General features: G+C 50.0%; 1 long non-coding RNA gene across 1 annotated transcript; it reads left to right on the top strand.

Annotated features, from left to right (window-relative positions):
- Window positions 1-43,613: 43,613 nt before the first annotated feature.
- On the top strand, window positions 43,614-124,777 carry LOC140494380 (uncharacterized). The gene is made up of 3 exons (XR_011963942.1): window positions 43,614-43,716; window positions 118,550-118,613; window positions 124,454-124,777. It is a non-coding gene; the product is annotated as an uncharacterized lncRNA (long non-coding RNA).
- The last annotated feature ends 18,331 nt before the right edge of the window (window positions 124,778-143,108 follow it).

Below are 143,108 nucleotides of genomic sequence, written 5' to 3'. Positions count from 1 at the left end.
ATTTATGTAAATAAACACAGAAATAGAATTCTCAGAATAAATTACAGAACAACAAAACCCCAATTTATATTTCCCCACAAGCACAGCACACGAATTGTGGGAAAAATGCAAATAACTCAATGGATTCCAATACTAATTGATGTTAGGACTTTTTAATACATAAGTTGTATGATTGTTGAATGACAGAGGTATCAATTATCATGTTTAGTCAAAAAAAAACTATAATTAAGAGATACATTTTTCTCTCTTCCCCTCCTGCCTTCTCCCCTTTTTTCTTTATATCTGATGCCTTGTTTTGCCTCTCCATAATGGGACAACGTTTTCCTTAATAACATGAAGCCAACACCTCACCAACATATGCTCTCAGCCAAAATCATCCATTTCTTTCGAGAGATTTGAGTCAGTACAGCCAGATTTTCTCAAAAATCTGTCTGAGTATTGAGTGATCTGGAAATGCTTGATCGGAATGAGGCTGCAAGACTTTACTGTGATAGTGTTTTCATTGTAACTCAGCAGTATTATTCTTGGCTGAGGAATGTTTAATGGTTCAGTGCAATGCATATTTAGTCTACAATTAACTTTTACTGCACATCTCATGGAATGTTTAATATTGTAGAGGATGATTTATTCTGTGTCGACACTGTGTTGTACCTGCTCTGAGAGGGTTTTTTTTTAGGGGATCCTGGATGCAGCTCTACTCTGCATCTAAACCAAAATATATTTGACATTTTTGCATTGGACAGCACAATGCAGAGGGAGATTTACCCAGCACATTACATGAGCTGTACAATCACAGAAAACATTTGATGTAGCCGTATAAAGGGGCTTGAACTCCTACCCACTGTCTCTCTGATTTTAAAATGCTTGATACCAGAATAAAAAGGGAACAACACTATGCATCGAAACTTTGTTATACAAGTAGATTATCATCTACAGGCACAGACATACATACACATATAAGCAAACCATCTATGAACAACCCTTGCAGTGTTTAATGGATAAGTGCTGAGAGAGCTTTAATATGCAATGTGCGTATTCCATGCAATGCATACCGACAATGTCTTTGATACGGTAGCTTAAATGTAGTTTTGATCTGTCTTTAACCTTTTCTGTGACAGCCGCGGTTGTGTTTGACAAATATTCAACAGAACTGGAGGGCTATAAATGTAGTCACTGCATTACAGGCAGAATGCCATCAAACAGGGGGAACGGCGATCCCTTTTTTCATGATGAGGAGGCATTGAAGCAGCTGGGCTTCAAACATGAAATGGAGGTTCATTTAAATGAGGCCTATATAATTCTGAAAAGACTAACTTAGAGCAAAGGTCAATGTTTGGGAACCAGAAGCAGCCTGTTCAATCAATGGAGTTTGGTCTTCCAAACAATGACATCATGGCTGAACTGATAATCCTCACCTCCATTTTCCAGTGTTTTAACTGTAAGCATTGATTCAATTCCCAAATCAAAATCTGTCCATTTCAGCCTTCAAAATACTGAATGACCCAACCTCGACAGTCTTCTGTGGTAAAGAATTCCACAAATTCTCTACATTCTGGGAGACAAAATTCTCTTCTGCCCGAAATTTGTGACCTCTAATTCAGAGATTCTACTCCCTGGTCCGAAACTCTCCCACAAGGGGAAACAACATTTCTGCATTTACACCATCAAGTTTCCTGAAAATAATAGATGTTTCAGAATGTCAGTACTGAATCTTCTATGTTCTAATGAGTATAGGCCCAAACGACTCAACCTCTACTCTCAAGACAGTCCCTCCATCTTCAGGATCAGTCGATTAAACCTCATGTAGATGTCTCACATTCCAGTGTACCTTTTCTTATTGATATGAGTCCCAAGAACAGGTCACAGTATCCCAGCTGTGGTAAGAGTAGAGCTTCTCTTCAGTTTTAACAAACATTATAGTCATACAGATATCCAGCATAGAAACAGACCGTTAGGTCCAACTGCACTGACCAGATATCCCAATCTGACTGAGTACCATTTGCCAAACATTTGGCCAATCTTCCTCTAAATGTTACCTGTTCATACACCCATCCAGGTGCCTTTTAAATGCAGTAATTGAACCCACCTCCACCACTACCGCTGGCAGCTTTATCCCTACATACACGTGAAAAGGTCACCCCTCAGGTTCTTTACAAACGTATCTCCTCTCACGTTAAACCGCTGTCCTCTAGTTTTGGACTCTCCCTCTCGAGGAAAAAGGTCTTGACTATTCACCATATCAATGCCCGGCATGATTTTATAAGCCTTATTCAGGCCACTCCTCAGCCTCCTTTTCTCTCACTGCAGGGAAAAGAAATTCCCCAGCCTATTCAGCCTCACCTTATACCTTAAACACTCCAGTTCCAGCATCATTCTTGGAAATCTTTTCTACACCCTCTCAAGTTTCACAAAATCCTTCACAGAAACGGTCAGCCAGATTTGTCTATAATAATTCTAAATGTAGCCTCACAAATGTTCTGTACAGCTGAGACATGACATCTCGACTCCTACACTTAACGTTATGACCAATGAATGAAAGCATGCCAAACACCTCTTTCCCCACCCTGTCTCCCAGCAAATTCACTTTCAAGGAGTGATGCATCTGCACCCTTTGGTTTCTTTGCTCAGCAAAACTCCCCAAGGCCCAGCCATTAATTGTATAAGTCCTGTCCTGGTTTGCCTTACAAAAATGCAACACCTACATTTATTTAATGAAGCATGGGTTCATGAAAGGCAAGTCATCTTTAACTGATTTATTGGAATTCTTTGAGGTTATAATGAGCATGGTAGACAATGGGGAACTGGTGAACGTGGTGTATCTGGATTTCCAAAAGGCATTCAGCAAGGTGCTGCACAAAAGGCTGCTGCATAAGATAAAGATGCACAGTGTTACGGGCAATGCATTAGCATGGACAGAAGATTGGTTAGCTAACAGAATGCAAAAAGTGGGGATAAAAGGTTTTTTTTCTGGTTGACAATCAGTGGCTAGTATTGTGTCTCAGGGATCAGTGTTGGGACTGCAATTGTTTACAATTGTTGGGACTGCAATTGTTTACATTTCACGTCGATTGCTTCGAGTAAGAGACCCAAGTGTAGTGTGTTGTAGTTCACAGAAGCCACTTAAATGATTGGTAGAGCAAAGTGTGCAGAAGGATATAGACAGGCTAAGTGAGTGGGCAAGGGTCTGGCAGATGGAGTACATGTTAGTAAACATGAGGTCATCCATTTTGGTAGGAATAATAACAAAGTGGTCTACTTTAAAATGGTGAAAAATTACAGAACGCTGCTGTGCAGGGGGACCTGGGTGTTCTTGTGCATGAAACACAAAAGTATGGTTTGCGAATCCAGTAACTAATTAGGAAGATAAATGGAATAGTGTCCTTCATTGCCAGTGGATAGAGTTTAAAATTAGGACTTTCTGCTGCAGCTGTATAGGGCACTGGTGTGGCCACGCCTGGAGTACTCTGTACACTTTTCATCGCCTTACATGAGATGGCACTGGGGTGGGGTTTGCTGAGGAGTTTAACTACGTTGATTCTGGAAATGAGGGGGTTGGCTTATGAGCAGACTGGGATTCTACTCATTAGAATTCAGAAGAATGGGGCAGGGGATTGTAAAATTATCAATCCGATAGATAAGACAGAAGCAGGGAGGCTCAAAGTTTATGAGAAGATTTGTAGCTCGGGTGCTCGTTGTTGTGGTTCTGTTCGCCGAGCTGGGAATTTGTGTTGCAGACGTTTCGTCCCCTGTCTATGTGACATCCTCAGTGCTTGGGAGCCTCCTGTGAAGCGCTTCTGTGATCTTTCCTCCGGCATTTGTCGTGATTTGTATCTGCTGCTTCCGGTTGTCAGTTCCAGCTGTCTTCCGCAGTGGCCGGTATATTGGGTCCAGGTCGATGTGCTTATTGATTGAATCTGTGGATGAGTGCCATGCCTCTAGGAATTCCCTGGCTATTCTCTGTTTGGCTTGTCATATAATAGTAGTGTTGTCCCAGTCGAACTCATGTTGCTTGATATCTGCATATAAAGCTACTAAGGATAGCTGGTCAAGCCAACGTCTTCACCCAAAGGGTTGTGAATCTCTGGAATCCCCTGCCTCGTGAAGCAGCTGAGGCTAACCTGTTGAATGTTTTAAAGGTGAAGATAGATTTGTGAAGAGTAAAGGAATGAAGGGTTATAGTGAGCGGGTGGGTAAGTGGAGTCTCAGTCCATTGAAAGATGATCCACGATATTATTGAAAGGCAGAGCTGACTCATGGAGTCAGATGGCCTACTCCTGATTGTATTTCTTATGTTCGGATGTTGTTATGTTCTAACAGGCCTGCAATTCACAAGGTAATGCCCTCTAACTACTAAGTAAAAACTGAAAGAACTGTGGATGCTGTGTATCAGAAACAAAAGCAGAAACTGCTGGAAATGCTCAGAAGGTCTGGCAGCATCTCTGGCGTGAAAGACTCACCAGTTTATGGTTCCCCTGCTTTTCTATACAACTTTCTTCAATAATAGTGCCACATTAGTCACTCTCCAGTCTTCTGGCATCTCAATTATGATTATCAACGATACAAATATCTCAGCAAGGGGTCCAGGAATCTCTTCCCTAGCTTCCCACAAGGTTCTGGGAAATACCTAATCAGGTCTCCAGGATTTATTTCCATTTTTCTACTTTAAGACCTCCAACACCTCCTTTTCTGTAAAATGAACTCATTTTAAGGTCACATTATTTATTTCCCAAGTTTCTTAGCTTCCATGCTCCTGCCTACTGTAAATATTGATGCAAAATATTTGCTTAGTGTCTCTGCCATCTCCTGTGGTTACATGCAGGAAAGTCATGTTGCTCTTTAAGGGCTGTATTCTCCCCTTAGTTATTCTTTTAACCTTAAAATAATTTTAGAATCTTTTCGGATTCTCCTTAATTCTATTTGCCAAAGCAATTTTATGTCCCTTTTTTTTCCCTCATGATTTCCTGTTTAAGTATACTCCGACTGCCCTGATATCCTTCTCAGGATTCACTCAATCCCAGCTGTCTATATCTGATGAATGCCCCCTTCATTTTCTGGACAGGAGTTGCAATTTCCTTCATCATTGAGCTTTTCCCATGCCTTGCCCTTCACACAAACAGAAACATACCATCACTGAACTCTCATTGTCTCATTCTTAAAGGCCTCTCACTTTTCAGCCGTCCCTTTACCTGTGAATAACCTCCACCAACCAACTTCTCAAAGTCTAATACCATCGAAACTGGCCACACTCTAATTTGAAATTTTCATTTTTAAATCAAAATTATCCTTTCTCATCATTATTATTAAACCAATAGAATTATGATCACTTTCCCTGAAGCGTGCCCCTATGGACACCTCAGTCACTTGCCCTGCCTTGGTTCCCAACAGAAGGTCAAGTATTGCGAACTGTCTAGTAGGTGCATCCACATATTGAATAACAACGTTTTCTTCTACACACTTAACCAATTTCTCCACATTCCAAGATCTTAACACTCCCCCAAACTCTGTTTGGAAAGTTAAAATTCTCTACCATTATCCTTTTTTCTTACAGATAGCATAATCGCTTGTAAATTGCCCACTGACTAGTAGGAGGCCGATTTTACAATCCCACCTCTTTCTTATTTTTAAGTTCCATCCATATAACTTCACTGGGCAGTCTCCAAGAAATATCCTCTCTACATCCAGCTGTAATGTTCTTTCTAACTAAAAACACCACTCCATCTCGTCTCTTGCTCCTCTGTCTATACATTCTATAGCATCTATATCCTGGAACATTAAGCTGCCAGTCCTGTTCATCCCTAAGCCACATTTCTGTAATGGTAATGATATCCTTGTCCCACATTCCCATCTATGCCCGATGTTCATCTGTCTCACATGTCAGGCCTCTTGCATCGAAGTAAATGCAGTTTAACAGTCTTACCTCGCTCTTGCCAAACTGTTGTCTGCCTTGACCCCTAGAGTTGCTCACCGCATCTCACCTCAAACATCCCTCTTTTCTCACTATCTTGTTGGTTCCCACCATCCCCCTTACTAGTTTAAAATCTTCAGCATACTGCGAGCAAATTTCCCCACAATAATATCGGTCCCCTTCCAATTCAGCTCCCTCTTATACAGGTTATTTCTATACCTGAAGAGATCCCAATGATTGAAAAATGGGAATCCTAACCCCTGCAGCAGCTCCTCAGCTACATATAAGCTGCTCTGACTGTTCCTAATCTAAGTAGTTTTTAAACAAACCCCAACAGGACATTTGCCATCTTTATTGACAGTTGAAATTAAAAGCTAACTTTTTGTGGTTCGGAGATGTGGACTCCCTGTAGATTTCTGAATTCAATCTCTATCTTACCTGTTAAAATGCATAACTTCACTGTTTATGTCTGTTCTCATTTATTTCATCCACATTACATTATTATACAAAGCTCCTTGTTCACTCTCTTGTCCTATCTGTATCCCTCCGCAAACTTCTTTTTGTGTCATACTCAACACTTGTCTCTGCTCCAATTTTTGAGTCATTCGCAAACTTGCCTACAATATACTCACTTTCCTCATCTAAGTCATCAAAATACTTTGTAATTTTTTTTTGTCGCCAGAACAGATTTATGTGGTACTCCACAGATTGACATTCTGTAAAATAAAACTCTTAATCAAACTTTTCTGATTTAGATTTCAAAAATCCACTCTCCATGTTACTACAGTACCTCCAAAGCCAAGGCTCCTTTCTTATTCAGTCATCTTATGCATGGGTGCTATCAAACACCTTCAGAAAATCAAAACATATTACAATCACAGTTTCCTCCATTTTCTCCAAGAATTCCAATGCTTTTATCAGGCAAGATTTCCAGTTTATAAAGCCATTCTCAGTTTTCTGCTGTAACATCCTTTTTTAAACACTCGACCATTTTTTTCAATAAATGATGTTAAACTAAGTAGCCTCAGTCAATCTTTTGTGTGCCTTAACTTTTTCTGAGTGAACGTGTTGGGTGAAGGATCTACGATCAGCCCTCACTTCCAACTGCTGGAGAAGCACTGTCATCTAGTGTGAAAAACTCAATAAACTGTACCTATGTTCATTTACTGAGAAAGCAATTCCACAAATGTTCTAGCTCATCACCTTCTGCTGGCGGTCCCAGATTTTACGAAGCAATTCATTGAAAGTCGACAAGGCTAATTAGCATCAAACCAAGATCAATATTTGAGCAGAAATATCTCAATTCCTGGTCACGTATTTTTGTTCATCTCTTTTTAGGACATTAGCTTCGACAATGTGGAGTCTATATGGGTGGAGCTGTGAAATACCAAGGGACAAAAACATTAGTGAGTGTCATACAGAGACCCCCAGACTGCAGTGGTCATGTTGTAATAGTATTAAACAGGAAATTCGACGATGCCTTCCACCGCATTTCTTCCACTTCCTGCTCCTCCGCCCTTGAGCCCCGCCCCTTCAATCGCCACCAGGACAGAAACTCACTGGTCCTCACCTACCACTCCACCAACCTCCATATACATCGTATCATCCATCGTCATTTCCGCCACCTCCAAACGGACCCCACCACCAGGGATTTATATTTCCCTCCCCTCCCCTATCAGCGTTCCGAAAAGACCACTCCCTTTGTGACTCCCTCTCAGGTCCACTCCCCCCACCAACCCAACCTCCACCCCCGGCACCTTCCCCTGCAACCGCAAGAAATGCAAAACTGCGCCCACACCTCCCCCCTTACTTCCCTCCAAGGCCCCAAGGGATACATCCATATCCACCACAAATTCAGCAGCACATCCACACACATCATTTACTGCATCCGCTGAACCCGATGTGGCCTCCTCTATATTGGGGAGACAGGCCGCCTACTTGCGGAATGTTTCAGAGAACACCTTTGGGACACCCGCACCAACCAACCCAACCACCCCGTGGCTCAACACGTCAACTCCCCTTCCCACTCCCACTCCACCAAGGACATACAGGTCCTTGGACTCCTCCATCGCCAGACCATAGCAACACGACGGCTGGAGGAAGAGCGCCTTATCTTCCGCCTGGGAACCCTCCAACCACAAGGGATGAACTCAGTTTTCGCAAGTTTCCTCATTTCCCCTCCCCCAACCTAGTCTCAGTCCCAACCCTCGAAATCAGCACCACTTTCCTAACCTGCAATCTTCTTCCTGACCTCTCCGCCCCCAACCCCACTCCAGCCTATCACCCTCACCTTGACCTCCTTCCACCGATCGCATTTCCAACAACCCTCCCCAAGTCCCTCCTTCCTACCTTTTATCTTAGCCTGCTGGACACACTTTCCTCATTCCTGAAGAAGGGCTAATGCCCGAAACGTCGATTCTCCTACATCTTGGATGCTGCCTGACCTGTTGTGCTTTTCCAGCAACACATTTTCAGCTCTGATCTCCAGCATCTGCTGTCCTCACTTTCTCCTTAAGCAGGATATTAGCCAAGCTAATGATATGGAGACATCTGTGATCATGGGTGATTTTAATCTGCGTCCAGATTGGACAAATCAAATTAGCCTCAATGTCTACCAGGGGGAATTCCTGGCCTACATAAATGATGGTTTTCTTAACCAACATATGGATGAACCAACTAGAGAGCAAGCCATCCTAGATTGGGTACTGTGTAATGAGAAGTGAATCATTGCCAATCTAGCTGCCTGAGACTCCTTGGGGAAGAGTGACCATGACATGATACAACTTTTTTATCAAGATGGAGAGTGAGCCAGCTGATTTGGAGATTAGGGTGCTGAATTTTAATAAAGGAAACTATGAAGGAATATAAGGCATGAGTTGGCGTTGATAGATTAGTGGAAGTTGCTTAAAGGTGTGACAGTAGATAGGCATTGGCAAATATTCAACGAAATCATGGGGGAACCGAAACAACTATTTATTCCTGTCTGGTACAAAAGCAAAATGGGTAATAAGGCCAATCCATGGCTGAGAAAGGAAATTTGATAGCATCCAATTGAAGGAAAAAAGCATAGAGATATGCCAAGAAAAATAATAGGCCTGATATTTGAAAGCAATTTCGAATTCATCAAAGAAGGACCAAGGGATTGATTAAGATGTGGAAAACACAGTAAAAAAGAAAGTAAGCTTGCAGGGAGCATGAAGACTGACGCTACAAGGTTCTACAGTACGTGAAGAGAAAGAGATTGGTGAAGACAAATGTCGGTCCCGACAGATGGAAATGGGGAAATGTGTAACAAAGGACAAAGGAACTGAATACATACTTTAGTTCTGTCTTCACAAAAAAAGGACAGTTGTACAGGAGGTTAGTGAGGCTGCAGTTGGAGCATGTGTTCAGTATTGGTCACCTTGCTCGAGGAAGGATGTTATTAAATTGGAAAGAGTGCAGAAGAAATTTATACTGATGTTGATCACACTCATTGGTCTGAGTTATAAGGAGAGGCTGAACAAGCTAGAACTTCTTTTCTTGGCAGTCTCGGAGACTGAGAGGGGACCTTACAGAACTGTACAAAATTATGAGAGGCATACACTCAGTCTTTTTTGCCAGGGTTGAGGAATCGAGGATTAGATGGCATTAGTTTAAGGTTAGCTGGGAAAAGTACAAAAGGGAACCTGAGGGGCAATTTGATTACACAGAGGCTGGCACGTGTATGCAATGAACTGCCAGCGGAAGTGGTTGAGATGGGTACGTTAACAACATTTAAAGGTATTTTGACAAATACATGGATAGGAAAGAGTTAGAAGGATGTGGGCCAAATGCAGGGAAATGGGGTTAGCATTGGTGGATAATTTGGTCAGTATGGACCACTTTGGGCCAAACGACAAGTCTCTGTGTTTTAGGACTCTCTGACTAGAAGATACAAATCAAGTACTAGAAACACTGGAGAATGCAAAATTTAGTGAGAGGGAAGAACTGAGGGAGGTCAATGTTAGTAGAGAAATGGCACTGGGAAATTGAGGGGATTGAACCTGATAAATCCTTAGGGCCTGATAAATCTGCATCCCAGAGTACTTAAGGAAGTGGTTCGAGAAATAGTGGATGCTTTGGTTGTCAGGATTCTTTAGATGTTGGTACAGTCGCTGCAGATTGGAGGGCAGCTACTGCCACTCCAACACTCCGAAAGAGAGGTACAGAGAAAGGGAATTCTAGACCAGTAAGCTTCAGATCAGTAGTGGGGAAAATTCTCAAATCCTTTGTCCTTTATGACAGAGCATTGAGAAAGCCGTGGCAAAATCAAACAGAGTCAGCATGGATTTATGGAGGGGAAATCATGCTTGACAAATCTATTGGAATTCTGGGAAGATGTAACTATCAGAGTTGGCAAAGGGGAACTGGTCAGTATGGTATATTTGTACTTGCAGAAAGCGTTTGACAATGCCCCATTTAAGAGATCACTGTACAGGATTAAAGCACATGGGATTGGAGTAAGTGTACTGAGATAAATAGAAAACCGGTTGGCAGAGAAGGAACAGAGGAGGGCTGAAGGGGCCCGTGTCAAATACGCAGACAGTAACTTGTGGGATGCCACAGGGACTCCAGCTATTAACAATATATATTAATGATCTGGATGAAGGAACAAAATGTTACATCTCAAGGTTTGCAGATGTTACCAAGTTGGGTGGGAGGGTGAACTGTGACGAGGATGCAGAGACCCTATGGCATGATCTGGACAGATTGGGTGAGCAGGTCAATCAATGGCAGATGCAGTTTATTTTAGATAAATGTCAGGTTATTCTCTTTGGAAACAAAAGGAAGGTGGTGGATTACTACCTGACTGGCTGCAAATTGGGACAGGGGAGTGTGCTGCAGGGCCCACATGTCCTTGTGCACCAGTCACTGAAGGTACGCATGCAGGTGCAGCAGGCAGTAAAGAAGGCAAATGCTATATTGACCTTCATTGAGAGATGTTTGGAGTACAGGAGCAGGGATGCGTTGTTATAGTTGTACAGGGCCTTGGTGAGGCCACACCTCAAACACTGTGTGCAGTTTTGGTCTCCTTTTCTGAGGAAGGATGCTCTTGCTTTGGAGGGAGTACAGCGAAGGTTTACCTGACTGATTCCAAGGATGGTGGAACGAACATATGAGGACAGGTTGTCTAGCTTAGGATTGTTTTCGCTGGAGTTTTAACGAATGGGAGGGGATCTCATTCTAACAGTACGAGACAGGGTAGATACAGGGAGCATGCTCCTGATGGTGGGTGTGTCCAGAATCAGGGGACACAGACTGAGAATTCGGGGTGGATCATGTAGGATGGAGATGAGGAGACAGTTCTTCACCTAAAGAGTGATGAGCCTGTGGAATTCATTACCACAGGAACTTGTTAATGCCAAAGCATTGAATGTATTGAAGATGCAGCTACATGTAGCATTTAGTGCAAGTAGGATCAAAGGTAACGGGGAGTAAACAGGACGAGGCTATTGAGCTGGATGATGAGCCATGATCATGATGAATGGCAGAGCAGGCTGAAAGGGCTGAGTGGCCTTCTCCTGCTCCTAACTTCAATGTTTACGAGGGTATTGCCCTGAGAAAACCGTGGGCATTATTAGTGATTTCCTATTTACCTCAAAATATCACTCATCACCCCACCCGAAAAATAACGTGGAGACGTAACCTCTCAAATTTCAATGACACAGCTCCTCCCAAGAGTCAAGGTGTGATGGTTGAGGTGCAGCTTTGTTCATTCTTAACACAAGATGTCATTTTGTTCTGTGATTGCTTGTGTGTGTCTGTATTTGTGTGTGTATGTGTGTGTGTGTGTGTGTGTGTGTGTAAGTGTGAGTATGAGTGTGTGTTGCGCGCACGCGCGGATGTACATTTGTGTGTCCATGGCATTTTGAAGCACATCATATTTCCTTGAAACTACTTTCTTTGTCAGAGGCCACCAGCATGCTCCAGTTGCTGGAAGGTGCTCTGATGTATTTCAGATTGTGTGCCTCCATGCAATGTAACTTTGCTGCTAGACGAAGATATTAATTCATAACAGACAGCTTTTATCACCAATTTCTCACTAACAGTTACAGCGTGTCATTTTATGCCTTTAGTTTTAGCTCCTAAGGTGATGTCTCGTCACCCTGATAGTTCATGTCAAACCAATGGAAATCTTCCCATTCATTTCTCTCAGCCAATAGGGGCTCACTCCATGTATAGTCGATGTTCAAGGCTGTCATACCATTCTTCAGCATTTCTGAAGCGGACCATTTGGTCCATCACTCGCTGCCTGGCTGTAGGAATCTCACCATGCAGGAAGTAAATTCACACGTCACATGCTTCCATTCTGTTGACATGTCCAAGACACACTTGTTGGATGATTTAGGAACTCTCCATTTGAGAGGACACAGAATTCAAGAATTTGTCATGTCACCTCCAAATCTCAGCGTTCCAACTGGGATACCCTCGCACACATCTCAATTCAACCCAATAACCCCTGCAAGTCTCGATACAACAGCCTTTTCACTCCTCCCTTTGCATGTTCCAGGACCACAAAACTCCTTGCAAGTGCATCTGTACCTCTCAGCTTACTTCAGACCAGACCAGACAACCGAGGGAAAAGGAGTAGGTGAGGACTGCAGATCAGAGTCAAAAAGTGTGGCGCTGGAAAAGCACAGCAGGTCAGGCAGTATATCCAAGGAGTAGGAGAGTCAACGTTTCGGGTATAAGCCTTCCATGGAGTGTCCTGCCCGAAACACCGACTTCTCGGTCAGAAGTGAAGACTATTGTTGGGACAAGGTCTGCTGTTGGAATTGGCAGTAAAAATCAATAAGTTCGTCATCATTCTAACAGAGCACAATAATTCAACATACGTATGGATGGATTATCTCATGTTCTAAATAAATACAATGAATATCATTGTTATGCGAATCATGAAAGAATTGGAAAACATTAACGGAGAGATAACAAGGTCATAAAGTCACCAGTTGAAACAGGAGAAGAAATCAAAGAGTACAGAAAAGCAAGTTGAAGCAGAATTATCAGAGACGACATTTGATTGAATGGCTCAGATAAAACAAGAACAGATGGAGAACAAATGGATATTTTTAGTTCAGAGAAATTAACTCAGCTACAAAAGAAAGATGAAAAACTGAAGCAATTGCATTGAAAAGCAAACACAGTAAAAGAATCTGAGTGCATTCCCAAATGTTACTAACTTAAACATGATGTCTTGATGAGACATTCAGGCAGATGGGAAAATGGGAGAAATTCATTACCAGGAACTTATAGAAAGGAGGTGTGGCAGGTAGCATATCAGCCACCTGTGGGTCATTGTGGGAGTGAGAAGAACTCCTGGCAAAATACAAAAACATTTTTACTGGCCTGGACTTCATTTAGGTGGAGATGAAAATTGCCAGAAATGTCATACGTGTCATGTAACCGGAAAACGTCAGGCAATAATAAAACCGGCAACTTTAATGCCCATCCCTGCATTTGAGGAACCTTTTACAAGGGTCTTACTCGATTGAGTAGGACCCCTACACAAAACAAAAAGTGGGAATCAGTATTTGTTAACAATGATAGATGAGTCTATTTGATATCCACAGGCCATTCTATTTGTGCAATACCACTGCTCGAAAGATTGTAGAAGAGTTACCCCAGTGTTTAACTCGATAAAGACCACCCACAGAGATACAATCAGATCAAGGGTCAAATTTTACATCCAATGCATGGAAGGTAAGGGTAGATTATCCACTGCTTACCAACAAGCATGGTAAGGGAGTGTTAGAAAGGTGGCGTTAAACTTTAAAGACCATTCGTGAGCTTAGAGAAGACCATATCGAGGGCTTATTGTCAAGACAATCCAAACGACTGGATAAAGGAATTCCATTTGTACATCACTGAGTTTTGGGGCATGAGCTGAGAGGACCACTGAAAATAAATAAGGAGAAATTAGTGAGTCAGAGTTCAATGACCATATATTTGAACTGTGAATGATTAAATTGAGAGGGGGAGTTGGCTCCAATTATGCAATATCCTTACACACATACATTAAAGAAAGTAGGCATATGTTCAAAGACACACTGAACGGATGTTCCAAAAGCAACAGCATCAAAGTGAGTTGCAGCAACTGGAGCTCAGCCATAGTAATGGTGCCAAAGCCAGATCGTACCCATGATTGTGTGCAGACTGTTGCAAAGTTAATGCGGTTGCAGAGTCTGATTCATATCCAATTCCACATTGGGAAGACTGTATTGAAAAGGTAGGACAAGCAACTTAGATTTGTAATTTGTACTTGCTCAGAGAATACTGGCAGGTACCTTCATCCGAAGGAGTGAAGACTATTTCGGCTTTTGTAACACTAAACGGACTTTACTAACTTAAAGTCATGCCAGTTGTTATGGAAAATGTGCCAGCCACATTTCAAAGGGTAACCAATAAAGTCATTCCTGGGTTATCCAATTGTATGATGTACATCGACAAACTTGTGATCTTTTAGTCACACAGGGAAGGAACATTTGCAGCCTTTTTTGGAACTATTTAATTGACTTTGGGAGGCAGGCTGGTGATAAACGTGGCTAAGTGTGAATTCACCAAAGTCCGAGTCATGTGCCTGGGCCATGTTGTCAGGCATGGACATATGGTCCCAACCATAACATTGACAAAGATAGCAGGACTATGATCCTGGCTGTGAACAAGTTTACCAGAAGTTTGTACAAAATTGTAGGAGTGTGGTTGCTCCACTGAGTGACTAATTGAAGAAGTGCTGGATATTTTAGAGGACAGTAGAATGTCAGAAGGCATTTGCCAGCCTGAAAGCTGTGTTAACCACTGCCCCAGTGTTAGCTACACCTAATTACACAAAGCTACTCGAGATGGCTATTGATGTGGGTGTTGGTGCTGTATTCTTACAAGACGACGATGAGAAGATAGGAAGCCCCATTGGTTATTTCATCAGGAAACTGAATATTTATCAGAAATATTCCATGATTGAGGAGACCTTGAGCTTGGTGTTCCAACATTTATATTGTCAGTAATGGGTCTTGAACAATTGTCTGTACTGATCATAACCCAATAAAGCTTTTGGAGAAATGTAACGACTGTACTTCCATATGGTTTACATGGAGCTTATTACTGCAGCCGTTCAATTTGAAAATGATAACACATGGCAGGATGAGAAAATGTAATTGCTGATGTGTTGTCACAACTTGGATAATGTAAAATGAAGGGATTTGGTTGCAGGAGTAAATGGACAGAAACAGGATGCTTTAATGCATGGTTACAGTTGATGCAATTTGCGTGTATTGTCGCGTAATAATAGATTAAGACTAAGGGTTTTAAAATGAAATCATCTTTGTCTCTTATTAATGTTGCAGTACAATTACAACACTGGTACCTAACCAACAATGCTGAAACTTGCCCAGGGATGTCCTGTACACACAAAGAAAACAGGACAAATTCCACCCAGCCAATTAACGCCCCATCAGTCTATTCTCGATCATCAGTAAAGTGATGGCAAGTATCATGAACAGTGCTATAAAGCAGCACTTGCTCAGCAATAAGCTGCTCAGTGATGCCCAGTTTGGGTTCTGCCAGGGCCAGTCAGCTCCTGACCTCATTACAGCCTTGACTCAAATATGGACAAAACAGCTGGATGCTTGAGGGAAGGTGAGAGTGACAGTTCTTGACATCAAGGCTGCACTTGATTGAATGAGGCTTCAAGGAGCCATAGGAAAACTGGAATCAATGGGTGCAAACTCTCTGATGGTTGGAGTCATACCTGACACATAGGAAGATGGTCGTGGTTGTTGGAGGTCATTCACCTCAGGGCCAGGATGTCTCTGCAGGAGTCCCTCAGGGGAGTGTCCTCGGCCCCACCATCTTCAGCTGCTTCATCAATGACCTTCCCCTCCATCACAAGGTCAGAAGTGGGGATGTTCACCGATGATTGCACTATGTTCACCATTCACGATTCCTCAGATTCTGATGCCCATGTTCAAATGCTACAAGACCTGGACAATATCAAAGTGTGGGCTGACAATTGGCAAGTAACATTTCCATCAAAAATAAAAGACAATCCAACCACTGCCCCTTGGCTTTCAATGGTATTACCATCACTGAATCCCATAATATCAACGTCGTGCGCGTTATAATTGACCAGAAACTCAAATGCACTTACCACAAACACAGTAGCTACAACAGCAGGTCAGAAGCTAGGAATACTGCAGCAAGGAATTCCGCAGCCTGTCCACCATCTACAATGTACAAGTTGGAAGTATGATGGAATACTCCCAACTTGCCTGGATGGGTGCAGCCCCATCAACACTCAAGAAGTTTGACACCGTCCAGGAAAAGCAGCCCACATCCACAAGTGTATACTCTCTCCATTACACATGCTCAGTACACACTGCTGCTGCTATCTACAGGATGCACTGCATAAATTCATCGAGGATCCTCAGACAGCACCTTCCACACCCACAACCACTTCCATCTAGAAGAACAAGAGCAGCGGATGTGTGGGAACTGCACTACCTTCAAGTTCTCCTCCAAATCATGCACTATCCTGACTTGAAAATATAATGCCGTTCCATCACTGTCACTGGGTCAAAGTCCTGGAATTCCCTCCCTAATGGCATTGGGGGTTAACCCACCGCAGGTGGACCACAGTAGTTCAAGGCGGCAGCTCACCCCCACCTTCTCATGGACAACTAGGGAGAGGCATAAAATGCTGGCCAGTCAGCAACACCCACAACCCATAAAATGAATAAAAGATAATAGTTCATTGTGTGCGTGTGAGAGAGATAGAGAGAGAGAGAGAGAGATAGAGAGAGAGAGAGAGAGATAGAGAGATAGAGAGAGAGAGAGACAGACAGAAAGACCGTATATCTGTGTGTGTGTGTAAGAGAGAGAAACACTATGCCTGAGAGTGTGTGTGTGTGTGTGTGAGAGTGAGTGAGTGAGTGAGTGAGTGAGTGAGTGAGTGAGTGAGTGAGTGAGTGAGAGAGAGAAAGAGAGAGAAAAAGACCATGCCTCTGTGTGTGTGTGTGTGTGTGAGAGAGAGAGAGAGACAGAGAATTACCATATGTGTGTGTGGAGAAGAGAGAGAGAAACACTATGCCTGAGAGTGTGTGTATGAGTGAGTGAGAAAGAGAGAGAGATAAAAACACATGCCTGTGTGTGTGTGCGAGTGCGTGTGTGTGCGAGTGTGTGTGAGAGAGAAATCATGCCTGTGTGTGAGAGAGAAAGAGACAGACAGACAGACAAAGACCATGTCTGTGCATGACAGAGGGAAAGACCATGCGTGTGTGCGTGTGTGTGTGTGAGTGTGTGTCAGGGGGGCAGGGGAAGTGGGGGATGTGGTGGTGTGAGGATGCTGTCACTTTAAAAAGGTTACTTTGGCCTGTGTTTTTTTGAAGGGGGATTGTAAAGGCAGAGGTGCCAAAGAGTCGAGAGTGCCTGTAGGTTTTTCTTAAAAACAGTTTAACAATGGAAAAGGAGTGTACAGTTCTCCAGTTCAGGTTCTTCTTGTTTTGGGTTAGCTGCAGCAATTCCAAGATGTTTTGAGTATCAGAAGGTTGCAAGCTTCAGTAAATGATTCCTAACTGAGCATTTGGACATTTCTCTGGATGTTGTTCTCTCCGCCTGTAAGGATAAGAGTTTGAATTTACCTTTTTGCCAAGGGGTGTGTTTATGAGATGTTACAACATTGGATCAGGAAATGAGTAAGTTACTAAAGTAGTCGGTTATGTTTTCCAATCGTTTAATTATTCTTAATGCCACTTTCTTTTGTTTGTGTTTCAACCGTAGTGTTTAAATAAATTCTGTTTGGCTTAATGCAGAGTGGTTTAACCAACTGAATTACACCTGGAACATCAATGTCACATTTGCTTTAAACAAAGAAAACCTTATATACCCTATCTCTGCCCGTCATGATTTTACAGACCTTTATAAGGTCACCCCTCAGCCACCAACGCTCCAGGAAAAACAGCTGCAGCTTCTTCAGCCTTTCCTTGCCACTCAAACCCTCCAACCGTGGCAACATCCTTGCAATTTTTTTCTGAACCCTTTCAAGTTTCACAGCTTCCTTCCTTTAGGAGGTAAGACATGATTTCCCATGCACAAAGCCATGTTGACTATCCCGAATCAGTCCTTGCCTTTCCAAATACATGTACATCCTGTCCCTCAGGATTCCCTCCAACAACTTGCCCACCGCCGAGGTCAGGCTCACTGGGCTGTAGTTCCCTGGCTTGTCCTTACCACCCTTCTTAAACAGTGGCACCACGTTTGCCAACCTCCAGTCGTCCAGCACCACACCTGTGACTATCGATGATACAAATATCTCAGCAAGAGGATTTACCCAAGCTTATGTGTTTGAAGACATCCACCACCTCCTGCTCTGTAATCTGGACATTTTTCAAGATGTCACTATCTATTTCCCCACATTCTATATCTTCCATGTCCTTCTCCACAGTAAACAATGATGCAAATACTTCTTTTGTATCTCCCCCATCTCTTGCGGTTTGACACATTGGCTGCCTTGCTCATCCTTGAAGGGCCCTATTGTCTCCCTAGTTACCCCTTTATCATTAATGTATTGTAGAGTCATTTTGGATTCTCCTTAACCTCATTTGCCAAAGCTATCTCATGCCCCCTTTTTGACCTCATGATTTCCCTCTTAAGTATACTCCTACTGCCTTTATACTCTAAGGATTCACTCGATCTATTCTGTCTATACCTAACATATGCTTCCTTCTTTTTCTTGACCAAACCCTCAATTTTTATAGTCATCCAGCATTCTTCACACCTACCAGCCTTGCCTTTCACCCCAACAGGAACACTGTCTCATTATCTCATTTTTGAAAACTTTATCATTTTCCAGCCATTCCTTTATCTGCAAAACTCTGCACCCAATCACCTTTTCAAAGTTCTTACCTAATAATGCCAAAATTGTCCTTTATCCAATTTAGAATTTTAACAGTTAGATCCTGTCTATCCTTTTCCATCACTATTTTGAAACTAATAGAATTATGGTCGCTGGCCCCAAAGTGCTCCCCCATTGACAGTTCACTCACCTGCCCTGCCTTATTTCCCAAGAGTAAGTCAAGTTTTGCACCATCTCTTGTAGGTTCATCCACATACTGAATCAGAAAATCTTCCTGTACACACTTAACAAATTCCTCTCTATCTAAACCCTTAACACTACAGCAGTCCCAGTCTACAGTTAGAAAGTTAAAATCCCCTACCTTAACCACCCTAATATTCTTACAGATAACTGAGATCTCCTTACAAATTTGTTTCTTAATTTGCCACTGACTTTGTGGAGCTCTATAGTACAGTCCCGAAAAGGTAATAATCTCTTTCTTATTTCTCACTTCCACCCAAATGACTTCCTGGATAATATTCCCAGAAATATCTTCCTCAGTACAGCTGTAATGCTATCCCTTATGAAAAACGCCACCTCTGCCAACCCCCCCTCCCCCCCACGTCTTGTCTCCTTTTCTATCCTTCCTGTAGCATTTGTCTCCTCGAACATTAAGCTGCCAGTTCTGTCCATCCCTGAGCCATGTTTCTGTAAATGCTCTCATATCCCAGTCCCATGTTCCTAACCATGCCCTGAGTTCATCTGCCTTCCCTGTTAGGCCCCTTGCATTAATGTAAATGCAGTTTGATTTATCGGTCCTACCTTGTTCTCTGCTTTGTCCCTGCCTGCCCTGACTGTTTGACTTGCTCTTCTTCCCAACTGTACCAGTCTCAGACTGATCTCTTTCCTCACTGTCTCCCTGGGTCCCACACCCCCATCTTATTACTTTAAATCCTCCCAAGCAACTGCAGCAATCTCCCTTTAATTCCCTTCCAATTCAGGTGCAATCCATCCTTCTTGTATAGGTCACTCCTACCCGAGAAGAGCTTCTAGTGATCTAAAATGTGATCCCTTCTCCCACACACCAGCTCCACAGCTATACATTCATTTGGACACTGCCCTCCCTCCCCTTCCTGGGGCTCTCCATCTCCATCAACAGTGACCGACTCAACACTGGTATCTTCTACAAACCTACCGGCTCCCACAGCTAAACAAGGACAGAATTCCCCCGATCTTCACGTTCCACCCCACCAACCTTCGGATACATTTCATCATCCTCCACCATTTATGCCACCTACAAATGGACCCCAGCACCACAGATATATTTCCCTCCACACCCTTATTTGCTTTCTGTAAAAACCATTCTCTCTGCAACTCCCTTGTCAGGTCCATACCCCATACCCCACCAACCCACCCTCCCCTCCTGGCACCTTCCTCTGTCACGACAGGAATTGCAAAACCTGTGCCCCGAACTCCCTCTTACTTCCCAAAGAGCCTTCCACGTCCAACAGAGCTTTCGCTGCACTTCATTTACTAGATCCGTTGCTCCCGATGCAGTCTCCTTTACATTGGGGATACAGGTCGCCTACTTGCTGAGTTCTTCAAGGAAAATCTCCGGGACACCCGCACCAACCAACCCCACCACCCTGTGAAAACCTCTCAACTCCCCCTCCCACTCCGGCCGAGGACATGCAGGTCCTGGGCCTCTATTACTAAACCCTAACCACCCGACACCTGGAGAAAGAATGCCTCACATTCTGACTTGGGACATTGCAACCACACACTATCAATGTGGATTTCACCAGTTTCCTCATTTCTCCTCCCCCTCACCATCCCACCTCCCCCCCGCCAATCCCAGCCCCAACCTTCCAATTGGCACCGCCCTCATGACCTGTCCCGCCTGTCAATCTTCCTTCCCACCTATCCACTCCACCCTCCCCTCCCCTCCCCTCCCACCTTTTACCTTTACCCCCAACTCCATCCAGCTAATGAACTTTCAGCTACCTTACCCAGGTCCACCCCCCTTCCATTTATCTCTCCACCCCCTTGGCTCACAGCCTCATTCCTGATGAAAGACTTTTTCCTAAAATGTCGATTCTCCTGTTGCTCAAATGCTGCCTGACCTGTTGTACTTTTCCAGCACCACATACTCGACGCTGATCTCCATCTGCAGTCTTCACTTTTTCCTAGATGTTCATCTGCTTGATCCTCCTTTCCTAGCCTCAGTAGCTCACAGCATCGGGAGTAATCCAGATATTACTACCCTCGAGAACCTCCTTTTAAAATTCCTGCCTAACTTTCTATCTCCTCTCTTCAGCATCTCATCCTTTTTCTTTCCTGTGTCATTCGTTCAAACCTGCTGCATTTCCCACTGCCCTTTGAGAATATTCTGCCTTGATCTTGGAAACAGGGACGCAACACACCATTCTGATTTCTCACTGTCGACCGCAGAAACATCTGTCTGTGCCTCTGACTAGAGAGTCCCCTCTCACAATCGATCGCTTGGTACCTGACATACCCCTCGTTACATTACAGCCTGTCTCGGTCCCAGAAACTTGGCTGTTCATGCTGCGTTCTCCTGAAAGGCAATCACTCCCTACATTTTCCAAAACAACATACTTGTTTGAGATGGGGTTAGTCACAGGAGACTCCTGCACTACTTGCCTCCCTCTCCTACTTTTCCTGGTTTTCTCCCTTCCTTAAAACTACCAAACGCCAGATGCCCCTAGCTCCTCTAAATTCCTCACTGCCTTAAACTGCCGCTCCAACTGATCGATGTGATCTGATAGGATTCAGAACCAAACACACTTACTGCTGACATAATCTTCAGTATTAAGTAAATTCTCCCTAATCTCCAACAGCTGACAGGAAGAGCAGAACACTCCACTCAAGGCCATCTTTGTACCTTAACAACCTACAGAAAATAGCATAGTCTTATACACTTAAAAAAAACAGTAATCCAGTCTAACTTCGTATCTATGTTTCATATTTTTAAATTTTAATCAAAGGACAGATCTCAAAAAAATACAAATAATAACCAACTCCATTCACTATTAAAAATGACAGCAATATTACACTTAAAAACCATGCACTTATCTGCTCCTGTGCTGTGTGCTCTCCAACATAGTTTGTTCAGATGTCAGCTGTGAATTTCGCTGTTGGTCAATTTTTCTTCAACGGACCCCAATGCCCGGAAACACTTGAACTCAAACAGCAAAGGCAGTAACTGTGCAGATTCACTGCTGTGTCAGTTAGCAGTGTAAGCTTCTTTCTCTCTGTCTCTGTCTCTGTCTCTCTCCCTCTCTGTCTCTCTCTCTGACCATGTGGTCACTACCTTTGTTCACCTCCTTCTTTTTAAAGTGTCATTGTTTTGATTTTTTTTCTTCCAAACTTCCAAAACAATGCAACAGCTTAAAAACAGTAATTACTGCTTGTGGAATTCGAGGAACTCACTTCCAACACCTAATATACCCTAAAAGCGAGCAGTTTTTATAGCCAAAACTTTTCCCACCCTCTATCTTGGATTACCCAAATCCTGATAGCTTTTGCTCCATCTCCATGTCAATCCTTATCACTCATCAATTAGTTTTCCGTTTCAGTTTGCTTACTTGTCTTCTAATCCTGACCAGTGTAGGGCAGAAATGTGCCATTTTGTTTTTCTTTTCGCAACATTCGGTTTTGTTCAGTTCTTTAAAAAACGATAGTGAACTATTGTTAAAGACCTTTCCACTTCTCTAATGGCTACATTTATTGCCTTCAGTTGTGAGGAATATTTGTCCGTATTCTCGAAGAAACTGAGCCCATCTCGTACCAAACTTGTTGAATGTCAGACAGATCACGGAGTCAGGCATCATTCACCCCTAGCTGTACACTGACAAGGAAAGCCCAGACCTCAGTCAGGTTTTCTCTTGTTTCTCACCAGCTATTCCTTAAGATACTGAAACTTGACTGTCCTCCAGTCCATTTTTGGAGTTCTTAATCCATGAACCTTCAACCTTCAGTAGGGCCAATGGTGAAATACCACAGTGGGGGTGATCCCTTCAAAAAGGAACTAGCTTGCGTCAGAGATGCTAAAATGGCTCAATATATCTAAAGCAAAACTAATTTATTTGATTTTTATCCAAAATATTAAACCTGTCTCACACAGGTTAATTAACCTGAGCATAAACAGACTCAGTGAACATGGCTTGGGCCTGGATGTGGTTAACAGCACAATCTCATTGCTGTAGTTCGTTATGAACATGTCAGTGTCTCAGTAGGTGGAATGAGTGAGCAAACCCTTCTTTCACACAGAGCAGGTAAATGGCCTCTCCCTAGTGTGAACTCACTGATGTTTGATGTCAGATGATTGACTGAACCTGGTCCTGCAGTGAGAGCCCCAGAAAGGTTTTTCATCATTGTGAACATGTTGGTGGAACATCAGTTTCCTTGAACCTTTAAAGCACTTCCCACAGTCTGGTCATTTAAAAGGCCTAGTCTCAGTGTGAACTCACTGGCCTCCCAGTAGGGCAGAAGAGTGAGTAAATCCCTCCCTAAACACAATGCAACGAAATTCTCTCACCCTTGTGTGAATTCACCGGTGTTTTTACACATAGGATATGGTACAGAATGTCTTCTCAATCGGCTCAGGAGCACAGTCTGAGTTTGCCGATATATCTGCAGCTGGATGACTGAATGAACGCCTTGCCGCAGTCAGAGCAGGTTCTCAGCCTCTACCCAGTGTGATCTCGCTGATGTGTAGTGAATTGAAATGATTGCCTGAACTTAATGCTGCAGTGAGAACTCCTGAATGGTGTCTCCTCTGTTCAAATACGTCAATGGCACATCGTTGCCCGAATTTCTATGGCATTTTCCACAGTCTTGTGATTTAAAAAGGTCTTTTATCTGGGTGAACTCTATGGTCTGCCTGCAGTTGAGAAAACTGAGTGAATCCGTTCCCACACTTGGAGCAGATGAATGGCCTTTCCTCAGTGTGAGTGCATTGCTGAATTTCCAGTTGAGTTGGGGATTTGAATCCTCTTTTGCTGTCCTCATATTTCCATACTTTCTCCCCAGCTTGACTGTGATTATATCTCGACAGTTCAGATGATTTCATCCACACACAGGACAGGTGCACAGTTTCTCCTCACTTGGTGTTTTCTCCTTCCAAGATCAGAATTGAACAATATTCCAATCATAAAATAAAAATCAATCTTTCCAATTCTAATATGATACCTGGTTCTGTTTCCTGACCACAGACTGTCCCCTTCACATATTCTGTGAAACTAATTAAAGAGAAGGAAAGTGAGTGAGAGAAGACCGCAGTCTAACTGAATGGTCATCACTGAGACCTGGCTGCAGGATGAAGTTCTGGGACATTCCTGAAGAGGGCGCGCGATGTCTACCCCAAAGGACGTCAGTGCGCAGGCGCTGGATCGAGCACGTTGGAGCATGCGCATATTGACTGAAGGCCCCTTTTTCAGTTTCCAGATTATGGCGGGGAGGGGGTGGTCCCGGAGGAATAATAGAACCAGCGGTGGAAGAGGTGGTGCAATCCGTCTTAGTAATATCCAGTAAAGGTCTCGCGAACCGAATAAGAATTAGCGGGTCCCACGGTTTCAGCCCTGAGTTTAATTGCCGTGGGACTGTGCCGTGGCCGCCATTTTATTTGGGACGAGGCGCATGCGCGGATATTCTGGTGACGCACAGCGAGTGGGCGGGGCTTGCGGTCACAGTGACGGAGACAATGGAGATGGGGAGGGGCCTGTGGGACTGACCCAGGGAGGAGGGAGAGCCTTGGGGTGGGGGGAACAGGCATTCACAGCTCTGGGGGGGGTGGGGGGAACAGGCATTCACAGCTCTGGGGGGGTTGGGGGAACAGGCATTCACAGCTCTGGGGGGGTGGGGGGAACAGGCATTCACAGCTCTGGGGGGGTGGGGGGAACAGGCATTCACAGCTCTGGGGGGGTGGGGGGAACAGGCATTCACAGCTCTGGGGGAGGGGGGACAGGCATTCACAGCTCTGGGGGGGTGGGGGGAGCAGGCATTCACAGCTCTGGGGGGGTGGGGGGAACAGGCATTCACAGCTCTGGGGGGGTGGGGGGGACAGGCATTCACAGCTCTGGGGGGGTGGGGGGAACAGGCTTTCACAGCTCTGGGGGAGGGGGGACAGGCATTCACAGCTCTGGGGGAGGGGGGACAGGCATTCACAGCTCTGGGGGGGTGGGGGGAACAGGCATTCACAGCTCTGGGGGAGGGGGGACAGGCATTCACAGCTCTGGGGGAGGGGGGACAGGCATTCACAGCTCTGGGGGGGTGGGGGGAACAGGCATTCACAGCTCTCGGGGAGGGGGGACAGGCATTCACAGCTCTGGGGGGGTGGGGGGGACAGGCATTCACAGCTCTGGGGGGGTGGGGGGAACAGGCATTCACAGCTCTCGGGGAGGGGGGACAGGCATTCACAGCTCTGGGGGTGGGGGGGGACAGGCATTCACAGCTCTGGGGGGATGGGGGGAACAGGCATTCACAGCTCTGGGGGTGGGGGGGACAGGCATTCACAGCTCTGGGGGTGGGGGGGACAGGCATTCACAGCTCTGGGGGTGGGGGGGGACAGGCATTCACAGCTCTGGGGGTGGGGGGGACAGGCATTCACAGCTCTGGGGGTGGGGGGGACAGGCATTCACAGCTCTGGGGGTGGGGGGGGACAGGCATTCACAGCTCTGGGGGGATGGGGGGAACAGGCATTCACAGCTCTGGGGGGGTGGGGGGAACAGGCATTCACAGCTCTGGGGGGATGGGGGGAACAGGCATTCACAGCTCTGGGGGTGGGGGGGACAGGCATTCACAGCTCTGGGGGGGTGGGGGGAACAGGCATTCACAGCTCTGGGGGGATGGGGGGAACAGGCATTCACAGCTCTGGGGGTGGGGGGGACAGGCATTCACAGCTCTGGGGGTGGGGGGGACAGGCATTCACAGCTCTGGGGGGGTGGGGGGAACAGGCATTCACAGCTCTGGGGGGATGGGGGGAACAGGCATTCACAGCTCTGGGGGTGGGGGGGACAGGCATTCACAGCTCCTGGGGGGGGTGGGGGGAACAGGCATTCACAGCTCTGGGGGAGGGGGAACAGGCATTCACAGCTCTGGGGAGGAAGGAAAAGGCATTCACAGCTCTGGGGGGATGGGGGGAACAGGCATTCACAGCTCTGGGGGTAGGGGGAACAGGCATTCACAGCTCTGGGGGTGGGGGGGACAGGCATTCACAGCTCTGGGGGGGTGGGGGGTACAGGCATTCACAGCTCTGGGGGGGTGGGGGGAACAGGCATTCACAGCTCTGGGGGTGGGGGGGACAGGCATTCACAGCTCTGGGGGGGTGGGGGGAACAGGCATTCACAGCTCTGGGGGGATGGGGGGAACAGGCATTCACAGCTCTGGGGGAGGGGGGACAGGCATTCACAGCTCTGGGGGTGGGGGGGACAGGCATTCAAAGCTCTGGGGGTTGGGGGGACAGGCATTCACAGCTCTGGGGGTGGGGGGGGAGACAGACATTCACAGCTCTGGGGGTGGGGGGGACAGGCATTCACAGCTCCGGCTGGGGGGGGAAGGCATTTGCAGCTCTGGGGGTTGGGGGGAACAGGCATTCACAGCTCTGGCTGGGGGGGGGAAGGCATTCACAGCTCTGGGGGTGGGGATGGAAAGGCATTCACAGCTCTGTGGGTTGGGGGGACAGGCATTCACAGCTCTGGGGAGGGGGGAAAAGGCATTCTCAGCTCTGGGGAGGGGGGAACAGGCATTCACAGCTCTGGGGGTGGAGGGGACAGGCATTCACAGCTCTGGGGGGGGGGTGGGAAAGGCATTCACAGCTCTGGAGGTGGGGGGAAGGTATTCACAGCTCTGGGGGTGGGGGGGGAAAGGTATTCACAGCTCTGGGGCGGATGGGGGAACAGGCATTCACAGCTCTGGGGGAGGGACAGGCAGCCACAGCTGTGGGGGTGGGGTGGACAGGCATTCACAGCTCTGGGGGTGGGGTGGACAGGCATTCACAGCTCTGGGGGGGAAACAGGCATTCACAGCTCTCGGGGTGGTGGGGGACAGGCATTCACAGCTAGGGAGTTGGGGGGACAGGTATTCACACCTCTGGGGGTGGGGGGGCAGGCATTCACAGCTGTGGCGGAGGGGGGGACAGGCATTCACAGTTCTGAGGGGGGGACAGGTATTCACAGCTCTGGGTGGTGGCGCGGGGCAGGCATTCACAGCTCTGGGGATGGGTGGGGGCGAAACAGGCCTTCACAGATCTGGGGATGGGTGGAGGGGAGAGGCATTGAGAGCTCTGGGGATGGGGGGGACAGGCATACACACCTCTGGGGGTCGGGGGGGACAGGCATTCACAGCTGCGGCAGATGGGGGGACAGGCATTCACAGCTCTGAGGGGGGGACAGGTATTCACAACTCTGGGGGTGGGTGGGGGGACAAGCATTCACAGCTCTGGGGTTGGGGGGGAAACAGGCATTCACAGATCTGGGGATGGGGGGTGGGGACAGGCATTCACAGCTCTGGGGGTTGGGGGGACAGGTATTCACAGCTCTGGGGAGAGGGGGAACAGGCATTCACAGCTCTGGGGGTAGGGGGGACAGGCATTCACAGCTCTGGGGGTGGGGGTGGACAGGCATTCACAGCTCTGGGGAGAGGTGGACAGGCATTCACAGCTCTGGGGGTGGGGTGACAGGTAATCACTGCTCTGGTGGTGGGGGCACAGGCATTCACAGCTTGGGGGGACAGGTATTCATAGCTCTGGGGGTGGGGAGGACAGGCATTCACAGCTCGGGGGGGGTGTTACAGGTATTCTCAGCTCTGTGGGTAGGGGGGACAGGTATTCACAGCTCTGGGGGTGGGTGTGGAGATAGGCATTCACAGCTCTAGGGGGATGGGAGGCAGGCATTCACAGCTCTGGGGTGGGGGACAGGCATTCACAGCTCTGGGGGTGGGGGGGACAGGCATTCACAGTTCTGGGGGGAAAAGGCATTCACAGCTCTGGGGGTGGGGGGGCAGGCATTCACAGCTGTGGGGGAGGGGAGGACAGGCTTTCACAGTTCTGAGGGGGGGGACAGGTATTCACAGCTCTGGGGGTGGGTGGGGGGACAGGCATTCACAGTTCTAGGGGGATGGGAGGCAGGCATTCACAGTTCTGGGGAGGGGTGGACAGGCATTCACAGTTCTGAGGGGGGGACAGGTATTCACAGCTCTGGGGGGGGACAGGAATTCACAGTTCTGGGGGTGGGGGGCAGGCATTCACAGCTGTGGGTGTGGGGGGGACAGGTATTCACAGCTCTGGGGGGAGGGGGGACAGGCATTCACAGCTCTGGGGGTAGGGGGGACAGGCATTCACAGCTCTGGGGAGGGGGGTGACAGGTATTCACAGCTCTGGGGGGAGGGGGGGACAGGCATTCACAGCTCTGGGGGTAGGGGGGACAGGCATTCACAGCTCTGGAGGTGGGGGGGACAGGCTTTCACAGTTCTGGGGGTGGGGGGAACAGGCATTCACAGCTCTGGGGGGGAAACAGGCATTCACAGCTCTAGGGGTGGTGGGGGACAGGCATTCACAGCTTGGGGGTTGGGGGGACAGGTATTCACACCTCTGGGGGTGGGGGGGACAGGCATTCACATCTGTGGTGGGGGGGGACAGGCATTCAAAGTTCTGAGGGGGCGACAGGTATTCACAGCTCTGGGTGGTTGGGCGGGGCAGGCATTCACAGATCTGGGGGTGGGTGGAGGGGACAGGCATTCAGAGCTCTGGGGATGGGGGGGACAGGCATTCACAGCTTGGGGGTGGACAGGCATTCACAGCTCTGGGGGTGGGGGGGGACAGCCATTCACAGTTCTCGGGGGGGACAGGTATTCACACCTCTGGGGTGGGGTGGACAGGCATTCACAGCTGTGGCAGATGGGGGGACAGACATTCACAGTTCTGAAGGGGGGACAGGTATTCACAGCTCTGGGGGTGGGTGGGGGGACAGGCATTCACAGCTCTAGGGGGATGGGGGGGAACAGGCATTCACAGCTCTGGGGGAGGGGGGGACAGGCATTCACAGCTCTGGGGGGGACAGGCATTCACAGTTCTGGGGGTGGGGGGCAGGCATTCACAGCTGTGGGTGTGGGGGGGGACAGGTATTCACAGCTCTGGGGGGAGGGGGGACAGGCATTCACAGCTCTGGGGGTAGGGGGGACAGGCATTCACAGCACTGGGGAGGGGGGTGACAGGCATTCACAGCTCTGGGGAGGGGGGCAGGCATTCACAGCTCTGGGGGTGGGGGGGACAGGCATTCACAGCTCTGGGGGTGGGGGGGCAGGTATTCACAGCTCTGGGGGTGGGGTGACAGGTAATCACAGCTCTGGTGGTGGGGGGAAACAGGCATTCACAGATCTGGGGGAGGGGGGAGCAGGCATTCACAGCTCTGGGGGGGGCGGGGGTAACAGGACAGGGGCAAATAATCCCTGCTGAAAATGTGTTGCTGGAAAAGTAACATGCTGCCTGACCTGCTGCATTTCCTCATTCCTGAAAATGGGCTTATGCCCGAAATGTCGATTCTCCTGTTCCTTGGATGCTGCGCTTTTCCAGCAACACATTTTCAGCTCTGATCTCCAGCATCTGCAGTCCTCACTTTCTCCTTCAGGCTGGAACAGATCAAGATTGATGAGGTTGATGTGCTGGAAATTTTGGCAAATATTAGGATTGATAAGCCCCCATGACCAAACCTGATTTATCCTAGGCTACTCCAGGAAGCAAGAAAGGAGGTTGCTAAGCCGCTGGTGAAGATCTTTGCATCCTCACTCTCCATGGGAGTCGTATAGGAGGATTGCTCGGAGGCGAATGTTGTTCCTCTTTTCAAGAAGGGTAATAGGGAAATCTCTGGCAATTACAGACCAGCCAGTCTTCCGTCTGTGGTCAGCAAGGTTTTGGAAAGAATTCTGAGGGATAGATTTTATGACTATTTGGAAAAGCATAGCCTGATTAAAGGCAGTCAGCATGGTTTGTGAGGGGCAGGGACAACTCATAAATCTTATTGAGTTCTTTGAGGAAGTGACAGGACAGATCGATGAAGGTCAAGCTAGTGGAAGTGATGTATAAGGACTTCTGCAAGGCATTTGATAAGGTTCCCCATGGTAGGCTCATCCATAAAGTCAGGAGGTATGGGTTTTGGGAGATTTGGCTATTTGGATTCAGAATTGGCTGGCTGACAGAAGGCAGAGAGTGGTTGTAGATGGAAAGTATTCTGCCTGGAGATCAGTGTTGAGTGGTGTCCCACAGGATTCTGTTCTTGGGTCTCTGCTCTTTGTAGTTTTTATCAATGACTTGGATGAGGAGATTGAGGGGTGGGTTAGTAAATTTGCAGATGGCACATAGGTTGGAGGTGCTGTTGATAGTATCGAGGGCTATTGCAGGCTGCAGCACAATATAGACAGGATGCAGAGCTGGGTTGAAAAATGGCAGATGGAATTAAACCTGGATAAATGCGAAATGATGCAATTTGAAAGGTTGAACTAGAATGCTGAATACAGGATTAAAGACCGTATTCTTGGCCGTGTGGAAGAACAGACGGATCTTGGTGTTCAAGTACATAGTTCCCGCAAATATGTCACCCAAGTGGTTAGGGTTGTTTAGAAAGCATATGGTATTTTGGCTTACATTAACAGGAGAATCAAGTTTAAGAGCCGAGAGGTTTTGCTACAGCTCTACAAGTCCCTGTGAGACCACACTTAGATTATTGTGTCTAGTTCTGGTTGCCCGACTATAGGAAAGATACAGAGGCTTTGGAGAGGGTGCAAAGAATGTTTACCAGGGCTGCCTGGACTGTAGGACTTGCTTTATGAAGAGAGATTGACGAAGCTCAGACTTTTCTCTCTGGAGAGAAGGAGGAAGAGAGGAGACCTGATCGAGGTATACAAGATAGTGAGGGTAATAGATAGAGTCAATAGCCAGAGACTTTTCCATAGGGCAGGATTGACTGGCACGAGGAGTTTTAAGTTATGAGGAGAAAGGTTAAACGGGTCGTCAGAGGTAGTTTCTTTACGCAGAGTTGTGAACGCATGGGATGCTGTTGCCAGCGGTGGTGGTGGAAGCAGAGTCATTAGGGACAATTAAGCGACTACTGGACATGCACATAGATAGCTGTGAATTGGGGGGTGCGTAGGTAAAGTTATTTTAGTTTACAATAGGATTAATCCTTGGCACAACATCGTGGGCCAAAGGGCCTGTTCTGTACTGTACTTTTCTATGTTTTATGTAAACAATAACTATTTACAACTCTGAACCACTTTTCTCTTAAAGATCTGTTTTCTATGTCCAACTCTATAACAATATACTGATCCAATAAACCTCGATTAAAATGTGCAACATATTAACTTTCAAAGCCAGACAGCGGCTGCCGCCTCCGGTGTTGATCTTCCTGTTTGTAGATCTCCCTGGGTCGGCTTTCGACTTCTGCTGTTAGGGTAAAAAAAGTACCTTTGATCGAGAGCGTTTTGCATGGCAGTCTCTCTCTCTCTCTCTCTCTGTCTCTCTAGCTAACTCTCAAAATGCTGACCTTTGATACCCCAAATATCGGATCATCTCACTGGTTCTAAGTTGTCAAAACGGTAAAATTCAAATTTCATTGGGTTTTAGTATACTGGGGCATAATTTATATTGATTGGTTTAATTCAAATGGTGGTCAAACTACTGAGGTATCTAGCTTACAACCAAATGTTACATATTTTCAAGTCATAATCAAGTCACATGACAGTTGCTCTCACTGCCAAAACATCCTTCATTCTCCCTTAAAGGTACAGTATACATCTTCAACTTCATAACAGCATCTTCAATATTTGGAGAGTTTCTCCTTCTGAAACCCTGACAAGACAGTGAATTCCCATTTCCCACTACCCTGTGACTGTGTTTGTGTATGGGCAAGATTTGAACTGATCACCAAACCTGGAGCAACAACACCAGTACGACAGGGAAACCATGTAAACATGGGAATTGTGGAAAGGCATTCAAATACTCATTCCTGTTGGAAATTCATCCGCACAGTCACACTGGAGAGCAGCCATTCTCCTGCACTCAGTGTGGGAAAGGATTCACTCAGTCAACAACTCTGCTGACACACCAGCTATTTCACACAAGTGAAAGACCATTCACCTGTTGTCTCTGGAGGAAGGATTCACTCAGAGTGACTGGTAGATCAGGTTCATACTGGGGAGAAGCTATTCATTCCCCTGCTCCATTTCAGAGAGGGATTTACTCAACTGTCACAGCTACTGATCCATCAGCATGTTCAAACTGCGGAAAGAATATTCATCTACCATGTGTGAGAAAGGGTTCCCTAATACATCTAACTTTCTGACCCATCAGTGAGTTCACACTGTGTCAAGGCCATTCGCCTGCCCTGTGTGAGAGAAAGGATTCACAACTTCATCCAACCTTCTGACACATCAGCCGATTCACACCTGGGAGTGACCTGTTCAACCAGTGCAAGTGGATTTAGTCAGCTCACACACCAGCAAGACCACATGTGACTGCAGAGGTTGGGATATTCCATTATTCCTGTTGCTCGTGACATCCAGCACTGAATCAGGTATGTCCTGACAGTTAGGGTTTGTTTCTGCTGACTTCCTTATCACTAGAGTAGAGTTGAAGATTCTTGTCATTGTAGCTGACAGCTTCTTTCAGGGTACAGTGACCCTTTAAAACCAGGTCTCTGTGATCATTCTGTCAAATTCAGAAAAATTTCACAGACAATTAGTGTGCAAATAATATTGACTTTCTGCTTCAAATGGAACTTGCTCCCTGGGAAAAGAACTGAAATTTGATATCTGAAAAGTTCCCCGGCAGTAAAATCTCCAAAATTCAAGTGTTGAAAAATCCATGCTGACAATTCTTACTGACTTGAACATTGCACACATGGCCCTACTTTCCTACCAGGAAGAATGGGAATCAAAGTTTATGTCAGACCCGAGGAGATTGGTGTCAGGGACTGTGGGGCTGGTTTATATCAGACAGGGGGAGATTGGTGTCAGTGACTGTGGGGCTGGTTTATATCAGACAGGGGCAGATTGGTGTCAGTGACTGTGGGGCTGGATAATATCAGACAAGGGGAGATTGGTGTCAGTGACTGTGGGACTGGTTTATATCAAACAAGGGGAGATTGGTGTCAGTGACTGTGGGGCTGGTTTATATCAGACAGGGGGAGTTTGGTGTCAGTGACTGTGGGGCTGGTGTATATCAGAAAGGGGCAGATTGGTGTCAGTGACTGTGGGTTGGTCTATATCAGGCAAGGGGAGATTGGCATCAGTGTCTGTGGGGCTGGTTTATATCAGACAGGGGGAGATTGGTATCAGTGTCTGTGGGTTGGTCTATATCAGGCAAGGGGAGATTGGCATCAGTGTCTGTGGGGCTGGTTCATATCAGACAAGGGGGGATAGGCGTCAGCATCTGTAGGGCTCGTTTATATCAGGCTAAGGGAGATTGGCCTCAGTGTCTGTGGGGCTGTTTTATATCAGACAAGGGGAGATTGGTGTCAGTGACTGTGGAGCTGGTGTATATCAGACAAGAGGAGATTGGCGTCAGTGACTGTGGCGCTGGTTTATATCAGACGAGGAGATTGGTGAAAGATTTTGTGGGAATGGTTTAAATTGGACTTGGGGAGTTTGGTATCACTCTCTGGGAGACTGGTTTATATCAGGAGAGATTGGTGTCAGTGAATGAGGGGCTCGTTTATATCAGACAGGGGGAGATAGGTGTCAGTGACTGTGGATTGGTTTATATCAGACCAGGGAGATTGGTGTCAGTGACTGTGGGTCTGGTTTATATCAGACAGGCAGAGATTGGTGTCAGTGACTGTGGGTCTGGTTTATATCAGACAGGCAGAGATTGGTGTCAGTGACTGTGGGTCTGGTTTATATCAGACAGGGGGAGATTGGTGTCAGTGTCTGTAGGGCTGGTTTATATCAGACAGGGGGAGATAGGTGTCAGTGACTGTGGGTTGGTTTATATCAGACCGGGGAGATTGGTGTCAGTGACTGTGGGTCTGGTTTATATCAGACAGGGGGAGATAGGTGTCAGTGACTGTGGGGCTGGTTTATAGCAGACAGGCAGAGATTGGTGTCAGTGACCGTGGGTCTGTTTTATATCAGACAGGGGGAGATTGGCGTCAGTGACCGTAGGGTTGGTTTCTATCAGATAGGAGGAGATTGGTGTCAGTGACTGTGGGTTTGTTTATATCAGACAGGGGGAGTTTGATGTCAGTGTCTGTGGGGTTGGTTTATATCAGACTAGAGGAGATTGGTGAAAGATTTTGTGGGAATGGTTTAAATTGGACTTGGGGAGTTTGGTATCATCTCTGGGAGACTGGTTTATAGCAAGAGAGATTGGTGTCAGTGAATGGGGGGCTCATTTATATCAGACAGAAGGAGATTGGTGTAAGTGACTGGGGCTGTATTATATCAGACAGGGGGAGATTACATTAGATTACTTACAGTGTGGAAACAGGCCCTTCGGCCCAACAAGTCCACACCGCCCCGCCGAAGCGCAACCCAAGCATACCCCTACATCGACATCTACCCCTTACCTAACACTACAGGCAATTTAGCATGGCCAATTCACCTGACCTGCACATCTTTGTGACAGTGGGAGGAAACCGGAGCACCCGGAGGAAACCCACGCAGACACGGGGAGAATGTGCAAACTCCACACAGTCAGTCGCCTGAGGCGGGAATTGAACCCGGGTCTCTGGTGCTGTGAGGCAGCAGTGCTAACCACTGTGCCACCGTGCCGTGGTGTCAGTGACTGTGGGGTTGGTTTATGTCACACAGGGGGAGATTGGTGTCAGTGGCTCTGGGGCTGGTTTATATCAGGCAGGGAGAGATTGGTGTCAGTGACTGTGGGGCTGGTTTATATCAGACAGGGGGAAATTGGCATCAGTGACTGTGGGTCTGGTTCATATCAGACAAGGGGAGATTGGTGTCAGTTTCTCTTGGGCTGATTTATATCAGACAGGGGGGAGATTGGTGTCTGTGTCTGTGGGACTGGTTTCTATCAGACAGGGGGTGATTGGTGTCAGTGACTGTGGGGCTGTTTTATATCAGACCGGGGAGATTGGTGTCAGTGACTGTGGATCTGGTTTATATCAGACAGGCAGAGATTGGTGTCAGTGCCTGGGGCTGGATTATAACTTTCAGGAGGAGATTGGTGTCAGTGACTGGGGCTGGTTTATATCAGACAGGGGGAGATTGGTGTCAGTGCCTGGGGCTGGATTATAACTTTCAGGGGGAGATTGGTGTCAGTGCCTGGGGCTGGATTATAACTTTCAGGGGGAGATTGGTGTCAGTGACTGGGGCTGGTTTATATCAGACAGGGGAAGATTGGTGTCAGTGACTGTGGGGCTGGTCTATATCAGACAAGGGGAGATTGGTGTTAGTGACTGGGGCTGGTTTATATCAGACAGGGGAAGATTGGCGTCAGTGACTGTGGGGCTGGTTTATAGCAGACAGGGGGAGATTGGCAAAGGTGACTGTGGGGTTGTTTTATATCAGACAGGAGGAGATTGGCGTCAGTGACTGTGGGTTGGTTTGTATCAGACAGGGGGAGTTTGGTGTCAGTGTCTGTGGGGTGGTTTATATCAGACAGGGGGATATTGGCGTCAGTGACTGTGGGGCTGGTTTATATCAGACAGGAGGAGATTGGCGTCAGTGACTGTGGGGCTGGTTTATATCAGACAAGAGGAGATTGGTGAAAGATTTTGTGGGAGTGGTTTAAATTTGAGGGGAGTTTGGTATCACACTTTGGGAGACTGGTTTATATCAGGAGAGGTTGGTGTCAGTGAATGGGGGGCTCGTTTATATCAGACAGGGGGAGATTGGTGTCATTGACTGGGGCTGTATTATATCAGACAGGGGGAGATTGGTGTCAGTGCCTGTGGCTGGATTATAACTTTCAGGGGGAGATTGGTGTCAGTGACTGGGGCTGGTTTATATCAGACAGGGGGAGATTGGTGTCAGTGACTGGGGCTGGTTTATATCAGACAGGGGAAGATTGGCGTCAGTGACTGAGCGGCTGGTTTATATCAGACAGGGGGAGATTGCCGTCAGTGATGTGGGGCTGGTTTATATCAGACAAGGGGAGATTGGCGTCAGCGTCTGTGCGGCTGGATGATATCAGACAAGAGGAGATTGGTGAAAGATTTGGTGGGAATGGTTTAAATTGGACTTGGGGAGTTTGGTATCACTCTGGGAGACTGGTTTATATCAGGAGAGATTGGTGTCAGTGAATGGGGGGCTCGTTTATATCAGACAGAAGGAGATTGGTGTAAGTGACTGGGGCTGTATTATATCAGACAGGGGGAGATTGGTGTCAGTGACTGGGGCTGGAATATAACTTTCAAGGGGAGATTGGTGTCAGTGTCTGTGGGGCTGGTTTATATCAAACAGGGGGAGATTGGTGTCAGTCACTGTGGGTTGGTTTATGTCAGACCGGGGAGATTGGTGTCAGTGACTGTGGGCTGGTTCATATCAGACAGGCAGAGATTGGTGTCAGTGACTGTGGGGCTGGTTTATATCAGACAGGGGGAGATTGGCGTCAGTGACTGTGGGGCTGGTTTATATCAGACAGGGTGAGATTGGTGTCAGTGACTGTGGGGCTGGATTATATCAGAGAAGATGAGATTGGTGAAAGATTTTGTGGGAATGGTTTAAATTGGACTTCAGGAGTTTGATATCACTCTCTGGGGGACTGGTTTATATCAGGAGAGATTGGTGTCAGTGAATGAGGGGCTCGATTGTATCAGACAGGGGAGATTGGTGTCAGTGAATGAGGGGCTCGTTTATACCAGACAGGGGAGATTGGTGTCATTGACTGTGGGTTGGTTTATATCAGACAGGGGGAGATTGGCATCAGTGTGAATGGGGCTGGATTATATCAGACGGGGGAAATTGTTGTCAGTGTGAATGGGGCTGGATTATATCATACCGGGTGAGATTGGTGTCAGTGACTGTGGGTCTGGTTTATATCAGACGGGGGAGATTGGCGTAAGTGACTGTTGCGTCTGGTTTATATCAGACAGGGGGTGATTGGCGTAAGTGACTGTACTACCTGGTTTATATCAGACAGGGGGAGATTGGCGTCAGTATCTGTGGGGCTGGTTTATATCAGACAGTAGGAGATTGGCATCAGTGACTGTGGGTTGGTTTATATCAGACAAGGAGAGATTGGCCTCAGTGTCTGTGGGGCTGGTTTATATCAAACAGGGGGAGATTGGCGTCAGTGACTGTGGGGCTGGTTTATATCAGACAAGGGGAGATTGGCGTCAGTGACTGTGGGGCTGGTTTATATCAGACAAGAGGAGATTGGTGAAAGATTTTGTGGGAATGGTATAAATTGGACTTCGGGATTTGGTATCACTCTCTGAGGGCCTGGTTTATATCAGGAGAGATTGGTGTCAGCGAATGAGGGGCTGGATTATGAGGGGCTCGTTTATATCAGACAGAAGGTCATTGGTGTCACTGACTGGGGCTGGATTTTATCAGACATGGGGAGATTGGTGTCAGTGACTGTGGGGCGGGTATATATCAGACAGGGGGAGATTGGCGTCAGTGACTGTGGGTCTGGTTTATATCAGACAGGGGGAGATTGGCGTCAGTGACTGTGGGGCTGGTTTATATCAGCCTGGAGGAAAATGTTGTCACTGTCTGTGGGGTAGGGTGAAATCAGACATGGGGAAATTTGTGCCTGTGGCGTGCTTTATATTCGACAGGGGGTGATTGGTGTCATTGATGGGCTGGTTTATATCTGACAGGAGGAGTTTGCTGTCACTGACTGCGGTGAGGACTTTATAAAGCCAGAAAGAGATCAGTTCCATGTTTTAATTCTCCTTCAAGGCATACTGGGCACTCAAAGGTTAAACATTCCACTGTGAAACAGACTCACTACAGTATCAATTACAGAATAGACAGAACATTTCAGCAGGATAACTGAGTCTTTGGGAATGAATCCATTGCAGCCACACATGTGGATTCCTCTGCAGCCTCAGGTCAAGGTATTTGTCCTCCCCAGCCAAAACTGATAGCCTTGACCCCAACCCTGTTACACTGCCTCCTGCTCCCATTATCTTGCTTCCTCTCCGTATTAGCATAGGGATGGGAATTCCCGGTTGAAAACAGGCGAAACCCTTCAGTTTTAATCTCTTCCCATTGACACATGATCATGAAGAATACGGTAATCAGTCGCTGTAATCCATTCACTCATTATCGCAGGACATCGACATTCACCAGGCCTTGTAAAATTATAATTGCCCATCTTAAACAATGTAACGACAATCAACCATGTGGTTGAGAGCCCTTTTGTATTATTCCCATAACAAGTACTGCCTTTGTGTGTAGAGCAGAGTTTCGTGGAGAAGTGTCACCACAAGTAGACACACGACTACTTTCAGGGACATGGTGAATCTCGTGCTGCACTCCGATAATAAAGTATCTGCTATTGTACTGAAACTTGTGTTGTCTGGATTTGTGGAACAAAATATACATTAACAGCCTCGCAATTCTATATTTGAGTTTTCATTTTCAATCAGGAAGTGTCTGCTTTGCCTTCCCATATCTAACAAACCATCAGATTTCACCTCTGCAGCCTCAGATCCTCTCTGTAACCACAAATAAATGCTGAGTGCTGAAGAAATGTAGCAGGTCCACAAGCATCTGCAGAGTGTGAGAACAGAGTTCAAATCCAGGTCTGACAGTGTGTCAGAATAAAGCTCAATCTTGTGGCACTGCCACATTGACAATTGTTAGTGCCAACACATCAATGAAAGTCTCTTCATTGTCCTTTTTTTTCGAATCGCAGTGGTCTACAGTGTAGAACAAGTCCCTTCAGCCCATTGATTCTGTGCCAGTCAAAATCCACCATCAAACTACGGTAACTTCATTTCTCAGCCCTCGGCCCATCACCTTATATAAGGTAAAAACAAGGACTGCAGATGCTGGAAACCAGAGTCTAGATTAGAGTGGTGCTGGAAAAGCCCAGCAACTCAGGCAGCATCCGAGGAACCGGGAAATTGACGTTTTGGGCAAACAGTACAGACTACAGATTCAAAAACACCAGCAACGGTTCTCCTTCAAGACCCATCACCTTGTATGTCTTGGCATTGCAAGTGCACTTCTGAATACTTCTTCAATGATTTGAGAGCTTCTGTCTGCAATACCTTTCCAGCAGTTTCTCACCACCCTCTGGGTGAAAGCCTTTTTCCTTCATGACACAGACCATGAGTATAGGAGTTAGGACATCATGTTGAGGTTGTACAGGCCTCTTCTAGAATACTGTGTCCAATTCTGGTCTCCCTGATATAGGAGGGGTATTGTTAAACTGTTCAGAAAATATTTACAAGATGTTGCCAGGACTGGAGGGTTTGATTTATATGGAAAGGAGCTTCAAGGTTGAGGGTCGACCTTACAGAGATTTACAATATAATAAGGGGCACATAGAAGGTGAATGTCTGATGTATTTTCCCTGGGGTGATAGACTTCAGGGCTTGTATATGAAGAGGAAGGGATTAGAGGGATATGGAGCAAGTACTGGTAAATGGGACTAGAGTAAGTTAGGATATCCGGTCAGCATATACGAGTTGGGTCAAAGGATCTGTTTCTGTGCTGTACGTCTCTATTACTCGATGACATGTTTGAGATGTATAAAATAATGAGAGGTGTTCATAAGGTAGATAGTGAGGAAATTTTCCCCTTGGACTAGGGAACTTATTATCCCCTAGACTTCAGGACTAGGGGACATATTTTTAAAGTGAGAGGAGAAAGATTTAAAAGGGAAATGAGGGTCAACTTTTTCGACACAGAGAGTAGCTCATGTGTGAATGAACTTCCAGAGGAATTAATGGATGTAGGTACAGTTCCAATGATTAAAAGGTATTTGGACAAACAGGAAAGAATTGGAGCGATATGGGCCAGGAGCAGGCGGTGGGACTAGTTTTGTTTGGGATTATGATTAGCATTGACTTGGGGGGAACCAAAAGGTCTGTTTCCATGCTGTATGACTTTATCACTGACATTCCCCTTAAGTCTCCTGCTCCTTACCTTAAATATCTGCACTGCCTTCCAGTCTTTACAGCATTTGTCTTAACTGGTTCCTCCATCAAGGGGAATATTTCCTTCCTGTGTACCCAATCAACACCTCTCATTATTTTATGCATCTCAATGATGTCATAGAGTCAAACAGATGTACAACACAGAAACAGATCCGTTAGACCAACTCGTCCATGCCGACCAGATATCCGAAATTAACCTAGTCCCATTTACCAACATTTGGCCCTCTAATCCCTTCCAATTCAAGTTAAAAATCACACAAACACCAGGTTATAGTCCAACTGGTTTATTTGGAACCATTTACTTTCGGAACGCTGCTCCTTCATCAGGTGGTGGTGGAGTTTTCTAATCCCCCTCCTGATACCTTTTATATGTTACTAGCCACGTACTGGCCTGCACTTCCTCTTGCATACACGCACCGCCTGTTGCATGAAAACATTGGCCCTTAGGACCTTGTAAATCTTTCCCCTCTCACCCTAAACCTATGCCCTCTAGTTCTGGACTACCACACCCCAGGGAAAAGACCTTGTCTATTTACCCTATCCATGCCTCCATGACTTTATAAACATCTGGAAGGTCACTCCTCAGCCTCCAACACTCCAGGGAAAACAGCTCCAGCCTATTCACCCTTCCCTGTAGTTCAAACCCTCCAACCCTGGCAACATCCTTGTAAATCATTTTTGAACCTTTTCAAATTTCACAACATCCTTTCTACAGGAATCAGAGCAGAATCACACTCAACACTCCAAAGGTAGCCTAACCAATGTCCTGTACAGCCACAACATGACTTCCAAATTCATTTACTCAATGCTCTGATCAATAAGGGAAAGCATACAAAATGCCTTCTTCACTATCCTATCTACCTGCGACTCCCCTCTCAATCTCTCTGGTCTAAGGAAAATGACACAATCTTTCCAGTCTCTCTTCGTAACTGAAACTCTCCAGCTCAGACAACATCCTTGCAAGTCTCGAGTGCTAGCATATCCCTCCTTAAATATGGATTCCAGAAATGCAGACAACAAGCTAGCTGTCCCCTAGCCAATGGTTTCGACAGTTCTGACAGAACTTCCCAGCTAAAACTCTGTGCTTAACTAGGAAAGGCGAGTTTATCACCTGTCCCGGTGTTTAAGTGACTGGTGGACAGGCACAACAAGGTCCCTCTGATCTTCTGTGCTTCCCAGGGCCCTATAGTTCATCATGTATTCCCTTACCATGTTCGTCCTCCTATGGTCTAATTCTATCTTCCTCACTGTTTGCCATCACACTAGTTTTCATATCATCCGTGAACTCACTGATCAATCCTCCAACTTTCAAGTGAAAGTTATTTCTATAAACCTAGAAACTGCGAGGACCCAATACTGGCCTCTGCAAGATCCCACTGAGCACAAGCTTCCAGTTACAGAAGCAATCTCAACCATCACCATCTGCTTCCTGCCTCGCAGCCCATTGTGGATCCAATTTGCCAAATTTCCTTGGATGCCATGGGCTCTTGTCTTTGCCATCAGTGTCCCATGCAGGACCTTATCAAAAGCCCCACTGAATTCCAAGTAGCCTACACCAAATGAATTGCTGTTACCTACACATCTGGGCACCTCTTTGACAAATTCAATCAGGTTGGTCAGATATGACCTTCCTTGAATAAAACCACACCTACTGTTCTTGATTAACCCCTGTCTGCTCCAAGTGCTGATTCATTCTGTCCCTAAGTATTCATTCCAACAGTTTCCCCACCATCAGACTGATTGGCCTGAATATTCCCGGTTTCTCCCTCCTTCCTTCTTGAAGACCTTGTCACATTGGCTGGTTTATATTGATGTCTGCAGCCAAGTGTTAGGTCTCTTGTACTGCTTGGGGAAGGTAGAAAGGGACATTGGTAGCATCTTTACCTTTGAGCTTAGGAGATCCAGGTTCAAGTCCCACCTGGTCCAGAGGCATATCATACCATCACTGAGCAGGTTGGTTGAGAAACTATCTCCAAGGTGTTTTGATCTATTGTTTTCTCCTCTCCTGAAAGGACTTAGTTAGTCCTGAATAGACATTCCAACAATACCTCTGCACCTGAATGGCACTATCTCTTCTCAATCTAATGTTGCTTGTTCCTTCCATCCCAACCTCTTTTGGGAGTTTTACAGCATTCACTTTACCCCAGTTAAGTGAGTTTTGCAGCTTTTAAAAGCTTTCACATTTGTGTCTTTGCCAGTTTTTTGAAAATCAAGGACCAATCAACCTGAAACAACAGCAGGAGTTTATTATCTTGGATACACAATATAACCTTACACACACACACACACACACACATACACACACACACACACACACACACATACACACACACGGTTGAGGTTTTGATGGAGAGACGATTTCTCCCAGGACTCAATCCTGATCTCGGATGATAACCTCTGCAGGGAGACAGACATCAACTGCAAATGACTTCTTGGATCTTCCTGTGCAGCACCCCTTGCATGGACAGCATTGGGTCTGTTTGGGTGCCTGCTTTTCTAAACCGTGTCCAAGCAACAAGTGATGATAGATTCATAACAGTTTTCCTCTAATCCATGTTTAAGGCCCAAGTATTTGTGTTTTCTTTCACTGAGTGTTGATCTAATCTTCCATCTCAGATGACCACACCAGCGTGTCTTTAGGGCCCTGAGGAAATGATTAGGGAAGTGTATCTGTACTATTCCACCTTCTGCACCCTGTACCACCAGATAGTGCTCCCTCAGTACCTCAGAAAGCACCTCCTCAGTATGTTTATCCCCAAAGCACCTCGACAAAACATTCGTGCCCTCAATACCTCAGAAAGCAAACCTGTTACCCCCCTTGGACCATGTTCATCCCCAAACCTGTTCACCTGTTCTCAGTGCGATGACCCACAGCAGCTCCCCCCCCCCCCCCCCCCCCCCCCCCACCCACCACCACCGAGGATTGGAGTCCAGGGCTCAGAATATTATTTGAGTGTCTGGATTGATCATAGAATGTGGAAGCAGGCCATTCGGCCTATCAGGTTCACACTGACCCTCAGCAGAGCAGCCCATTCCGCCACTCTATCCCTGGATCCCTTCATTTCCTCTGGCTAATCCACCCAGCATGTACATCATTGTGGACAGTGGGAGGAAACTGGAGCACCCGGAGGCTGACACGGGGAGAATGTGCCAATTCCACACAGACAGCCACCCGAGGCTGGAATTGAACCCCGGGTGGGGTGAGGCAACACTGAGCCCCCGTGACAATCCCACCATCTCCTCCCCGTTGATGACTTCTTTGATGTCTATACCCGGGGTGTATCTAACTTGTCTAGCATTTATTTAAGAAAGATTAGGGACAAGAGCAATGCCTCCACAAACTCAAGATGCTTGGTCCCCCTCTAAAAAGTATTTATATCAAACAGAGACTTTATTCACAAAAAGATGTACAAACATAGTCACTAAAGTTCGGTTCTGTACAGTCTTTACAACAAGTCTTTGTCATGACATATATACTCCCCTTGGGTGATTAACTGAAATGTTAGGTCTGAGCTGTTCCTTCTGAATTACCATCACAAAGTTAAATTGAGAAGGATCTTTGTGAAGTGCCTGTGTTCTGTATTTGTTCTCCCATGGACCCCGCCCTCTGAATACAGTACTTTACAAAACCTTAAACCTGGTTGTTAACTTTCAGCAGAAGCAGCCTCAGGGCATTGATCACAGACTGAATTACTCAGTGACATTTGGATCAGGTCAGATCAAATTCTCAAGCAAACAGATGGCTGGCGAAATTCAGCAGATCAGGCAGCAATGGTTGAAGAGAGAGAGGAACAATTCGCATTTCAAGTGACCCTTTCCTCAAAACGGTCTGTTCTGAAGGAACTTTCCCGCAGAAGTCACTGGACTTGAAGGTGAACTCTCTCTCTGTATCTTTCTCCCGCTCCCTTCAGAGATGCTGCCGACATGTTCAGCTTCTACAGCAATCTCTGTATTGATGTTTCAGGTCTCCAGCGCGTCCGGACAGATTGACTTTAGTGTTGAATTCCCAAGCTTGCTCTATTAAAGGGATAGAAATCCTCCACAGGTTCGTGATGCCAACATTATTGGCTCAATCTCTATCATGAGCTGAAAAATGTGTTGCTGGAAAGTGCAGCAGGTCAGGCAGCATCCAAGGAGCAGGAGAATCGACATTTCGGGAATAAGCTCTTCTTCAGGGAATCCTGAGGTGTGTGACCCACCAGGTCTCTCTCTCTGACGAGACAGCAGCTCTCCATCTTCCTGGTCCATGATAACTTTCCACTTTAAAGGGACACTCCAGTAAGAGACCTCTCTGCGTGATTCAGGTCAAAATCCTGAGTTCCCTCCCTCACATCAGCGTGGGACACCAAGGACTATAGCAGGAGAATACAGCTCACCCCCACCTTCCAGACAACTGGATGGTGTGGTAATCTAATGCAAGTGAAATTTGAAAGTAACTTTATTACAAGGTCATGCTGGATGGTCACAAAGATTGTTTCTTTACCTCTGTTCAAATCAGCGTAACGGAAAACCAAAGGATAGATTGAAAATGGCAGTGATAGCATTTCATAGGTTGGTGTTTGTTTGAGGTGCATCGTCTCTTTGAATGTTTGAGCACATATTCAAGGGCATGCAGGTAGCTGCCAGAGGATGTGGTGGGAACTGGTACAATTGTGACATTTAAAAGGCATCTGGATGGGTATATGAATAGGAAGGGGTTAGAGGGATATCAGCCAAGTGCAAGCAAATAGAACTAAATTAAGTTGGATATCTGGTTGGCATGAATAAGTTGGGCCGAAGGGTATGTTTCCATGCTGTGCGTCTCACTGAATAGATTGTTACAGAGTTTCAGACAGGGCTTGGATTGTGTGTCTCTCTCATGCTTTCTCAGAATTTGCAAACGCAATGTCTCCATATTTCCACAAAACATTAAGAAATCAGAATTTGCAAACGCAATGTCTCCATATTTCCACAAAACATTAAGAAATAAAAAAAACGGTCAGCACAGAGGGAGTGCTGCACTGTCAGAGGGTCAGTACTGAAGAAAAGCTGCACTGTCGGATCGTCAATACTGAAGGATTGCTGCACTATCAGAGGATCAGTTCGGATGGAGTGTTGCACTAAAAGAGGGTCAGAACTGAGGGAGTGCTGCACTGTCAGAGGGTCAGTACTGAGAGGCGCTGCACTGTCAGAGGGTCAGTACTGAGAGGCGCTGCACTGTCAGAGGGTCAGATCGGATAGAGTGTTGCACTGTCAGAGGGTCAGTACTGAGAGAGTGCTGCACTGTCAGAGGGTCAGTACTGAGGGAGTACTACACTGTCAGAGGGTAAGTACTGAGGGGACGCTGCACTGTGAGAGAGTCGGTACTCAGGAAGTGCTGCACTGTCAGAGGGTCAGTACTGAGGGAGTGTTGCACTGTTAGAGGGTCAGTACCGAGGGAGTGCTGCACTGTTAGAGGGTCAGGACTGAGGGAGTACTACATTGTCAGAGGGTCAATACTGAGGGAATGCTGCACTGTCAGAAGCTTAGTTCTGAGGTTATGCCGCACTGTCAGGAGCTTAGTTCTGAGGTAGGGTCGCACTGTCAGGTGTTTAGTTCTGAGTGAGGGCCGTCCTATCATGGGTTTAGTTCTAATGGAGGACCGCACTGTCAGGAATTTCGTACTGAGTGAGGGCCACACTGTCAGGAGTTTGGTTCTGAGGGAGGGCCGCACTGTCAGGAGTTTAGTTCTGAGGGACCGGCGCACTGTCAGGAGTTTAGTTCTGAGGGAGGGCTGCATTGTCAGGAGTTCAGTGCTGCGGGAAGGTCACACTGTTAAGCGTTTTGTTCTGAGGAAGGGCTGCATTGTCAGGAGTTTAGTACTGAGGAAGGGCCGCACTGTCAGGAGTTTAGTTCTGACGGAGGGACGCCCTGTTCGGAGTTTAGTTCTGAGGGATGGGCCGCTCTGTCAGGAGTTTATTACTGAGGGAGGGCCGCATTGTCAGGATTTTATTTCTGAGGGAAGGCCGCACTTTCAGGAGCTTAGTTCTGAGGGAGGGCCGCAGTGTCAGGAGTTCATCACTGAGGGAGGGCCACATTGTCAGGAGTTTTGTACTGTTGGAGAGCCACACTGTCAGGAGATTATTACTGAGGGAGGGCTGCACTGTCAGAAGTTTAGTTATGTAGGAAGGCCACACTGTTAAGCGTTTTGTTCTGAGGGAGGGCTGCATTGTCAGGTTTTTAGTACTGAGGGAGGGCCGCACTGTCAGGAGTTTAGTTCTGAGGGAGGGTCACACTGTCAATAGTTTAGTTCTGAGGTAGAGCCGCACTGTCAGGAGTTTAGTTCCGAGGGAGGGCCGCACTGTCAGGAGTTCAGTTCTGATGAAGGGCGACACTGTCAGAAGTTTAGTCTTGATGGGGGGACGCCTTGTCAGGAGTTTGGTCCTGAGCGACGACTGCACTGTCATGTGTTTAGTATTGAAGGAGGGCCGCACTGTCAGGAGTTTAGTTCTGAGGGAGGGCCGCAATGTCAGGACTTTAGTTCTGATGGAGGGCCGCACTGTCAGGAGATTAGTTCCGAGGGAGGGCCGCACTGTCAGGACTTTAGTTCTGATGGAGGGCCGCACTGTCAGGACTTTAGTTCTGATGGAGGGCCGCACTGTCAGGACTTTAGTTCTGATGGAGGGCCGCACTGTCAGGACTTTAGTTCTGATAGAGGGCCGCACTGTCAGGACTTTAGTTCTGATGGAGGGCCGCACTGTCAGGACTTTAGTTCTGATGGACGGCCGCACTGTCAGGAGTTTATTTCTGAGGGAGGGCCGCAATGTCAGGAGTTTAGTATTGATGGGGGCCGCACTGTCGGAGTTTGGTCCTGAGTTTCGACCGCATCTGAGGAGATTAGTTGTGTGGGAGGGCCGCACTGTCAGGAGTTTAGTACTGCAGGAGGGCCACACTGTCAGGTGTTTAGTTCTGAGGGAGGGCCACACTGTCAGGAGTTTAGTACTGCAGGAGGGCCGCACTATCAGGTGTTTAGTTCTGAGGGAGGGCCGCTCCGTCAGGAGTTTAGTTCTGAGGGAGGGTCACACTGTCAATAGTTTAGTTCTGAGGTAGAGCCGCACTGTCAGGAGTTTAGTTCCGAGGGAGGGCCGCACTGTCAGGAGTTCAGTTCTGATGAAGGGCGACACTGTCAGAAGTTTAGTCTTGATGGGGGGACGCCTTGTCAGGAGTTTGGTCCTGAGCGACGACTGCACTGTCATGTGTTTAGTATTGAAGGAGGGCCGCACTGTCAGGAGTTTAGTTCTGAGGGAGGGCCGCAATGTCAGATGTTTACTTCTGTGGTAGGGCCGCACTGTCATGAGTTTAGTTCTGAGGGAGGGCTGCATTGTCAGGTGTTTAGTGCTGAGGGAAGGCCACTCTGTTAAGCGATTTGTTCTGAGGGAGGGGCTGCATTGTCAGGATTTTAGTTCTGAGGGGGGGGGCCACACTGTCTGAGGTTTAGTTTTGCGGGAAGGCCACATGGTCAAGAGTTTAGTACCGAGGAGGGGGGGGCGCCCTGTCAGGACTTTATTATTCAGGGAGGTCTGTACTGTCAGGTGTTTGCTACTTAGGTATGGCCGCATTGTCAGAGGTTTAGTTCTGAGGGAGCGCTGCACAGTCAGCCGTTTAGTATTGATGGGGGGACGCACTGTCAGGAGTTTGGTCATGAGGGCCGACCGCACTGTCAGGTGTTTAGTTCTGAGGGAGGGCCACACTGTCAGGAGTTTAGTTCTGAGGGAGGGCCGCAATGTTTATTACTAAGGAGTTTATTACTGAGGTAGGGCTGTCCTGTCAGGTGTTTACTACTGAGGTAGGGCTGCACTGTCAGGAGTTTAGTACTGAGGGAGGGACACACTGTCAGGATTTTAGTTCTGAGGGAGGGCCGCACTGTCAGGAGTTTGGTTCTGAGGGAAGGCCGCAATGTCAGGAGTTCAGTTCTGAGGGAGAGCCACACTGTGAGGAGTTTAGTTCTGAGGGAGAGCAGCACTGTCAGGAGTTTTGGACTGAGGGAGGGCCGCACAGTCAGCAGTTTAGTATTGATGGGGGGACGCACTGTCAGGAGTTTGGTCAGGAGGGCCGACCGCACTGTCAGGTGTTTAGTACTGAGGGAGGGCCACATTGTCAGTAGTTTAGTCCTGAGGAAGGGCGACCCTGTCTGGAATTTAGTTCTGATGGAGGGCCACACTGTCCGGTGTTTAGTCCTGAGGGAGCGCCGCACTGTCAGGAGTTTAGTTCTGAGGGAGAGCCGCACTGTCAATAGTTTAGTTCTGAGGTCGGGCCGCACTGTCAGGAGTTTTGTTCCGAGGAGGGCCGCACTGTCAGGAGTTTAGTTCTGAGGGAGGGCTGCATTGTCAGGAGTTTAGTGCTGAGGGAGGGCTGCACTGTCAGGATTTTAGTTCTGAGGGAGGGCCGCACTGTCAGATGTTTAGTTCTGAGGGAGGGCTGCACTGTCAGGTGTTTAGTCCTGAGGGAAGGCTGCACTATCAGGAGTTTAATTCGGAGGGAGGGCCACACTGTCATTTGTTTAGTTCTGAGGGAGGGCCGCAATGTCAGGAGTTTAGTCCTGAGGGAGGGCTGCCCTGTCAGGAGTTTAGTTCTGAGGTAGGGCCGCTCTGTCAGGAGTTTAGTTCTGAGGGAGGACCGCACTGTCAGTGGTTTTGTTCTGAGAGGGGGCCACACTGTCTGAAGTTCAGTTCTGTGGGAAGGCCACATGGTCAAGAGTTTAGTACTGAGGGGGGGGGGGGGGGGGGGGGGGGGGGGGCGCCCTGTCAGGAGTTTAGTTCTGAGGGAGGGCCGCACTGTCAGGTGTTTAGTCCTGATGGAGGGCGACACTGTCAGGAGTTTGGTCATGAGGGCCGACCGCACTGTCAGGAGTTTAGTCCTGAGGAAGGGCCACCCTGTCTGGAGTTTAGTTCTGAAGGAGGGCTGCACTGTCAGGTGTTTAGTTCTGAGGGAGGGCTGCACTGTCAGGTGTTTAGTTCTGAGGGAGGGCTGCACTGTCAGGTGTTTAGTTCTGCGGGAGGGCTGCACTGTCAGGTGTTTAGTTCTGAGGTAGGGCCGCACTCTCAGGAGTTTAGTTCTGAGTGAGGGCCGCCTTATCAGGGGTTTAGTTCTAATGGAGGACCGCACTGTCAGGAATTTCGTACTGAGTGAGGGCCACACTGTCAGGAGTTTGGTTCTGAGGGTGGGCTGCATTGTCAGGAGTTTAGTACTGAGGGAAGGCCACACTGTCGTTTTTTTTAGTTCTGAGGGAGGGACACACAGTCAGGAGTTTAGTTCTGATGGAGGGCTACACTGTCAGGAGTTTAGTTCTGAGGGAGGGCCGCACTATCAGGTGATTGGTACTGAGGGAGGGCCGCACTGTCAGGAGTCTAGTTCTGAGGGAGGGCTGCACTGTCAGGAGTTTATTTCTGAGGAAGGGTGTACTGTCAGGAGTTCAGTTCTGAGGGAGGGCCGCAATTTCAGGAGTTTGGTATTGATGGGGGCCGCACTGTCGGAGTTTGTACTGAGAGACGACCGCACTGTGAGGAGATTAGTTGTGTGGGAAGGCTGCACTGTCAGGAGTTTAGTTCTGAGGGTGGGCTGCATTGTCAGGAGTTTAGTACTGAGGGAGGGCCACACAGTCAGGTCTTTAGTAGTGAGGGAGGGCTGCACTATCAGGAGTTTAGTTCTGAGGGAGAGCCGCCCTGTCAGGAGTTTAGTTCTGAGGGATGGGCCGCTCTGTCAGGAGTTTAGTACTGACTGTGGGCCACACTGTCAGGATTTTACTTCTGAGGGAGGGCCGCACTGTCAGGAGTTTAGTATTGATGGGGGGATTTACTGTCAGGGGTTTAGTCCTGAGGGAAGGCCGCACTTTGAGGAGTTCATTTCTAAGGGAGTGCCACACTGTTAGGAGATTATTACTGAGGGAGGGTCACACTGTCAGGAGTTCATCACTGAGGGAGGGCCATACTGTCAGGAGTTTTGTACTGTTGGAAGGCCGCACTGTCAGGAGATTATTACTAAGGGAGGGCCGCACAGCCAGGAGCTTAGTTCTGAGGGAGGGCTGCATTGTCAGGAGTTTAGTGCTGAGGGAGGGCCACACAGCCAGGTCTTTAGTACTGAGGGAGGGCTGCACTATCAGGAGTTTAGTTCTGAGCGAGGGCCGCCCTGTCAGGAGTTTAGTTCTGAGGGAGGGCCGCTCTGTCAGGCGATTATTCCTGAGGGAGAGCCGCCCTGTCAGGAGTTTAGTTCTGAGGGATGGGCCGCTCTGTCAGGAGTGTATTACTGAGGGAGGGCTGCACTGTCTGGACTTTGGTTTTGATGGGGGGACGCAATATCAGGAGATTAGTCCTGAGGGAGGGCCACACTGTCAGGAGTTATGTTCTGATGGAGGGCCACACTGTCATGAGATTTGTCCTGAGGGAGCGCAACACTGTCAGTTTAGATCTGATTGAGGGCCACACTGTCAGAAGTTCAGTATTAATGGGGGGACGCATTGTCAGGGATTTGATCCTGACTGACGACCACACTGTCAGGAGTTTAGTACTGAGGGAGGGCTGCACTATCAGGAGCTTAGTTCTGAGGGAGTGCCGCCCTGTCAGGATTTTAGTTCTGAGGGAGGGCCGCACTATCAGTGGTTTTGTTCTGAGAGGGGGCACACTGTCTGAAGTTTAGTTCTGAGGGAGGACCACACTGTCAGGTGTTTAGTACTGACGGAGGGCCGCACTGTCAGATGATTTGTCCTGAGGGATGGCCACACTGTCAGGTGTTTAGTCCTGAGGAAGGGCCGCACTGTCAGGAGTTTAGTTCTGAGGGAGGGCCGCACTGTCAGGTGTTTAGTTCTGAGGGAGGGCCGCACTGTCAGGAGTTTAGTTCTGAGGGAGGACCGCACTGTCATGTGTTTAGTACAGAGGGAGGGCCACACTGTCAGGTGTTTAGTTCTGAGGGAGGGCCGCACTGTCAGGAGTTTAGTTCTGAGGGAGGGCCGCACTGTCAGGTGTTTAGTTCTGAGGGAGGGCCGCACTGTCAGGAGTTTAGTTCTGAGGGAGGACCACACTGTCAGGTGTTTAGTTCTGAGGGAGGGCCGCACTGTCAGGAGTTTAGTTCTGAGGGAGGGCCGCACTGTCAGGAGTTTAGTTCTGAGGGAGGGCCACACTGTCAATATTTAAGTTCTAAGGTTGGGCCGCACTGTCAGGAGATTAGTTCCGAGGGAGGGCCGCACTGTCAGGACTTTAGTTCTGATGGAGGGCCGCACTGTCAGGACTTTAGTTCTGATGGACGGCCGCACTGTCAGGAGTTTATTTCTGAGGGAGGGCCGCAATGTCAGGAGTTTAGTATTGATGGGGGCCGCACTGTCGGAGTTTGGTCCTGAGTTTCGACCGCATCTGAGGAGATTAGTTGTGTGGGAGGGCCGCACTGTCAGGAGTTTAGTACTGCAGGAGGGCCACACTGTCAGGTGTTTAGTTCTGAGGGAGGGCCACACTGTCAGGAGTTTAGTACTGCAGGAGGGCCGCACTATCAGGTGTTTAGTTCTGAGGGAGGGCCGCTCCGTCAGGAGTTTAGTTCTGAGGGAGGGTCACACTGTCAATAGTTTAGTTCTGAGGTGGAGCCGCACTGTCAGGGGTTTAGTTCCGAGGGAGGGCCGCACTGTCAGGAGTTCAGTTCTGATGAAGGGCGACACTGTCAGAAGTTTAGTCTTGATGGGGGGACGCCTTGTCAGGAGTTTGGTCCTGAGCGACGACTGCACTGTCATGTGTTTAGTATTGAAGGAGGGCCGCACTGTCAGGAGTTTAGTTCTGAGGGAGGGCCGCAATGTCAGATGTTTACTTCTGTGGTAGGGCCGCACTGTCATGAGTTTAGTTCTGAGGGAGGGCCACACTGTCAGGAGTTTAGCTCTGAGGGAGGGCTGCATTGTCAGGTGTTTAGTGCTGAGGGAAGGCCACTCTGTTAAGCGATTTGTTCTGAGGGAGGGGCTGCATTGTCAGGATTTTAGGTCTGAGGGAGGGCTGCACTGTCAGTGGTTTTGTTCTGAGGGGGGGGGGGGGCACACTGTCTGAGGTTTAGTTTTGTGGGAAGGCCACATGGTCAAGAGTTTAGTACCGAGGAGGGGGGGGCGCCCTGTCAGGACTTTATTATTCAGGGAGGTCTGTACTGTCAGGTGTTTGCTACTTAGGTATGGCCACATTGTCAGAGGTTTAGTTCTGATGGAGAGCTGCACAGTCAGCCGTTTAGTATTGATGGGGGGACGCACTGTCAGGAGTTTGGTCATGAGGGCCGACCGCACTGTCAGGTGTTTAGTTCTGAGGGAGGGCCACACTGTCAGGAGTTTAGTTCTGAGGGAGGGCCGCAATGTTTATTACTAAGGAGTTTATTACTGAGGTAGGGCTGTCCTGTCAGGTGTTTACTACTGAGGTAGGGCTGCACTGTCAGGAGTTTAGTACTGAGGGAGGGACACACTGTCAGGATTTTAGTTCTGAGGGAGGGCCGCACTGTCAGGAGTTTGGTTCTGAGGGAAGGCCGCAATGTCAGGAGTTCAGTTCTGAGGGAGAGCCACACTGTGAGGAGTTTAGTTCTGAGGGAGAGCAGCACTGTCAGGAGTTTTGGACTGAGGGAGGGCCGCACAGTCAGCAGTTTAGTATTGATGGGGGGACGCACTGTCAGGAGTTTGGTCAGGAGGGCCGACCACACTGTCAGGTGTTTAGTACTGAGGGAGGGCCACATTGTCAGTAGTTTAGTCCTGAGGAAGGGCGACCCTGTCTGGAATTTAGTTCTGATGGAGGGCCACACTGTCCGGTGTTTAGTCCTGAGGGAGCGCCGCACTGTCAGGAGTTTAGTTCTGAGGGAGGGCCGCACTGTCAATAGTTTAGTTCTGAGGTCGGGCCGCACTGTCAGGAGTTTTGTTCCGAGGGAGGGCCGCACTGTCAGGAGTTTAGTTCTGAGGGAGGGCTGCATTGTCAGGAGTTTAGTGCTGAGGGAGGGCAGCGCTGTCAGGATTTTAGTTCTGAGGGAGGGCCGCACTGTCAGATGTTTAGTTCTGAGGGAGGGCTGCACTGTCAGGTGTTTATTCCTGAGGGAAGGCTGAACTATCAGGAGTTTAATTCGGAGGGAGGGCCACACTGTCATTTGTTTAGTTCTGAGGGAGGGCTGCCCTGTCAGGAGTTTAGTTCTGAGGTAGGGCCGCTCTGTCAGGAGTTTAGTTCTGAGGGAGGACCGCACTGTCAGTGGTTTTGTTCTGAGAGGGGGCCACACTGTCTGAAGTTCAGTTCTGTGGGAAGGCCACATGGTCAAGAGTTTAGTACTGAGGGGGGGGGGGGGGGGGGCGCCCTGTCAGGAGTTTAGTTCTGAGGGAGGGCCGCACTGTCAGGTGTTTAGTCCTGATGGAGGGCGACACTGTCAGGAGTTTGGTCATGAGGGCCGACCGCACTGTCAGGAGTTTAGTCCTGAGGAAGGGTCACCCTGTCTGGAGTTTAGTTCTGAGGGAGGGCTGCACTGTCAGGTGTTTAGTTCTGAGGGAGGGCTGCACTGTCAGGTGTTTAGTTCTGCGGGAGGGCTGCACTGTCAGGTGTTTAGTTCTGAGGTAGGGCCGCACTCTCAGGAGTTTAGTTCTGAGTGAGGGCCGCCTTATCAGGGGTTTAGTTCTAATGGAGGACCGCACTGTCAGGAATTTCGTACTGAGTGAGGGCCACACTGTCAGGAGTTTGGTTCTGAGGGTGGGCTGCATTGTCAGGAGTTTAGTACTGAGGGAAGGCCACACTGTCGTTTTTTTTAGTTCTGAGGGAGGGACACACAGTCAGGAGTTTAGTTCTGATGGAGGGCTGCACTGTCAGGAGTTTAGTTCTGAGGGAGGGCCGCACTATCAGGTGATTGGTACTGAGGGAGGGCCGCACTGTCAGAAGTCTAGTTCTGAGGGAGGGCTGCACTGTCAGGAGTTTATTTCTGAGGAAGGGTGTACTCTCAGGAGTTCAGTTCTGAGGGAGGGCCGCAATTTCAGGAGTTTGGTATTGATGGGGGCCGCACTGTCGGAGTTTGTACTGAGAGACGACCGCACTGTGAGGAGATTAGTTGTGTGGGAAGGCTGCACTGTCAGGAGTTTAGTTCTGAGGGTGGGCTGCATTGTCAGGAGTTTAGTACTGAGGGAGGGCCACACAGTCAGGTCTTTAGTAGTGAGGGAGGGCTGCACTATCAGGAGTTTAGTTCTGAGGGATGGGCCGCTCTGTCAGGAGTTTAGTACTGACTGTGGGCCGCACTGTCAGGATTTTACTTCTGAGGGAGGGCCGCACTGTCAGGAGTTTAGTATTGATGGGGGGATTTACTGTCAGGGGTTTAGTCCTGAGGGAAGGCCGCACTTTGAGGAGTTCATTTCTAAGGGAGTGCCACACTGTTAGGAGATTATTACTGAGGGAGGGTCACACTGTCAGGAGTTCATCACTGAGGGAGGGCCATACTGTCAGGAGTTTTGTACTGTTGGAGGGCCGCACTGTCAGGAGATTATTACTAAGGGAGGGCCGCACAGCCAGGAGCTTAGTTCTGAGGGAGGGCTGCATTGTCAGGAGTTTAGTGCTGAGGGAGGGCCACACAGCCAGGTCTTTAGTACTGAGGGAGGGCTGCACTATCAGGAGTTTAGTTCTGAGCGAGGGCCGCCCTGTCAGGAGTTTAGTTCTGAGGGAGGGCCGCTCTGTCAGGCGATTATTCCTGAGGGAGAGCCGCCCTGTCAGGTGTTTAGTTCTGAGGGATGGGCCGCTCTGTCAGGAGTGTATTACTGAGGGAGGGTCGCACTGTCTGGACTTTGGTTTTGATGGGGGGACGCAATATCAGGAGATTAGTCCTGAGGGAGGGCCACACTGTCAGGAGTTACGTTCTGATGGAGGGCCACACTGTCATGAGATTTGTCCTGAGGGAGCGCAACACTGTCAGTTTAGATCTGATTGAGGGCCACACTGTCAGAAGTTCAGTATTGATGGGGGGACGCATTGTCAGGGATTTGATCCTGACTGACGACCACACTGTCAGGGGTTTAGTACTGAGGGAGGGCCGCACTGTCAGGAGTTTAGTTCTGAGGGAGGGCCGCACTGTCAGGTGTTTAGTTCTGAGGGAGGGCCGCACTGTCAGGAGTTTAGTTCTGAGGGAGGAACGCACTGTCAGGTGTTTAGTACTGAGGGAGGGCCACACTGTCAGGTGTTTAGTTCTGAGGGAGGGCCGCACTGTCAGGAGTTTAGTTCTGAGGGAGGGCCGCACTGTCAGGTGTTTAGTTCTGAGGGAGGGCCGCACTGTCAGGAGTTTAGTTCTGAGTGAGGACCACACTGTCAGGTGTTTAGTTCTGAGGGAGGGCCGCACTGTCAGGAGTTTAGTTCTGATGGAGGGCCGCACTGTCAGGACTTTAGTTCTGATGGAGGGCCGCACTGTCGGGACTTTAGTTCTGATGGAGGGCCGCACTGTCAGGACTTTAGTTCTGAGGGAGGGCCGCACTTTCAGGACTTTAGTTCTGATGGAGGGCCGCACTGTCAGGACTTTAGTTCTGATGGACGGCCGCACTGTCAGGAGTTTATTTCTGAGGGAGGGCCGCAATGTCAGGAGTTTAGTATTGATGGGGGCCGCACTGTCGGAGTTTGGTCCTGAGTTTCGACCGCATCTGAGGAGATTAGTTGTGTGGGAGGGCCGCACTGTCAGGAGTTTAGTACTGCAGGAGGGCCACACTGTCAGGTGTTTAGTTCTGAGGGAGGGCCACACTGTCAGGAGTTTAGTACTGCAGGAGGGCCGCACTATCAGGTGTTTAGTTCTGAGGGAGGGCCGCTCCGTCAGGAGTTTAGTTCTGAGGGAGGGCCGGTCAGCCATGGGTTTAGTTGTGATTGGGGGACACACTGTCAGGAGTTTGCTCCTGAGGAACGACCGCACTTTGAGGAGTTTTGTACTGAGGGAGAGCCACACTGTCATGAGCTTAGTTCTGAGAAAGGGCCGCACTATCAGGAGTTTAGTTCTGACTGAGGGCCACACTGTCACGAGTTTAGTTTAGTGGGAGGGCCACACTGTCAGGAGTCTAGTTCTGATGGAGGGCCACACTGTCAGTAATTTAGTTCTGAGGGAGGGCCGCACTATCAGGTCTTTGATACTGAGGGAGGGCCGACCTGTCAGGAGTTTAGTTCTGAGGTAGGACCGCACTGTCAGGAATTTAGTTCTGAGGTAGGGCCACAATGTCAGGAATTTAGTTGTGAGGGAGGGCCGCATTGTCAGGAGTTTACTTCTGAGGGAGTGCTGGACTGTCAGGGAATTAGTTCTGAGGGAGTGCTGCACTGTCAGGTGTTTACTGCAGAGGGAGGGCCGCACTGTCAGGAGTTTAGTTCTGAGGGATGGGCTGCTCTGTCAGGAGTTTATTACTGACGGAGGGCTGCACTGTCTGGAGTTTAGGACTGAGTGAGGGCCGCACTGTCAGGATTTTTGTACTGAGGGAGGGCCGCACAGTCAGGAGTTTAGTACTGAGGGAGGGCCGCACAGTCAGGAGTTTAGTACTGACGGAGGGCTGCACTGTCTGGAGTTTAGTACTGAGTGAGGGCTGCATTGTCAGGATTTTAGTTCTGAGGGAGGGCCGCACTGTCAGGAGTTGAGTCTTTATGGGGGGACGCACTGTCAGGAGTTTGGTTCTGAGAGACGACCGCACTGTGAGGAGTTTAGTACTGAGGAAGGGCCGCACTCTCAGGAGTTCAGTACAGAGGAAGAGCCGCACTATCATGTGATTGGTACTGAGGGAGGGCCAGACTGTCAGGAGTTTAGTTCAGATTGAGGGCCACACTGTCAGGATTTTAGTTCTGAGGGTGGGCTGCTCCGTCAGTAGTTTAGTTCTGAGGGAGGGCCGCACTGCCAGCAGTTTAGTTTTGATGGGGCGACGCATTGTCAGGAGTTTACTTCTGAGGGAGGGCTGCACTGTCAGTATTTTATTTCTGAGGGAGGGCCGCACTGTCAGGAGCTTAGTTCTGAGGGAGGGCCGCACTGTCAGGAGCTTACTTCTGAGGGAGGGCTGCAATGTCAGGAGTTTAGTTCTGAGGGAGGGCTGCACTGTCAGTATTTTATTTCTGAGTGAGGGCTGCACTGTCAGGAGCTTAGTTCTGAGGGAGGGCCACACGGTCAGGTGTTTCATACTGAGGGAGGGCCACACTGTCAGGTGTTTTGGTCTGAGGGAGGGCCACACAGTCAGGTGTTTTGGAGTCAGAGAGGGCCGCACTGTCAGGAGTTTCGTTCTGAGGGATGGGCCGCTCTGTCAGGAGTTTATTACTGTGGGAGGGCCGCACTGTCTGGAATTTAGGACTGAGTGAGGTCCACACTGTCAGGATTTTAGTACTGAGCAAAGGCTGCACTGTCAGGATTTAATTTTGAGGGAGGGCCGCACTGTGAGGAGTAGGGAACTGATGGAGGGCCGCACATTCAGGAGTTTAGTTCTGAGGGAGGGCTGCATTGTCAGGAGTTTAGTGCTGAGGGAAGGCCACACTGTTAAGCTTTTAGTTCTGAGGGAGGGCCACACTGTCAGGAGTTTAGTATTGATGGGGGGACGCAATGTCAGGGGTTTGGTCCTGAGGGACGACCGCACTGTGACGAGTTTAGTACTGAGGGAGGGCTGCACTCTCAGGAGTTCAGTACATAGGAAGGGCCGCACTATCAGGTGATTAGTACTGAGGGAGGGCTGCACTGTCAGGTGTTTAGTTCTGAGGGAGGGCCGCACTATCAGGAGTTCAGTACTGAGGGAGGGCCGCACTATCAGGTGTTTGTTACTGATAGAGGGCCACACTGTCAGGAGTTTAGTTCTGAGGGAGTGCCCCAATGTCAGGAGGTTAGTTCTGAGGTAGGGGCGTATTGTCATTTGTTTAGTTCTGAGGGAGGGCCACAATGTCAGGAGTTTAGTAATGAGGGAGGGCTGCACTGTCAGGTGATTAGTTCTGAGGGAGGGCAGCACTGTCCGGAGTTTAGTCCTGAGGGAGGGCCACACTGTCCGGAGTTTAGTCCTGAGGGAGGGCCACACTGTCAGGAGTTTAGTCCTGAGGGAGGGCCACACTATCAGGAGTTTAGTTCTGAGGGAGTGCCCCAATGTCAGGAGGTTATTTCTGAGTGAGGGCCGCACTGTCAGAAGCACAGCACTGTGGTAATACCGCACTATCAGAGGGTCAGTGCTGATGGAGTGCTTTCCTGTCAGAAGGCTGTACTGAGGGACTGCTGCACTGTCGGAGGGTCAATACTGAGTGAGCGCTGCACTGTCAGAGTGTCAGTATTGAGGGAGTATTGCCCTGTCATTGGGTCAGTATTGAGGGTGTGCTGCACTGCCAGAGGGTCAGTACTGAGGGAGTGCTCCACTCTCAGTGGGTCAGTACTGAGGGAGTGCTGTATTGTCAGTGGATCAGTACTGAGGGAGTGCTGCATTGTCAGTGTGTCAGTACTGAGGGAGTGCTGTATTGTCAGTGGATCAGTACTGAGGGAGTGCTGCATTGTCAGTGTGTCAGTACTGAGGGAGTGCTCCACTCTCAGTGGATCAGTACTGAGTGAGCACTACTGTTTGAATTAGTCAGTACTGACAAAGTGTCAGTGCTGAGGGAGTGCCTCACTGTTGGAGAGTCAGTACTGCTGGAGTGCTGCACTGTCAGAAGGTCAGTACTGAGGGAGTGGTGCCCTCTCAGTGGGTCAGTACTGAGGGAGTGCTGCACTGTCAGAAGGTCAGTACTGAGGGAGTGGTGCCCTCTCAGTGGGTCAGTACTGAGGGAGTGCTGCACTGTCAGAAGGTCAGTACTGAGGGAGTGCTGCCCTCTCAGTGGGTCAGTACTGAGGGAGTGCTGCATTGTCAGTGGGTCAGGACTGAGGGAGTGCTCCACTGTCAGTGGGTCAGTACTGAATGAGCACTACTGTTTGAATTAGTCAGTACTGAGGGAGTGCTGCACTGTCACTGGGTCAGTACTTAGGGAGTGCTGCACTGTCAGTGGGTCAGTACTTAGGGAGTGCTGCACTGTCAGAGGGTCAGTACTGAAGGAGTGCAACACTGTCAGAGGGTCAGCACTTAGGAAGCACCACCCTGTCAGTGGGTCAGTGCTGCGGGAGTGCTGCAGTGTCAGCCGTCAGTACTCAGGGAGTGCTGCATCTTCAAAGGGTCAGCACTGAGGGTGTGCAACACTGTTAGTGGGTCAGACTGAGGAAGTACCACCCTGTCAGAGGGTCAGTGCTGAGGGAGTGCTGCACTGTCAGAGGTCAGTACTGAGGGAGTGCTGCACCGTCAGAGGTTAGTATTGAGGGAGTGCTGCACTGTCAGATGGTCAGTACTGAGGGAGTGCTGCATTGTCAGAGGGTCAGGACGGAGGGAGTGCTGCACTGTCAGTGGTTCAGTACTGAGGGAGTGCTGCACTGTCAGAGGTTAGTACTGAGGGAGTGCTGCACCATCAGAGGGTCAGTACAGAGGGAGTGCTGCACTGTTAGGGGGTCAGTACTGAGGGAGTGCTGCACTCTCAGATGGTCAGTACTGAGGGAGTGCTGCACTCTCAGTGGGTCAGTACTGAGGGAGTGCTGCACTGTCAGAGGTTAGTCCTGAGGGAGTGCTGCACTGTCAGATGGTCAGTACTGAGGGAGTGCTGCATTGTCAGAGGGTCAGGACGGAGGGAGTGCTGCACTGTCAGTGGTTCAGGACTGAGGGAGTGCTGCACTGTCAGAGGTTAGTACTGAGGGAGTGCTGCACCATCAGAGGGTCAGTACAGAGGGAGTGCTGCACTGTTAGGGGGTCAGTACTGAGTGAGTGCTGCACTCTCAGTGGGTCAGGACTGAGGGACTGCTCCACTCTCAGTGGGTCAGTACTGAGGAAGTGCTGCTCTGTCAGTGGGTCAGTACTGACGGAGTGCTGCATTGTCAGAGAGACAGTACTGAGGGAGTGCTGTACCATCAGAGGGTCAGTACTGAGGGTTTGCTGCACTGAGTGGGTCAGTTCTGAGGATGCACCACCCTGTCAGAGGGTCAGTACTGAGGGAGTGCAGCATTGTCTGAGGGTCAATAGTGAGGGGGCACTGCACTGTCAGTGGGTCAGTACTGAATGAGGACTCCTGATTGAATTAGTCAGTACTGAGGGAGTGCCTCACTGTTGGAGAGTCAGTACTGCTGGAGCGCTGCACTGTCAGAAGGTCTGTACTGTGGGAGTGCTGCAATGTCAGTGGGTCAGGACTGAGGGAGTGCTGCACTGTCAGAGGGCCAGTACTGAGGGAGTGCTGCACTGTCAGAGGGGCAGTACTGAGGGAGTGCTGCACTGTCATAGGGTCTGTACTGAGGGAGTGCTGCCCTCTCAATGGGTCAGTACTGTGGGTCTGCTGCACTGTTACACGGTCTGTACTGAGGGAGTGCTGCACTGTCAGTGGGTCAGTACTGAGGGAGTGCTGCACTATCAGAGGTTCAGTACTGAGGGTTTGCTGCACTCAGAGTGGGTGAGTTCTGAGGATGCACCACCCTGTCAGAGGGTCAGTACTGAGCGAGTGCTGCACTGTCAGAAAGTCAGTCCTGAGGCAATGCTGCACTGTCAGTGGGTTTGTACTGAATGAGCACTCCTGTTTGAATTAGTCAGTACTGAGGGAGTGCTGCACTGTCAGTGGGTTAGTACTGAGTGCGCACTCTTGTTTGAATTATTCAGTACTGACAAAGTGTCAGTGCTGAGGGAGTGCCTCACTGTTGGAGAGTCAGTACTGCTGGAGCGCTGCACTGTCAGAAGGTCAGTACTCAGGGAGTGCCTCCCTCTCAGTGAGTCAGTACTGAGGGAGTGCTGCAATGTCAGAGGGTCAGTACTGAGGGAGTGCTGCACTGTCAGAGGGTCAGTACTGAGGGAGTGCTGCACTGTCAGAGGGTCAGTACTGAGGGTGTGCTGCACAGTCAGTGGGTTAGTACTGAGAAGGTGCTGCACTGTCAGAGGGTCAGTACTGAGGGAGTGTTGCACTGTCAGAGGGTCAGTACTGAGGCAGTGCTGCACTGTCAGACGTCAGTCCTGAGGGAGTGCTGCACCATCAGAGGGTCAGTACTGAGGGAGTGCTGCACTGTCAGAGGGTCAGTACTGAGAGAGTGCTGCACTGTCAGAGGGTCAGTACTGAGAGAGTGCTGCACTGTCAGAGGGTCAGTACTGAGAGAGTGCTGCACTGTCATTGGGTCAGTACTGAGGGAGTGCTGCCCTGTCAGTGGGTCAGTACTGAGAGAGTGCTGCACTGTCAGACGTCAGTCCTGAGGGAGGACTGCACCATCAGAGGGTCAGTACTGTGGGAGTGCTGCCCTCTCAGTGAGTCCATACTGAGGGAGTGCTGCAGTGTCAGAGGGCCAGGACTGAGGGAGTGCTGCACTGTCAGAAAGCCAGTACTGAGGGAGTGCTGCCCTCTCCGTGTGTCAGTACTGAGGGAGTTCTGCACTGTCAGAGGGTCAGTACTGAGGGAGTGCTGCACTGTCAGTGGGTCAGTACTGAGGGAGTGCTGCACTGTCAGTGGGTCAGTCCTGAGGGAGTGCTGCATTGTCAGTTGGTCAGTACTGAGAGAGTGCTGCACTGTCAGAGGGTCAGTATTGAGGCAGTGCTGCACTGTCAGACGTCAGTCCTGAGGGAGGACTGCACCATCAGAGGGTCAGTACTGTGGGAGTGCTGCCCTCTCAGTGAGTCAGTACTGAGGGAGTGCTGCCCCCTTAGTGGGTCAGTCCTGAGGGAGTGCTGCACTGTCAGTGGGTTAGTACTGAGTGCGCACTCTTGTTTGAATTATTCAGTACTGAGAATGTGTCAGTACTGAGGGAGTGCCTCACTGTTGGAGAGTCGGTACTGCTGGAGCGATGCACTGTCAGAAGGTCAGTACTAAGGGAGTGCTGCCCTCTCAGTGGGTCAGTACTGAGGGAGTGCTGCATTGTCAGTGGGTTAGTACTGAGAGAGTGCTGCACTGTCAGAGGGTCAGTCCTGAGGGAGTGCTCCACTGTCAGTGGGTCAGTGCTGAATGAGCACTACTGTTTGAATTAGTCAGTACTGAGAAAGTGTCCGTACTGAGGAAGTGCTGCACTGTCAGTGGGTCAGTACTTAGGGAGTGCTGTTTTGTCAGTGGGTCAGTACTGAGGGAGTGCTGCATTGTCAGTTGGTTAGTACTGAGGAAGTGCTGCACTGTCAGAGGGTCAGTACAGAAGGAGTGCAACACTGTCAGAGGGTCAGCACTTAGGAAGCACCACCCTGTCAGTGGGTCAGTGCTGCGGGAGTGCTGCAGTGTCAGCCGTCAGTACTCAGGGAGTGCTGCATCTTCAAAGGGTCAGCACTGAGGGCGTGCAACACTCTTAGTGGGTTAGACTGAGGAAGTACCACCCTGTCAGAGGGTCAGTGCTGAGGGAGTGCTGCACTGTCAGAGGTCAGTACTGAGGGAGTGCTGCACTGTCAGAGGTTAGTACTGAGGGAGTGCTGCACTGTCAGAGGTTAGTACTGAGGGAGTGCTGCACTGTCAGATGGTCAGTACTGAGGGAGTGCTGCATTGTCAGAGGGTCAGGACGGAGGGAGTGCTGCACTGTCAGTGGTTCAGTACTGAGGGAGTGCTGCACCATCAGAGGGTCAGTACACAGGGAGTGCTGCACTGTTAGGGGGTCAGTACTGAGGGAGTGCTGCACTCTCAGATGGTCAGTACTGAGGGAGTGCTGCGCTGTCAGGGGTCAGTCCTGAAGGAGTGCTGCACTGTCAGTGGGTCAGTATTGAGGGAGTGCTGCACTGTCAGAAAGTCTGTACTGAGGGAGTGCTGCGCTCTCAGATGGTCAGTACTGAGGGAGTGCTGCACCATCAGAGGGGCAGTACTAAGGGTTTGCTGCACTGACAGTGGGTCAGTTCTGAGGATGCACCACCCTGTCATAGGGTCAGTACTGAGGGAATGCTGCCCACTCAATGGGTCAGTACTGTGGGAGTGCTGCCCACTCAATGGGTCAGTACTGTGGGAGTGCTGCACTGTTAAAATGTCAGTACTGAGGGAGTGCTGCACTGTCAGGGGATCAGTTCTGAGGGAGTGCTGCATTGTCAGTGGGTCAATACTGAGGGAGTGCTGCCATGTCAGTCGGCCAGTACTGAGGGAGTGCTGCATTGTCAGTGGGTCAGTACTGAGGGAATGCAGCAGTGTCAGAGGGTCAATACTGAGGGTTTGCTGAACTGAGAGGGGGTCAGTTCTGAGGATGCACCACCCTGTCAGAGGGTCAGTAGTGAGGGAGTGCTGCACTGTCAGTGGGTCAGTACTGAATGAGCACCCCTGTTTGAATTAGTCAGTACTGAGGGAGTGCTTCACTGTTGGGGAGTCAGTACTGCTGGAGAGCTGCACTGTCAGAAGGTCAGTACTGAGGGAGTGCTGCACTGTCAGAGGGTCAGTACTGCTGGAGAGCTGCACTGTCAGAAGGTCAGTACTGAGGGAGTGCTGCCCTCTCAGTGGGTCAGTCCTGAGGGAGTGCTGCAATGTCAGTGGGTCAGTACTGAGGGAGTGCTGCATTGTCAGTGAGTCAGCACTGAGGGAGTGCTGCACTGTTAAGTGGGTTTTTACTGAATGAGCACTCCTGTTTGAATTAGTCAGTACTGAGAATGTGTCAGTGCTGAGGGAGTGCCACCCTGTTGGAGGGTCAGTACTGCTGGAGCGATGCACAGTCAGAAGGTCAGTACTCAGGGAGTGCTTCCCTCTCAGTGGGTCAGTGCTGAGGGAGTGCTGCAATGTCAGTGGGTCGGTACTGAGGGAGTGCTGCACTGTCAGAGGGTCAGTACTGAGGGAATGCTGCACTGTCAGAGGGTCAGTACTGAGGGAATGCTGCACTGTCAGACGTCAGTACTGAGGGAGTGCAGCACCATCAGAGAGTCAATACTGAAAGAGTGCTGCACTGTTAGAGGGTCAGTACTGAGGGAATGCTGCACTGTTTTAGGGTCAGTGCTGAGGGAGTGCTGCCCTCTCAATGGGTCAGTACTGAGGTAGTGCTGCATTCTCAGAAGTTGTGTACGGAGGGATTGCTGCCCTCTCATTGGATCAGTACTCAGGGAGTGCTGCACTGTCAGTGGGTCAGTAGTGAGAGAGTGCTGCACTGTCAGATGTCAGTACTGAGGGAGTCCTGCACCATCAGAGGGTCAGTACTGAGGGTTTGCTGCACTGAGAGGGGGTCGGTTCTGAGGATGCACCACCCTGTCAGTTGGTCAGTACTGAGGGAGTGCTGCATTGTCAGAGGGTCAATACTGAGGGAGTGGTGCACTGTCAGAAAGTCAGGACTGAGGGAGTGCTGCATTTTCAGTGGGCCAGTACTGAGAGAGTGCTGCAATGTCAGTGCGTCAGTACTGAGGGAGTGCTGCCCACTCAGTGGGTCAGTACTGAGAGAGTGCTGCACTGTCAGAGGGTCGGTACTGAGGGAGTGCTGCACTGTCAGAGGGTCAGTACTGAGGGAATGCTGCACTGTCAGAGGGTCAGTACTGAGGGAGTGCTGCACTGTCAGAGGGTCAGTTCTGAGGGAGTGCTGCACACGCAGAAAGTCCGTCCTGAGGGAGTGCTGCCTTCTCAGTGGGTCAGCACTGAGGGAGTGCTGCACTGTCAGAGGGTCAGTACTGAGGCAGTGCTGCACTGTCAGACATCAGTCCTGAGGGAGTGCTGCACCATTAGAGGGTCAGTACTGAGGGTTTGCTGCACTGACAGTGGATCAGTTCTGAGGATGCACCACCATGTCAGAGGGTCAGTACTGAGGGAGTGCTGCACTGTCAGAGGGTCAGTACTGAGGCAGTGTTGCACAGTCAGACATCAGTCCTGAGGGAGTGCTGCACCATTAGAGGGTCAGTACTGAGGGTTTGCTGCACTGACAGTGGATCAGTTCTGAGGATGCACCACCATGTCAGAGGGTCAGTACTGAGGGAGTGCTGCACTGTCAGAGGGTCAGTACTGAGGGAATGCTGCACTGTCAGAGGGTCAGTACAGAGGGAGTGCTGCACTGTCATTGGGTCAGTACTGTGGGAGTGCTGCCATCTCAGTGGGTCAGTACTGAGAGAGTGCTGCATTGTCAGAGGGTCAGTACTGAGGGAGTGCTGCACTGTCAGAGGTCAGTACTGAGGGAGTGCTGCACTGTCAGAGGGTTAGTACTGAGGGAGTGCTGCACCATCAGAGGGTCAGCAATAAGGGTTTGCTGCACTGAGAGTGGGTCGGTTCTGCGGATGCACCACCATGTCATAGGGTCAGTACTGAAGGAGTGCTGCACTGTCAGAGGGTCACTAGTGAGGGAGTGCTGCACGGTCAGTGAATCAGTACTAAATGAGCACTCCCGTTTGAATTAGTCAGTACTGAGAATGTGTCAGTGTTGAGGGAGTGACTCACTGTTGGAGAGTCAGTACTGCTGGAGCGCTGCACTGTCAGAAGGTCAGTACTGAGGGTTTGCTGCCCTCTCAGTGGGTCAATACTGAGGGAGTGCTGCAATGTCAGTGGGCCAGTACTGAGGGAGTGCTGCATTGTCAGTGGGTCAGTACTGAGGGAGTGCAGCAGTGTCAGAGGGCCAGGACTGAGGGAGTGCTGCACTGTCAGTGGATCAGTACTGTGGGAGTACTGCACTGTCAGTGGGTCAGTATTGAGAGAGTGCTGCACTGTCAGTGGTTCAGTACTGAGGGAGAGCTGCACTGTCAGAAAGTCAGTACTGAGGGAGTGCTGCCCTCTCAGTGGGTCAGTACTGAGAGAGTTCTGCACTGTCAGAGGATCAGTACTGAGGGAGTGCTGTTTTGTCAGTGGGTCAGTACTACGGAAGTCCTGCACTGTCAGAGGGTCAGAGCTGAGGGAGTGCACCACTGTCAGAGTGTCAGTACTGAGGGAGTGCTGCACTGTCAGTGTGTCAGTATTGAGGGAATGCTGCACTGTCAGTGGGTCAATACTGAGAGAGTGTTGTACTGTCAGAGGGTTAGTACTGAGGGAGTGCTGCACCATCAGAGGGTCAGTAATAAGGGTTTGCTGCACTGAGAGTGGGTCGGTTCTGAGGATGCACCACCCTGTCAGAGGGTCAGTCCTGAGGGAGTGCTGCACTGTCAGAAGGTCCGTACTGAGGGAGTGCTGCCCTCTCAGTGGGTCAGCACTGAGGGAGTGCTGCAATGTCAGTGAGTCAGTACTGAGGGAGTGCTGCCCCCTTAGTGGGTCAGTACTGAGGGAGTGCTGCAATGTCAGTGGGTCAGTACTGACTGAGTGTTGCATTGTCAGTGGGTCAGTACTGAGAGAGTGCTGCCCTGTCAGTGGGTCAGTACTGAGGGAGTGCTGCACCGTCAGAGGGTCACTAGTGAGGGAGTGCTGCCCTGTCAGTGAATCAGTAGTGAATGAGCACTCCCGTTTGAATTATTCAGTACTGAGAATGTGTCAGTGCTGAGGGAGTGCCTCACTGTTGGAGAGTCAGTACTGCTGGAGTGCTGCACTGTCAGAAGGTCAGTATTGAGGGAGTGGTGCCCTCTCAGTGGGTCAGTACTGAGAGAGTTCTGCACTGTCAGAGGATCAGTACTGAGGGAGTGCTGTTTTGTCAGTGGGTCAGTACTACGGAAGTGCTGCACTGTCAGAGGGTCAGAGCTGAGGGAGTGCACCACTGTCAGAGGGTCAGTACTGAGGGAGTGCTGCACTGTCAGTGGGTCAGTATTGAGGGAATGCTGCACTGTCAATGGGTCAGTACTGAGGGAGTGCTGCAGTGTCAGTGGGTCACTACTGAGAGAGTGTTGTACTGTCAGAGGGTTAGTACTGAGGGAGTGCTGCACCATCAGAGTGTCAGTAATAAGGGTTTGCTGCACTGAGAGTGGGTCAGGTTCTGAGGATGCACCACCCTGTCAGAGGGTCAGTACTGAGGGAGTGCTGCCCTCTCAGTGGGTCAGCACTTAGGGAGTGCTGCAATGTCAGTGGGTTTGTACTGAATGAGCACTCCTGTTTGAATTAGTCAGTACTGACAAAGTGTCAGTGCTGAGGGAGTGCCTCACTGTTGGAGGGTCAGTACTGCTGGAGTGCTGCACTGTCAGAAGGTCAGTATTGAGGGAGTGGTGCCCTCTCAGTGGGTCAATACTGAGGGAGTGCTGCATTGTCAGTGGGTCAGGACTGAGGGAGTGCTGCACTGTCACTGGGTCAGTACTGAGAGAGTGCTGCACTGTCAGTGGGTCAGTACTGAGGGAGTGCTGCACTGTCAGAAAGTCAGTACTGAGGGAGTGCTGCCCTCTCAGTGGGTCAGTACTGAGGGAGTTCTGCACTGTCCGTGGGTCAGTACTGAGAGAGTGCTGCACTGTCACTGGGTCAGTACTGAGAGAGTGCTGCACTGTGAATGGGTCACTGCTGAGGGAGTGCTGCACTGTCAGAGGTCAGTCCTGAGGGAGTGCTGCACCATCAGAGGGTCATTACTGAGGGTTTGCTGCACTGAGAGTGGGTCAGTTCTGAGGATGCACCACCCTCTCTGAGGGTCAGTACTGAGGGAGTGCTGCACTGTCAGTGGGTTAGTACTGAGTGCACACTCTTGTTTGAATTAGTCAGTACTGACAAAGTGTCAGTGCAGAGGGAGTGCCTCACTGTTGGAGAGTCAGTACTGCTGGAGCGCTGCACTGTCAGAAGGTCAGTACTCAGGGAGTGCCTCCCTCTCAGTGGGTCAGTACTGAGGGAGTGCTGCACTGTCAGTGGGTCAGTACTGAGGGAGTGCTGGACTCTCATTGGGTCAGTACTGAGGGAGTGCTGCAATGTCAGTGGGTCAGTACTGAGGTAGTGCTGCAATGTAAGTGGGTCAGTACTGAGGGAGTGCTGGACTCTCAGTGGGTCAGTACTGAGGGAGTGCTGAAATGTCAGTGGGTCAGTACTGAGGGAGTGCTGGACTCTCAGTGGGTCAGTACTGAGGGAGTGCTGAAATGTCAGTGGGTCATTACTGAGGGAGTGCTGCATTGTCAGTGGGTCAGTACTGAGGGAGTGCTGCACCATCAGAGGGTCAATATTGAAGGAGTGCTGCACTGTTAGAGGGTCAGTATTGAGGGAACGCTGCACTGTCATAGGGTCAGTGCTGAGGGAGTGCTGCCCTCTCAATGGGTCAGTACTGTGAGAGTGCTGCACTGTTAGAGGGTCAGTACTGAGGGAGTGCTGCACTCTCAGAAGGTCAGTACTGTGGGATTGCTGCCCTCTTAGTGTATCAGTACTGAGGGAGTGCTGCACTGTCAGTGGGTCAGTTCTGAGAGAGTGCTGCACTGTCAGTGGGTCAGAACTGAGGGAGTGCTACACTGTCAGAAAGTCAGTTCTGAGGGAGCGCTACACTGTCAGAAGTTCAGTACTGAGGGAGTGCTGCACTGTCAGAGGGTCTGTCCTGAGGGAGTGCTGCACCATCAGAGGGTCAGTACTGAGGGTTTGCTGCACTGAGAGTGGGTCAGGTCTGAGGATGCACCAGCCTGTCAGAGGGTCAGTACTGAGCGAGTGCTGCAATGTCAGTGGGTCAGTACTGAGGGAGTGTTGCATTGTCAGTGGGTCAGTGCTGAGGGAGTGCTGCACTGTCAGTGGGTCAGGACTGAAAGAGTGCTGCACTGTCAGTGGGTCAGTACTGAGGGAGTGCTGCACTGCTGCACTGTCAGAAAGTCAGTACTGAGGGAGTGCTGTACAGTCAGAAAGTCAGTACTGAGGGAGTGCTGCCCTGTCAGATGGTCGGTCCTGAGGGAGTGCTGCACTGTCAGAGGGTCAGTACTGAGGCAGTGCTGCACTGTCGGGGTCAGTACTGAGGAAGCGCTGTACTCGAGGAAGATCCGTACTAAGGGAGTGCTGCCCACTCAGTGGGTCTGTACTGAGGCAGTGCTGCACTGTCAGAGGTCAGCCCTGAGGGAGTGCTGCACTATTACAGGTTCAGTACGGAGGGTTTGCTGCACTGAGAGTGGGTCAGTTCTGAGGACGCACCACCATGTCAGAGTTTCAGTACTGAGGGAGTGTTGCACTGTCAGTGGGTTATTACTGAGAGAGTGCTGCACTATCATTGGGTCAGTACTGAGGGTGTGCTGCACTGTCAGTGGGTCAGTACTGCAGGAGTGCTGCCCTCTCCGTGTGTCAGTACTGAGGGAGTGCTGCACTATCAGAAAGTCAGTACTGAGGGAGTGCTGCCCTCTCAGTGTGTCAGTACTGAGGGAGTGCTGCATTGTCAGTGGGTCAGTACTGAGGTAGTGCTGCACTGTCAGAGGGCCAGGACTGAGGGAATGCTGCACTGTCAGTGGGTCAGTACTGAGGGGGTGCTGCACTCTCAGAGGGTCAGTACTGAGAGAGTGCTGCACTGTCAGAGGGTCAGTACTGAGAGAGTGCTGCACTGTCATTGGGTCAGTACTGAGGGTGTGCTGCACTGTCAGTGGGTCAGTACTGAGAGAGTGCTGCGCTGTCAGAACGTCAGTACTGCTGGAGCGCTGCATTGTCAGAAGGTCAGTACTGAGGGTGTGCTGCCCTCTCAGTGGGTCTGTATAGAGGGAGTGCTGCAATGTCAGTGGGTCAGTACTGAGGGAGTGCTGCACTGTCAGTGTGTCAGTACTGAGGTAGTGCTGCACTGTCAGATGGCCAGGACTGAGGGAGTGCTGCACTGTTAGATTGTCAGTACTGAGGGAGTACTGCAATGTCAGTGGGTCAGTACTGCAGGAGTGTTGCATTGTCAGTGGTTCAGTACTGAGGGAGTGCTGCACTGTCAGAGGGCCAATAAAGAGGGAGTGCTGCACTATCAGTGGGTCAGTACTGAAGGAGTGCTGCACTGTTAGAGGGTCAGTACTGAGTGAATGCTGCACTGTTAGAGGGTCAGTACTGAGGGAGCGCTGCACTTTTAGAGGTCAGCCCTGAGGGAGTGCTGCACCATTAGAGGGTCAGTACTGAGGGTTTGCTGCACTGAGAGTGGGTCAGTTCTGAGGACGCACCACCATGTCAGAGTTTCAGTACTGAGGGAGTGCTGCACTGTCAGAGGGTCAGTACTGAGCTAGTGCCGCACTGTCAGAACGTCAGTCCTGCTGTAGCACTGCACTGTCAGAAGGCCAGAACTGAGGGAGTGCTGCCCTCTCAGTGGGTCTGTACTGAGGGAGTGCTGCATTGTCAGTGGGTCAGTACTGAGGTAGTGCTGCACTGTCAGAGGGCCAGGACTGAGGGAGTGCTGCACTGTCAGAGGGTCGGTACTGAGGGAGTGCTGCATTGTCAGTGGGTCAGTACTGAGGTAGTGCTGCACTGTCAGAGGGCCAGGACTGAGGGAGTGCTGCCCTCTCAGTGGGTCTGTACGAAGGGAGTGCTGCACTGTCAGTGGGTCAGTACTGAGGTAGTGCTGCACTGTCAGAGGGCCAGGACTGAGGGAGTGCTGCACTGTCAGAGGGTCAGTACTGAGGGGGTGCTGCAATGTCAGTGGATCAGTACTGTGGGAGTACAGCACTGTCAGTGGGTCAGTACGGAGAGAGTGCTGCACTGTCAGTGGGTCAGTACTGAGGGAGTGCTGCACTGTCAGAAAGTCAGTACTGAGGGAGTGCTGCCCTCTCAGTGGGTCAGTACTGAGGGAGTTCTGCACTGTCCGTGGGTCAGTACTGAGAGAGTGCTGCACTGACACTGGGTCAGTACTGAGAGAGCGCTGCACTGTGAATGGGTCACTGCTGAGGGAGTGCTGCACTGTCAGAGGTCAGTCCTGAGGGAGTGCTGCACCATCAGAGGGTCATTACTGAGGGTTTGCTGCACTGAGAGTGGGTCAGTTCTGAGGATGCACCACCCTCTCTGAGGGTCAGTACTGAGGGAGTGCTGCATTGTCAGTGGGTCAGTACTGAGGTAGTGCTGCATTGTCAGTGGGTCAGTACTGAGGTAGTGCTGCACTGTCAGAGGGCCAGGACTGAGGGAGTGCTGCACTGTCAGAGGGTCAGTACTGAGGGAGTGCTGCATTGTCAGTGGGTCAGTACTGAGGTAGTGCTGCACTGTCAGAGGGCCAGGAAGGAGGGAGTGCTGCCCTCTCAGTGGGTCTGTACGAAGGGAGTGCTGCACTGTCAGTGGGTCAGTACTGAGGTAGTGCTGCACTGTCAGAGGGCCAGGACTGAGGGGGTGCTGCACTGTCAGAGGGGCAGTAATAAAGGGGTGCTGCATTGTCAGTGGGTCAGTACTGAGGGAGTGCTGCACTGTCAGAGGGCCTGGACTGAGGGAGTGTTGCATTGTCAGTGGGTCAGTACTGAGGGGGTGCTGCATTGTCAGTGGGTCAGTACTGAGGGAGTGCTGCACCATCACTGGGTCAGTACTGAAGGAGTGCTGCACTGTTAGAGGGTCAGTACTGAGGGAATGCTGCACTGTCAGAGGGTCAGTCCTGAGAGAGTGCTGCCCTCTCAATGGGTCAGCACTGTGGGAGTGCTGCACTGTTAGAGGGTCAGTACTGAGGGAGTGCTGAACTCTCAGAAGGTCAGTAATGAGGGAGTGCTGCCCTCTCAGTGGGTCAGTACTGAGGGAGTGCTGCACTGTCAGAAGGTCAGTACTGAGGGAGTGCTGCCCTGTCAGTGGGTCAGTACTGAGAGAGTGCTGCCCTGTCAGTGGGTCAGTACTAAGGGAGTGCTGCACTGTCAGAGGGTCATTAGTGAGGGAGTGCTGCCCTGTCAGTGAATCAGTAGTGAATGAGCACTCCCGTTTGAATTATTCAGTACTGAGAATGTGTCAGTGCTGAGGGAGTGCCTCACTGTTGGAGAGTCAGTACTGCTGGAGTGCTGCACTGTCAGAAGGTCAGTATTGAGGGAGTGGTGCCCTCTCAGTGGGTCAATACTGAGGGAGTGCTGCATTGTCAGTGGGTCAGGACTGAGGTAGTGCTGCACTGTCAGAGGGCCAGGACTGAGGGAGTGCTGCCCTGTCAGTGGGTCAGTATTGAGAGAGTGCTGCCCTGTCAGTGGGTCAGTACTGAGGGAGTGCTGCCCTGTCAGTGGGTCAGTACTGAGAGAGTGCTGCCCTGTCAGTGGGTCAGTACTGAGGGAGTGCTGCACTGTCAGAGGGTCACTAGTTAGGGAGTGCTGCCCTGTCAGTGAATCAGTAGTGAATGAGCACTCCCGTTTGAATTATTCAGTACTGAGAATGTGTCAGTGCTGAGGGAGTGCCTCACTGTTGGAGAGTCAGTACTGCTGGAGTGCTGCACTGTCAGAAGGTCAGTATTGAGGGAGTGGTGCCCTTTCAGTGAGTCAATACTGAGGGAGTGCTGCATTGTCAGTGGGTCAGGACTGAGGGAGTGCTGCACTGTCAGAGGGCCAGGACTGAGGGAGTGCTGCACTGTCAGTGGATCAGTACTGTGAGAGTACAGCACTGTCAGTGGGTCAATACGGAGAGAGTGCTGCACTGTCAGTGGGTCAGTACTGAGGGAGTGCTGCACTGACAGAAAGTCAGTACTGAGGGAGTGCTGCCCTCTCAGTGGGTCAGTACTGAGGGAGTTCTGCACTGTCCGTGGGTCAGTACTGAGAGAGTGCTGCACTGTCACTGGGTCAGTACTGAGAGAGTGCTGCACTGTGAATGGGTCACTGCTGAGGGAGTGCTGCACTGTCAGAGGTCAGTCCTGAGGGAGTGCTGCACCATCAGAGGGTCATTACTGAGGGTTTGCTGCACTGAGAGTGGGTCAGTTCTGAGGATGCACCACCCTCTCTGAGGGTCAGTACTGAGGGAGTGCTGCATTGTCAGTGGGTCAGTACTGAGGTAGTGCTGCATTGTCAGTGGGTCAGTACTGAGGTAGTGCTGCACTGTCAGAGGGCCAGGACTGAGGGAGTGCTGCACTGTCAGAGGGTCAGTACTGAGGGAGTGCTGCATTGTCAGTGGGTCAGTACTGAGGTAGTGCTGCACTGTCAGAGGGCCAGGAAGGAGGGAGTGCTGCCCTCTCAGTGGGTCTGTACGAAGGGAGTGCTGCACTGTCAGTGGGTCAGTACTGAGGTAGTGCTGCACTGTCAGAGGGCCAGGACTGAGGGGGTGCTGCACTGTCAGAGGGGCAGTAATAAAGGGGTGCTGCATTGTCAGTGGGTCAGTACTGAGGGAGTGCTGCACTGTCAGAGGGCCAGGACTGAGGGAGTGCTGCACTGTCAGTGGATCAGTACTGAGGGGGTGCTGCACTGTCAGAGGTCAGTCCTGAGGGAGTGTTGCATTGTCAGTGGGTCAGTACTGAGGGGGTGCTGCATTGTCAGTGGGTCAGTACTGAGGGAGTGCTGCGCCATCACTGGGTCAGTACTGAAGGAGTGCTGCACTGTTAGAGGGTCAGTACTGAGGGAATGCTGCACTGTCAGAGGGTCAGTCCTGAGAGAGTGCTGCCCTCTCAATGGGTCAGCACTGTGGGAGTGCTGCACTGTTAGAGGGTCAGTACTGAGGGAGTGCTGAACTCTCAGAAGGTCAGTAATGAGGGAGTGCTGCCCTGTCAGTGGGTCAGTACTGAGGGAGTGCTGCACTGTCAGAAGGTCAGTACTGAGGGAGTGCTGCCCTGTCAGTGGGTCAGTACTGAGAGAGTGCTGCCCTGTCAGTGGGTCAGTACTAAGGGAGTGCTGCACTGTCAGAGGGTCACTAGTGAGGGAGTGCTGCCCTGTCAGTGAATCAGTAGTGAATGAGCACTCCCGTTTGAATTATTCAGTACTGAGAATGTGTCAGTGCTGAGGGAGTGCCTCACTGTTGGAGAGTCAGTACTGCTGGAGTGCTGCACTGTCAGAAGGTCAGTATTGAGGGAGTGGTGCCCTCTCAGTGGGTCAATACTGAGGGAGTGCTGCATTGTCAGTGGGTCAGGACTGAGGTAGTGCTGCACTGTCAGAGGGCCAGGACTGAGGGAGTGCTGCCCTGTCAGTGGGTCAGTATTGAGAGAGTGCTGCCCTGTCAGTGGGTCAGTACTGAGGGAGTGCTGCCCTGTCAGTGGGTCAGTACTGAGAGAGTGCTGCCCTGTCAGTGGGTCAGTACTGAGGGAGTGCTGCACTGTCAGAGGGTCACTAGTTAGGGAGTGCTGCCCTGTCAGTGAATCAGTAGTGAATGAGCACTCCCGTTTGAATTATTCAGTACTGAGAATGTGTCAGTGCTGAGGGAGTGCCTCACTGTTGGAGAGTCAGTACTGCTGGAGTGCTGCACTGTCAGAAGGTCAGTATTGAGGGAGTGGTGCCCTTTCAGTGAGTCAATACTGAGGGAGTGCTGCATTGTCAGTGGGTCAGGACTGAGGGAGTGCTGCACTGTCAGTGGATCAGTACTGTGAGAGTACAGCACTGTCAGTGGGTCAGTACGGAGAGAGTGCTGCACTGTCAGTGGGTCAGTAATGAGGGAGTGCTGCACTGTCAGAAAGTCAGTACTGAGGGAGTGCTGCCCTCTCAGTGGGTCAGTACTGAGGGAGTTCTGCACTGTCCGTGGGTCAGTACTGAGAGAGTGCTGCACTGTCACTGGGTCAGTACTGAGAGAGTGCTGCACTGTGAATGGGTCACTGCTGAGGGAGTGCTGCACTGTCAGAGGTCAGTCCTGAGGGAGTGCTGCACCATCAGAGGGTCATTACTGAGGGTTTGCTGCACTGAGAGTGGGTCAGTTCTGAGGATGCACCACCCTCTCTGAGGGTCAGTACTGAGGGAGTGCTGCACTGTCAGTGGGTTAGTACTGAGTGCGCACTCTTGTTTGAATTAGTCAGTACTGACAAAGTGTCAGTGCTGAGGGAGTGCCTCACTGTTGGAGGGTCAGTCCTGAGGGAGTGCTGCACCATCAGAGGGTCATTACTGAGGGTTTGCTGCACTGAGAGTGGGTCAGTTCTGAGGATGCACCACCCTCTCTGAGGGTCAGTACTGAGGGAGTGCTGCAATGTCAGTGGGTCAGGACTGAAAGAGTGCTGCACTGTCAGTGGGTCAGTACTGAGGGAGTGCTGAAATGTCAGTGGGTCATTACTGAGGGAGTGCTGCATTGTCAGTGGGTCAGTACTGAGGGAGTGCTGCACCATCAGAGGGTCAATATTGAAGGAGTGCTGCACTGTTAGAGGGTCAGTATTGAGGGAACGCTGCACTGTCATAGGGTCAGTGCTGAGGGAGTGCTGCCCTCTCAATGGGTCAGTACTGTGAGAGTGCTGCACTGTTAGAGGGTCAGTACTGAGGGAGTGCTGCACTCTCAGAAGGTCAGTACTGTGGGATTGCTGCCCTCTTAGTGTATCAGTACTGAGGGAGTGCTGCACTGTCAGTGGGTCAGTACTGAGAGAGTGCTGCACTGTCAGTGGGTCAGAACTGAGGGAGTGCTACACTGTCAGAAAGTCAGTTCTGAGAGAGCGCTACACTGTCAGAAGTTCAGTACTGAGGGAGTGCTGCACTGTCAGAGGGTCTGTCCTGAGGGAGTGCTGCACCATCAGAGGGTCAGTACTGAGGGTTTGCTGCACTGAGAGTGGGTCAGGTCTGAGGATGCACCAGCCTGTCAGAGGGTCAGTACTGAGCGAGTGCTGCAATGTCAGTGGGTCAGTACTGAGGGAGTGTTGCATTGTCAGTGGGTCAGTGCTGAGGGAGTGCTGCACTGTCAGTGGGTCAGGACTGAAAGAGTGCTGCACTGTCAGTGGGTCAGTACTGAGGGAGTGCTGCACTGCTGCACTGTCAGAAAGTCAGTACTGAGGGAGTGCTGCCCTCTCAGTGGGTCAGTACTGAGAGCGTGCTGCACTGTCAGAGGGTCAGTACTGAGGGAGTGCTGCACTGTCAGTGGGTCAGTACTGAGGGGGTGCTGTACAGTCAGAAAGTCAGTACTGTGGGAGTGCTGCCCTGTCAGATGGTCGGTCCTGAGGGAGTGCTGCACTGTCAGAGGGTCAGTACTGAGGCAGTGCTGCACTGTCGGGGTCAGTACTGAGGAAGCGCTGTACTCGAGGAAGATCCGTACTAAGGGAGTGCTGCCCACTCAGTGGGTCTGTACTGAGGCAGTGCTGCACTGTCAGAGGTCAGCCCTGAGGGAGTGCAGCACCATTACAGGTTCAGTACGGAGGGTTTGCTGCACTGAGAGTGGGTCAGTTCTGAGGACGCACCACCATGTCAGAGTTTCAGTACTGAGGGAGTGTTGCACTGTCAGTGGGTTATTACTGAGAGAGTGCTGCACTATCATTGGGTCAGTACTGAGGGTGTGCTGCACTGTCAGTGGGTCAGTACTGCAGGAGTGTTGCATTGTCAGTGGTTCAGTACTGAGGGAGTGCTGCACTGTCAGAGGGCCAATAAAGAGGGAGTGCTGCACTATCAGTGGGTCAGTACTGAAGGAGTGCTGCACTGTTAGAGGGTCAGTACTGAGTGAATGCTGCACTGTCAGAGGGTCAGTACTGAGGGGGTGCTGCACTCTCAGAGGGTCAGTACTGAGGGAGTGCTGCACTGTCAGAGGGTCAGTACTGAGAGAGTGCTGCACTATCATTGGGTCAGTACTGAGGGTGTGCTGCACTGTCAGTGGGTCAGTACTGAGAGAGTGCTGCGCTGTCAGAACGTCAGTACTGCTGGAGCGCTGCACTGTCAGAAGGTCAGTACTGAGGGTGTGCTGCCCTCTCAGTGGGTCTGTATAGAGGGAGTGCTGCAATGTCAGTGGGTCAGTACTGAGGGAGTGCTGCACTGTCAGTGTGTCAGTACTGAGGGAGTACTGCAATGTCAGTGGGTCAGTACTGCAGGAGTGTTGCATTGTCAGTGGTTCAGTACTGAGGGAGTGCTGCACTGTCAGAGGGCCAATAAAGAGGGAGTGCTGCACTATCAGTGGGTCAGTACTGAAGGAGTGCTGCACTGTTAGAGGGTCAGTACTGAGTGAATGCTGCACTGTTAGAGGGTCAGTACTGAGGGAGCGCTGCACTTTTAGAGGTCAGCCCTGAGGGAGTGCTGCACCATGAGAGTGTCAGTACTGAGGGTTTGCTGCACTGAGAGTGGGTCAGTTCTGTGGACGCACCACCATGTCAGAGTTTCAGTACTGAGGGAGTGCTGCACTGTCAGAGGGTCAGTACTGAGCTAGTGCCGCACTGTCAGAACGTCAGTCCTGCTGTAGCGCTGCACTGTCAGAAGGCCAGAACTGAGGGAGAGCTGCCCTTTCAGTGGGTCTGTACTGAGGGAGTGCTGCATTGTCAGTGGGTCAGTACTGAGGTAGTGCTGCATTGTCAGTGAGTCAGTACTGAGGTAGTGCTGCACTGTCAGAGGGCCAGGACTGAGGGAGTGCTGCACTGTCAGAGGGTCAGTACTGAGGGAGTGCTGCATTGTCAGTGGGTCAGTACTGAGGTAGTGCTGCACTGTCAGAGGGCCAGGACTGAGGGAGTGCTGCCCTCTCAGTGGGTCTGTACTAAGGGAGTGCTGCACTGTCAGTGGGTCAGGACTGAGGTAGTGCTGCATTGTCAGTGGGTCAGTACTGAGGGAGTGCTGCACTGTCAGAGGGCCAGGACTGAGGGAGTGCTGCACTGTCAGTGGATCAGTACAGAGGGAGTGCTGCACTGTCAGAGGGTCAGTACTGAGGGAGTGCTGCACTGTCTGAGGTCAGTCCTGAGGGTGTGTTGCATTGTCAGTGGGTCAGTACTGAGAGGGTGCTGCATTGTCAGTGGGTCAGTACTGAGGGAGTGCTGCACCATCACTGGGTCAGTACTGAAGGAGTGCTGCACTGTTAGAGGGTCAGTACTGAGGGAATGCTGCACTGTCAGAGGGTCAGTCCTGAGAGAGTGCTGCCCTCTCAATGGGTCAGCACTGTGGGAGTGCTGCACTGTTAGAAGGTCAGTACTGAGGGAGTGCTGAACTCTCAGAAGGTCAGTAATGAGGGAGTGCTGACCTCGCAGTGGGTCGGTAATGAGGGAGTGCTGCACTGTCAGAAGGTCAGTACTGAGGAGTGCTGCCCTCTCAGTGTGTCAGTACTGAGGGAGTGCTGCACTGTCAGAAGGTCAGTACTGAGGGAGTGCTGCCCTGTCAGTGGGTCAGTACTGAGGTAGTGCTGCATTGTCAGAGGGCCAGGACTGAGGGAGTGCTGCACTGTCAGAGGGCCAGGACTGAGGGAGTGCTGCACTGTCAGTGGATCAGTACAGAGGGAGTGCTGCCCTGTCAGAGGGTCAGTACTGAGGGGGTGCTGCATTGTCAGTGGGTCAGTACTGAGGGAGTGCTGCACCATCACTGGGTCAGTACTGAGGGAGTGCTGCACTGTTAGAGGGTCAGTACTGAGGGAGTGCTGAACTCTCAGAAGGTCAGTAATGAGGGAGTGCTGCCCTCTCAGTGGGTCAGTACTGAGGGAGTGCTGCACTGTCAGAAGGTCAGTACTGAGGAGTGCTGCTCTCTCAGTGGGTCCGTACTGAGGGAGTGCTGCACTGTCAAAAGGTCTGTACTGAGGGAGTGCTGAACTCTCAGAAGGTCAGTAATAAGGGAGTGCTGCCCTCTCAGTGGGTCAGTACTGAGGGAGTGCTGCACTGTCAGAAGGTCAGTACTGAGGAGTGCTGCCCTCTCAGTGGGTCAGTACTGAGGGAGTGCTGCACTGTCAGAAGGTCAGTACTGAGGGAGTGCTGCCCTGTCAGTGGGTCAGTACTGAGAGAGTGCTGCCCTGTCAGTGGGTCAGTGCTGAGGGAGTGCTGCACCGTCAGAGGGTCACTAGTGAGGGAGTGCTGCCCTGTCAGTGAATCTGTAGTGAATGAGCACTCCCGTTTGAATTATTCAGTACTGAGAATGTGTCAGTGCTGAGGGAGTGCCTCACTGTTGGAGAGTCAGTACTGCTGGAGTGCTGCACTGTCAGAAGTTCAGTATTGAGGGAGTGGTGCCCTCTCAGTGGGTCAATACTGAGGGAGTGCTGCATTGTCAGTGGGTCAGGACTGAGGGAGTGCTGCACTGTCAGTGGATCAGTACTGTGGTAGTACAGCACTGTGAGTGGGTCAGTACTGAGGGAGTGCTGCACTGTCAGAAAGTCAGTACTGAGGGAGTGCTGCCCTCTCAGTGGGTCAGTACTGAGGGAGTTCTGCACTGTCCGTTGGTCAGTACTGAGAGAGTGCTGCACTGTCACTGGGTCAGTACTGAGAGAGTGCTGCACTGTGAATGGGTCACTGCTGAGGGAGTGCTGCACTGTCAGAGGTCAGTCCTGAGGGAGTGCTGCACCATCAGAGGGTCATTACTGAGGGTTTGCTGCACTGAGAGTGGGTCAGTTCTGAGGATGCACCACCCTCTCTGAGGGTCAGTACTGAGGGAGTGCTGCACTGTCAGTGTGTTAGTACTGAGTGCGCACTCTTGTTTGAATTAGTCTGTACTGACAAAGTGTCAGTGCTGAGGGAGTGCCTCACTGTTGGAGAGTCAGTACTGCTGGAGCGATGCACTGTCAGAAGGTCAGTAATCAGGGAGTGCCTCCCTCTCAGTGGGTCAGTACTGAGGGAGTGCTGCAATGTCAGTGGGTCAGTACTGAGCGAGTGCTGGACTCTCAGTGGGTCAGTACTGAGGGAGTGCTGAAATGTCAGTGGGTCATTACTGAGGGAGTGCTGCATTGTGAGTGGGTCAGTACTGAGGGAGTGCTGCACCATCAGAGGGTCAATATTGAAGGAGTGCTGCACTGTTAGAGGGTCAGTATTGATGGAACGCTGCACTGTCATAGGGTCAGTGCTGAGGGAGTGCTGCCCTCTCAATGGGTCAGTACTGTGAGAGTGCTGCACTGTTAGAGGGTCAGTACTGAGGGAGTGCTGCACTCTCAGAAGGTCAGTACTGTGGGATTGCTGCCCTCTTAGTGTATCAGTACTGAGGGAGTGCTGCACTGTCAGTGGGTCAGTACTGAGAGAGAGCTACACTGTCAGTGGGTCAGAACTGAGGGAGTGCTACACTGTCAGAAAGTCAGTTCTGAGGGAGCGCTACACTGTCAGAAGTTCAGTACTGAGGGAGTGCTACACTGTCAGAAAGTCAGTTATGAGGGAGCGCTACACTGTCAGAAATTTCAGTGCTGAGGGAGTGCTGCACTGTCAGAGGGTCTGTCCTGAGGGAGTGCTGCACCATCAGAGGGTCAGTACTGAGGGTTTGCTGCACTGAGAGTGGGTCAGGTCTGAGGAGGCACCACCCTGTCAGAGGGTCAGTACTGAGCGAGTGCTGCAATGTTAGTGGGTCAGTACTGAGGGAGTGTTGCATTGTCAGTGGGTCAGTGCTGAGGGAGTGCTGCACTGTCAGTGGGACAGGACTGAAAGAGTGCTGCACTGTCAGTGGGTCAGTACTGAGGGAGTGCTGCACTGCTGCACTGTCAGAAAGTCAGTACTGAGGGAGTGCTGCCCTCTTAGTGGGTCAGTACTGAGAGAGTGCTGCACTGTCAGAGGGTCAGTACTGAGGGAGTGCTGCACTGTCAGTGGGTCAGTACTGAGGGAGTGCTGCAATGTCAGTGGGTTAGTACTGAGGGAGTGCCTGACTCTCAGTGGGTCAGTACTGAGGGAGTGCTGAAATGTCAGTGGGTCATTACTAAGGGAGTGCTGCATTGTCAGTGGGTCAGTACTGAGGGAGTGCTGCACCATCAGAGGGTCAATATTGAAGGAGTGCTGCACTGTTAGAGGGTCAGTATTGAGGGAACGCTGCACTGTCATAGGGTCAGTGCTGAGGGAGTGCTGCCCTCTCAATGGGTCAGTACTGTGAGAGTGCTGCACTGTTAGAGGGTCAGTACTGAGGGAGTGCTGCACTCTCAGAAGGTCAGTACTGTGGGATTGCTGCCCTCTTAGTGTATCAGTACTGAGGGAGTGCTGCACTGTCAGTGGGTCAGTACTGAGAGAGTGCTGCACTGTCAGTGGGTCAGAACTGAGGGAGTGCTACACTGTCAGAAAGTCAGTTCTGAGGGAGCGCTACACTGTCAGAAGTTCAGTACTGAGGGAGTGCTGCACTGTCAGAGGGTCTGTCCTGAGGGAGTGCTGCACCATCAGAGGGTCAGTACTGAGGGTTTGCTGCACTGAGAGTGGGTCAGGTCTGAGGATGCACCACCCTGTCAGAGGGTCAGTACTGAGCGAGTGCTGCACTGTCAGAGGGCCAGGACTGAGGGAGTGCTGCACTGTCAGTGGATCAGTACTGTGGGAGTCCAGCACTGTCAGTGGGTCAGTACTGAGGGAGTGCTGCACTGTCAGAAAGTCAGTACTGAGGGAGTGCTGCCCTCTCAGTGGGTCAGTACTGAGGGAGTTCTGCACTGTCCGTGGGTCAGTACTGAGAGAGTGCTGCACTGTCACTGGGTCAGTACTGAGAGAGTGCTACCCTGTGAATGGGTCACTGCTGAGGGAGTGCTGCACTGTCAGAGGTCAGTCCTGAGGGAGTGCTGCACCATCAGAGGGTCATTACTGAGGGTTTGCTGCACTGAGAGTGGGTCAGTTCTGAGGATGCACCACCCTCTCTGAGGGTCAGTCCTGAGGGAGTGCTGCACTGTCAGTGGGTTAGTACTGAGGGAGTGCTGCAATGTCAGTGGGTCAGTACTCAGGGAGTGCCTCCCTCTCAGTGGGTCAGTACTGAGGGTGTGCTGCAGTGTCAGTGGGTCCGGACTGCAGGAGTGTTGCATTGTCAGTGGGTCAGTACTGAGGGAGTGCTGCACTGTCAGAAAGTCAGTACTGAGGGAGTGCTGCCCTCTCAGTGTGTCAGTACTGAGGGAGTGCTGCATTGTCAGTGGGTCAGTACTGAGGTAGTGCTGCACTGTCAGAGGGCCAGGACTGAGGGAATGCTGCACTGTCAGAGGGTCAGTACTGAGGGGGTGCTGCACTCTCAGAGGGTCAGTACTGAGGGAGTGCTGCACTGTCAGAGGGTCAGTACTGAGAGAGTGCTGCACTATCATTGGATCAGTACTGAGGGTGTGCTGCACTGTCAGTGGGTCAGTACTGAGAGAGTGCTGCGCTGTCTGAACGTCAGTACTGCTGGAGCGCTGCACTGTCAGAAGGTCAGTACTGAGGGTGTGCTGCCCTCTCAGTGTGTCTGTATAGAGGGAGTGCTGCAATGTCAGTGGGTCAGTACTGAGGGAGTGCTGCACTGTCAGTGTGTCAGTACTGAGGTAGTGCTGCACTGTCAGATGGCCAGGACTGAGGGAGTGCTGCACTGTTAGATGGTCAGTACTGAGGGAGTACTGCAATGTCAGTGGGTCAGTACTGCAGGAGTGTTGCATTGTCAGTGGCTCAGTACTGAGGGAGTGCTGCACTGTCAGACGGCCAATAAAGAGGGAGTGCTGCACTATCAGTGGGTCAGTACTGAAGGAGTGCTGCACTGTTCGAGGGTCAGTACTGAGTGAATGCTGCACTGTTAGAGGGTCAGTACTGAGGGAGCGCTGCACTTTTAGAGGTCAGCCCTGAGGGAGTGCTGCACCATTAGAGGGTCAGTACTGAGGGTTTGCTGCACTGAGAGTGGGTCAGTTCTGAGGACACACCACCATGTCAGAGTTTCAGTACTGAGGGAGTGCTGCACTGTCAGAGGGTCAGTACTGAGCTAGTGCCGCACTGTCAGAACGTCAGTCCTGCTGTAGCGCTGCACTGTCAGAAGGCCAGAACTGAGGGAGTGCTGCCCTCTCAGTGGGTCTGTACTGAGGGAGTGCTGCATTGTCAGTGGGTCAGTACTGAGGTAGTGCTGCATTGTCAGTGGGTCAGTACTGAGGTAGTGCTGCACTTTCAGAGGGCCAGGACTGAGGGAGTGCTGCACTGTCAGAGGGTCAGTACTGAGGGAGTGCTGCATTGTCAGTGGGTCAGTAGTGCAGGAGTGTTGCATTGTCAGTGGTTCAGTACTGAGGGAGTGCTGCACTGTCAGACGGCCAATAAAGAGGGAGTGCTGCACTATCAGTGGGTCAGTACTGAAGGAGTGCTGCACTGTTCGAGGGTCAGTACTGAGTGAATGCTGCACTGTTAGAGGGTCAGTACTGAGGGGTTGCTGCATTGTCAGTGGGTCAGTACTGAGGGAGTGCTGCACTGTCAGAGGGCCAGGACTGAGGGAGTGCTGCACTGTCAGTGGATCAGTACAGAGGGAGTGCTGCACTGTCAGAGGGTCAGTACTGAGGGTGTGCTGCACTGTCTGAGGTCAGTCCTGAGGGAGTGTTGCATTGTCAGTGGGTCAGTACTGAGGGGGTGCTGCATTGTCAGTGGGTCAGTACTGAGGGAGTGCTGCACCATCACTGGGTCAGTACTGAAGGAGTGCTGCACTGTTAGAGGGTCAGTACTGAGGGAATGCTGCACTGTCAGAGGGTCAGTAATGAGGGAGTGCTGCACTGTCAAAAGGTCAGTACTGAGGAGTGCTGCCCTCTCAGTGGGTCAGTACTGAGGGAGTGCTGCACTGTCAGATGGTCAGTACTGAGGGAGTGCTGCACTGTCAGAGGGTCACTAGTGAGGGAGTGCTGCCCTGTCAGTGAATCAGTAGTGAATGAGCACTCCCGTTTGAATTATTCAGTACTGAGAATGTGTCAGTGCTGAGGGAGTGCCTCACTGTTGGAGAGTCAGTACTGCTGTAGTGCTGCACTGTCAGAAGGTCAGTATTGAGGGAGTGGTGCCCTCTCAGTGGGTCAATACTGAGGGAGTGCTGCATTGTCAGTGGGTCAGGACTGAGGGAGTGCTGCACTGTCAGAGGGCCAGGACTGAGGGAGTGCTGCACTGTCAGCGGATCAGTACTGTGGGAGTACAGCACTGTCAGTGGGTCAGTACTGAGAGAGTGCTGCACTATCATTGGGTCAGTACTGAGGGTGTGCTGCACTGTCAGTGGGTCAGTACTGAGGGAGTGCTGCACTGTCAGAAAGTCAGTACTGAGGGAGTGCTGCCCTCTCAGTGGGTCAGTACTGAGGGAGTTCTGCACTGTCCGTGGGTCAGTACTGAGAGAGTGCTGCACTGTCACTGGGTCAGTACTGAGAGAGTGCTGCACTGTGAATGGGTCACTGCTGAGGGAGTGCTGCACTGTCAGAGGTCAGTCCTGAGGGAGTGCTGCACCATCAGAGGGTCATTACTGAGGGTTTGCTGTACTGAGAGTGGGTCAGTTCTGAGGATGCACCACCCTCTCTGAGGGTCAGTCCTGAGGGAGTGCTGCACTGTCAGTGGGTTAGTACTGAGTGCGCACTCTTGTTTGAATTAGTCGGTACTGACAAAGTGTCAGTGCTGAGGGAGTGCCTCACTGTTGGAGAGTCAGTACTGCTGGAGCGATGCACTGTCAGAAGGTCAGTACTCAGGGAGTGCCTCCCTCTCAGTGGGTCAGTACTGAGGGAGTGCTGCAATGTCAGTGGGTCAGTACTGAGGGAGTGCTGCATTGTCAGTGGGTCAGTACCGAGGGAGTGATGCACCATCAGAGGGTCAATATTGAAGGAGTGCTGCACTGTTAGAGGGTCAGTATTGAGGGAACGCTGCACTGTCATAGGGTCAGTGCTGAGGGAGTGCTGCCCTCTCAATGGGTCAGTACTGTGAGAGTGCTGCACTGTTAGAGGGTCAGTACTGAGGGAGTGCTGCACTCTCAGAAGGTCAGTACTGTGGGATTGCTGCCCTCTTAGTGTATCAGTACTGAGGGAGTGCTGCACTGTCAGTGGGTCAGTACTGAGAGAGTGCTGCACTGTCAGTGGGTCAGAACTGAGGGAGTGCTACACTGTCAGAAAGTCAGTTCTGAGGGAGCGCTACACTGTCAGAAGTTCAGTACTGAGGGAGTGCTGCACTGTCAGAGGGTCTGTCCTGAGGGAGTGCTGCACCATCAGAGGGTCAGTACTGAGGGTTTGCTGCACTGAGAGTGGGTCAGGTCTGAGGATGCACCACCCTGTCAGAGGGTCAGTACTGAGCGAGTGCTGCAATGTCAGTGGGTCAGTACTGAGGGAGTGTTGCATTGTCAGTGGGTCAGTGCTGAGGGAGTGCTGCACTGTCAATGGGTCAGGACTGAAAGAGTGCTGCACTGTCAGTGGGTCAGTACTGAGGGAGTGCTGCACTGCTGCACTGTCAGAAAGTCAGTACTGAGGGAGTGCTGCCCTCTCAGTGGGTCAGTACTGAGAGAGTGCTGCACTGTCAGAGGGTCAGTACTGAGGGAGTGCTGCACTGTCAGTGGGTCAGTACTGAGGGAGTGCTGCAATATCAGTGGGTTAGTACTGAGGGAGTGCTGGACTCTCAGTGGGTCACTACTGAGGGAGTGCTGAAATGTCAGTGGGTCATTACTGAGGGAGTGCTGCATTGTCAGTGGGGTCAGTACTGAGGGAGTGCTGCACCATCAGAGGGTCAATATTGAAGGAGTGCTGCACTGTTAGAGGGTCAGTATTGAGGGAACGCTGCACTGTCATAGGGTCAGTGCAGAGGGAGTGCTGCCCTCTCAATGGGTCAGTACTGTGAGAGTGCTGCACTGTTAGAGGGTCAGTACTGAGGGAGTGCTGCACTCTCAGAAGGTCAGTACTGTGGGATTGCTGCCCTCTTAGTGTATCAGTACTGAGGGAGTGCTGCACTGTCAGTGGGTCAGTACTGAGGGAGTGCTGCACTGTCAGTGGGTAAGTACTGAGTGCACACTCTTGTTTGAATTAGTCAGTACTGACAAAGTGTCAGTGCTGAGGGAGTGCCTCACTGTTGGAGAGTCAGTACTGCTGGAGCGATGCACTGTCAGAAGGTCAGTACTCAGGGAGTGCCTCCCTCTCAGTGGGTCAGTACTAAGGGAGTGCTGCACTGTCAGTGGGTCAGTGCTGAGGGAGTGCTGCACTGTCAGAGGGCCAGGACTGAGGAAGTGCTGCACTGTCAGTGGATCAGTACTGTGGGAGTACAGCACTGTCAGTGGGTCAGTACTGAGGGAGTGCTGCACTGTCAGAAAGTCAGTACTGAGGGAGTGCTTCCCTCTCAGTGGGTCAGTACTGAGGGAGTTCTGCACTGTCCGTGGGTCAGTACTGAGAGAGTGCTGCACTGTCACTGGGTCAGTACTGAGAGAGTGCTGCACTGTGAATGGGTCACTGCTGAGGGAGTGCTGCACTGTCAGAGGTCAGTCCTGAGGGAGTGCTGCACCATCAGAGGGTCATTACTGAGGGTTTGCTGCACTGAGAGTGGGTCAGTTCTGAGGATGCACCATCCTCTCTGAGGGTCAGTACTGAGGGAGTGCTGCACTGTCAGTGGGTTAGTACTGAGGGAGTGTTGCATTGTCAGTGGGTCAGTGCTGAGTGAGTGCTGCACTGTCAGAGGGCCAGGACTGAGGGAGTGCTGCACTGTCAGTGGATCAGTACTGTGGGAGTCCAGCACTGTCAGTGGGTCAGTACTGAGGGAGTGCTGCACTGTCAGAAAGTCAGTACTGAGGGAGTGCTGCCCTCTCAGTGGGTCAGTACTGAGGGAGTTCTGCACTGTCCGTGGGTCAGTACTGAGAGAGTGCTGCACTGTCACTGGGTCAGTACTGAGAGAGTGCTGCACTGTGAATGGGTCACTGCTGAGGGAGTGCTGCACTGTCAGAGGTCAGTCCTGAGGGAGTGCTGCACCATCAGAGGGTCATTACTGAGGGTTTGCTGCACTGAGAGTGGGTCAGTTCTGAGGATGCACCACCCTCTCTGAGGGTCAGTACTGAGGGAGTGCTGCACTGTCAGTGGGTTAGTACTGAGTGCGCACTCTTGTTTGAATTAGTCAGTACTGACAAAGTGTCAGTGCTGAGGGAGTGCCTCACTGTTGGAGAGTCAGTACTGCTGGAGCGATGCACTGTCAGAAGGTCAGTACTCAGGGAGTGCCTCCCTCTCAGTGGGTCAGTACTGAGGGAGTGCTGCAATGTCAGTGGGTCAGGACTGAGGGAGTGCTGAAATGTCAGTGGGTCATTACTGAGGGAGTGCTGCATTGTCAGTGGGTCAGTACTGAGGGAGTGCTGCACTGTCAGAGCGTCAGTACTGAGAGAGTGCTGCACTATCGTTGGATCAGTACTGAGGGTGTGCTGCACTGTCAGTGGGTCAGTACTGAGAGAGTGCTGCGCTGTCAGAACGTCAGTACTGCTGGAGCGCTGCACTGTCAGAAGGTCAGTACTGAGGGTGTGCTGCCCTCTCAGTGGGTCTGTATAGAGGGAGTGCTGCAATGTCAGTGGGTCAGTACTGAGGGAGTGCTGCACTGTCAGTGTGTCAGTACTGAGGTAGTGCTGCACTGTCAGATGGCCAGGACTGAGGGAGTGCTGCACTGTTAGATGGTCAGTACTGAGGGAGTACTGCAATGTCAGTGGGTCAGTACTGCAGGAGTGTTGCATTGTCAGTGGTTCAGTACTGAGGGAGTGCTGCACTGTCAGACGGCCAATAAAGAGGGAGTGCTGCACTATCAGTGGGTCAGTACTGAAGGAGTGCTGCACTGTTCGAGGGTCAGTACTGAGTGAATGCTGCACTGTTAGAGGGTCAGTACTGAGGGAGCGCTGCACTTTTAGAGGTCAGCCCTGAGATAGTGCTGCACCATTAGTGGGTCAGTACTGAGGGATTGCTGCACTGAGAGTGGGTCAGTTCTGAGGACGCACCACCATGTCACAGTTTCAGTACTGAGGGAGTGCTGCACTGTCAGAGGGTCAGTACTGAGCTAGTGCCGCACTGTCAGAACGTCAGTCCTGCTGTAGCGCTGCACTGTCAGAAGGCCAGAACTGAGGGAGTGCTGCCCTCTCAGTGGGTCTGTACTGAGGGAGTGCTGCATTGTCAGTGGGTCAGTACAGAGGTAGTGCTGCATTGTCAGTGGGTCAGTACTGAGGTAGTGCTGCACTGTCAGAGGGCCAGGACTGAGGGAGTGCTGCACTGTCAGAGGGTCAGTTCTGAGGGGGTGCTGCATTGTCAGTGGGTCAGTACTGAGGTAGTGCTGCACTGTCAGAGGGCCAGGACTGAGGGAGTGCTGCACTGTCAGTGGATCAGTACAGAGGGAGTGCTGCACTGTCAGAGGGTCAGTACTGAGGAAGTGCTGCACTGTCTGAGGTCAGTCCTGAGGGAGGGTTGCATTGTCAGTGGGTCAGTACTGAGGGGGTGTTGCATTGTCAGTGGGTCAGTACTGAGGGAGTGCTGCACCATCAGTGGGTCAGTACTGAAGGAGTGCTGCACTGTTAGAGGGTCAGTACTGAGGGAATGCTGCACTGTCAGAGGGTCAGTCCTGAGAGAGTGCTGCCCTCTCAATGGGTCAGTACTGAGGGAGTGCTGCACTGTCAGACGGTCAGTACTGAGGGAGTGCTGCACTGTCAGAGGGTCACTAGTGAGGGAGTTCAGCCCTGTCAGTGAATCAGTAGTGAATGAGCACTCCCGTTTGAATTATTCAGTACTGAGAATGTGTCAGTGCTGAGGGAGTGCCTCACTGTTGGAGAGTCAGTACTGCTGGAGTGCTGCACTGTCAGAAGGTCAGTATTGAGGGAGTGGTGCCCTCTCAGTGGGTCAATACTGAGGGAGTGCTGCATTGTCAGTGGGTCAGGACTGAGGGAGTGCTGCACTGTCAGAGGGCCAGGACTGAGGGAGTGCTGCACTGTCAGTGGATCAGTACTGTGGGAGTACAGCACTGTCAGTGGGTCAGTACTGAGAGAGTGCTGCACTATCATTGGGTCAGTACTGAGGGTGTGCTGCACTGTCAGTGGGTCAGTACTGAGGGAGTGCTGCACTGTCAGAAAGTCAGTACTGAGGGAGTGCTGCCCTCTCAGTGGGTCAGTACTGAGGGAGTTCTGCACTGTCCGTGGGTCAGTACTGAGAGAGTGCTGCACTGTCACTGGGTCAGTACTGAGAGAGTGCTGCACTGTGAATGGGTCACTGCTGAGGGAGTGCTGCACTGTCAGAGGTCAGTCCTGAGGGAGTGCTGCACCATCAGAGGGTCATTACTGAGGGTTTGCTGTACTGAGAGTGGGTAAGTTCTGAGGATGCACCACCCTCTCTGAGGGTCAGTACTGAGGGAGTGCTGCACTGTCAGTGGGTTAGTACTGAGTGCGCACTCTTGTTTGAATTAGTCAGTACTGACAAAGTGTCAGTGCTGAGGGAGTGCCTCACTGTTGGAGAGTCAGTACTGCTGGAGCGATGCACTGTCAGAAGGTCAGTACTCAGGGAGTGCCTCCCTCTCAGTGGGTCAGTACTGAGGGAGTGCTGCAATGTCAGTGGGTCAGTACTGAGCGAGTGCTGGACTCTCAGTGGGTCAGTACTGAGGGAGTGCTGAAATGTTAGTGGGTCATTACTGAGGGAGTGCTGCATTGTCAGTGGGTCAGTACTGAGGGAGTGCTGCACCATCAGAGGGTCAATATTGAAGGAGTGCTGCACTGTTAGAGGGTCAGTATTGAGGGAACGCTGCACTGTCATAGGGTCAGTGCTGAGGGAGTGCTGCCCTCTCAATGGGTCAGTACTGTGAGAGTGCTGCACTGTTAGAGGGTCAGTACTGAGGGAGTGCTGCACTCTCAGAGGGTCAGTACTGTGGGATTGCTGCCCTCTTAGTGTATCAGTACTGAGGGAGTGCTGCACTGTCAGTGGGTCAGTACTGAGAGAGTGCTGCACTGTCAGTGGGTCAGAACTGAGGGAGTGCTACACTGTCAGAAAGTCAGTTCTGAGGGAGCGCTACACTGTCAGAAGTTCAGTACTGAGGGAGTGCTGCACTGTCAGAGGGTCTGTCCTGAGGGAATGCTGCACCATCAGAGGGTCAGTACTGAGGGTTTGCTGCACTGAGAGTGGGTCAGGTCTGAGGATGCACCAGCCTGTCAGAGGGTCAGTACTGAGCGAGTTCTGCAATGTCAGTGGGTCAGTACTGAGGGAGTGTTGCATTGTCAGTGGGTCAGTGCTGAGGGAGTGCTGCACTGTCAATGGGTCAGGACTGAAAGAGTGCTGCACTGTCAGTGGGTCAGTACTGAGGGAGTGCTGCACTGCTGCACTGTCAGAAAGTCAGTACTGAGGGACTGCTGCCCTCTCAGTGGGTCAGTACTGAGAGAGTGCTGCACTGTCAGAGGGTCAGTACTGAGGGAGTGCTGCAATATCAGTGGGTTAGTACTGAGGGGGTCCTGCATTGTCAGTGGGTCAGTACTGAGGGAGTGCTGCACTGTCAGAGGGCCAGGACTGAGGGAGTGCTGCACTGTCAGTGGATCAGTACAGAGGGAGTGCTGCACTGTCAGAGGGTCAGTACTGAGGAAGTGCTGCACTGTCTGAGGTCAGTCCTGAGGGAGTGTTGCATTGTCAGTGGGTCAGTACTGAGGGGGTGCTGCATTGTCAGTGGGTCAGTACTGAGGGAGTGCTGCACCATCACTGGGTCAGTACTGAAGGAGTGCTGCACTGTTAGAGGGTCAGTACTGAGGGAATGCTGCACTGTCAGAGGGTCAGTCCTGAGAGAGTGCTGTCCTCTCAATGGGTCAGTACTGAGGGAGTGCTGCACTGTCAGACGGTCAGTACTGAGGGAGTGCTGCACTGTCAGAGGGTCACTAGTGAGGGAGTGCTGCCCTGTCAGTGAATCAGTAGTGAATGAGCACTCCCGTTTGAATTATTCAGTACTGAGAATGTGTCAGTGCTGAGGGAGTGCCTCACTGTTGGAGAGTCAGTACTGCTGGAGTGCTGCACTGTCAGAAGGTCAGTATTGAGGGAGTGGTGCCCTCTCAGTGGGTCAATACTGAGGGAGTGCTGCATTGTCAGTGGGTCAGGACTGAGGGAGTGCTGCACTGTCAGAGGGCCAGGACTGAGGGAGTGCTGCACTGTCAGTGGATCAGTACTGTGGGAGTACAGCACTGTCAGTGGGTCAGTACTGAGAGAGTGCTGCACTATCATTGGGTCAGTACTGAGGGTGTGCTGCACTGTCAGTGGGTCAGTACTGAGGGAGTGCTGCACTGTCAGAAAGTCAGTACTGAGGGAGGGCTGCCCTCTCAGTGGGTCAGTACTGAGGGAGTTCTGCACTGTCCGTGGGTCAGTACTGAGAGAGTGCTGCACTGTCACTGGGTCAGTACTGAGAGAGTGCTGCACTGTGAATGGGTCACTGCTGAGGGAGTGCTGCACTGTCAGAGGTCAGTCCTGAGGGAGTGCTGCACCATCAGAGGGTCATTACTGAGGGTTTGCTGTACTGAGAGTGGGTCAGTCCTGAGGATGCACCACCCTCTCTGAGGGTCAGTACTGAGGGAGTGCTGCACTGTCAGTGGGTTAGTACTGAGTGCGCACTCTTGTTTGAATTAGTCAGTACTGACAAAGTGTCAGTGCTGAGGGAGTGCCTCACTGTTGGAGAGTCAGTACTGCTGGAGCGATGCACTGTCAGAAGGTCAGTACTCAGGGAGTGCCTCCCTCTCAGTGGGTCAGTACTGAGGGAGTGCTGCACTGTCAGTGGGTCAGTACTCAGGGAGTGCCTCCCTCTCAGTGGGTCAGTACTGAGGGAGTGCTGCAATGTAAGTGGGTCAGTACTGAGCGAGTGCTGGACTCTCATTGGGTCAGTACTGAGGGAGTGCTGAAATGTTAGTGGGTCATTACTGAGGGAGTGCTGCATTGTCAGTGGGTCAGTACTGAGGGAGTGCTGCACCATCAGAGGGTCAATATTGAAGGAATGCTGCACTGTTAGAGGGTCAGTATTGAGGGAACGCTGCACTGTCATAGGGTCAGTGCTGAGGGAGTGCTGCCCTCTCAATGGGTCAGTACTGTGAGAGTGCTGCACTGTTAGAGGGTCAGTACTGAGGGAGTGCTGCACTCTCAGAGGGTCAGTACTGTGGGATTGCTGCCCTCTTAGTGTATCAGTACTGAGGGAGTGCTGCACTGTCAGTGGGTCAGTACTGAGAGAGTGCTGCACTGTCAGTGGGTCAGAACTGAGGGAGTGCTACACTGTCAGAAAGTCAGTTCTGAGGGAGCGCTACACTGTCAGAAGTTCAGTACTGAGGGAGTGCTGCACTGTCAGAGGGTCTGTCCTGAGGGAGTGCTGCACCATCAGAGGGTCAGTACTGAGGGTTTGCTGCACTGAGAGTGGGTCAGGTCTGAGGATGCACCACCCTGTCAGAGGGTCTGTACTGAGCGAGTGCTGCAATGTCAGTTGGTCAGTACTGAGGGAGTGTTGCATTGTCAGTGGGTCAGTGCTGAGGGAGTGCTGCACTGTCAATGGGTCAGGACTGAAAGAGTGCTGCACTGTCAGTGGGTCAGTACTGAGGGAGTGCTGCATTGCTGCACTGTCAGAAAGTCAGTACTGAGGGACTGCTGCCCTCTCAGTGGGTCAGTACTGAGAGAGTGCTGCACTGTCAGAGGGTCAGTACTGAGGGAGTGCTGCACTGTCAGTGGGTCAGTCCTGAGAGAGTGCTGCAATATCAGTGGGTTAGTACTGAGGGAGTGCTGGACTCTCAGTGGGTCACTACTGAGGGAGTGCTGAAATGTCAGTGGGTCATTACTGAGGGAGTGCTGCATTGTCAGTGGGTCAGTACTGAGGGAGTGCTGCACTGTCAGTGGGTCAGTACTGAGGGAGTGCTGCACTGTCAGTGGGTTAGTACTGAGTGCACACTCTTGTTTGAATTAGTCAGTACTGACAAAGTGTCAGTGCTGAGGGAGTGCCTCACTGTTGGAGAGTCAGTCCTGCTGGAGCGATGCACTGTCAGAAGGTCAGTACTCAGGGAGTGCCTCCCTCTCAGTGGGTCAGTACTGAGGGAGTGCTGCAATGTCAGTGGGTCAGTACTGAGGGAGTGTTGCATTGTCAGTGGGTCAGTACTGAGGGAGTGCTGCACTGTCAGAAAGTCAGTACTGAGGGAGTGCTGCCCTCTCAGTGTGTCAGTACTGAGGGAGTGCTGCATTGTCAGTGGGTCAGTACTGAGGTAGTGCTGCACTGTCAGAGGGCCAGGACTGAGGGAATGCTGCACTGTCAGAGGGTCAGTACTGAGAGAGTGCTGCACTATCATTGGATCAGTACTGAGGGTGTGCTGCACTGTCAGTGGGTCAGTACTGAGAGAGTGCTGCGCTGTCAGAACGTCAGTACTGCTGGAGCGCTGCACTGTCAGAAGGTCAGTACTGAGGGTGTGCTGCCCTCTCAGTGGGTCTGTATAGAGGGAGTGCTGCAATGTCAGTGGGTCAGTACTGAGGGAGTGCTGCACTGTCAGTGTGTCAGTACTGAGGTAGTGCTGCACTGTCAGATGGCCAGGACTGAGGGAGTGCTGCACTGTTAGATGGTCAGTACTGAGGGAGTACTGCAATGTCAGTGGGTCAGTACTGCAGGAGTGTTGCATTGTCAGTGGTTCAGTACTGAGGGTGTGCTGCACTGTCAGTGGGTCAGTACTGAGAGAGTGCTGCACTGTCAGAGGGCCAATAAAGAGGGAGTGCTGCACTATCAGTGGGTCAGTACTGAAGGAGTGCTGCACTGTTCGAGGGTCAGTACTGAGTGAATGCTGCACTGTTAGAGGGTCAGTACTGAGGGAGCGCTGCACTTTTAGAGGTCAGCCCTGAGGGAGTGCTGCACCATTAGAGGGTCAGTACTGAGGGTTTGCTGCACTGAGAGTGGGTCAGTTCTGAGGACGCACCACCATGTCAGAGTTTCAGTACTGAGGGAGTGCTGCACTGTCAGAGGGTCAGTACTGAGCTAGTGCCGCACTGTCAGAACGTCAGTCCTGCTGTAGCGCTGCACTGTCAGAAGGCCAGAACTGAGGGAGTGCTGCCCTCTCAGTGGGTCTGTACTGAGGGAGTGCTGCATTGTCAGTGGGTCAGTACAGAGGTAGTGCTGCATTGTCAGTGGGTCAGTACTGAGGTAGTGCTGCACTGTCAGAGGGCCAGGACTGAGGGAGTGCTGCACTGTCAGAGGGTCAGTACTGAGGGAGTGCTGCATTGTCAGTGGGTCAGTACTGAGGTAGTGCTGCACTGTCAGAGGGCCAGGACTGAGGGAGTGCGCACTCTCAGTGGGTCTCTACTAAGGGAGTGCTGCACTGTCAGAGGGTCAGTACTGAGGTAGTGCTGCACTGTCAGAGGGCCAGGACTGAGGGAGTGCTGCACTGTCAGAGGGTCAGTACTGAGGGGGTGCTGCATTGTCAGTGGGTCAGTACTGAGGGAGTGCTGCACTGTCAGAGGGCCAGGACTGAGGGAGTGCTGAACTGTCAGTGGACCAGTACAGAGGGAGTGCTGCACTGTCAGAGGGTCAGTACTGAGGGAGTGCTGCACCATCACTGGGTCAGTACTGAAGGAGTGCTGCACTGTTAGAGGGTCAGTACTGAGGGAATGCTGCACTGTCAGAGGGTCAGTCCTGAGAGAGTGCTGCCCTCTCAATGGGTCAGCACTGTGGGAGTGCTGCACTGTTAGAGGGTCAGTACTGAGGGAGTGCTGAACTCTCAGAAGGTCAGTAATGAGGGAGTGCTGCCCTCTCAGTGGGTCAGTACTGAGGGAGTGCTGCACTGTCAGAAGGTCAGTACTGAGGAGTGCTGCCCTCTCAGTGGGTCAGTACTGAGGGAGTGCTGCACTGTCAGAAGGTCAGTACTGAGGGAGTGCTGCACTGTCAGAGGGTCACTAGTGAGGGAGTGCTGCCCTGTCAGTGAATCAGTAGTGAATGAGCACTCCCGTTTGAATTATTCAGTACTGAGAATGTGTCAGTGCTGAGGGAGTGCCTCACTGTTGGAGAGTCAGTACTGCTGGAGTACTGCACTGTCAGAAGGTCAGTATTGAGGGAGTGGTGCCCTCTCAGTGGGTCAATACTGAGGGAGTGCTGCATTGTCAGTGGGTCAGGACTGAGGGAGTGCTGCACTGTCAGAGGGCCAGGACTGAGGGAGTGCTGCACTGTCAGTGGATCAGTACTGTGGGAGTACAGCACTGTCAGTGGGTCAGTACTGAGAGAGTGCTGCACTATCATTGGGTCAGTACTGAGGGTGTGCTGCACTGTCAGTGGGTCAGTACTGAGGGAGTGCTGCACTGTCAGAAAGTCAGTACTGAGGGAGTGCTGCCCTCTCAGTGGGTCAGTACTGAGGGAGTTCTGCACTGTCCGTGGGTCAGTACTGAGAGAGTGCTGCACTGTCACTGGGTCAGTACTGAGAGAGTGCTGCACTGTGAATGGGTCACTGCTGAGGGAGTGCTGCACTGTCAGAGGTCAGTCCTGAGGGAGTGCTGCACCATCAGAGGGTCATTACTGAGGGTTTGCTGTACTGAGAGTGGGTCAGTTCTGAGGATGCACCACCCTCTCTGAGGGTCAGTACTGAGGGAGTGCTGCACTGTCAGTGGGTTAGTACTGAGTGCGCACTCTTGTTTGAATTAGTCAGTACTGACAAAGTGTCAGTGCTGAGGGAGTGCCTCACTGTTGGAGAGTCACTGTTGGAGTGCTGCAATGTCAGTGGGTCAGTACTGAGCGAGTGCTGGACTCTCAGTGGGTCAGTACTGAGGGAGTGCTGAAATGTTAGTGGGTCATTACTGAGGGAGTGCTGCATTGTCAGTGGGTCAGTACTGAGGGAGTGCTGCACCATCAGAGGGTCAATATTGAAGGAGTGCTGCACTGTTAGAGGGTCAGTATTGAGGGAACGCTGCACTGTCATAGGGTCAGTGCTGAGGGAGTGCTGCCCTCTCAATGGGTCAGTACTGTGAGAGTGCTGCACTGTTAGAGGGTCAGTACTGAGGGAGTGCTGCACTCTCAGAAGGTCAGTACTGTGGGATTGCTGCCCTCTTAGTGTATCAGTACTGAGGGAGTGCTGCACTGTCAGTGGGTCAGAACTGAGGGAGTGCTACACTGTCAGAAAGTCAGTTCTGAGGGAGCGCTACACTGTCAGAAGTTCAGTACTGAGGGAGTGCTGCACTGTCAGAGGGTCTGTCCTGAGGGAGTGCTGCACCATCAGAGGGTCAGTACTGAGGGTTTGCTGCACTGAGAGTGGGTCAGGTCTGAGGATGCACCAGCCTGTCAGAGGGTCAGTACTGAGCGAGTGCTGCAATGTCAGTGGGTCAGTACTGAGGGAGTGTTGCAATGTCAGTGGGTCAGTGCTGAGGGAGTGCTGCACTGTCAATGGGTCAGGACTGAAAGAGTGCTGCACTGTCAGTGGGTCAGTACTGAGGGAGTGCTGCACTGCTGCACTGTCAGAAAGTCAGTACTGAGGGACTGCTGCCCTCTCAGTGGGTCAGTACTGAGAGAGTGCTGCACTGTCAGAGGGTCAGTACTGAGGGAGTCCTGCACTGTCAGTGGGTCAGTACTGAGGGAGTGCTGCAATATCAGTGGGTTAGTACTGAGGGAGTGCTGGACTCTCAGCGGGTCACTACTGAGGGAGTGCTGAAATGTCAGTGGGTCATTACTGAGGGAGTGCTGCATTGTCAGTGGGTCAGTACTGAGGGAGTGCTGCACCATCAGAGGGTCAATATTGAAGGAGTGCTGCACTGTTAGAGGGTCAGTATTGAGGGAACGCTGCACTGTCATAGGGTCAGTGCTGAGGGAGTGCTGCCCTCTCAATGGGTCAGTACTGTGAGAGTGCTGCACTGTTAGAGGGTCAGTACTGAGGGAGTGCTGCACTCTCAGAAGGTCAGTACTGTGGGATTGCTGCCCTCTTAGTGTATCAGTACTGAGGGAGTGCTGCACTGTCAGTGGGTCAGTACTGAGAGAGTGCTGCACTGTCAGTGGGTCAGAACTGAGGGAGTGCTACACTGTCAGAAAGTCAGTTCTGAGGGAGCGCTACACTGTCAGAAGTTCAGTACTGAGGGAGTGCTGCACTGTCAGAGGGTCTGTCCTGAGGGAGTGCTGCACCATCAGAGGGTCAGTACTGAGGGTTTGCTGCACTGAGAGTGGGTCAGGTCTGAGGATGCACCACCCTGTCAGAGGGTCAGTACTGAGCGAGTGCTGCAATGTCAGTGGGTCAGTACTGAGGGAGTGTTGCATTGTTAGTGGGTCAGTGCTGAGGGAGTGCTGCACTGTCAGAGGGCCAGGACTGAGGAAGTGCTGCACTGTCAGTGGATCAGTACTGTGGGAGTACAGCACTGTCAGTGGGTCAGTACTGAGGGAGTGCTGCACTGTCAGAAAGTCAGTACTGAGGGAGTGCTTCCCTCTCAGTGGGTCAGTACTGAGCGAGTTCTGCACTGTCCGTGGGTCAGTACTGAGAGAGTGCTGCACTGTCACTGGGTCAGTACTGAGAGAGTGCTGCACTGTCAGAGGTCAGTCCTGAGGGAGTGCTGCACCATCAGAGGGTCATTACTGAGGGTTTGCTGCACTGAGAGTGGGTCAGTTCTGAGGATGCACCACCCTCTCTGAGGGTCAGTACTGAGGGAGTGCTGCACTGTCAGTGTGTTAGTACTGAGTGCGCACTCTTGTTTGAATTAGTCAGTACTGACAAAGTGTCAGTGCTGAGGGAGTGCCTCACTGTTGGAGAGTCAGTACTGCTGGAGCGATGCACTGTCAGAAGGTCAGTACTCAGGGAGTGCCTCCCTCTCAGTGGGTCAGTACTAAGGGAGTGCTGCAATGTCAGTGGGTCACTACTGCAGGAGTGTTGCATTGTCAGTGGGTCAGTACTGAGGGAGTGCTGCACTGTCAGACAGTCAGTACCGAGGGAGTGCTGCCCTTTCAGTGGGTCAGTACTGAGGGAGTGCTGCACTGTCAGTGGGTCAGTACTGAGGTAGTGCTGCACTGTCAGAGGGCCAGGACTGAGGGAATGCTGCACTGTCAGAGGGTCAGTACTGAGGGGGTGCTGCACTCTCAGAGGGTCAGTACTGAGGGAGTGCTGCACTGTCAGAGGGTCAGTACTGAGAGAGTGCTGCACTATCATTGGATCAGTACTGAGGGTGTGCTGCACTGTCAGTGGGTCAGTACTGAGAGAGTGCTGCGCTGTCAGAACGTCAGTACTGCTGGAGCGCTGCACTGTCAGAAGGTCAGTACTGAGGGTGTGCTGCCCTCTCAGTGGGTCTGTAAAGAGGGAGTGCTGCAATGTCAGTGGGTCAGTACTGAGGGAGTGCTGCACTGTCAGTGTGTCAGTACTGAGGTAGTGCTGCACTGTCAGATGGCCAGGACTGAGGGAGTGCTGCACTGTTAGATGGTCAGTACTGAGGGAGTACTGCAATGTCAGTGGGTCAGTACTGCAGGAGTGTTGCATTGTCAGTGGCTCAGTACTGAGGGAGTGCTGCACTGTCAGACGGCCAATAAAGAGGGAGTGCTGCACTATCAGTGGGTCAGTACTGAAGGAGTGCTGCACCGTTCGAGGGTCAGTACTGAGTGAATGCTGCACTGTTAGAGGGTCAGTACTGAGGGAGCGCTGCACTTTTAGAGGTCAGCCCTGAGGGAGTGCTGCACCATTAGAGGGTCAGTACTGAGGGTTTGCTGCACTGAGAGTGGGTCAGTTCTGAGGATGCACCACCATGTCAGAGTTTCAGTACTGAGGGAGTGCTGCACTGTCAGAGGGTCAGGACTGAGCTAGTGCCGCACTGTCAGAACGTCAGTCCTGCTGTAGCGCTGCACTGTCAGAAGGCCAGAACTGAGGGAGTGATGCCCTCTCAGTGGGTCTGTACTGAGGGAGTGCTGCATTGTCAGTGGGTCAGTACAGAGGTAGTGCTGCATTGTCAGTGGGTCAGTACTGAGGTAGTGCTGCACTGTCAGAGGGCCAGGACTGAGGGAGTGCTGCACTGTCAGAGGGTCAGTACTGAGGGAGTGCTGCATTGTCAGTGGGTCAGTACTGAGGTAGTGCTGCACTGTCAGAGGGCCAGGACTGAGGGAGTGCTGCCCTCTAAGTGGGTCTGTACTTAGGGAGTGCTGCACTGTCAGTGGGTCAGTACTGAGGTAGTGCTGCACTGTCAGAGGGCCAGGACTGAGGGAGTGCTGCACTGTCAGAGGGTCAGTACTGAGGGGGTGCTGCATTGTCAGTGGGTCAGTACTGAGGGAGTGCTGCACTGTCAGAGGGCCAGGAATGAGGGAGTGCTGAACTGTCAGTGGATCAGTACAGAGGGTGTGCTGCACTGTCTGAGGTCAGTCCTGAGGGAGTGTTGCATTGTCAGTGGGTCAGTACTGAGGGGGTGCTGCATTGTCAGTGGGTCAGTACTGAGGGAGTGCTGCACCATCACTGGGTCAGTACTGAAGGAGGGCTGCACTGTTAGAGGGTCAGTACTGAGGGAATGCTGCACTGTCAGAGGGTCTGTCCTGAGAGAGTGCTGCCCTCTCAATGGGTCAGCACTGTGGGAGTGCTGCACTGTTAGAGGGTCAGTACTGAGGGAGTGCTGAACTCTCAGAAGGTCAGTAATGAGGGAGTGCTGCCCTCTCAGTGGGTCAGTACTGAGGGAGTGCTGCACTGTCAGAAGGTCAGTACTGAGGGAGTGCTGCCCTGTCAGTGGGTCAGTACTGAGAGAGTGCTGCCCTGTCAGTGGGTCAGTACTGAGGGAGTGCTGCACTGTCAGAGGGTCACTAGTGAGGGAGTGCTGCCCTGTCAGTGAATCAGTAGTGAATGAGCACTTCCGTTTGAATTATTCAGTACTGAGAATGTGTCAGTGCTGAGGGAGTGCCTCACTGTTGGAGAGTCAGTACTGCTGGAGTGCTGCACTGTCAGAAGGTCAGTATTGAGGGAGTGGTGCCCTCTCAGTGGGTCAATACTGAGGGAGTGCTGCATTGTCAGTGGGTCAGGACTGAGGGAGTGCTGCACTGTCAGAGGGCCAGGACTGAGGGAGTGCTGCACTGTCAGTGGATCAGTACTGAGGGTGTGCTGCACTGTCAGTGGCTCAGTACTGAGGGAGTGCTGCACTGTCAGAAAGTCAGTACTGAGGGAGTGCTGCCCTCTCAGTGGGTCAGTACTGAGGGAGTTCTGCACTGTCCGTGGGTCAGTACTGAGAGAGTGCTGCACTGTCACTGGGTCAGTACTGAGAGAGTGCTGCACTGTGAATGGGTCACTGCTGAGGGAGTGCTGCACTGTCAGAGGTCAGTCCTGAGGGAGTGCTGCACCATCAGAGGGTCATTACTGAGGGTTTGCTGCACTGAGAGTGGGTCAGTTCTGAGGATGCACCACCCTCTCTGAGGGTCAGTACTGAGGGAGTGCTGCACTGTCAGTGGGTTAGTACTGAGTGCGCACTCTTGTTTGAATTAGTCAGTGCTGACAATGTGTCAGTGCTGAGGGAGTGCCTCACTGTTGGAGAGTCAGTACTGCTGGAGCGATGCACTGTCAGAAGGTCAGTACTCAGGGAGTGCCTCCCTCTCAGTGGGTCAGTACTGAGGGAGTGCTGCCCTCTTAGTGTATCAGTACTGAGGGAGTGCTTCACTGTCAGTGGGTCAGTACTGAGAGAGTGCTGCACTGTCAGTGGGTCAGAACTGAGGGAGTGCTACACTGTCAGTGGGTCAGAACTGAGGGAGTGCTACACTGTCAGAAAGTCAGTTCTGAGGGAGCGCTACACTGTCAGAAGTTCAGTACTGAGGGAGTGCTGCACTGTCAGAGGGTCAGTACTGTGGGATTGCTGCCCTCTTAGTGTATCAGTACTGAGGGAGTGCTGCACTGTCAGTGGGTCAGTACTGAGAGAGTGCTGCACTGTCAGTGGGTCAGAACTGAGGGAGTGCTACACTGTCAGAAAGTCAGTTCTGAGGGAGCGCTACACTGTCAGAAGTTCAGTACTGAGGGAGTGCTGCACTGTCAGAGGGTCTGTCCTGAGGGAGTGCTGCACCATCAGAGGGTCAGTACTGAGGGTTTGCTGCACTGAGAGTGGGTCAGGTCTGAGGATGCACCACCCTGTCAGAGGGTCAGTACTGAGCGAGTGCTGCAATGTCAGTGGGTCAGTACTGAGGGAGTGTTGCATTGTCAGTGGGTCAGTGCTGAGGGAGTGCTGCACTGTCAGTGGGTCAGGACTGAAAGAGTGCTGCACTGTCAGTGGGTCAGTCCTGAGGGAGTGCTGCACTGCTGCACTGTCAGAAAGTCAGTACTGAGGGAGTGCTGCCCTCTCAGTGGGTCAGTACTGAGAGCGTGCTGCACTGTCAGAGGGTCAGTACTGAGGGAGTGCTGTACAGTCAGAAAGTCAGTACTGAGGGAGTGCTGCCCTGTCAGATGGTCGGTCCTGAGGGAGTGCTGCACTGTCAGAGGGTCAGTACTGAGGCAGTGCTGCACTGTCGGGGTCAGTACTGAGGAAGCGCTGTCCTCGAGGAAGATCCGTACTAAGGGAGTGCTGCCCACTCAGTGGTTCTGTACTGAGGCAGTGCTGCACTGTCAGAGGTCAGCCCTGAGGGAGTGCTGCACCATTACAGGTTCAGTACGGAGGGTTTGCTGCACTGAGAGTGGGTCAGTTCTGAGGACGCACCACCATGTCAGAGTTTCAGTACTGAGGGAGTGTTGCACTGTCAGTGGGTTATTACTGAGAGAGTGCTGCACTATCATTGGGTCAGTACTGAGGGTGTGCTGCACTGTCAGTGGGTCAGTACTGAGGGAGTGCTGCACTATCATTGGGTCAGTACTGAGAGAGTGCTGCGCTGTCAGAACGTCAGTACTGCTGGAGCGCTGCACTGTCAGAAGGTCAGTACTGAGGGTGTGCTGCCCTCTCAGTGGGTTTGTATAGAGGGAGTGCTGCAATGTCAGTGGGTCAGTACTGAGGGAGTGCTGCACTGTCAGTGTGTCAGTACTGAGGTAGTGCTGCACTGTCAGATGGCCAGGACTGAGGGAGTGCTGCACTGTTAGATGGTCAGTACTGAGGGAGTACTGCAATGTCAGTGGGTCAGTACTGCAGGAGTGTTGCATTGTCAGTGGTTCAGTACTGAAGGAGTGCTGCACTGTTCGAGGGTCGGTACTGAGTGAATGCTGCACTGTTAGAGGGTCAGTACTGAGGGAGCGCTGCACTTTTAGAGGTCAGCCCTGAGGGAGTGCTGCACCATGAGAGTGTCAGTACTGAGGGTTTGCTGCACTGAGAGTGGGTCAGTTCTGAGGACGCACCACCATGTCAGAGTTTCAGTACTGAGGGAGTGCTGCACTGTCAGAGGGTCAGTACTGAGGGAGTGCTGCCCTCTCAGTGGGTCTGTACTGAGGGAGTGCTGCATTGTCAGTGGGTCAGTACTGAGGGAGTGCTGCATTGTCAGTGGGTCAGTACTGAGGTAGTGCTGCACAGTCAGAGGGCCAGGACTGAGGGAGTGCTGCACTGTCAGAGGGTCAGTACTGAGGGAGTGCTGCATTGTCAGTGGGTCAGTACTGAGGTAGTGCTGCACTGTCAGAGGGCCAGGACTGAGGGAATGCTGCCCGCTCAGTGGGTCTGTACTAAGGGAGTGCTGCACTGTCAAGGGGTCAGTACTGAGGTAGTGCTGCACTGTCAGAGGGCCAGGACTGAGGGAGTGCTGCACTGTCAGAGGGTCAGTACTGAGGGGGTGCTGCATTGTCAGTGGGTCAGTACTGAGGGAGTGCTGCACTGTCAGAGGGCCAGGAATGAGGGAGTGCTGAACTGTCAGTGGATCAGTACAGAGGGAGTGCTGCACTGTCAGAGGGTCAGTACTGAGGGAGTGCTGCACTGTCTGAGGTCAGTCCTGAGGGAGTGTTGCATTGTCAGTGGGTCAGTACTGAGGGGGTGCTGCATTGTCAGTGGGTCAGTACTGAGGGAGTGCTGCACCATCACTGGGTCAGTACTGAAGGAGTGCTGCACTGTTAGAGGGTCAGTACTGAGGGAATGCTGCACTGTCAGAGGGTCAGTCCTGAGAGAGTGCTGCCCTCTCAATGGGTCAGCACTGTGGGAGTGCTGCACTGTTAGAGGGTCAGTACTGAGGGAGTGCTGAACTCTCAGAAGGTCAGTAATGAGGGAGTGCTGCCCTCTCAGTGGGTCAGTACTGAGGGAGTGCTGCACTGTCAGAAGGTCAGTACTGAGGGAGTGCTGCCCTCTCAGTGGGTCAGTACTGAGGGAGTGCTGCGCTGTCAGAAGGTCAGTACTGAGGGAGTGCTGCCCTGTCAGTGGGTCAGTACTGAGAGAGTGCTGCCCTGTCAGTGGGTCAGTACTGAGGGAGTGCTGCACTGTCAGAGGGTCACTAGTGAGGGAGTGCTGCCCTGTCAGTGAATCAGTAGTGAATGAGCACTCCCGTTTGAATTATTCAGTACTGAGAATGTGTCAGTGCTGAGGGAGTGCCTCACTGTTGGAGAGTCAGTACTGCTGGAGTGCTGCACTGTCAGAAGGTCAGTATTGAGGGAGTGGTGCCCTCTCAGTGGGTCAATACTGAGGGAGTGCTGCATTGTCAGTGGGTCAGGACTGAGGGAGTGCTGCACTGTCAGAGGGCCAGGACTGAGGGAGTGCTGCACTGTCAGTGGATCAGTACTGTGGGAGTACAGCACTGTCAGTGGGTCAGTACTGAGGGAGTGCTGCCCTGTCAGTGGGTCAGTACTGAGAGAGTGCTGCACTGTCAGTGGATCAGTACTGTGGGAGTACAGCACTGTCAGTGGGTCAGTACTGAGAGAGTGCTGCACTATCATTGGGTCAGTACTGAGGGAGTGCTGCACTGTCAGAAAGTCAGTACTGAGGGAGTGCTGCCCTCTCAGTGGGTCAGTACTGAGGGAGTTCTGCACTGTCCGTGGGTCAGTACTGAGAGAGTGCTGCACTGTCACTGGGTCAGTACTGAGAGAGTGCTGCACTGTGAATGGGTCACTGCTGAGGGAGTGCTGCACTGTCAGAGGTCAGTCCTGAGGGAGTGCTGCACCATCAGAGGGTCATTACTGAGGGTTTGCTGTACTGAGAGTGGGTCAGTTCTGAGGATGCACCACCCTCTCTGAGGGTCAGGACTGAGGGAGTGCTGCACTGTCAGTGGGTTAGTACTGAGTGCGCACTCTTGTTTGAATTAGTCAGTACTGACAATGTGTCAGTGCTGAGGGAGTGCCTCACTGTTGGAGAGTCAGTACTGCTGGAGCGATGCACTGTCAGAAGGTCAGTACTCAGGGAGTGCCTCCCTCTCAGTGGGTCAGTACTAAGGGAGTGCTGCACTGTCAGTGGGTCAGTACTGAGGGAGTGCTGAAATGTCAGTGGGTCAGTACTGAGGGAGTGCTGCATTGTCAGTGGGTCAGTACTCAGGGAGTGCCTCCCTCTCAGTGGGTCAGTACTGAGGGAGTGCTGCACTGTCAGTGGGTCAGTACTGAGGGAGTGCTGGACTCTCAGTGGGTCAGTACTGAGGGAGTGCTGAAATGTCAGTGGGTCATTACTGAGGGAGTGCTGCATTGTCAGTGGGTCAGTACTGAGGGAGTGCTGCACCATCAGAGGGTCAATATTGAAGGAGTGCTGCACTGTTAGAGGGTCAGTATTGAGGGAACGCTGCACTGTCATAGGGTCAGTGCTGAGGGAGTGCTGCCCTCTCAATGGGTCAGTACTGTGAGAGTGCTGCACTGTTAGAGGGTCAGTACTGAGGGAGTGCTGCACTCTCAGAAGGTCAGAACTGTGGGATTGCTGCCCTCTTAGTGTATCAGTACTGAGGGAGTGCTGCACTGTCAGTGGGTCAGTACTGAGAGAGTGCTGCACTGTCAGTGGGTCAGAACTGAGGGAGTGCTACACTGTCAGAAAGTCAGTTCTGAGGGAGCGCTACACTGTCAGAAGTTCAGTACTGAGGGAGTGCTGCACTGTCAGAGGGTCTGTCCTGAGGGAGTGCTGCACCATCAGAGGGTCAGTACTGAGGGTTTGCTGCACTGAGAGTGGGTCAGGTCTGAGGATGCACCACCCTGTCAGAGGGTCAGTACTGAGCGAGTGCTGCAATGTCAGTGGGTCAGTACTGAGGGAGTGTTGCATTGTCAGTGGGTCAGTACTGAGAGAGTGCTGCACTGTGAATGGGTCACTGCTGAGGGAGTGCTGCACTGTCAGAGGTCAGTCCTGAGGGAGTGCTGCACCATCAGAGGGTCATTACTGAGGGTTTGCTGTACTGAGAGTGGGTCAGTTCTGAGGATGCACCACCCTCTCTGAGGGTCAGGACTGAGGGAGTGCTGCACTGTCAGTGGGTTAGTACTGAGTGCGCACTCTTGTTTGAATTAGTCAGTACTGACAAAGTGTCAGTGCTGAGGGAGTGCCTCACTGTTGGAGAGTCAGTACTGCTGGAGCGATGCACTGTCAGAAGGTCAGTACTCAGGGAGTGCCTCCCTCTCAGTGGGTCAGTACTGAGGGAGTGCTGCACTGTCAGTGGGTCAGTACTGAGGGAGTGCTGGACTCTCAGTGGGTCAGTACTGAGGGAGTGCTGCCCTCTCAGTGGGTCACTACTGAGGGAGTGCTGCAATGTCAGTGGGTCAGTACTGAGGGAGTGCTGGACTCTCAGTGGGTCAGTACTGAGGGAGTGCTGAAATGTCAGTGGGTCATTACTGAGGGAGTGCTGCATTGTCAGTGGGTCAGTACTGAGGGAGTGCTGCACCATCAGAGGGTCAATATTGAAGGAGTGCTGCACTGTTAGAGGGTCAGTATTGAGGGAACGCTGCACTGTCATAGGGTCAGTGCTGAGGGAGTGCTGCCCTCTCAATGGGTCAGTACTGTGAGAGTGCTGCACTGTTAGAGGGTCAGTACTGAGGGAGTGCTGCACTCTCAGAAGGTCAGTACTGTGGGATTGCTGCCCTCTTAGTGTATCAGTACTGAGGGAGTGCTGCACTGTCAGTGGGTCAGTACTGAGAGAGTGCTGCACTGTCAGTGGGTCAGAACTGAGGGAGTGCTACACTGTCAGAAAGTCAGTTCTGAGGGAGCGCTACACTGTCAGAAGTTCAGTACTGAGGGAGTGCTGCACTGTCTGAGGGTCTGTCCTGAGGGAGTGCTGCACCATCAGAGGGTCAGTACTGAGGGTTTGCTGCACTGAGAGTGGGTCAGGTCTGAGGATGCACCACCCTGTCAGAGGGTCAGTACTGAGCGAGTGCTGCAATGTCAGTGGGTCAGTACTGAGGGAGTGTTGCATTGTCAGTGGGTCAGTGCTGAGGGAGTGCTGCACTGTCAGTGGGTCAGGACTGAAAGAGTGCTGCACTGTCAGTGGGTCAGTCCTGAGGGAGTGCTGCACTGCTGCACTGTCAGAAAGTCAGTACTGAGGGAGTGCTGCCCTCTCAGTGGGTCAGTACTGAGAGCGTGCTGCAATATCAGTGGGTTAGTACTGAGGGAGTGCTGCCCTGTCAGATGGTCGGTCCTGAGGGAGTGCTGCACTGTCAGAGGGTCAGTACTGATGCAGTGCTGCACTGTCGGGGTCAGTACTGAGGAAACGCTGTACTCGAGGAAGATCCGTACTCAGGGAGTGCTGCCCACTCAGTGGGTCTGTACTGAGGCAGTGCTGCACTGTCAGAGGTCAGCCCTGAGGGAGTGCTGCACCATTACAGGTTCAGTACGGCGGGTTTGCTGCACTGAGAGTGGGTCAATTCTGAGGACGCACCACCATGTCAGAGTTTCAGTACTGAGGGAGTGTTGCACTGTCAGTGGGTTATTACTGAGAGAGTGCTGCACTTTCATTGGGTCAGTACTGAGGGTGTGCTGCACTGTCAGTGGGTCAGTACTGCAGGAGTGTTGCATTGTCAGTGGGTCAGTACTGAGGGAGTGCTGCACTGTCAGAAAGTCAGTACTGAGGGAGTGCTGCCCTCTCAGTGTGTCAGTACTGAGGGAGTGCTGCACCATCAGTGGGTCAGTACTGAGGTAGTGCTGCACTGTCAGAGGGCCAGGACTGAGGGAATGCTGCACTGTCAGAGGGTCAGTACTGAGGGGGTGCTGCACTCTCAGAGGGTCAGTACTGAGGGAGTGCTGCACTGTCAGAGGGTCAGTACTGAGAGAGTGCTGCACTATCATTTGGTCAGTACTGAGGGTGTGCTGCACTGTCAGTGGGTCAGTACTGAGAGAGTGCTGCGCTGTCAGAACGTCAGTACTGCTGGAGCAATGCACTGTCAGAAGGTCAGTACTGAGGGTGTGCTGCCCTCTCAATGGATCTGTACAGAGGGAGTGCTGCAATGTCAGTGGGTCAGTACTGAGGGAGTGCTGCACTGTCAGTGTGTCAGTACTGAGGTAGTGCTGCACTGTCAGATGGCCAGGACTGAGGGAGTGCTGCACTGTTAGATGGTCAGTACTGAGGGAGTACTGCAATGTCAGTGGGTCAGTACTGCAGGAGTGTTGCATTGTCAGTGGTTCAGTACTGAGGGAGTGCTGCACTGTCAGAGGGCCAATAAAGAGGGAGTGCTGCACTATCAGTGGGTCAGTACTGAAGCAGTGCTGCACTGTTAGAGGGTCAGTACTGAGTGAATGCTGCACTGTTAGAGGGTCAGGACTGAGGGAGCGCTGCACTTTTAGAGGTCAGCCCTGAGGGAGTGCTGCACCATTAGAGGGTCAGTACTGAGGGTTTGCTGCACTGAGAGTGGGTCAGTTCTGAGGACGCACCACCATGTCAGAGTTTCAGTACTGAGGGAGTGCTGCACTGTCAGAGGGTCAGTACTGAGCTAGTGCCGCACTGTCAGAACGTCAGTCCTGCTTGAGCACTGCACTGTCAGAAGGCCAGAACTGAGGGAGTGCTGCCCTCTCAGTGGGTCTGTACTGAGGGAGTGCTGCATTGTCAGAGGGTCAGTACTGAGGTAGTGCTGCATTGTCAGTGGGTCAGTACTGAGGTAGTGCTGCACTGTCAGAGGGCCTGGACTGAGCGAGTGCTGCAATGTCAGTGGGTCAGTACTGAGGGGGTGTTGCATTGTCAGTGGGTCAGTGCTGAGGGAGTGCTGCACTGTCAGTGGGTCAGGACTGAAAGAGTGCTGCACTGTCAGTGGGTCAGTCCTGAGGGAGTGCTGCACTGCTGCACTGTCAGAAAGTCAGTACTGAGGGAGTGCTGCCCTCTCAGTGGGTCAGTACTGAGAGAGTGCTGCACTGTCAGAGGGTCAGTACTGAGGGAGTGCTGCACTGTCAGTGGGTCAGTACTGAGGGAGTGCTGTACAGTCAGAAAGTCAGTACTGCGGGAGTGCTGCCCTGTCAGATGGTCGGTCCTGAGGGAGTGCTGCACTGTCAGAGGGTCAGTACTGAGGCAGTGCTGCACTGTCGGGGTCAGTACTGAGGAAGCGCTGTACTCGAGGAAGATCCGTACTAAGGGAGTGCTGCCCACTCAGTGGGTCTGTACTGAGGCAGTGCTGCACTGTCAGAGGTCAGTCCTGAGGGAGTGCTGCACCATTACAGGTTCAGTACGGAGGGTTTGCTGCACTGAGAGTGGGTCAGTTCTGAGGACGCACCACCATGTCAGAGTTCCAGTACTGAGGGAGTGTTGCACTGTCAGTGGGTTATTACTGAGAGAGTGCTGCACTATCATTGGGTTAGTACTGAGGGTGTGCTGCACTGTCAGTGGGTCAGTACTGCAGGAGTGTTGCATTGTCAGTGGGTCAGTACTGAGGGAGTGCTGCACTGTCAGAAAGTCAGTACTGTGGGAGTGCTGCCCTCTCAGTGTGTCAGTACTGAGGGAGTGCTGCATTGTCAGTGGGTCAGTACTGAGGTAGTGCTGCACTGTCAGAGGGCCAGGACTGAGGGAATGCTGCACTGTCAGAGGGTCAGTACTGAGGGGGTGCTGCACTCTCAGAGGGTCAGTACTGAGGGAGTGCTGCACTGTCAGAGGGTCAGTACTGAGAGAGTGCTGCACTCTCAGAGGGTCAGTACTGAGGGAGTGCTGCACTGTCAGTGGGTCAGTACTGAGAGAGTGCTGCGCTGTCAGAACGTCAGTACTGCTGGAGCGCTGCACTGTCAGAAGGTCAGTACTGAGGGTGTGCTGCCCTCTCAGTGGGTTTGTATAGAGGGAGTGCTGCAATGTCAGTGGGTCAGTACTGAGGGAGTGCTGCACTGTCAGTGTGTCAGTACTGAGGTAGTGCTGCACTGTGGATGGCCAGGACTGAGGGAGTGCTGCACTGTTAGATGGTCAGTACTGAGGGAGTACTGCAATGTCAGTGGGTCAGTACTGCAGGAGTGTTGCATTGTCAGTGGCTCAGTACTGAGGGAGTGCTGCACTGTCAGAGGGCCAATAAAGAGGGAGTGCTGCACTGTTAGAGGGTCAGTACTGAGGGAGCGCTGCACTTTTAGAGGTCAGCCCTGAGGGAGTGCTGCACCATTAGAGGGTCAGTACTGAGGGTTTGCTGCACTGAGAGTGGGTCAGTTCTGAGGACGCACCACCATGTCAGAGTTTCAGTACTGAGGGAGTGCTGCACTGTCAGAGGGTCAGTACTGAGCTAGTGCCGCACTGTCAGAACGTCAGTCCTGCTGTCGCGCTGCACTGTCAGAAGGCCAGAACTGAGGGAGTGCTGCCCTCTCAGTGGGTCTGTACTGAGGGAGTGCTGCATTGTCAGTGGGTCAGTACTGAGGTAGTGCTGCATTGTCAGTGGGTCAGTACTGAGGTAGTTCTGCCCTCTCAATGGGTCAGTACTGAGAGAGTGCTGCACTGTCAGAGGGTCAGTACTGAGGTAGTGCTGCACTGTCAGTGGGCCAGGACTGAGGGAGTGCTGCCCTCTCAGTGGGTCTGTACTGAGGGAGTGCTGCATTGTCAGTGGGTCAGTACTGAGGTAGTGCTGCATTGTCAGTGGGTCAGTACTGAGGTAGTGCTGCACTGTCAGAGGGCCAGGACTGAGGGAGTGCTACATTGTCAGAGGGTCAGTACTGAGGGGGTGCTGCATTGTCAGTGGGTCAGTACTGAGGGAGTGGTGCACTGTCAGAGGGCCAGGACTGAGGGAGTGCTGCACTGTCAGTGGATCAGTACAGAGGGAGTGCTGCACTGTCAGAGGGTCAGTACTGAGGGAGTGCTGCACTGTCTGAGGTCAGTCCTGAGGGAGTGTTGCATTGTCAGTGGGTCAGTACTGAGGGGGTGCTGCATTGTCAGTGGGTCAGTACTGAGGGAGTGCTGCACCATCACTGGGTCAGTACTGAAGGAGTGCTGCACTGTTAGAGGGTCAGTACTGAGGGGGTGCTGCATTGTCAGTGGGTCAGTACTGAGGGAGTGCTGAACTCTCAGAAGGTCAGTAATGAGGGAGTGCTGCCCTCTCAGTGGGTCAGTACTGAGGGAGTGCTGCACTGTCAGAAGGTCAGTACTGAGGAGTGCTGCCCTCTCAGTGCGTCAGTTCTGAGGGAGTGCTGCACTGTCAGAAGGTCAGTACTGAGGGAGTGCTGCCCTGTCAGTGGGTCAGTACTGAGAGAGTGCTGCCCTGTCAGTGGGTCAGTACTGAGGGAGTGCTGCACTGTCAGAGGGTCACTAGTGAGGGAGTGCTGCCCTGTCAGTGAATCAGTAGTGAATGAGCATTCCCGTTTGAATTATTCAGTACTGAGAATGTGTCAGTGCTGAGGGAGTGCCTCACTGTTTCAGAGTCAGTACTGCTGGAGTGCTGCACTGTCAGAGGGTCAGTACTGAGGGAGTGCTGCATTGTCAGTGGATAAGTACTGAGGTCGTGCTGCATTGTCAGTTGGTCAGTATTGAGGGCCAGGACTGAGGGAGTGCTGCACTGTTAGAGGGTCAGTACTGAGGGAGTGCTGAACTCTCAGAAGGTCAGTAATGAGCGAGTGCTGCCCTCTCAGTGGGTCAGTACTGAGGGAGTGCTGCACTGTCAGAAGGTCAGTACTGAGGAGTGCTGCCCTCTCAGTGCGTCAGTTCTGAGGGAGTGCTGCACTGTCAGAAGGTCAGTGCTGAGGGAGTGTTGCATTGTCAGTGGGTCAGTGCTGAGGGAGTGCTGCACTGTCAGTGGGTCAGGGCTGAAAGAGTGTTGCATTGTCAGTGGGTCAGTGCTGAGGGAGTGCTGCCCTCTCAGTGGGTCAGTACTGAGAGAGTGCTGCACTGTCAGAGGGTCAGTACTGAGGGAGTGCTGCACTGTCAGAGGGTCAGTACTGACGGAGTGCTGTACAGTCAGAAAGTCAGTACTGAGGGAGTGCTGCCCTGTCAGATGGTCGGTCCTGAGGGAGTGCTGCACTGTCAGAGTGTCAGTACTGAGGCAGTGCTGCACTGTTGGGGTCAGTACTGAGGAAGCGCTGTACTCGTATTAAGATCCGTATTAAGGGAGTGCTGCCCACTCAGTGGGTCTGTACTGAGGCAGTGCTGCACTATCAGAGGTTAGCCCTGAGGGAGTGCTGCACCATTACAGGTTCAGTACGGAGGGTTTGCTGCACTGAGAGTGGGTCAGTTCTGAGGACGCACCACCATGTCAGAGTTTCAGTACTGAGGGAGTGTTGCACTGTCAGTGGGTTATTACTGAGACAGTGCTGCACTATCATTGGGTCAGTACTGAGGGTGTGCTGCACTGTCAGTGGGTCAGTACTGCAGGAGTGTTGCATTGTCAGTGGGTCAGTACTGAGGGAGTGCTGCACTGTCAGAAAGTCAGTATTGAGGGAGTGCTCCCCTCTCAGTGTGTCAGTACTGAGGGAGTGCTGCATTGTCAGTGGGTCAGTGCTGAGGTAGTGCTGCACTGTCAGAGGGCCAGGACTGAGGGAATGCTGCACTGTCAGAGGGTCAGTACTGAGGGGGTGCTGCACTCTCAGAGGGTCAGTACTGAGGGAGTGCTGCACTGTCAGAGGGTCAGTACTGAGCTAGTGCTGCACTATCATTGGGTCAGTACTGAGGGTGTGCTGCACTGTCAGTGGGTCAGTACTGAGAGAGTGCTGCACTGTCAGAGGGCCAATAAAGAGGGAGTGCTGCACTATCAGTGGGTCAGTACTGAAGGAGTGCTGCACTGTTCGAGGGTCAGTACTGAGTGAATGCTGCACTGTTAGAGGGTCAGTACTGAGGGAGCGCTGCACTTTTAGAGGTCAGCCCTGAGGGAGTGCTGCACCATTAGAGGGTCAGTACTGAGGGTTTGCTGCACTGAGAGTGGGTCAGTTCTGAGGACGCACCACCATGTCAGAGTTTCAGTACTGAGGGAGTGCTGCCCTCTCAGTGCGTCAGTTCTGAGGGAGTGCTGCACTGTCAGAGGGTCAGTACTGAGCTAGTGCTGCACTGTCAGAACGTCAGTCCTGCTGTAGCGCTGCACTGTCAGAAGGCCAGAACTGAGGGAGTGCTGCCTTCTCAGTGGGTCTGTACTGAGGGAGTGCTGCATTGTCAGTGGGTCAGTACTGAGGTAGTGCTGCATTGTCAGTGGGTCAGTACTGAGGTAGTGCTGCACTGTCAGAGGGCCAGGACTGAGGGAGTGCTGCACTGTCAGAGGGTCAGTACTGAGGGAGTGCTGCACTGTCAGTGGGTCAGTACTGAGGTAGTGCTGCACTGTCAGAGGGCCAGGACTGAGGGAGTGCTGCACGGTCAGAGGGTCATTACTGAGGGGGTGCTGCATTGTCAGTGGGTCAGTACTGAGGGAGTGCTGCACTGTAAGAGGGCCAGGACTGAGGGAGTGCTGCACTGTCAGTGGATCAGTACAGAGGGAGTGCTGCACTGTCAGAGGGTCAGTACTGAGGGAGTGCTGCACTGTCTGAGGTCAGTCCTGAGGGAGTGTTGCATTGTCAGTGGGTCAGTACTGAGGGGGTGCTGCATTGTCAGTGGGTCAGTACTGAGGGAGTGCTGCACCATCACTGGGTCAGTACTGAAGGAGTGCTGCACTGTTAGAGGGTCAGTACTGAGGGAATGCTGCACTGTCAGAGGGTCAGTCCTGAGAGAGTGCTGCCCTCTCAATGGGTCAGCACTGTGGGAGTGCTGCACTGTTAGAGGGTCAGTACTGAGGGAGTGCTGAACTCTCAGAAGGTCAGTACTGAGGGAGTGCTGCCCTCTCAGTGGGTCAGTACTGAGGCAGTGCTGCGCTGTCAGAAGGTCAGTACTGAGGGAGTGCTGCCCTGTCAGTGGGTCAGTACTGAGGGAGTGCTGCACTGTCAGAAGGTCAGTACTGAGCAAGTGCTGCCCTCTCATTGGGTCAGTACTGCGGGAGTGCTGCACTGTCAGTGGGTTAGTACTGAGGGAGTGCTGTACTGTCAGTGGGTCAGTACTGAGGGAGTGCTGCATTGTCAGTGGGTTAGTGCTGAGGGAGTGCTGCCCTGTCAGAGGTTCAGTACTGAGGGAGTGCTGCACTGTCAGAAGTTCAGGACTGAATGTGCGCTCCATTGTCAGAGGATCAGTATTGATGGAGCGCTGCACTGTCAGAGGTTAGGACTGACAGAATGCACCAATGCCAGACGTTCAGTACTGACAGAACGCAGCCATGTCAGACAGTCAGATCTGAGGGAATGCTGTGGAATTACGGATCATAGAGCGTAGAAAAGTATAGCACAGAACAGGCCCTTCAGCTTATGATGTTTAGCCAAGGATTCGAACATAGAACATTACAGTGCAGTACAGGCCCTTCGGCCCTCGACGTTGCACCGACCTGTCATTCTAATCTAATTCTGGATTAGTGGTGCTGGAAGAGCACAGCAGTTCAGGCAGCATCCAAGTAGCTTCGAAATCGACGTTTCGGGCAAAAGCCCTTCATCAGGAGTATTCCTGATGAAGGGCTTTTGCACGAAACGTCGATTTCGAAGCTACTTGGATGCTGCCTGAACTGCTGTGCTCTTCCAGCACCACTCATCCAGAATCTGGTTTCCAGCATCTGCAGTCATTGTTTTTACCTCATTCTAATCTAATGCCCATCTAACCTGCACTATTCCATGAACGTCCATATGCTTGTCCAATGACGACTTAAATGTACTTAAAGTTGGTGAATCTACTTCCGTTGCAGGCAAAGCATTCCATACCCTTACTACTCTCTGAGTAAAGAAACTACCTCTGACATCTGTCCTATATCTATCACCCCTCAATTTAAAATTATGCCCCCTCGTGCTTGCCGTCACCATACTTGGAAAAAGGCTCTCTAACCCTCTGATTCTCTTATATGTCTTTATTAAGTCACGTCTCAACCTTCTTCTCTCGAACGAAAACAGCCTCAAGTCCCTCAGACTTTCCTCATAAGACATTCCTTCCATACCAGGCAATATCCTAATAAATCTCCTCTGCACCCTTTCTAAAGCTTCCACATCCTTCTTATACTGCGGTGACCAGAACTGTACACAATACTCCAAGTGCGGCCGCACTAGAGTTTTGTACAGCTGTAGCATGGTTCCAGAACTCGATCTCTCTATTAATAAAAGCTAAAACACTGTATGCCTTCTTAACAACCCTGTCAACCTGGGTGGCAACTTTCAAGGATCTGTGTACCTGGACACCGAGATCTCTCTGCTCATCTACACGACCAAGAATCATACCATTAACCCAGCTCTTTGCATTCCGGTTACTCTGACCAAAGTGAGTCACCTCACACTTGTCCGCATTAAACTCCATTTGCCACCTCTCAGCCCAGCTCTGCAGCTTATCTATGTCTCTCTGTAACCTACAACATCTTTCGTGTCGCTATCCACAACTCCACCGACCTTAGTGTCATCTGCAAATTTACTGACCCACCCTTCTACTCCCTTATCCAGGTCGTTTATAAAAATGACTAACAGCAGTGGGCCCAACACCGACCCTTGCAGTACATCACTGGTAACTGGACTCCAGGATGAACATTTCCCATCAACCACCACCCTCTGTCTTCTTTCAGCAAGCCAATTACGGATCCAAACTGCCATATCTTCCATAATCCCATTCCTCCGATTTTGTACAATAGCCTACTGTGGGGAACCTTATCAAAAGCCTTGCTGAAATCCATATACACCACATCAACTGGTTTATTCTCATCTACCTGTTTGGTCACCTTCTCAAAGAACTCAATAAGGTTTGTGAGGCATGACCTACCCTTCACAAAACCATGCTGACTATCCCTAATCAAATTATTCTTTTATAGATGATTAGGAATCCTATCCCTTATAACCTTTTCCAACCCTTTACCAACAACTGAAGTAAGGCTCACTGGTCTATAATAATCAGGATTTTCTCTACTCCCCTTCTTGAACAGGGGAACCACATTTCCCATCCTGCAGTCTTCTGGCACTATTCCTGTAGACAATGATGATTTAAAGATCAATGCCAAAGGCTCAGCAATCTCCTCCCTGGCTTCCCAGAGAATCATAGGATAAATCCCATCCGGCCCAGGGGACTTACCTATTTTCACACTCTGCAGGATTTCTAATACCTCCTTCTTGTGAACCTCAATCACACCTAGTCTAGTAGCCTGTATCTCAGTATTCTCCTCGACAACATTATCATTTTCTAGAGTGAATACTGACGAAAAATATTCATTTAGTGCTTCCCCTATCTCCTCTGACTCCACACACAATTTCCCACTACTATCCTTGATTGTCCCTAATCTTACTCTCGTCATTCTTTTATTCCTTAAATCCCTATAGAAAGCCTTAGGGTTTACCCTGATCCGATCCGCCAACAACTTCTCATGTCTCCTCCTGGCTCTTCTGAGCTCTCTCTTTAGGTCTTTCCTGGCTACCTTGTCACCCTCAAGCTCCCTAACTGAGCCTTCACATCTCATCCTAGCATAATTCGGAGATGCCGAAGAAGAAGGCTTCTGTTAGGATGTACAAAGCTAAAAATCACACACAACACCAGGTTATAGTGCAACAGGTTTAATTGGAAGCACACTAGCTTTCAGAGCAACGCAATCACCTGATGAAGGAGCGTCGCTCCGAAAGCTAGTGAGCTTCCAATTAAACCTGTTGGACTATAATGTGGTGTTGTGTGATTTTTAGCATTGTACATCCTAACAGAAGCCTTCTTCTTCCTCTTGACCAGAGATTCCACTTCCTTCATAAACCACGGCTCCCACGCTCTACAGCTTCCTCTCTGCCTGACAGGTACATACTTATCTAGGACACACAGGAGCTTTTCCTTGAATAAGCTCCACATTTCTAATGTGCCTATCCCCTGCAGTTTCCTTCCCCATCCTATGCTTCCTAAATCTTACCTCACCGCATTGAAATTGCCTTTCCCACAGCTATAACTCTTACCCAGTGGTATACACCTATCCCTTTCTATCACTAAAGTCAACATAACAGAATTGTGATTGCTATCACAAAAGTGCTTACCTCCTTCCAAGTCTAACACCTGGCCGGGGTCATTACCCAGTACCAAATCTAATGTGGCTTCTCCCCTTATTGGCCTATCTACATACTGTGTCAGGATGCCCTCCTGCACACACTGGACAAAAACTGACCCATCTATAGTAGTCGTACTATAGTGTTCCCAGTTAATATTTGGAAAGTTGAAGTCCCCCATGACACCTACCCTGCCTCTCTCACTCCTATTGAGAATCATCTTTGCTATCCTTTCCTCTACATCTCTGGAACTATTCGGAGGGATGGGCTATCAATGCTGGCCAAGCCAGTGACACTCACATCACACAAAATGAATATTATAAAAAAAAGAATGCCTGCAAGATTAAAATGGCTCTACACTGTCCGAACTGTCATCTTTCCCTCTTCTTATTGAGGAAGACAAAAGAATCTCACCTTACCTTTCTCATGTTCACCTTTCTCACCAAAGCCCAGTATTCACCCAGGCCCTTACTTATACCAACCAGCAGCACTGCCACAACCAACACAGCAGCCCCTCTCAAAATCTCTTGTCAGTAGTTTTTTACTAACTGGTTACTTCAATTACAATGCAATCTCTACAATCAGACTAAGTACCATTTAGGTGACAACCAATTTTCTAACAGATTTTCTCGATTTGTCTCCTTTTTTGGTTAGAGGGAGGCGGGGGGAGGTGGAAACACGACAGTAATGTAAGATATATGTAATACAATGAGACAGGAAAGCTAGTATGACTCGTCTTGTCTCTTAGACACCGTTGAGTGAAGCAACACATTCATTGCATTATAAACATAACGCAACATTTCAACCCCACTCACACCTGGAGTGACAGAAATAAAATGCAAATCGGTTGGACAGGCTGGGTTTGTTTCAGCTGGAGTTTGGGAGAGTGAGGCGTGACATCACTGAAGTGTCTAAGATCCTGAATTACTTGATGAGGAGGATGTGGAAAGGACGTTTCCTCTTGTGGGCCATTCCTGAACGAGAGGGAACTGCTTTAAAATTGTGTTCACCATTTCAAGACAGATATGTGGAGATCAGAGGACAGTGCAATTTTGGAACTCTCTGCCCCAGAAGGTGGACTCACTGAGTATTTTAAGACACAGGTTGATAGATTCTTGTTAAGGGACTTTGGGGGGAGATGGAATATAAATCACAAACAGATCAGGTCTTATTGAATGGTGGAGCCGAATGGTCACCTTCTGCTTCTTTCTCACATGATGCCAGGACTGAGGGCTTTGTTTAAAATTCATGCACTGGATGTAGGTGTCACTGGCTATGGGCAAAATTATTATCCAGAGGGCAGGTAAGAGCCAACCACATTGCTGTGGGTCAGGAGTCACATGTCGGCCAGATTAGGTCAAGATAGCAGCTTCCTTCCCTAAAGGGCATCAGTGACCCAAATGGTTTTTTCCTGACAATCGAGAATAATTTCATCAATAGACTCATAATTCTAGATGAGTCTCTGGATTAACAGTTCAGCAATGGTACCATGAGGCTGTTACCGAACTACAAAGAGAGAGTTTTAAGGGTGTAAACCAAATCCTTGATCAAACAGGTAGAAATTAAGGAGAGCCTATAGAATGGAGGAGAGTTGAAGGGAATGGGGGAAGAGAATTACCAAGTTTAGGTTCAAGGCAGCTGAATCTAAAGCCACCAACAGGGGGGAGAATAAAATAAGAAACTGTCATGCAGCTAAAATTGGATAAGTACAGATAGTTTAGGGAGATGTGGAACTACGCAGGGAGGATAGGGTGAAGGCACGGGTTTAAAAGCGGTGAACCAAATGTTAAAATGATTTTGATCAGGTTAAGACTGAGTTCGCTGTCTTATGGGACTTGCTGCAAGGACACAGACAGTAGAATCTGAGGTGATCATGAGTATATGGAGGTAGACTGTGGGAGACAAGCTGGGACTGTATTGGAGTAGTCATGGTGAGAGGGAACCAATGCTGGATGGAGGGTTTCAGCAGCTGACGGACTGACACTGAGGTGAGCCATTGGAAACTGAGCAAGTGACCACCATCTAATAGGACAGAGAAACTGATCCATCAGCCTGAAACTGACTGACCACATGGCTGTCAGTGACTCCAACACAAGTGAATGAATGGAAACATTGCTCAGAGCCTGTTTCTGTAACATTCAACACAACCAGGAAATGGAAAGTGAACAATGAGCGGAAAACAAGGCCATTGCTCTGTTAGAGTCAACATCATTTAACATTAAGTTAGCGAAGATTATTGATTTTCAGAGTATTGGAATCTGCAGAAAGCAATCTCCCAGAATCACAGGAAAAGGGGAAAGTAAACAACATTCTTGGCAAAGACATAATGAACCAACTGCTTGTATAAAAACAGCTCAGAACAAAGGGGCTGAATCCTCCACAAACTGACAAACACAGATCCCATCAGATTTGTAGACAGAGGTTGGAATTCTTTAGAAAAACCCCTTCCCTGCTGACGGTGTGTGCTGGAAACCATTCGCACTGTGATCTACTACTTATTTCCTTTGGAAAGAATCTCTGTTTCCACAAAGAAAAGCAGGTGTGTCCCTCATTGTTCGCCTGATTCACAGACAAAGGAAACCTGATCGGGGTCTCTCAGATAAAAATTAAGCTACTAGCGATATTGCACATAACAAGAGCTTAGAACACAACAGATTCTAGTGAAACCAACAATGCAATGAAAAAGGTGAATTAGTCTGTATAATCGTGCAGACTCTCTCATTCAAATAATTCGGTCAACTGCTAAACATTTTTAAACTATTAATACCAATGTATACATATTCATTTCCTTTCCTAATTTTCTCCAAAAAATGTATCTGATTATTCCCTTGAAAATATATTTTAAATGATCAATTCATAATCACATTTCACTTCAAACTATTCTCAGTGCAGAACATCTTGCAATCTAAAACATGTTTCTTATCAATGATGACACTATATATCAAACAGTTTCCAGTTCAACCATCTGTCCAAACATTGCTTTGGTTCATTATTGCAGGAAAATTACAGTTTTTTTTAGATCTTTCCATTACTTTCTTCCCTAATAACAATGCATGGTGCAATAGGTGACAAGCATTAAAATAAAGTTGAATCTTCAATGCAAGAAATGCTACAAATAATCACATATCATTCAGTTCATTCATTGTCATTGATTTCCAGAGTTATTTTCAGTGTATGATCAAGTTAAATTCACTTAAATAATCACAGTAGAATTTTCACCTCTATAGTTATGTGAAGTGAATGTAAAATGTTTCTTATTTCAAGTAAAACCAGATTCACATTTTGTTCTGCTTTATTCCAGGAATGACGGAATGTGTTGCACTATTATGAGAAACAGGAACAAGTGAAGGTGGTGCCTCTCAGAGGTGAGGCCTTAAAGCCAAAGGGCCAGGTGGTAGTTACAGTGGGAGGGGGGTACCTAGTGCCCCGCTCTCCTCAGAAGGCAGTGAGGATGGTGACACTGACTGGAATGGGTTAGATGACAAAGCACCCAAATATGGACAGAGGGACGACAATGGGTGGGATGACCCACTGCCCTGTAAGGCCCAGAAGGCCGTGTCTATGGCACCACTGGGCATCAAAGCTCAAACTTGGACAGACAGTAGGGAGCAACAAAGGGAACTGACAGAAACTAAACCTGAACAGTTCACCCGCTGAACGATAGATGTTGGTGAATGAACACGTAGCCTGATAGAGAAATGGTATTAATGGGCCTTATTGGGAGAATATGGATGAATTAGTTGAGGTACGTAGTCTCACTGATGTTGATGTACATATCCTCCCTCGGCCCAAGATGCCCTGAAGTGTACAACAGAACCTGTCCCTACAATGAGAAGGTCGGGGTGCGAGCTGGTTCCCCCCAGTGCACAGCCGATCAGTGCCTCCAGGCATTTACAGATATTACAGGGACACACTGTGGAGGGGACAGCCTGAATGGGCTAAAATAACCTTGGTGGCTCAGGGACCCAAGGGTAATATCGAGGATCACACAGAGAGGAAGCCTGAGGTGTGTAAGGACCACGGGGGATTACCAAACCCCAACCTGTGATGATGAAATCGGTTTGATGTATTTAAAAGATGACATGGGACCCTATTTAACTGCAATTATAAACATGGGACTCCCAGTGGGAGATAATTCTAACCACACTCTGAATTGGACCATGAGAGCTGAGGCAAACACAGAAACAGAGGGGAATAGCTGCAGTACAGGGAGGGTAATCAGACCCACAATGTTACGAGGGAAGCAGGAAAGGGCACATAGACAAGGAACGTAGGCAGAGAGAGGGAGATAGTTCATATTGTGTGTGGGGTGTGTTCACGTAGGTATATGCATAGCGCATGAATATTTATTGACACGCTGTTCAGGGGCCAACACTTGCATGATGCTGATACCGGAGCATCTTTGACAGTTACTGATAAGGATTTACCCCTCACCCCCTCAATTACTAAAATGAGAGCAGTCAGAGAGGGAACCTAGGAAGTTGGATGAAGCAAACCTGTCCCGATGTAGATCGGGAGTATGACAAAATATATTCAGATATGGAGGTGTGAAACTCAAGAAGGGACCATTCTGGGAGTTGCTCCTATTTATTCTAAAACTATTGATCTGAACACCCGAATTTAAACATGGGGATGCTCCGGCCAGGACTGGGACAGAAAGAAAAGGAGAGGCAACCTCTCCGGAGTAGCTACATTGTAGGGAGACTGAGACAGTCAGAGAATCTGGTGGGTTATAGCTCGGACCCACTCAGTGGTGTGCATAACTCAAACAGGAATGTGAGTTGTTATCTATCGACCCTGTAAAGATTGAGGGCCCTCTCATTCCCCACACAAATGGGATCTCATCAAAGCTGGGGCTGAGGACGCAGTAATTGTGACAGTGACAGATTGACAGAAGCTGGAAATAATCTGTGTCAATACCTGTGGACATTGAATGGCAGAAGAAAGTGGTGTTTACTGACCGAGGAGAACAGGCCACCAGGATACTATTACCTCAGGGATCCCGCAATATTTCAGTATATCCCACCGATGTGTGTTTGATGGATTTCATCACACTGATCTTACCAACACCTCATCACCACAGTCGGTGAGAAAGAACATATCCAGATATTAAACAGAGTATTGGGTCAGGTTAGCCAGGCCAGGCTTAAAATTAACGCACAGAGAGTGCAACTGGGAAGGTAGGGAGAGACGGAACTGGGACATCATATTGGGAAGATCAAATCAGGAAGGGAGAGGGGACAGTCCCAGCAGGAACAAAAACTATGATTATAAAACTATCCACCCACACACCGTAAAGGGGTCAGGCAAACTTTAGGATTGTTTAATTAATGTGGGAATTTTGTGGGGAATTATTCCGAAATAGAGAACCATCACGAGCCCTGACAGAAGCACGGACATTAGCCAGGGGTCAGGAAGGCAAAAGGTACACAGACAGTCAGCATGCCTTTGGTATAGTTCATGACTGGGCTTGGTGAAGGTACATCACCTTGTCTGGGGGCCACATAGAGCATGAAGGACAGGTCAGAGAGTTATTGGAAACAGCTAACTTTCCCAGTGAAGCAGCAATAAAGAAGATTAGAGCTCACAGGAAAGTCGAAACCCACACCAAAGGGGCAGTGTGTATGTGGATAAGGCAGGTAAAATACTGACTGAAACAGTGCAGACATTTGGGGAAGTGACAGTGGCAGTAGCTGCAGAAGTGAGAAAGGAAAGTTTAAAGACCTTCCCAGATACAGCCCCACAACAGGAAAGACATGAATGGGAAAAGGGTGGACAGTAATAGGACACGACAGAGTCTGGGTGATCCAGCAGTGTCACTACACTGTATAAGGCAAACACTATTAAAAATATATCATGGATCAACCCATATTGGGCAGGATACAATGCAATATCAGATGCCCCACTACAAGGGTGGCCTGGAACAGGGAGAGATACAGCAAGGTTTTGTTGAAGGTGTGTAGTCTGTACACAATGTAAGCCAGGCAATGCAATCAGGATAAATTGGAGGCAGCAGCAGAGGATCAGGGGCCCATGGGAAGAATTAAGGATGGATTTTACACACACCCCCATCCCAATCCCAGGGAAGGAAGTCCTGCTGGGTCTTAATACACAGGTTTACTCAATGAGTGGAAGCAATCCCCTGAAAATTCTGACAAAGGGACATATGTTCCACGGAACATAGTTAAACTGCTATGTGCCCTGTTTGATACTGAACAGAAATCCCATTCCCCATACCACCCCCAGAGCTCAGGGACAGTTGAAGGAATGAAGCAGACACTGAAAGCTAGTCTGACTAAGGCTGTGACAGAGCTAGGCAGGGACGGGTTAGCGTAATCCCCACCATCTGAATGAAACTGAAGTCAACCCCAGCAGAGGGGACGGGGCTGTCCCTTTGAATCAGTGACTGGATGGACTATGCAACTGCAGAGGGTGTGGTAGTGGGAGGGCTGGAGATGTGCAATGGCAAGGATAGGGTTAACCAATTTGTGAAAGAAATGGCAAAGCAACAGCATGAGCTGAGAGGGGAAGTTGCAGAAGGATAGAGAATCAGAAACTGGGAAACGGAGCACAGAAACATCCCAGCTGACATCCCGAACCCAGGAGATCAGGTCGGGGGGGAGATATATTACTGGAACATATACAGGAAACACATCAAAATGCTGTACTTGTCTGGAGGAGCCACAGAATTCCAGAGAGGAACCTCTCCCATTATGCACTACAAAGGAGCTCTGAATAAACATCATTTGGAGATGCCGGCGTTGGACTGGGGTGTACAAAGTTAAAAGTCGCACTGTGGGCGGCACGGTGGCACAGTGGTTAGCACTGCTGCCTCACAGTGCCAGAGACCTGGGTTCAATTCTTGCCTCAGGTGACTGACTGTGTGGAGTTTGCACATTCTCCCTGTGTCTGCGTGGGTTTCCCTCTGGGTGCTCTGGTTTCCTCCCACAGTCCAAAGATGTGCAGGTCAGGTAAATTGGCCATGCTAAATTGCCTGTAGTGTTAGGTGTAGGGGAATGGGTCTGGGTGGGTTGCACTTCGGCGGGTCAGTGTGGACTTGTTGGGCTGAAGGGCCTGTTTCCACACTGTAAGTAATCTAATCTAAACACCAGGTTATAGTCCAACAGGTTTAATTGGAAGCATGAATACATTCATGTAAAACTCTGAGCTCAAAGATTGCATGACTTTATGTAAAACTCCGTTATCTCACTTTTTAGATTGGAATCAATCCACACATCAGGTCATAGACAGAGAACACAGGGGGCTAACACCTTCAACATATTGTCTAGCTATCACCATTGTTAACAGCTAACCTGAGAATGCAACTTTTAAAAAAAGGGTTTTGTGATTTACACATGAAAGAAGTGAAACTATCGCTGTATTCTAACAGATGAAAGGCTTAACAGACAATCAATTTTTCAATGTATAATTTCAGTTACATCGCACTGCAAATTTTTGCTATAAATTCTGTGTTACGATCGAGCCCTCCACAATCACCTGATGAAGGAGCGTCGCTCCGAAAGCTAGTATGCTTCCAATTAAACCTGTTGGGCTATAACCTGATGTTGTGTGATTTTTAACTGAATAAACATTGGTCGTGCTCTAAACACAGAACTCAAGGCTCCTCTTTGATATTTCTCCCAGCAACAGTTGTGCAGGGGGCAAGTTGCTGGCTGGAGGTCTGTGGCCAGTGCCGTTCCACAAAGGTCAGAACTGGGACATCTGTTGTTTGTAATACAAATAAATGATTAGCTTGAAAATGTAAATGATTTAATTAGCAAGTTTGTACATTGTACAAACTCATGAAGTTGTGAATCTTGTCAAAGGATACAGCAAGGAAGAGGTCAGTTAGAAAGTTATGCGGAGAAATTGCAGATAGATTTTAATTCAGACAAGTGTGAGATGATGCGTTTTGGGAGGCTCATTGTAAGAGGAATGTATACACTAAACAGAAGGGCCCTTAGCAGCTTTGATATACAGAGGGATCTTCAGGTGCAATGTCACAGTTCCCTGAAACTGGTGAAGGAGCTGGATGGCAGGCTTGCCTTCTTCTCTCAGGGGAGTGAATATAAAACTGCAATTAGACCACCTTTGGAGCATTTTGTGCTGTTTTGATCACTGCATTATAAGGAGGTTGAAGAGTCTTTGGAGAGGGTGGTAACAGGTATACCAGGATGTTGCCTGGATTGGGAGAGGTTGGAAAATCTTGAATTGTTGTCTTTGGAATGTCAGTGGCTGCGGAGTGATCTGAGAGGCACAAACAGAGTGAATAATCTGAATCTTTTTCCAAGGTAGAAATGACAAATTCTAGAGGCCGTAGATTTAAGGAGAGAGGAGCAAGTTTAAAGGAAATGAAAACCGAAAGAACAGCAGATGCTGTAAACTAGAAATAAAAACAGAAGTTTCTGAAAACGCTCAGTAGTTCTAGCAGCATCTGTGAAGAGAAATGAGTTAACGTTTCTGAGGAAGGGGGACCAGACCCGAAACATTAACTGATTTTTCGTCACAGATGCTGCATGACCTGCTGAGCATTTCCAACAACATCTGTGCAAGTTTAAAGGAAGTTGCGTCAGGCAAGTTTCTTATGCAAAAGATGGTCAGTGACTAAATTGTACTTGCCTGAGAGATGGCAAAAGCAGAAACAATCACAATGTTTAAGAGGCATTTGGGCAGACAGATAGGCAGGCATGGGTTGGCAGGGATATGGATCATGTACAGGCAGATGGAATTAATTTGGAATGGCATCATGATCCACACAGACATGGTGGGCCGATTATTCCGGTGCTGTAATGTTCTGTTTTCCAGGGGGGAGAATGTGTGGAGCGAGAGATAATATTTTGAGTGGAATATGTCTCTTCTTTAGAACACACAGTAAGTTGATGCATTTTGAGAGAAGCAATGTAGAAAGGGAATATATATTTGAATGGCACAGACACATGGAGCAGGACAGCAGGAATGGGGGACAATGTGTACAAATCCTTAAAGAAGAGAGAACATAAAGTGTTTTGAGCAAATATATAGGATGCTGGGCTTCATTAATAGAAGGAATGATTACATACTCATGGAAAAGATGCTGACCGTTGACAAAGCTCTAGTTAGGTCACAGTCAATAATTGCATCCAATTGTGGTCAACAGATTCCTGGTCAGGATGAGGAAGTTAAAATACCACAGAGAGGTCAATTCCAAACTTTGCTTCTCTTTCAGGATGCATTGGCGACTCAAGAGTTAAACATTCTCCTGCCAAAGGTCTTACTGCCGTATTGTAAGTGTACAAGGCCTGTACTCTCCCAATACAGACCTTAGGAGGAGTGAGGCGGACTGTATCTTCAAAATAAAACCTCTTGGAGCCATACATGTGGATTCCACCATAACCACAGACAGAGGAATTTGCCGTTTCCAGACAAGATTGCGAGCCCTGGGCACAACCCTGTTAAACTGCCTCCTGCTCCCATTGTCTTTCATCCCCTCCATATTAGCATAGGTAAGTGAATCCCCCATTTACTGAAAGAAGAACCCTTCTGCCTTAATCTCTTCCCATCAACTTTTTTTTTATTTCAAAAATATACTTTATTCATAAATGATTTGATGGTCTGTACATTGGATCATGCCATACATATGTCCATATTTACAAACACAGATTCGACTTTATTCTTGTCCTTTACAATCCTGTGCATTTTTTCAATCTTGTATATATACATATATTTGGCTGAGGCATCAGCAGAGCCCAAAAAAACGTCTGTATGGGCCCCCTGTTCTTCTTTCGGCAGGCCGATCTTACACAGTGGTCTTTCCCCACCGCGCCTTGGCGGCAGCTGCCCCAAGCTTCAGCGCGTCCCTCAACACGTAGTCTTGGACCTTGGAATGTGCCAGTCTGCAACACTCGGTCGGGGTCAACTCCTTCAGCTGGAAGATCAACAGGTTTCGGACCGCCCAGAGAGCGTCCTTCACCGAGTTGATGATCCTCCAGGCGCAGTTAATGTTCGTCTCGGTGTGAGTCCCGGGGAACAGGCCGTAGAGCACGGAGTCCCGCGTCACGGCGCTGCTCGGGACGAACCTCGACAAGCACCACTGCATTCCTCTCCAGACTTCCTCTGCATAGGCACATTCCAGAAGGAGGTGTGTGACAGTCTCGTCCCCCCCGCAGCCACTTCGAGGGCAGCGTGCGGTGCGGCAGAGAGTCCGGGCGTGCATAAAGGATCTCACAGGCAGAGCCCTTCTCACCACCAGCCAAGCCACGTCTTGGTGCTTGTTGGAAAGTTCTGGCGATGAGGCATTCTGCCAAATGGCTTTGACAGTCTGCTCAGGGAACCGCTCGACAGGATCCGCCCTCTCCTTTTCCCGAAGGGTCTCAAGGACGCTACGTGCTGACCACTTCCTGATGGACTTGTGGTCAAAGGTGTTTTTCCTCATAAACAAATCTCTTCCCATCAACACATAATCATGAACAATACGATAATCAGTTTCTGTAATCCGTTCACACGTTATCACAGGACATCGCCATTCATCAAGCTTTGTAAGGTCATAATTACCAGCTTTAAACTATGTAATGACATAGTCGCCCATGTGACTGATATGCCTTTGTCTAATTCTTATTATACTGTCTCTGTGGGTAAGGCAGAGATTCGTGAAGGAGAGTCTGTACAAGTAGACACTCGGCTACTTTAGAGATGTTTTGAAACTCTCGCCGGCTGTCCGATAATAAAGCTACTGCTGTTGTACAGAAAACGTGTGTCGTCTGGATTTGTGGAACAAAATAGACATCAATAAAGATAGATATGAGTGATCTTCAGGGTGTGGAGTACAGACTTACTGGAGTGGTTCACTGATGAAGAAAGTGCAGTCACTGAATTAATTTGAAGAAATTGCCATTTTCTTTGAAGTAAGCAAGTTGAATATATTTTTGATAGAGCTGTATAAGATTGTAACAGACCTAGATATAACAGACAAAAATATCTGCATTCGATAGGTGATGGCACAAGAATTAAGATCAGATGTAAGGTTTTGAGACCAGTGAGAGATGAGCAAGTGTTTCTGCTGACTGTATTGGCTGGAAATATGCAGAACATGTTGCCTATTATGGTGGTGCAGGCAGAGAAGATGAATGATTGATAAAAACAATTATATTAGATCTGAAGGAAATAAACTTGCAGAGTTTGGGAGACGGATGGGGAGTGAGAATGTGGGATTCTGCTACAGAGAGCCAGTTTGAATTTGATGGGTCTCTTTCTGTGGTATAATGCATTTTATTCGGACTTTCTTAACTTGCTCTGGTCACTTGCCTTCAGGGGTTAAAATTATCATTGAGGTAAATCTGCTCAGTGTTCCTACTCAGACCAATACAGACTGTCCTTCCACAGCAGGAGATAATGTTTACTGCTTTATACTGGGTCCTCGGGTTGCTAACAGTGTGTATAACAGTCTGCCAGCATTTATCTGAAATGGCAAAACACCAGTGCAGCCACACTAGGCACTGACTCTGGAAATGTGGGGAATGCAGAAGGGAATTCTTTATCCATCCCACCTGGAATCTTGCCAAACCAGTCAGACTGGGGAGAAGCTGTTCACCTGCTCTGTGTGTGTGTGTGTGTGTGGTGGGGGGGGGGGGGGGAAGGGATTAACTCAGGCATCCATCCTGCTGAGACACCAGTGAATTTACTCATAACCACAGTTGAAGGATTTTTTTCTCTCTTGTTCACATCGAATAATGAACAATGGTTTTGGCAGTTCATAAGGTTTTGCATATGGAGAACTTAGTTTTAAAAATATTCACAACATCGTTGAACATGTACAGATTCACACTGGGTACAGATTTTTATTTTCCTTTATTCATTCACAGGATGAGGGTGTCGCTGGCCTGACAGCATTTACTGCCCATCCCTAATTGCCCAGAGGGCAGGTAAGAGTCAACCACATTGCTGTGGGTTTGAAGTCAAAATGTAGGCCAGACCAGGGAAGGATGGCAGTTTCCTTCCTGAAAGGGCATTACTGAACCAGATGGGTTTTTCTGACAGCCGATTAATGGTCATCATTAGATACTCAAATTCCAGAGCTTATTTTTATTGAATTCAAATTCCCCCACCTGCTGCAGCAGGCTTTGAACCCAGGTCTCCAGAACGTTATCTGGGGCCTTGAATTAACTGTCTAGTGACAATACCACTCAGCCAATACTTCCCCCCATCGCTACCCATCTGCACAGAGTGAACAGTGATTTTCTGGGTCATCAAGACTCGTTAATCATGCGTAATTTTGCTGAATGATTGCAGGAGTTGGATGTTGACGGGCTATTGACATCCATCTCGGAACCATGTATTCTGGGGTTTGTTTCTGATGATGATTGGAAGCACTATCAGTCTTGTTATCTTTTGGGAAAAAACAGTTTCAGTTAGCTTTCTGTTAAATGCATGACAATCAAGTCGATCCCATAACTCTCAGGCAGATTAGTTTCTTTTGAAGTGCTCTCCATCTCCCCAACCTCCTCCATCCTCACCCCCAACAGTACAATAATCTCATTGTCTCATTTATAGTCACAAAGAGACTCAATCTGATCAGCTGCTTCTTTCCCTACTCCTATGTCAAGTTGGCTCTTAATCTCCCCTTGCTGCAGTTGTGATCCTGCATCATTCTACAGTGTTGCGCGTATTTCCTGTCTTGGCCTATCAGTGTTCATGATACTGCATGTAGCTTCTTGAATATGAGATCGACAGTGTAAGAGTTTAGCTCTTTCCTTCCGACAACAGCAGTAGAATTGTACTCCAACAAAACTTACAGAATCACTGACCAGCATATTCCTCAACTTACCTCTTCCCATCAAACCAGAGGGTCAATCCTTGTTCAACTGAGAGAATTCAGGAGGGCATGCCAGTACCAGCAGCATGAATACCTAAAAATGAGGTGTTAACCTGATGAAGTTACCAAAGAGGACGACTTGTGTGTCAAACAGCATAAGCAGCAAGTGATAGACAGAAAAAAGCAATCCGGGAAAAAACAGAGCTAAGATCTGCAGTCCAGCCACACCATGAGGTAGCTTTGGCAAACAGAATTAAGGAGAATCCAAAGGGTTTTTACAAATATATTAAGGACAAAAGGGTAACTAGGGAGAGAATAGGGCCCCTCAAAAATTAGCAAGGTGGCCTTTGTGTGGAGCCACAGAAAATTGGGGAGATATTAAATGAATATTTTGCATCAGTATTTACTGTGGAAAAGGATATGGAAGATATAGACTGTAGGGAAATAGATGGTGACATCTTGCAAAATGTCCAGATTACAGACGAGGAAGTGCTAGATGTCTTGTAACGGTTCAAGGTGGATAAATCCCCAGGATCTGATCAGGTGCACCCGAGTACTCTGTGTGAAGCTAGAGAAGTCTTTGCTGTGCCTCTTGCTGAGATATTTGTATCATCAATAGTCACAGGTGAGGTGCCTGAAGACTGGAGGTTGGCAAACGTGGTACCACTGTTTAAGAAGGGTGGTAAAGACAAGCCACGGAACTATAGACCGATGAGCCTGACCTTGGTGGTGGGCAAGTTGTTGGAGAGAATCCTGAGGGACAGGATGTACATGTATTTGGAAAGGCAAGGGCTAATTAGGGATAGTCAGTGTGGCTTTGTGCATGGGAAATCAAGTCTCACAAACTTGATTGAGTTCTTTGAAGAAGTAATAAAGAAGATTGATGAGGGCAGAGCAGTAGATGTGATCCATATCAACTCCAGTAAGGCGTTCGACAAAATTCCACATGGGAGACTGATTAGCAAAGTTAGATCTCATGGAATACAGGGAGAACTAGCCATTTGGATACAGAACTTACTCAAAGGTAGAAGACAGAGTGTTGTGGTAGAGGGTTGTTTTTCAGACTGGAGGCCTGTGACCAGTGGAGTGCCACAAAGATCGGTGCTGGGCCCTCTACTTTTTGTCATTTACATAAATGATTTGGATGCGAGCATAAGAGGAACAGTTAGTAAGTTTGCAGATGACACCAAAATCGGAGGTGTAATGGACAGCGAAGAGGATTACCTCAGATTACAACAGGATCTTGACCAGATGGGCCAATGGGCTGAGAAGTGGCAGATGGAAATTTAATTCAGATAAATGTGAGGTGCTGCATTTTGTGAAAACAAATCTGAGCAGGACCTATACACTGAATGGTAAGGTCTTAGGGAGTGTTGCTGAACAAAGAGACCTTGGAGTGCAGGTTCATAGCTTCTTGAAAGTGAATCGCAGGTCGATAGGATAGTGAAGAAGGTGTTTGATATGCTTTCATTTATTGGTCAGAGTATTGAGTACAGGAGTTGGGAGGTCATATTGTGGCTGTACAGGACATTGGTTAGGCCACTGCTGGAATATTGCGTGCGATTCTGGTCTCCTTCCTATCGGAAAGATGTTGTGAAACTTGAAAGGGTTCAGGAAAGATTTACAAGGATGTTGCCAGAGTTGGAGAACTTGAGCTATAGGGAGAGGCTGAACAGGCTGGGACTGTTTTCACTGGAGCGTCGGAAGCTGAGGGGTGACCTTATAGAGGTTTACAAAATTATGACGGGTATGGATAGGATAAATAGACAAAGTCTATTCCCTGGGGTCGGGGAGTCCAGAACTAGAGGGCATAGATTTAGGGTGAGAGGGGAAAGATATAAAAGAGACCTAAGGGGCAACTTTTTCACACAGAGGGTGGTGCGTGTATGGAATGAGCTGCCAGAGAATGTAGCGGAGGCTGGTACAATTGCAACATTTAAGAGGCATTTTGATGGGTATATGAATAGGAAGGGTTTGGAGGGATATGGGCTGGGTGTTGGCAGGTGGGACTAGACTAGGTTGGGATATCTGGTCAGCATGGACAGGTTGGACCGAAGGGTCTGTTTCCATGCTGTACATCTCTATGACATTCAGTTGTGAATGAAGTCAGAGCACAGCTGGAGTTCTGAGGATTGTTCTCTTCAACATATTAATCAACAAGAGTGTCAGATTGGATTAATTATCATGAAACACAAGTCCACTTGGTATTCAACTAGGAGAAAGTGAGGACTGCAGATGCTGGAGATTAGATCTGAAAATGTATTGCTGGAAAAGCGCAGCAGGTCAGGCAGCATCCAAGGAGCAGGAGAATCGACGTTTCGGGCCTGAAGAAGGGCTCATGCCTGAAACGTTGATTCCCCTGCTCCTTGGATGCTGCCTAACCTGCTGCGCTTTTCCAGTAACATATTTTCAGCGCCATTTGGTATTCATATATTTACAATCAGTGTTCAATTCACCAGATGTAGCTGAAGGTAAAGCGAATCTTCAAGTGATTGTAACAGTGAAGACATCTGAATACTTGTTCTGCAAATTAAAGCCTGTTTTGTTCAGATAGTAATAATTTTAAAGAGATTTTAAAAAGTAAGTTGACTTGAGTATAATGGAAGAAATTGATTGGTGGGTAGCTGATAATCTTATAGAACATAGAACATAGAACAATACAGCACAGAACAGGCCCTTCGGCCCACGATGTTGTGCCGAACTTCTATCCTAGATTAAGCACCCATCCATGTACCTATCCAAATGCCGCTTAAAGGTCGCCAATGAATCTGACTCTACCACTCCCTCGGGCAGCGCATTCCATGCCCCCACCACTCTCTGGGTAAAGAACCCACCCCTGACATCTCCCCTATACCTTCCACCCTTCACCTTAAATTTATGTCCCCTTGTAACACTCTGTTGTACCCGGGGAAAAAGTTTCTGACTGTCTACTCTATCTATTCCTCTGATCATCTTATAAACCTCTATCAAGTCACCCCTCATCCTTCGCCGTTCCAACGAGAAAAGGCCGAGAACTCTCAACCTATCCTCGTACGACCTACTCTCCATTCCAGGCAACATCCTGGTAAATCTTCTCTGCACCCTCTCCAAAGCTTCCACATCTTTCCTAAAGTGAGGCGACCAGAACTGCACACAGTACTCCAAATGTGGCCTAACCAAAGTCCTGTACAGCTGCAACATCACTTCACGACTCTTGAATTCAATCCCTCTGCTAATGAACGATAATACTCCATAGGCCTTCTTACAAACTCTATCCACCTGAGTGGCAACCTTCAAAGATCTATGTACATAGACCCCAAGATCCCTCTGTTCCTCCACCTGACCAAGAACCCTACCATTAACCCTGTATTCCGCATTCTTATTTGTTCTTCCAAAATGGACAACTTCACACTTGGCAGGGTTGAACTCCATCTGCCACTCCTCAGCCCAGCTCTGCATCATATCTAAGTCCCTCTGCAGCCGACAACAGCCCTCCTCACTGTCCACAACTCCACCTATCTTTGTATCACCTGCAAATTTACTGACCCACCCTTCGACTCCCTCATCTAAGTCATTAATAAAAATTAAAACAAATTGTTTTAATCTGAAGTTAATTTAGGATTAGTTAACAAATAAACACATGGTAGGGAATCCCAGTCCCATGGAGTGCACATCCAGTTCCATGTGGGAAAACCAGGACACTTAGATTACTTACAGTGTGGAAACAGGCCCTTCGGCCCAACAAGTCCACACCGCCCCGCCAAAGCGCAACCCACCCATACCCCTAACCTAACGCTATGGACAATTCAGCATGGCCAATTCACCTGCTCTGCACATCTTTGGACTGTGGGAGGAAACCGGAGCACCCGGAGGAAACACACGCAGACACGGGGAGAATGTGCAAACTCCACACAGTCAGTCGCCTGAGGCGGGAATTGAACCCGGGTCTCTGGCGCTGTGAGGCAGCAGTGCTAACACTTCTTGTGTCAGCGACAACCACAAGAACACTGAGATGACACTGGAACGGTCTGGAGCACTAGTCTGACCACAGCTAAAATCCTGCGCTCACTCCTAGTCCCCACATTCCAGAATTGATGTGTTCTCACCAGAGACGGTACAGAGGAGATTGAGCAGAATGTTTCTCTGATTTGAGAATTTCTGCTCTGACGAAAGGCTGGATAGGCTGGGGATGATTTCCGAGGAGGATGAGCTGAGATTTAATTGAAGTGATAAAATGCTGAGGAATCCAGATAGAGTGGATAGGAAGGAGCTATTCATTAACAGAGAGGTCAGAAACCGGAGATTTTAGACTAAAACTAATTCTCAGAGAGATGGAGAGGGGAGAATTCATTTCACTCAGAGACGTTGGCGAGCAGGAACTCACTGACGGGGTGGTAGATGCAGTAACCAGTATCACATTAAAATAAAAGGATGTGGATGTAACTGAAATGCCGGAACATGTAGGGCTATGGACTAAGGTCTGCAGAATGGGATCAATGTGATCTATTTGACATTTCTCCAGAATATTAAACTCCAGTCCAATTTGAGAAGTTAAACATCATTAGACTTGAGCTCAAAATTCAGAATAAAATTATCAGAAAGTTACAGCACAGATCGAAGCCACTTGCCCTATCCTGTATGTGTTGGCTGTGATGGAACGACCCCGGCTTTAAACCGTTCTGTACTCACCAATGAGAGCAACAGTTTCAGACTGTGAACTCTGCCCTCTATGTTATTATGATCTATTTTCTCAAAGTATTTCTTTGGCAGCTGCACACCTCGTTTCCTTGTTTCTTTCCCAGCCCGAACTCCATTCCCTGTGGCCTTGAGGGACTACCATTTCTGCTGTTTAATCTCTCCTGCCTTCCCCCGTGTGACAGACTGTCTTTATGTCCTTGTCTTACCCCCACCTTACTTACAACCTGTTACATTTCTGATGGTTCCTAGGCTGCTGTAAATTTCACTGCGCCCCCCCCTGGGTCAATGGCACGAGTTTTGAATTCTCTTCCTCCAGAGATAATTGGAAATCTTTCTGGCTGCAGTTTCCCCCAGATTTTATTTTGGAAACAGCGAATTTGTGTCAGTCAAGTATTTGTGAGCCTTCATCCACAATTCAGAGCATTTGGATGTAATCTGTGACCCACCGACAGATGAACAGGTTTCCTCTGTTGGCTGTGTTAGCATGACCTGTAGTGTGCAGGTTAGGTGGGTTGAGTTGGCCATGGTAAATGTGGGGTTATGGGGGTAGGGTGGAAGAGCAGGTAATTGCAGACTTCGATGGCCAAATAACCTCTTTCTACACCTACGGGCTTCTGTGATTATAAATGGTTGTGATTGTCGTCACGTTTTCCTAATGCCCGGTTCGTTCAGCTCAGGGACTCATGCTACCTTTGTGTTTCTGTGGGTTCTCACTCTCTCCTTTCCTTCTGTTTTACAGCAATTTCACACTATATGTGAGGGTGAGAATGAATTTGTAAATATAAATATTCCAGCTGAAACTCCTCACAGGTCAGGACCTGTTTCTGCTGCTGGCATCACTCATAAGGGACAGGAAAATAATAAAGGTTTAATTACAAATCATACGGGAAAATAGAGATTATAATTACAAGGAAAGGCTGAAGAGCTCAAAACGTTTTTCTCAAGAAGAAAGGAGGCTGAGAGACAGCCTGGTACAAATAGGAAGCTTTGTGTTTGTGTTTTCAGAAATTGGAGTTTGAAATCATCAGGTCAGAAGCATGTTTCATTGCCCCAGGTCATCAAAGTTGCTACCTAAATGTGCATCTTTCTTTCTGTCTATCTGTCTGAGTTAACAATCAGATGGACAGGTCAGTGTCTGAGTGTTTTCCCAAATCCCCGATTGAATCTGCATCCCCCCACAATCTCAGGTGCCTCACCACTCACTGGGTCATGGAGAAACTCTGCCGTTTCAATGAGAACTGTCTTTGCTGTCGCCTCTCCTCGTGTTTCCGCCTAATCCCCACTTCCCTTCATTAAATCCCAGCTGCCTCTAGTCCACCCACATGGGCATGTTGAAGAGCATGACAGGAGAATGGATTGAAACTGAGAGGTCAATAGCCAGAATGAAAGAGGAATGAGGAAATAAACGGGGTTTGTGGATCCCAGGGGATACAGACTCCAGGCTGAGTCCTTTGTGGGCATTCCCGCTGTGAGAAACAAAGCCCACTCACTTCAATAATTTCAGTCTGAGACAAGATCTGAATCAGTAGTGCCATTTATTTTACACTTGCAAGTGGGTGTGATGTCCAGTGTCTAAAAAGGCAGAGGACATACACACACTAAATTCAATTCATCCACAACATTTATATGATTTGATGTCTATTGTTTTACACTGCTCCCTCCCCTGTTTACATCGTCCACTTCCCTAAGACCGGCCCCCATTACCCCTGTTTATCTCTTGCCTTATCCAGCCTTGTCTGTGACAAAATGCTTATTTCTGGTCTCACAAGGCTGTTTAACCTCATCCTGCTGTAGGTCATTGTTAGGCATATTCTTTCTTCATCATTATCTACCTCCTTCATCTGTGCCTTTCCCGAGGCCGTTCTGATCCCTATGACCCTTTTAATTGGGGTATGTTCCTGTGTTTTTGTAAAAGTGGGAAGCAGATGTTTATACCTACTGTTTGTACAGGCGTATCTAGCTTAACTTCATCCCCTCACAACATCTTATCTACTTGCCCATAATGTCTACCTTCTGACATACAGTTTTAGCTAATACAAAAACAATTATATATTTCCTCCACATCGTTTCCATTCTTGTTGACTCAGCTCGTGGCTAAAACAATTACACACTGGTGTGAGTTCATTTTACTTTGTAAAATGGAATTGCAGAATTGCAGAAGTAACATTAATTTACCTATATCCCACACCGCAGTAATAGGAGACAGCGTTCCATGATGAGAGTTAAACCCGGGTGGCAGGAGAGGGAACCTCTGAACATGAGCAGGTTTAGTTCAAACACAGGAGGTTTGTTTAGTCAATAACAGTGTGTTCGACATGGAGGTGAAGTGAACAGTGAGTGGAAATGTTGCCACGAGCTGCAGATGGACAACTTTCATTGGAACAGGAGGAGGCCATTTAGCCCCTCAATCCTGCTCTGCCATTCAATAGATCATGGCTGATTTGTGGCCTAACTTGCAATTTTCAAAACTCTCCAAACTCATCAATAAACTCCTCTGCAACAGACAAGATCAATATTGAAAAACTGATCATCTGCAAATACTGGGAAATCAGGAACAAAAACAGACATTGCTGGAAAAATTCAACAGAACTGGCAGCATCTGTGGAGAGTGAACCTTTGGGTCCAGTGACCAGTCAGGTGACCAGCTGCAGCTGACCATTCTGTCTTTTCTGTAACACTCTCTGGAACAGGTTCTAGTACGATGGGAATGAGATTGTCAAAAACAACTGAGAAAACAGGATGTACTCAATCAGAATAAAACCCATTTTGGTCTTTCAGTTTTAAATCAACTGCAAACCTTATTCATTATGTTTTCAGAAATAAGGTAACAGGCCAGAAATTAACTCTTCATGTCATTTGGTCTGGGAAACTGTATTAATTCTGACCTGGTCCAGCCAACATGTGAATCCAGACCCTGAATAATGGGGTTGACTCTGAACCATCTCTTGGCAGTTAGAATGGATGACAAATGCTGCCCCAGCAAGTGATGCCGTGATCCCACGAACAAACAAAACAAATCCAATCGCTGTTGTTAGTTGTGAACTTGCCGGTGTTATTGGAAGGGGACGAATGGGAAGGTTTATGGGGTAAAGGGATAAGTATATCATTCGGTGAGGTGATCCTTTGGAGAGCTGATCAGCCAGTTGGCCTCCTTTTGCACAGTAACAATTCTGTGAATAGTTCATTCTAAGACCTCTCAGGAAATATCAGGGCAGGGTTTGTAAAGAGGTCAGATTGAATGAATGTCTCGGTGAGCACAAGTGAGACACAGGTACAGAGAGGTTTTGGGATGGATTAAATTAAATTTTATACATTTGCATAGTCATCAACTTTTACAGCCGTTAATAATGGGAGTGATCAAGAGAGTGGAATTAGAGCAGCAAATAAATCTTAAACATTTATGCAGCTAAAGGGGATGCTGGGTGAAGATACCGTAGTTAGTGCTTATTTTATTCCAGGCACACCAGCCTAGGAGCACATCCTTCCTGTATCTATCCTCTCGAGCACTTGAAGATTTTTGTTCATTTGAAGTGTTTCATGTTTAGGTACTCCAGAGAAGACAGCTTCAAGCTCCTCAATCTCTCCTGCCAGGGCAATGCTGCTGTGAGAATTCAATTCACTGATGCATGTTACTGGCTGCTTCATGGACTGCAACTGACAATTGACAATGAAAGGTTACTGTATAAAATATCTTCAATGGTATTACCAGACGTGAGTGGTTTTAGGAAAATGATCTTGAATTACGGGCATTGAGTGTCAGAGCACTTCCTGTTGTGGGGCATCCTGTTTCGATTCAGTCTATTGATAATTATTCGAACTGACATGCACTGGCTCCGTCAAAGTGGTCAGAGCATTATGGCTGTCATCGAAGCTGGTAACAAACTTCCCATGGGTTAAAAATCGTAAATGATAGAGTAGGTACGAGGTCTGATAGTGCTGTTGGAGTATTGATGTTGTTGTTAATCACATTAACTCGGCTGGAGTTGACTGAATTTATATTGTCTCTTTCTGAATCTCAGGATGTCTCTCTGGGCAGAGAGTCTCCAATAAACAGCAATGTGACAATGAACAGGGATCATCTGTTTTGATTTAAATTGGGATTATAGCACGGCTGCTTCACAGCACAAGGTACAAGGTTGGAGTCCAGCCTTGGTCAACAGCCTGTGTGGAGTTTGCACATTCTCCCCATGATAGTGTGGGTACCCTCTAGGTGCTCTGGTTTCCTCCCACAGTGCAAAGATTTGCTGGTTAGTTGGATCAGTCGTGCTAAGTTGTCCACAGTGTCCAGGAATGTGCAGACTAGGTGGATCAGCCATGGGAAATGCAGTGTTACAGGGATGGAGTGCTCCAGGTGGGATGCTCTTTGGATGGTTGGTGGGGTTTGATGGGCCTATGCTCTCCTGCCACACTGTCGGGATTCTATTCTATGATTGAGGATAAAGCAGGGTGTCCTTGGAGAAGGAGCACGTGGTATGTATCAATGCTCTCGATGCCTTTAGATAGAGGTGGGCATCGAAGGGGATACAGTGCTTTATCTCCACTGCTGCCCCCTCACCCCTAACTCTACTTTGATTTGGTCCCTTCCCACTCTGTCGTTTGTAATGGTTTGCTTTGCGCGTAGTGGTCTTTGTTTGTAAATATTTAATTGGTTACACGGGTGGTTTACTGCTGGTGATTATACATTAACAAAACCCAAAATGGTGTAATGATGAACGTGGGAAGGTTGCTCAGCTGTGTGTGATAACATGCCTGGGTTGGAGAAATGGGGGGAGAAAGAACACTTCACAGCTCACAGATGGAGAACTGAAAAGCAGTTAAATCAGACCAAAAGTTCAGACAGGGAGGGAATTTGAATAACTGGAAAGTGATAGTGTCCGGGAATAAACAGGATTTTGTTTGACAGGACGTTTGAAATTTTTAAAAACTGTTATATTCAGACAGTTTCATTTCTTTTTTCTTTAGTTTTATTTATTGCGGAATAAATAGCTACAATATTTTAAAACCAAATTCACAAACCTTGTGTAAAAGACAAATGTTAAATAAAACCCATTAAACCATCCCTCACTCAAAACTGTTGTGGAAGTTCAATCTCCTGGAGAATCCCTGCCCTGCCTACTTCTTCCTATCCGGGCTCCATGGCTATATACATACCTGGGAGATAGCAGTGTGAGAAACAAAGCCCACTCACTTCAACAATTTCAGTCCGAGACAAGATCTGAATCAGTACTGTCATTTATTTTACACTTGCAAGTGGGTGTGATGTCCAGTGTCTATAAGGCAGAGGACATACACACCAAATTCAATTCATACACAACATTTATATAATTTGATTTCTTTTGTTTTACACTGCTCCTCCCCTGTTTACATCTTCCACTTCCCTAAGACCAGCCCCCATTACCCCTGTTTATCTCTTGCCTTATCCGGCCTTGTCTGTGACAAAATGCTTATTTCTGGCCTCACAAGGCTGTTTGACCTCATCCTGCTGAGGGTCATTGTTAGGCATATCCTTTCTTCATCATTATCTACCCCCTTCATCTGTGCCTTTCCCGAGGCCGTTCTGATCCCTATGACCCTTTTAATTGGGGTTTGTTCCTCTGTCTCTGTAAAAGTGGGAAACAGATGTTTATACCTACTGTTTGTACAGGCGTATCTAGCTTAACTTCATCCCCTCACAACATCTTATCTACTTGCCCGTAATGTCTACCATTGTTTTGCAGTCACATTTCATTCTGACATACAGTTTTAGCTAATACAAAAACAATTATATATTTCCTCCACATCGTTTCCATTCTTGTTGACTCAGCTCGTGGCTAAAACAATTACACACTGGTGTGAGTTCATTTTACTTTGTAGAATGGAATTGCAGACTTGCAGAAGTAACATTAATTTACCGATATCCCACAGCAGCAGGCAGTGGCCATTCAGCCTTTCAATCCTGCTCCACCATTCAATGGGAAACAGCTGACCATCCAGCTCAGTCTCCTGTTCCTGCTGTGTCCCAATCCCCTTTCATGACTTTACCTCGAAGAACTATATCTAAGTGTTCCATGGGCTTCACTGCCTTTTGTTCCAGTGGTGTTGCTGTGTTACTGTGTGGGTGTAGACAGGGGTAATGTGATGGTGCTGCCTCCTGGAGGATGCACTCAGCGTCCCTCATCATCCTGCAGTAACATCAACTGGGTTTCAGCAACTAGAGATAGAAACCATTTCCAGTATATGGGCATCACTGGCTCAGCCAGCATTTATTCCCCATCTCTCGTTACCCTTGAGAAGATGGTCGTGAGCTGCTGTCTTGAACCATTCACAGTCCATTTGGCGCAGATAGATGGACAATGCTATTAGGGAGAGTGTTGAGTGTTATAGGATTTTGGCCCAGTGAGTCTCCACCTTTGGTTCTTCAGATGCTGGTCAACCTAATCACAATCTGCACATGAGTTTGAGATTTCAGTCTGCAAATCTTCACCATCTAGCACCCTGTATAAAGGAATATGCACAGAGTAGAAATTCAGAACAGACAATTCTAGTTTCTCTGGAATATCCTTTTCCTTTTCTTCCCCCAAAGCTGTCACTCTCCAGCCCCCTCACTCTCTCCCACCATTCTGACTCTGCTACCCCCTAACATGCACCCTCCCCATTCTCATGAAGTTACTGATAAACAGATCCATGCCACCACTTCCCGTCCCTGGTTAGACTCTGCACCCATTCTGGGTTCACTTCCTTTCCCTTCAGTTGCTGCAAGTCAATATGTAACAACAGAATGAGACAAAAGGAAACAGAAAGGGAGGTGGCAGATCCTGGACAGAAGGGGATAATGGACAGTCTGGGAGAATGGGTCAGATCCTTCCTTGTTTCCCATTGTTCGATTCCCAGCATTACAACGAGTTGGGGATGGAACTTGGTCCCACATGGGTGTGGTGACACTTTGACCCCCGCAAAAGATCAATACTATAAGCAAAATAGTCCCTCCTCCAGCCAATCACAGTGTGAAATGCTTTCCGCTAATTACCCCAAAGCACATGCTCCAACACCCGCCCATATTTTGTACATGTACAGTGCCGGGATTCCCCACACACGCATGTTCCCTGCCTCAGGGATTGTGGGAGTTGTAGTCCCCATGCAGCCCCTGGAGACCTGTCTCTAGAAAGTGAATGAAATTTGTGGGTGGAGGGTGTTGTGTTTTAGAATCCCATTCAGACACACAGGACATGTGGGATGGCACTGGGTTTTACGGAGACATCCGCTTATACAAACCGACTTCTGATGGAAGGAAAAGAGATTCAGCCAATTGGGGGATAAGGAGGTAAATAACGGGCAGCAGACTTTAAGCAGAGGTGTCTCAATGGTTAGAAGTGCTGCCTCACAGAGTCACGGACCCAGGTTTGATTCCAGACTCAGGTGACCGTGTGGTGTTTACACGTTCTCCCCATGTCTGTGTGGGTTTCCTCTGGATGCGCCAGTTTCCTCAGTCAGTCCAAAGATGTGCAGTTAAGGTGGATTGCCCATGCTAAATTGCCCATAGTGTTCATGCATGTGCTGGTTAGACAATTAGCCACAGGAAATGCAGGATTACAGGGAGTAGGTGTGTCTGAATGGGATGCTCATCATAGGGTTGGTGTGGAATCGATGGGTGAATACTCTGTTTCTGCACTATGGGGACTCTATTCTATTCTCATGAAGAAGAATGTACCGATCTCAGTGGAATTCTGTGGAATTCCTTATTCAAAATGTGGTGGATGCCAGGACAATGAGTCAATTTAATGAAGAGATACAGATGTTTAATTTGCAATGAGTTGAAGGGTGAGAGAGAGCAGGCTGGAAAATCCAGCTGAGACCGAGGTGAGCTCAATCATCATGGTATTGAATGATGGAGCTGGTTCGAAGGGCTGCATTGCCTCTCCTGTGCCCAGTGCTTATCTTCTTATGGTAATAACTGGAAAGGTACTGAGGTGGGGAGGGGGATGCTGAGAAAGAAGGTTCAGGGGTGGTGGATGGGGATGTTGCGAAAACAGATGCTGGAGTAGGGGAGGGGGTTGTTGAGAGGGAATGTGCTGGGGTGGGGAGGGGGGATGTTGAGAGAGAAGTTGCTGGGTTTGGAGAGGGGGATGCTGTGAGAGAAGGTGCTGGGGTGGGGAGGGGGATGTTCAGAGGGAAGGTGCTGAGATGGGGAGGGGCATGTTGAGAGGGAAGGTGCTGAGATGGGGAAGGGGGATGTTGAGAGGGAAGGTGCTGGGGTGGGGTAGGGGAGATGTTGGGAGGGATGGTGCTGGGGTGGGGGAGGGGAGATGTTGGGAGGGATAGTGCTGGGGTAGGGAGAGGGATGTTGAGAGGAAGGTGCTGGGTTGGGGGAGGGGGATGTTGAGAGAGAAGGTGCTCAGGTGGGGAGGGGGATGTTGAGAGAAAAGGTGCTGGGGTGGGGAGGGGGATGTTGGGAGGAAAGGTGTTGTGGGGAGGGGGATGATGATGGGGAAGGTGTTGGGATTGGGGAGGGGAATGTTGTGAGGGAAGGTGCTTGGGTGGGGAGGGGGATGTTGAGAGGGAAGGTGCCCAGGTGGGGAGGGGGATATTGAGGGGGAAGGTGCTGGTGTGGGGAGGGGTTTTTAGGAGGGACGGTGCTAAGGTGGGGAGGGGGGTTGTTGAGATGGAAGGTGCTGGGATGGGGAGGGGGATGTTGTGAAAAAAGGGGCTGGGGTCGGGGGGATTTGAGAGGGAAGGTGCTTGGGTGAGGGAGGGCGATGTTGAGGGAAGGTGCTGGGGTGGGGAGGGGGATGTTGAGAGGGAAGGGTCTGGCTTGGTGAGGGGTATGTTGAGAGGGAAGGTGCTGGGGTGAGGGGGTGATGTTGAGGGGGAAGGTGCTGGGGTGGGGGAGGGGGATGTTGAGGGGGAAGGGGCTGGGTTGGTGAGGGTGATGTTGAGAAGGAAGGTGCTGGGGTGGGGAGGGTGATGTTGAGAACGATGGAGGAGAGGGCCATGGTGACCGAGAGGGAACAGTCCCTGCAGTAGGTGGACAAGGGAGGGGAGGGAACGTGTCTGATGGTGGCATCTCGGAGTTGGCAGAAATCCCGGCTGATAATCTATATTCTGCATTTAACCAGAGACCATGAGCTTCCAGTTAACTGCCACTTTAACACACTACCCTGTTCGCTGGCCAATATCTGTCTCACACTTTCTGCAGGGTTCCAGCAAAGATCAGCAAAAGTTGGAAGAACAACACCTCGTTTTCCATTTGGGAACCGTGCAGCTCTCCGGACTCAATACCAAGTTCAATAGTTTCAAGCCTGAACTGCCCCCTGTCCTAGCCCTCTACCCCACACACCAGGTTTTGTTATCACATAGCCTGCCATTACACACTACCTCTGGTTAGTCACCAAGTCTCCTTTAACAGTGATTCACCCTCCCAACAACATTGTTATCCACTCCTTTATCCAACTCTTCTTTTCACTCTATCCCTACCGATCCTTTACACCTTACCTCCTCCCCACACCCTTCAGCATATAAACCAATAGTTTCCGACTATCAGCTCTGAGGAAGGGTCACCGGATCAGAAACATTAACTCTAAAATCTCTTCACAGATGTTGCCAAACTTGCTGAACTTGTCCAGCACCTTCTGGTTGTTGTTTCTGATTTATATCGCCTGCAGTTCTTTTGATTTTATTTCACTGCGAATTTCTATTTCAGGTCTAGCAGCCTAGATCATGTGGTTATAAACCCTCCCAGTGCACACTAACTCCATTTCTCTCCCAGTCTCTGCTATCTCTCCCACTCCCTTCACACTCACTGAGTAAAACTACCTTCATATTTTCACCCTACATTATTTGCCAACGAAAGTAGTTACTAAAAACGGTCACAAAAGTTTATAATTTCTGTAAATTAAATATCCCTGAAAACTATCTGCTCCTGGTCGAAATCACTGCTTAACCTTCTCAGCTCCAAGGAGAATTATATGAAATTATGTTGCATCTCCACAAAAGAGAAATCTTTTTGGTTTAATTTATTAGTGTCATAGAGATGTACAACACAGAAACAATCCCCACGCTCCAACTCATGCATGCCAACCAGGAATCCTGGATTCCCATTTGCCAGGAGCTGGCCCATATACCTCGAAATCCTTCCTCTTAATATATCCAATCAGATGCCTTTTAAATGTTGTAATTGTACAAGCGTCCCCCCCTTCCTCCGGCTGCTCATTCCATACTAGCACTACCCTCGACATGAAGAAGTTGCCCCTAAGACCCCTTTTAATCTTTTCCCTCACACCTTATGCTGTGCCCTCTAGTTTTGAGCCCATCACACATGGGAAAATGACCCTGACTGTTCGCCTTATTCATGCCCATCATGATTTTATAAATCTTGACAAGATCACCTCTCAGTCTCTAACACTCCAGGGAAAATATTCCC

This window comes from Chiloscyllium punctatum, chromosome 24, assembly GCF_047496795.1.
Source record: "Chiloscyllium punctatum isolate Juve2018m chromosome 24, sChiPun1.3, whole genome shotgun sequence".
Lineage (NCBI taxonomy): Eukaryota > Metazoa > Chordata > Chondrichthyes > Orectolobiformes > Hemiscylliidae > Chiloscyllium > Chiloscyllium punctatum.
The sequence above is the reverse complement of the archived record's forward strand: the minus strand, read 5'-3'. Positions and strand labels throughout refer to the sequence as shown.